The following is a 132,041-nucleotide window of genomic DNA, read 5'->3' as shown; positions in this document are numbered from 1 at the left end:
GAACGTCTCCCACCATTTCTCCTTCTTCGCTTCTCTCGCGCTGTACAGTTCGCCCATATGCGTATGCGTATATGCCTGTCATTGCTTTCAATTGTTTTACAGGCGTATACGACATCGCTGAGGAACACCATACCTGCTTCTAAGTGTACGTCTCGGAAATAATTCATGAATATGAAAATAATAGAAGAAAATTCATGAAAATTTGGAAATTTCCACGATTATTCGTGCCTTTTAGTCGCTATCTTGAATCCGCCATTTTGAAATTCTCTAATATGAATTAGTTGTTAGCAAATATCCTAAAATTAGTACCCTGGATACTAAATTGATTCTAAATACTAGGATTTTACGAAGTTATTCTAAAAATACATTATTTTTTAAGTTTTTCTCGCTCAAACCGTCATTTTGAGGCCTGCCATCTTGAATTCACATTTTCACCAATGCATACCTTGAAAGTCCAACATTTTTTAGATAAAATGTGACACTTGTATCTGTACCAAAGTAACGTTTTTGATACGAAATCAAGCTTATAAAAAATAAAATTGTCGATTTTTCACGACTTTTTTTAAAAAATTCAGCCATATTGAATTTTATTGTGAATCTAAACGAATTCTGATGCTGAAATCTTGTAGAACGACCCCGAAAACATAAGGAAATGCTATTTCAACCTTATATAATATGTTTCTCTATATAAAATACAATTGCAAAGTAAGGCTAATATTTTAGGACTTTTGGGCGTTAATCGGTTAATTTTCGTTAATATGATGTAATATATAAACACTGCGTAATAACAAGATTTATTTAAAATTAATTACCCAGTGAGCAATCTGTACGCAGGCTGACGTTAGGTTAGCGATGGATCGAGCAGAATCTGTCGACAGATCTATAGACATTTGCGTCCCTAATCTGTCGTTAGACTGCTGATAGAGCTTGCTAACAGACTCTGACAGCAAATTGAGCGGCAGTTTGCGCGCATTTTGCTGCCAATTTGCTGTCAACGCCGGTTTAACGTATTTTATGTACAACCTGTCGTTTTTCTATTAACAAACACTATTAACAGACTTTGTACAAAATCTACTTTAGCAGGTTTGGCTATTTGGGCACATGCATGCACACATAGGATATTTGATAATTCAGGCATAGAAACCAATGGAAGCATAGAACTGATTAACAAGGAAACCGTCGAAACTATTTCTCACCGATTTTGATGGGTTTTAGATAATTTGTAAAGCAACAAATAATATTAGATACGCATTTTTATATCGGCGTATCTCAAGGTTTAGAGGGTGAAACAACCCCGAAAAAAAACTAACATGTTCATTTTTTGCGAATATCTTCTAAAGTACAAGGTATGTGAAAAAACGAGGTATATGAAAAAATGTTTCCTACAAAAGTTTTACAGTATTTTATACTATTTGCAACGGTATATTCAGATTTTTTAAAAGTGTCAACATTGTCAACAACTTCCCACTATCCCTTTAATTTTGCAAAATTTAAAAATTTTATGCAGACAAAAATTAAAGAGCATTTGATGCCGAATCCATCCATACATAATAATAATACAATATGGTTATGATTAATTTTTAGAAAAACGTGATGATATCGTACTATAGGCGCCACGCTGTAGATAGATGTTGTGTTATTTCTTTTCAGTTGCACTGCATTCAATAATTGTCTTTTATGAATATTCTTTCATATAATATGCAAGAGAATTAATCTTAATGACACAATATGCAAATTATTACACGAAATAAAGATGTTAGATAGATAAACGTGCATATACAGGGTGAACTGTTTCAGTTGATAATGCGAAATATCTCAAAAACGAAGCTTTGGAGAAAGAAATGTTTGAAACAAAAGTTGTATAGTTTAAAGAGGGATGTAGTGCCCTTGGTTTGACCATGAAACGTAAATTTAAAGTCAGATGAAGGTCAATTTAATTTCTTAAAATAGAAAGCTCAACTTTTTTAAAATCTTCTTTTTCTACCAATTAATTTGAATAACTTTTATATGGAGAGTTTTTTTAATTGCCTAATATTTTTTGAGATATTTAAGGAAAACTTGGTAACTTTTCCAATATTTAGCTTATGATATCTCGCTATTTGTCGGAAGGAAAAGTGATACTAGACTTTTTTACTGCACTTGGTCTCGGGAATATGTTGTTACAATAGCGCCCTGACTTTTTTTAATTTGATAATTTTGAAATTTTCAAAAGTCAACAAGTTAATAAAAGTTAGGGCAATATTGTAACAATATATTCTTGAGACCAAATAGAACAAAAAAGTCTAATACTATTTTTTCTTCCGATAAATAGCGAGATATCATAAGCTAAATATTTAAAAAGTTACCAAAATTTCCTTAAATATTTTAAAAACATTGGGCAAATAAAAAAATGTTCCATATAGAAGTTATTAAAATTAATTGGTAGAAAGAAAAGATATAATAAAAAATTAAGCTCTCCATTTTTAAAAATTAGTTGACCCTTATCTGAGCTTAAATACACGTTTCAAAGTTAAATTAAAGGCACTATTGTACGTCCCTCTTTAAACCATACAACATTTATTTGAAACATTTCTTTCTCTAAAGCTTCGTTTTTTAGATATTTCGCATTATCAACTTAAATGATCCACCTTGTTATGCACGTTCTTCTATCTAATATCTTTATTTCGTATAATAAGTCATATATTGTATCATTAAGATTAATTCCTTTGCATATTGTGGTATAAGGAAATATGTGTAAGAGACAGTTATTGAGTACAGTACAACTGAAAAGAAATAGCACAACACCTTTTTTTGTTAACGGTCGGGAAATTTTCATGGATACCTCGCCCCCCTTAGAAGGGGGCAGGGTTATGCCGGACTCTTACCGGCTAAAACCTCCCCGGGATGCCTGCCAGGCGAGCCGGAGTGGGGAAGTCGGAGGAACTACGCTGGTATTCTCTCCCCGACACCCCGACCCTGAGGCTCTAATGGATCGCCCAAATGCCGCAATCTTTCTTCGGAGGGGCGCGCCCCGGTCGAATCAGCCATCCTGGTCCAATTCAGGAGAGAAAGGACATCCGCCCTCTCTCCTGACCCCCCTCGTTATCGAGGGTGACGGAGAGTGGGGCCCGTCCCAAAACGGAACACCCACTCCCCTTTCCGTCCCTTACCGTCGCGGGGGGGGGGGGGGCAGGCCAAGGCCTATCTTTCCCGCGCGATCCCCCCGTCGGCGGACGGTGGCAAGCTCGTGGTATAACACAACACCCATCTACAACACGGCTCCTATAGTGATAATATTATCTCGTTTTTCTAAAAATTAATCATGATCATATTATATTATTATACAGGGTGTCCCATTTTAATGTCCTACCCCAAATAACTCTTCCGTATGGAAGTTTCAAGGAAAATGATCTGAATAAAAGTTATAGGGATTTAAATGAGCTACCTTATGATGACCCAGACTTTGACCTTGACCTCTATTTTCAAGGTCATTTGAAGGTCAACTTGCGTTTTTTAAACGGGAACCCTTATTTTTTATTACACTGTTTTTTTTTACTAGTTAATTTGAAAAACTTTTGTCTAAAATATTTTTTTATTTGTCTAATATTTTTTGAGATATTTGAGGAAAACTTGATAACTTTTTCAATATTTAACTTACGATATCTCGCTAACTATTTGCCGAAAGAAAAAGTGGTACTAGACTTTCTTACTTTATTTAGTCTCAAGAATATATTGTTACAATAGCGCCTTAACTTTTGTTAACTTACTGATTTTTGGAAATTTAAAAATTATCAAATTAACAAAAATCATGGCGCTATTGTAACAATATATTCTTGAGACTAAGTAAAGCAAGAAAGTCTAGTACCACTTTTTCTTCCGACAAATAGTTAGCGAGATATCGTAAGTTAAATATGGAAAAATTATCAAGTTTTCCTCAAATATCTCAAGAAATATTAGACAAATAAAAAAATGTTTAGACAAAAGTTGTTCAAATTAACTAATAGAAAAAAACAGTGTAATAAAAAATAAGGGTTGTTGCTTAAAAAACGCAAGTTGACCTTCAAATGACCTTGGAAATAGAGATCAAGGTCAAAGTTAGGGTCATCATAAGGTAGCTCATTTAAATCCATACAACTTTTATTCAGATCGTTTTCCTTGAAACTTCAATACTGAAGAGTTATTTGGGGTGGGACATTAAAATGGGACACCCTGTTTATGGATGGAGTCGGCATCATATGCTCTTTAATTTTTTTTGTCCTCATGAAATTTTTAAATTTTGCGAAATTAAAGGAATAGGGGGAAGAAGGTTGAAAATTTTGACATTTTTGAAAAATTTGAATATGCTGTTGCAAACAGTATAAAATACTAAAAAACTTTTAGTAGGAAACATCTTTTCATATATCTCGTACTTTAGAAGATATTCGCAAAAAATGAAAATGTTAGGTTTTTTTAGGGATTGTTTCACCCTCTTTAGTTTGAGATACGCCAATAAAAAAATACGTATCTAATATTTTTTGTTGCTCTACAACATATCCAAAGCCCATTAAAATCGGTGAGAGACGGTTCCGACGATTTGCTTGTTACTACCGTTTATATTTCCATAAATTCCTCATACTGATTTATGAGAAATCCTGTATATATACAAAGCGTTCCCCTAGTACCAAAACTCGTGGGAATGTGAGCGGGTTAAGTTAAACAAAAAAGTCCCATACATTTTGAGGAATTTTTGCCAGGAAAGAATTGTTGCCGGCGCGCAGAGAAGACAAGGACAACGCATCCCTATTCGACTATGCATTAGTCTTATTTCGTTGTTCCTACATTTCGTTGCACGCCGATAATAGTTGTTAGATCAACTGGCTGCGTTCTTGCCGAGATGGCTGCAACATCTTTCCAATCATCCATTTCGATGCACCATTACTCATCAGATTTCTATAATTAAAAACTCGATAATTATTGCGAATATAGCAAAACAGTATGGAACTTTTTTATTCGTCTTAATCCATTCTACGTGCCTATGAGCTCTAGTACTATTGTTTTGAAACACCCTATATATACACGCATACATACAGGGTATTTCTGAATGGTCTGTACAAACTTTCAGGATATGTTCCAGGGATCAAAACAAGCAGAAAATGTCATATGAATATGGCGTTGTCATACTGCAAAATTACTTTGTCGTGTCTCTCCTCGTATTGCGGCCATTTTTCCTTCAATGCTCGGCTCAAACGCATCAATTGTAGTCGATACCGATCTCCCGTGATGGTTTCGTTGGGTTTGAGGAGCTCATAATATATTACACCCAGCTGATCTCACCAAATACAGAGCATAAGCTTGGAACCATGGATATTCGGCTTTGCCGTCGATGTTGATGCATGGCCGGGCTTACCCCACGATTTTCTACGTTTTGGGTTATCGTAGTGTATCCACTTTTCATCGCCAGTCACGATACGATGCAAAAAATCTTTCCTTTTCTGCCGTTGGAGCAGCTGTTCACACGTAAAAAAACGCCGTTCGACGTCTCACGGTTTCAATTCGTACGTCACTCAATTTCCTTGCTTTTGAATCATTCCTAATGCTTTTAAATGTTTGGTAACTGTTGTGTGATCAACTCCTAATAATTCTGCAAGTTCATTTTACGTTTGACATGAGTCTTCATCGAGTAATGCTTCCAATTCTTCGTCTTCGAACTTTTTCGGTGCGCCAGAGCATTCTTTATCTTCAACATCAAAATCATTATTTTTAAAGCGTCTAAACCAATCTCTGCATGTTGTTTCTGACAGAGAATGGTCGCCGTAAGTCTCCACAAGAATTCTATGTGCTTCAGCTGCAGATTTTTTTTTAGAAAAGTAATGCAGTAAAATTCCCCGCAAATACTCTTTTTTGGCACGAAATTCGACATGTTTAACACTATGAAAAAATATGTTGTTTACGCTTCGGCGGAATAACATATACTGTCACTTCGAGCCTAATGGTGGAGCTTCACGATGAAGTTGGCTGTAGTATTGCCCGATGCAAAAAGGCTAAAATAATACCATCTGTCGGAAAACAGCGAGAACTTATTCAAGTCCCCAATATATATATATATATATATACTTATTTATATTGAAGTTTTCCTGCAGTAGAAGAAATTATAACGTTAAATCGTATAGGAGTTGCAAACTGTATTTATTTATTTCTACAGATATAATAAGACAATACACTTGCTACAGCAAATGCTCAAAATGACCTCCGTTAGATTCCAAGGAAGCCTGTGCACGTCGCCGTATTGATTGGCGAACCCGTTGGAAAATACCAAGTATATTACGGATGATGTCGAAGCTATCCAGGATCTGCTGACGAAGAGAATCCATTTCCATCGGCACGGTCATACATCAGATAGATATCCGCCAATTCTTCAAATGAATATTCATTCATGCTTTTAAAATAGGCTTACAAACGAGCTTTGCAGAATACTTTCAACTGAAATGCTTGCTTTTGGAGTTACAATGTTTTGAAATTTTCTAATAACTAAAGAACTTATCACGTCAAATTACATAGTCTTACTTCAAAACAAAACAAAACAAAAAAGCAAATGAAAAGCTCGAATATAGCAAGAAACCCCATGCCGTCGAATTCCAAACCAAATGTTCAGCAGTTAATTGGCGATTATGAGAAATTGGGCAATTCAGGCCAGTAACAGCCAACAATGGTGCTTTAAGAACTGTTCAAGAACTGTTCGAATCTGATGTTGAAAAGAGTATATTTTTCTTAAGACGGTTCTTTGAATTGTCGTAATTCTTCTTCTACTGCAGGAAAATTTCGAATCGTCATAACTTTTTAAGCAAACGTTTTCGACCCCATGTTCATATAACATTTTCTGCTTGTTTTGATTCCTGGAATATACCTTGATAGTTTGTACAGACCATTCAGAAACACCCTGTATACATACATACACACATATAATTACACAATGTCTGAGAAATTTTGGACCAACCAGTTTGTACCAACCAGATAGAATAGGTGAAATTGAACAATAAGTCATAAAAAAATTTTCTAAGAATTGTAATAATTATTGAGTTATTAATTAAAATATCTGAGCGCACAGGAAACGGTAGACCTCGAAAGAAGTATACTAGGTGCGCAACTAAGTTTCCAGGTTTTTTTGATCAATGAAAAATGGAAAATTTCAAGAGAAATACAAAAAATGGTTTATTCAAAGTATCGTCCCTCGCTAGCTACATTTTTACCATCTCTTTGGCAATACATGAATACCGCGACGATGAAACGACGCGTCTTTGGACCGAAACCTTTCATCCAACCAATTTTGCACTTCTCCGAAATTGGCCAAATGTTGCCCAGCCAAGCCATGCGCCATCGACCGGAACAAGTGATAATCGGAAGGGACCAGATCTGCCGAATACGGCGGGTGCGATAGCAGATCCCATTTCAGCGTTTTCATGGTGTCCTGGACGATGAAAGTGCGATGGCAAGCGGAGCATTATCATGCTGCAATATCACTCGTTCATGTCTCGTGTCCTATTCTGGCCGTTTCTCGAGCAATGCATGGTTCAAATTGATCAGTTGTTGTCGGTAGCGATGCCCATTGATAGTTTCGCCCGGCTTCTTTTCAGTAGCTCATAGTACACGATTCCTTTCTGGTCCCACCAAACGCAGAGCATTATCTTCTTTCCGAAGTGATTTGGCCGTGCCGTCGATGTTGATGCTTCACCAGGTGAAAGCCACGATATTTTGCGTTTGGGATTCTCGAAATATATCCACTTCTCATCGCCAGTAACAATTCGATGCAGGAAACTCTTTCTTTCATGCCGCAAAAGCAAAATTTCGGAAGTGGCTCTTCGATTTTTCATCTGTCTCTCAGTCAACTCATGCGGTACCCATTTTCCTTCCTTTTGAATTTTTCCCATGGCATGTAAACGTTTGGAAATATCTTAGCGAGTCATGTTTAATGCCTCCACAAGTTGATCTTGTGTTTGCGTATCATCTTCATCCAATGACGCTTGCAAATCGGCGTCCTCAATTGTTTTTGGTCTTCCGGAGCGCTTCTTGTCTTCAGTGTCGAAATCGCCACTTCTGAAGCGTTTAAACCAATCTTCACAGGTAGTTTTCGATGGTGCATGGTTGCCGTAGGCCTCCTCAAGCAAATGATGTGCTTCAGCTGCACTTTTTTTCAAGTTAAAGCAGAAAAGTTAAGCTTCCCGCAAATGCTGTTTATTTGGCACAAAACTCGACATCTTCGTTATTCGAAAATATATTTTTGCGTTGCGATATATGTTGGTATTACGACTGGTTATTGTTAACAGTTGTCCAAGCTATAAAAAAACATAACTTTAGACATGTATGTCGACTACATGTGTCGTTAACGCCATCCATGTGTGAAACCCGGAAACTTAGTTGAGCACCTAGTAAAAGCAATGAACAAGATAAATGACTTATTTCTGAATACTCGCGGCAAAAACAATCAACTGATTGCATGAGATGAGTCAACACATAAGTTCCTTTCCTCATCTTCAACATGCACTAACTCATATCAGTGCACTAATCATATCAGTATACTCTTTTGGAGTAAATTTCATTTTTTGTTACAGAGGAACACGATATATCAAACAATTTCATATGACTGAAGATATATCAGATCAGTGTACATGAAGTTAGCTTCACCTTTTTTGAAAATTATATTTTTGAAAATTGTTTAGGTTGTTCTAATTCTGTATTATATTTTTCCAATGCGATATTATTTTATTTCAAACAGTTCTCCAATAAAACGAGAAAAACTTTTTTTAGCTGACCCCACCTTTTTCAAAAATCAAACATTTTTTATCGTTACAGATTGTTCTAGTTGTTCCAAACATTGTTTCAGAAATATTATTCCGTAAGTCGAACTGGTAGCCCAGCATACGAAAATATTTTCGACATATGAATACTCTCTGACCAAGGGTAAACATACCCTTCCTTTTATGTTCCAATCGGCAGCTGTTTGTTCTGGCTTGTTCTAGGCCTAGATAACATAATTCTATAGTATGAATCTTATATCATCTACGAATCTCACAAAATTTGAGAAAATCGGTTTTTTAACTATCACCGTCAAGAGTAAACGTACCTTTCCTTTCGTGTTCCAATCGACAGCTTTTTGTTCTGAGTTTTCCTAAGCCTAGGTAACATAGTTCTATGGTATGAATCTTGTATCATCTATGGTTCTCTTCAAATTGGAAGAACATCGAATTTTTAATGATCAACGTCGAGAATAAACATATTCTCCCTTTTATGTTTTAATCGATAGCTTTTTCTTCTAAGTCGTTCTAGGCATTGTGAAAGACAGGTTTTGTAAAAACATGTTCCGCTATAAGTGTTATAAAATGGCAATATTTTACCTGTTTTAAAAGTAGGATCTAATAACATAATTGTCAAAGATACATGTAGCTTTGATAACATTTTGCAAATTCTCGCTGCGGTATGCGTATACGATAAATTTAAAGAATCTATCTTTCATAACGCCCAGAACGACTCAGAAGAAAAAACTATTGAGTAGAACATGAAGGAGAGAATATGTTTATTCTCGACATTGATCATTAAAAATTCGATCGTTTTTCAATTTTGAGAGAACTATAAATGATGCGAGATTCATACCATAAAACTATGTTACCTAGGCTTAGAACAACTCAGAACAAAAAACTGTTGATTGGAACACAAAAGGAAAAGTATATTTACTCTCGACGGTGACCATTAAAAAATCGATTTTCTCAAATTTGGTGAGATGTGTAGGATGATTCGAGATTTATATCATAGAACTATGTTATCTAAGCCTAGAACAACCCAGAACAAAAAGCTGTCGATTAAGATATGAAGGGAAAGGTATGTTTACTCTTGGTCGAAGAATATTCGTATGTCAAAAATTTCTTTTATTTGCTGGGCTTCCGGTTCGACTTACGGAATTGTACTTCTGAAACAATGTTTGGGACAAATAGAACAATCTGTAACGATAAAGAAATGTTCGATTTTTTAGAAAGATGGGGCTAACTAAAGGATGGTTTTTCTCGTTTTATTGGAAAACTGTTTGAAATAATATAATATTCCTTTGGAATAATGTAGTACGAAGTTAGAATAAACTGGAACAACTTTCATGAATATAATTTTCAAAAAAGATGGGGCTAACTTCATGTAACGTCGAATGATTGTTGTAGACGACGATCATAAACAAAAGATGATCACCGTACCTTGCAATCTGCATGTATTTTTCTGTAGAGTCTGGCCTACTGTTTCTCGTATCCAGACGTTATAATTAATAATTTAATAACTATAGCGACTCTTATAAAATTTTATATAACTTTATTGTTCAATTTCATCTGCTCTACTTATACAGGGTGTTTCAATTTAAGATATGGTTGATTATCTCACGAATCGATGATTTTATTGAAAATTTTTTCGAACAAAAGTTGCATGGCTTGAAGGGAGACACATGATGGAAATATGGACTTGACCTTGAGTAATCTTGTCAAAATCATGTCGAGGTCATTAATGTTTTTTTTTATGGAAATCCCTATTTTTATTACATATTTTTGTAGCTTATCTCGAGAACTCTTCAAAACACTATAATAAACTTACGTTTTATTGAATATTTTCGGAGTTATGAGGCTTGAAAGTTAAGGCAAGAGCGATCACTGATTCGGCCAACTATGGTAAGACCAATCACTGATTCGGCCAACTAAGGCAAGACCGATCACTGATTCGACCAATTAAGGCAAGATCAATTCGAATATATCTTTAGCCGTTGATAAGTCTTGCCTTAATTGGCCGGATCAGTGATCGGTCTTGCCTTAACTTTCAAGCCTCATAACTCGGAAAATACTCAATGAAACAGAACTTTATTATAGTGTTTTGGAAAGAGATAAGCTACAATAATATGCAATAAAAAATAGAGGTTTCCATTTAAGAAAACATTAATGACCTTAACCTGATTTTGACGAGGTCACTCAAGGTCCACATTTCCATCATGTATCCCCCTTCAAGTCATACAACTTTCGTTCGAAAAATTTTTCAATAAAATCATCAATTTACGAGATAATCGACCATATCACATAAAATGAAACACCCTATATGGTTGATTCAAAATTTTTTAGACATCCTATGTAAGATTATGTACATAAGCGGATAAATTAATTGTATTAATTTTCTCTGTTCTCTAATTTTAAACTAATAACTTTGTTTGTTAGCATTTTCACGAGAAATGAAATTGAAGAAATTCGTCATACTACATTTTGGAACGTAATCACAAACGCAACTGATATATTACCCGATGCAATACAGAAGCAAGTATTTGTGTGGTATGAAGGTGACCCATGTCCACAACCTTTTCAATTAAATTCGACGGTGCTTGAGCCATGTGTTCCCTTACAACGTTACGATTATTTCGAGGTAATCATGTTTAAATTAAAAGATATATAAGTATTAAAAGATATACAGGGTGTTTCAAAATTGTAACACACCAACTCTATAGGGACATAGAGTTAAGCGAAAGGAACAAAAAAGTCCTATTTCATTTAGTGATATGTCATATAGTTTTTTAGTAATAACCGCGTAAAGTTTGGTGTTTGGCACGGCCTATAGACGCTCTGTGGCGAGCTGCGTGCGCCGAGGCTGAGCGTAATGGGTAACGCGATTTGCGCTGACCGTTGCGCGGTGTCAAAGCGCCAAGACGCCATCGCGACGGTCAGTGCGAGACGCGTTATCGCTCAGCTTTGACTCATACAGCTTGCGGAGCGCCTATAAGCCGTGATGACAAACGCCAAACTTTACGCGGTTATTACTAAAAAGCTATACAACATATCACTAAATGGAACAGCTTTTTCGTTTCTCTTGCTTATCTTTACGCCCCTTTTTTTTGTTAACGGGGGGAAATCCTCTTGGATACTCCGCTCCCCTTGGGGAAAGCGGCGGGGTTATGCCGGACTCTTACTGGTTAAAATCCCCCCGGGATGCTTACCAGGCGGGCCGGAATGAGGGAGTTGGGCAACTGCTCTAACATTCCCTCCCCGACACCCCGGCCCTGGGGCTCTGGTGGAGCCCCTCGCCCAAGTGCCGCGCCCTTCCACGTAGGGAGAGGCGCGACGCCCCGTCAGAGCAAGTTGCCCGGTCAGGTTAGCCAACCTAGTTTTCTAACAGGAGAGAGGGGACACCCGCCCTCTCTCCTAGTCCCCCTCGGTGTCGAAGACGGCGGGGAGCAGGGTCCCCCGGGGCACCCACTCCCCTTTCCTTCCCTTACCGTCCCGCGGGGCGGGGGACAGGCTTTATGCCTGTAGACCTCCCCCCCTCCGCGGACGGTGGCGAGCCCTAGGCGATCGGTGCGGTCCCCGAGGGATCGGGGGCGGCTCTTCGACCGGTGCCACCTCGCGGTTCGCGGTTAGGGGAGCGTCGCCCGTCCTGTCGCCACCTACGACGGATACCGAGGCGACGCTCCCATTCGGCAGTCTCCTTGCGGGCATTATCTCCGGCATGCGCGAAAGCGAGAGGTCTCCCTCGGCACATCCCACTGCTCGATCGAGGACACGGCGCTGCTAGTCCCATGCTTCGCACAAGACCGACGTGTGATGCACCGTGTCCTTCAGCGCTGGACAGTAGTGGCATTGGGCAGTGGGCTCCTTCAGGATCCGGTGCAGGAACCGGTCAAAACATCCGTGGCCGGTCAGTACGTGCACCAGACGGTACGTGAGCCCGCGTCCTCTCCTGCTCGCCATCTCGACAAGGCAGAGGCGGACGGCTTCGGCCGTTTGGAGCCCTGGTACACGGAGGTCGGCCAACATACCTTCCCACCGCTCCATCACCCGGGCTGTGGCCTGGGACTTCAGAGTCGCTAGGTCCTTGGCCGACATCACCTCCTCGGCCCCGTGGAGCTCCTTCACTCGCCAGTATACGAGGTGCCGCTCGTGAGCGATGAGCTCCACGGGGAGGGGCCAGCTAGGGACGAGCTTTACGCCCCTATAGAGTTGGCGTGTTACAATTTTCGGACACCCTATATAAGTATCGAGTTATTTGGCGATGAAGTATGTAGGATGGACCAAATAACTTTTTATAAGCTATTTTACCTGATATCATTAAAATTATGAACTTGAATTACTTTACATTAAGTAGAAGCTAACTGTTTAACATATAAAAAGATTTTTAATATATATACTGGGTGTCTAAAACCACTCGTACACTCCTTTTCTTTCAAAAACTAAATATTTTAGAAAGAAACACTTTAGACAAAAATTGTATGGTTTCAAGGTGGATAGGAAAAACTATATCGATTTATTTATAGATAGCGTCACTTTCACTGATATTTCACTGAGGTATTCACTGATCATTACTTTTCTTAAATTGAAACCCGAATCTTTTATTATATCATCTTTTTTTACCAATTAATTTTAACTACTTTTATCTGAAACATTCTTTTATTTGCTTAAATTTTTTTAAATATTTAAGGAAATCTTGATAACTTTTTAAATATTTAGTTTATGATATCTCGCTATTTATCGGAAGATAAGATAGTACTAGACTTTTTACTCTATTTGATCTCAAGAATATATTGTCACAGTAGTGTCCTAATTGTTGTTAATTTGATAACTTTGAAATTTCCAAAAGTCAGTAAGTTAACAAAAGTCAGGGCGCTATTGTCAAAATATATTCTTGAGAGTAAATAGAGTAAAAATGTATAGTACTATTTTTTCTTCCGACAAATAATTAATGAGATATCGTAAGTTAAGTATTGAAAAAGATACCAAGTTCTCTTTAAATATCGCAAATGTATTAGGTAAATAAAAAAATGTTTCAGACAATAGTTGTTAAAATTAATTGGTAGAAAAAGAAGATATAATAAAAAATTGGTGTTTCCATCTAAGAAAAGTAATAATCAGTGAATATCTAAAAAATAGTGCCATTTGACAAACTGATATAGTTGTTTTATGTCACCCTTGAAACCATACTATTTTTGTCTGATACATTTTTATCTAAAATCGTTCCGAGATATAAGTCTGTAACTCTTTAACTGACTCATCCGGTATATGTTTCGTCGAAAAAAAGATTAAAAATGAAGATGAATTGTCTTCATTGATACCATGAAGCTACAAAAAATAATTCGATTTTGAAAATCATTTCTAAGCAAATGAAAAAGACACATGTGATACGGATGATACTAATATGATAGTTCTAACTGAAATATAGCTTATTCCATTATCTGGTACTAATTTCCGGATATTAACTTGTGAATTTAAATTCATTGCTGCTAAAACTGCAATAGCATTATTTATTTATAACATTGTTTGGCTTGTAATGTATTTTGTTATAAAAAAATCAGTTTCTCTAGAAGACATTTCTCTAAACATAAAAATACACGATTTTCATATGTGAAAATTTTTAACGAATATTTCAGCAATATGTCGGTAGTTGCTTTAACATTCTAGCATTAATAATATATCAACATATTTCTGTTAAAATTTGCAATTTTAAATTTAATTTGCGCAGGAGACGATAATATTGAGAACTTATCTATTTCTTTAGTCTAATTAAGCATAAAATTGTTAATATCTTATAGAATGTTATCTTCTCTATCCCAAATATGTTTGTAAACATGGTAGCTTTGAAATAACTTAGAATATGTCTCTAAATGTATCCAGTAAGTAAAATTGAATTCCCTTTTATAATTTATTAACGATGTAAAATAAAAAGAAATATTACAAGTAAATGTACAAATACAAATAAATGTTATTAATTTTCATGAGGGCTATCCGAATAAGAAAAAATAAATTATGTATTCTATAAATTATGTAAAAAAAATGAAGACCATTTGTCTTCTTGAAAACCTCCTTCAAAAATCTTTTTATTTACTAAATAGTCAGTTTCCATGCTCTATTTGATGTCAAAATAAATTCAAGTCCATAACTCCAATGGTTTTGAAAAAAAATAGTTTGTAACCATAGGTGGCGCTAGAACATGCGGGTCACAGGTGGACTAGCGTTCATATGGGTGGGCCATATTTATTGTATGTACCAGGTCTGTAAATATGAAACCGGAGTTTGCTCATAGATGGCCCTAGCTGTCAATGTAGTTACCGTCAAACCGCGACATTGGCGCCATTTCCATTTGTTGACATCTGACAAAGATTTTCAACTCACAACAATACAAGTTTCATACAATAGCACAGTTTGTAATAGCGTTGAACATATCGAATTTTGTGCCTGGAAGCTACGATTTGCGGACAGCGTTGATTTTCTGTTACCATTTGAAGAAAACTACAGCTGCAGAATCGCATCAAATGCTTGTCAAAGCTTACGGTGCGTATGCTCTTGGTAAATCACAGTGTTTTAAGTGGTTTAAAAAATTCCAACGTGGCGATTTTTACGTGAGAAACGAAGAACGTGGAAGACCACCGAAAAAGTTTGAAGACAGCGAATTGCAAGCATTGTTGGATGAGGATGACGCTCAAACGCAACAACAATTCGCGGATCAATTAAATATGACACGTCTCCATACGTTTGAAAGCCATGGGAAAGATCCAGAAGATGGGAAAATGGGTTCTACATGAATTGAATGAAAGACAGCAGGAAAACCGAAAAATCACTTGCGAAATACTGCTCGCCAGGTACAAAAGAAAGTCATTTCTCCATCGAATTGTGACTGGCGATGAAAAGTGGATATATTTTGAGAATCCTAAGCGTAAAAGATCATGGGTAACTCCAGGCGAATCGACATCGACTGCAAGGCCAAATCGCTATGGACGGAAGACAATGCTCTGTGTTTGATGGGATCAGAAGGGTGTGATCTATTATGAGCTGCTAAAACCTTGCGAAATCGTTAATACTGAACACTACCGACAACAAATGATCGATTTGAATCAAGCTTTGCGTGAAAAACGACTAGAATATCAAAAAAGGCAACACAAAGTGATTTTGCTTCATGATAATGCATCATCACACACAGAAAAACTGGTCAAGGAAACGATTGAGGCGTTTAGTTGGGAAATACTTTCGCATGCAGCTTACTCACCAGACTTGGCTCCGTCCGATTACTACTTATTTGCATCGATGGGACACGCACTTGCTGAGCAGCGCTTCACTTCTTACGAAAATGTACGAAAATGGCACGATGACTGGTTTGCCTCAAAAGAGCAACAGCTTCTTGGCGTGGCATCCACAAATTGTCAGACAGGTGGAAAAAATGTATAGCTAGCGATGGGCAATACTTCGAATAAAATATTTCTTATCATTTTCATACAATAAACGTGTATTTTCTATACAAAAGTTCCGGTTTCATATTTACATACCTGGTATGTATAATTTATTGATTCCCCTTGCCGGGATTACAAACTCCAATACACTCTTCCTTAATTCCTACTTCGCTCGCACCTTCCCCCTCACACCCACACACACACAACCCCCAACCCCTCTCATGCCCCCTTATCCTAACTTATAACTAACTTACAACTACTTTAATTCTACTCGCTCCTTATATTCTAATTTTCTTAATTCTAGCGCCGACTCCCATTTTCTTTCACTCATTCCATTCCTTCATCCACTCCACTCTCCCTCACTCACTCACTCCCCCTCCCGCCCGTACCTTCCCCCTCCTCCTACACTGCTCCATTCCCTCATCCACCACTCCCCGTCCCCCTCCTCTCCCAGCAGCCTTTCCACTACGTCTCCCCAGCCCTCTCCCTCTCCCTCCCCCCATCTCGTGTATTCCTCCCATATTAGTTCCCATGTTTCCTCTCTCCTCCCACACATCCTACAACTCTTCCTCTCTTTCTCTTCGCAGTATCTCCCTTCCCTCATCTCATTGCCCATCCTAAACCTTATTACCCTTTTCCATCCTTTTTCTGTTCATCCTTTGTCTAGATATGCCGGTGCCCCCTCCCCCTTCACATACCTATACCACTTATTGTACTTTGAACCTCTTATCCTTTCCCATCTTTCTTCCTTTTGATTTTCCCTATCTCTCATTTCTATTTCTTCGTATTCTACTTTCTCTTCTACTTCTCTTTCTGTTCTGCTTCTCCTACTCCCCTTACTATCATGAATTCCTTTTTCTCCTGCTCCCATCCACCCACCACTCTCCTCCTCCTCCATCTTTCTCCCATCTCCTGCCAGCATCTTCTCACTACCTCCCCTTCCCTTCCCTCCTACATTCTCCTCTCTATGTTCCATGTCGCTTTTCTTGCTCTTCCTTTTCCTCATCTTCTCTCTCCCTGTTTCCTCCCTTATAATATATTCTGGTGTATTCCACTCCACCCCCATTGTCCACCTTCTATATCTTTCATGTAGCCCTTCCATTTCCTTCCTCTCTTTCCACCCCCATATTTCCGCTCCATACCCTGTTACTGCCTATACTAATTTGTCGAAAAGCCATAACCTTCTTCTCCAATCCTTGCCCCATACTCTCTTCTCTATAGCCCATATTTCCCTCATTACCACTGCTGCTTTCCTGTTCCTTTCTCTTATCTGTGCCTCCTGTCCTCCATTGCTCTGTAGCACATATCCTAAATATCTATATTCTTTTACTTCCTCTCCTTCTCTTTACTTCCTCTACTCTTTACTCCTTTACTTCCTCTCTTCTTTTTCTTGCCCTTTCACCTCCATTCCTTCTTCTCCTTTCTTCCTCCTCCACACCTAAATCTCATTACCTTTGTTTTCCCTTCCATGTTCCCTTCCATGTTCAGTTCCATCCCCTTTCTTTCTAAGTATCCCTCTAACCTACTTATCATGGCCCTCATCTCTTGTTCCTCTTCTGTCATCATTACAATGTCATCTGCATATGGCAGCGTATATTTTTTCCTCCTACCCTCACTCCTCCCCACCTCCCCTTCGCTATTTCTTCTTCTAAGTCAGCTAACAATATATTGAACAGAACTGGACTTAACGGGCACCCCTGCCTCACTCCTCTCGTTGTCCAGAATTCCTTCCCCATTGTCTTCCCTATCCTCACCCTACTCTTCATTTCCCTCATCATTTCCTCTACCCTTTCTATCAAACCCTCCCTCACTCCTCTTTCCCTTATTACCTTTACCAGCTTCCCTCTGTCTACCGAGTCGAATGCCGCCTTAAGGTAGCCACAAAGATAGTTGTCATCTTACCCCCTTTTCTTCCCAATTACCTGTTTATCAGGTAATTTAGCGCATACACCTGGTTCATTGCCTCCATCCCCTTTCTGAATCCCGTGTGACTTCCGGAAAGTATATTTTTCTCTTCTAACTCCTCCTTTAGCCTTTCTGCCACTATCGCTGCGTATATCTTGTAAAGCGACGGCATTATTGTCACCTCCCTGTAATCCGTCACCTTCTCACCTCTTCCTTTCTTCAATACCGGAACTATTACCCCCTCTTTCCAATCTTTCGGCCACCCCTGCCCCCTCCATACCCTCCTACATACTTCCCACGCCCAACTTTCCACCTCCTCTCCTCCATATCTCCATACCTCGTTTAGTATCCCATCCCTTCCCATCGCTGTTCCGTTTATCCATCCTCTTTATAATCCCTTTTACTTCCTCTCTTCTTATCTCCTGCTCTCCATCCTCCTTCCTTCTGCTATCCTCACCTTCTTCTCCCCCTCTCCTAGTATTCCCATGAAGTGCTCCTTCCACTCTTCCATCCCAATCTCCTCTTATATTCTCCTTCACCTCTTCTTTTCCCTCTTAACAATCTCCCATATATCTCTCCCTTCTGTCCTTAGTCCTTCTACTTCTCTTTCCATTCTTTCCATTCTTTCTCACCTTTCCCTTTTCTTCCTGTCACATAACTCCTTGTATTCTTTCTTCTTTTTTCTGTATCATTTCCTATTCCCCCCTCCTTTTCCTCCAACTTCTTAGCATTCCTCTCACTTCCTTCTTCTTTCCTCTACATTCTTCGTCCCATCATCCCCTTCCACCCACTTTCCTTTCTGCCCTCCCTTCCTCCCTGTTTCTCAGTGCCTTCTTTATCCTATCATTCACTACTTTAAATTTCTCTCCTCTACCCCCCTTCTCCCTGTATCCTTCCTAGCTCCATCCTGAATTCCTCTCTTCCTTCGTCATTCCATTTCCCCCTGCTCATTCTCTCTTCCTTCTCTCTCTCCTTCCTCCTCCATCTACTCTTTCCTTTTATCCATACCCTTAATGAGTGATGATCCTATTCTATCTCTTCTCCTACTTCTATCCTTTCCACTTCCTCTATGACCTCCCCATTTCCCAGTATATAATCTATCACCGTCTCTCCCCTCCCCCTGTGTATGTGAACGGGAGTTCACATACCCCTTCCTCATCTCCTTTCATTCCCCCATTCAAGATCGCCCATCCCCTTTCTTCTATTATCTGCATCAATCTTTTTCCTTCTTTGTTTATCCTTCTTTGTTTTCCTTCTTTGTTTATCCTTCTGTCCTTTGATTTTCTTTTTCCTCCTTCCTCTCTCTAGTCCTCGTTTTCCCTCCATCCTCCCTCCTCTCCCGTTCTCACATTGAAATCCCCTCCTATAATCGTTCTACTTTTTCTCTTCTTTCCATTTATTTCCTTATACCTTCCATCTTTCTTTCCAGGTTTCCGTTCACATATACCCCAATTATCCTCCATTTCTTCTTTCCTTTCCTTATGACACATTTTATTCTTCCTTCCTGCTCCTCCCCTCCTCCTCTTCCTCTTCTATCCCCTTCCTTATCCCCATTAGCATGCTCCCCCTAGCTTTTCCCTTTTTATTTTTTCTTGTGGCTAGCTGTACTTTCCATCTAAATTCCTTTAGCAATTTTCCCCTTATCCTTTCCCATTCCTTTCTCTCCACCCACGTTTCCATCAGTGTTACTACATCCCATTTTTTTATTCCTTCCCAAAACCTTTTATCCTTTTTTGCCACTCTTGCTACGTTCCAAAACATCATCTTCCATCCATTTTCCCTCTCTTCTCTCCCGTTCCCCTCTCTCCTCCTTATTCCCCCTCCTCCCTCCTTTCCCTTCCCCCGTCTCTCCCCATATTCTTCCCTCTTCGACCTTCAATTTTTCCTTCTAATTCCACCTCCACCATTTTCTATCTATCCTTATTTTCCCGTATTTCACCCACACGTTTTTCCCTCTTCCCCTTTCCTCCTTCGCTATCTCTTCTAATCACCATCTCATTTTCCTCTCTCTCCATGTCAAGTCATCATCAATCCTTATATCCTTCTCCCTTAATTCTCTTTTTCTTATCATTATCTCCTTTTTCCCTTCCACCCCAGATAGCCAAACTTGCGCGAGCAGATTTCGAACAAAGCCTGCTATTATAGTTTGATGGCAAATAGGCAACAAATTTAACGCAGAATCTGTTATATCAAATTATGCTGCCAATCTACGGTCAAATATGCGCCAGATCCTGCTGTCGGATATTTGACGACAGATTTGTAGCAAAAACCGCGCAAGACTTGCAGTAAATTGACGGCAGATTGGCAGCAGAAACCGAGCAAACTCTGCGCGCAGACTCTACGCGTAGTTTGGCAGCAGGACCTGCGCGGTTTCTGCCGACAATCTGCTCGCACGACCTGTCACATAGGTCCTGTCGATAAAACACGAGCCTAATGAGGACACAGATGGCTATGGTTTTGATATGGAGATCTGATCGAAATTGGCGTCAATCTGCACGCATTCTGCTAGCATTTTGCTTACTGGGACTTTGCTTATTTTCACAATCCTCTTCCCCTTTTATGTCTCTTTCTCCCTTCCTATCCTTCTCACTTCCTCGATTTCTGCTACTATTCCCATTTTCTTAAACATCTCTCTCATCTTCTCCCTTGCCTCAATCTCCCCTCCCCTCACTCCCCTACTATCAAATTCTTCTTTCCTCTCTTTCTCTCATTTCTAATTTTCTCTTAACTCCTCTCATTCTTTCCCTCATGTCTTCGTTATTTTTCTCCCCTATCTTCTTCCCCCTCATTCCCCTCATCTCTTCTTCCAATCTCTCTATTCTTCCCCTCATTCCCTCTCTCTCTCTCTCTCTCTCTCTCCTCCATTCCCTCTCCTTTCCTCCCATTTGTTTCCTAAGTTCCTCCAATTCCTTTTTCATTTCCTTTCCTTGCTTTCTTACCTACTCCTTCAGTGCTTCTTTCATTTCCTGCAATCCTTCTTTCATCTCCTTCTTTCACTCCTCCATCATCCTATATTCCCACTCTGTCCTTCCCCCCTCTGTGGTGATCCCTAGTCTTCTCCCCTTTTTAAATGCAAACTTTTCTCCTCCATCTTCCCTTTCTCCCCTTTCGTCCTCCTTTGTTGCTTCCATCCTATCCCCTTTCCTCTTTGCTGTTTGCTCCAACAAGTTTTCCTCACTTCCCCTCCTCTCCCTGTCTATCACTACTCCTATGCCTTCCTTCACTATCAATTTCTCATATCTTTCCGCCATATTCTGCCCTTTCCCTTGACCATCCTCCTCTCCTCACTTTCCTCCTTTCCCCCCTGCCTTCCTTCCACTATTGAAACGTCCCCCCTAGTTATTCCCTGCACTCTCCTATCCTGCTTACCACTCTCGTCTAGTTCTATCCTCTCTAGTTCTTTTCCTCTACTTTCTATTCTCCTTACAGTTTCCTCTCTTACGTTTTCCCACTCTCTGGTCTTACGCACGCCCCGTCTTTCTTTCCACCCTAGCCTCTCTCTCACCTCTCACTTCTTCCACTGCTCCCTCCTCTCCCGTCTTTCCCTCCGCCACACCTATACTCCTCCACCTGCTTCACCTCCCTCTCCCCCCTCTCCATCGTCCTTCTACCACTCTCCCTTTTCCCTTTTACAGTCACTCTTCTACACTCCTTCTTTCTCACACTCACTCTCACTCGCTCCGGAAACGGAAGTCAGGTGGGCCATATTTATTATATATTACATATTTAATTTTTGTTCGACTGTTTCGTCATATATATTAACCTATACTAAGATATCGCTATTATTATAAATGATTCCAAATCTGATTCCAAATGAGCTATTAAAAATTAATTCAATAACTTAGAAATTTCCAAAGGTCGATAAGTTAATAAAAGTTAGGACACTATTATAATAATATATTCTTGATAGTAAATAAAGTAAAAAGTCTAGTACTATTTTTTCTTTCGACGAATTAGTGTTTCGAATAGTTAGTGAGATATTGTAATGTAAATGTTGGAAAAGTTACTAAGTTTTCCTTAAATATCTCAAAATATATTAAGCAAATAAAAAAATGTTTCAGACAAAAGTTGTTTAAATTAATTGGTAGAAAAAGATGATATAATAAAAAACTCGGATTTCCATTTAAGAAAATTGATAATCCGTGAATATCTCGAAAATGGCCATTTATTGGCGAAAATGGCTATCTACAATATAAACAAAATGCTATCGCTGTTCTATGTCCCCCTTCAAGCTAAACAACTTTTGTCTCAAGCATTTTTCCATTTAACGTAGTGTTTCTGAGATATTTGAGTGGGTCCTTTAAAATGGGACACCCTGTATAACTCTTTAATATTTCAATTTTCTTTATATTGATAAAAAATAATTTGTTTTTCTTTCTTTCATCCTTTATTATAATTTTGATTCTAGAATTATTACTAAATAATTATAAGCTTTTTTTATTAAATTATTTTTATGCAGATATGATTAAAAAATATATTGGAAAACTTTTAAATTAAGAATAAACAAAAATTAACATATTTCTTTGTGAAAATATCGTAGGGTAGTGAATTCGTTTATATCTACGTTTGCATCTTCTTGGGATTCGTACCGATTCTATGCGCCGCCGCAGGATATGGGCTAGTAAAGTTGCAGAACAGAAGACGACGAAGATTGAAGATACTTCAAGAGGCTATACAAAAACGAAGTGATGGTCGTATTTGCGTTGATAAGATGATTGTACGTGAATGGCTGCACGCAAACCATCGTCGTCTCGTAAAAGTAAAATTCGGGCCAGAAGCAGCATTGCACATTGTCGATCGAAAAGGGGAAAAACTGCGTACATTCGATTTCAGCGACGTCAATACTATAACTATGGAGGAATCACAGGTATCTTTTATAATTATAAAAGTATAGGTTATTTTTATATAAAACGCCTATAAAAACTACTACTGAAAATATTGGATTCATTTCTAACTTTTAAATTTTTCTGCTTTAATTTTTTTACTCCAAATTTCTTTTATTTTTAATTCATTGATATCAATATGAAATCTCTCCTGAATATAAAACCGCCATTCTTTTTAATTTAACTTATAAATATTTAACGTTAAAAGAATTTTATTTTAAGTTTGACAAATAAAATATTTAATGCAGAATATAAAAGAGAGATAAAGAAAAGATATATTCGAATGAAGTTTGGGAAGTCTAAGGAAAAATTTATTTTAAGTTAATGAAAGAATATGCGAGTAGATAAAAATTGTATTTAAACATATATGCATTATATATGTATACGTAAATGTAGTAATTGCACTAGTAATTCGCAAAATTATTATAATGGAATCGATTAAAATAATGTAATTATTAAAAATTGTATTATGATAATTTTATTTTATTACGTACTATTTTTTAATCTTCGTAGTCTTTTACTTTTGCTTTATACTAAATTACGATTGATTCATAACATATCACGCCGTGTATTTAATGATAATACAGTCTTGCGTAATTTTAGATTTTATCAGTTACAGAAATTACATGTGGTGAATCTTAGACTTTTTGATGCTGAAAACGTATCTGATCACGGAAATTCTAGCACGTCAGGTTTCAGAGTAATTTTAAGTTAAATGGTCAAAAAATGGCCATTTTGGTCAATTTTATGAAGTTCTTGTAAGGAAACAAATACTTTTTTTTATTTCGGAGAACAGCATTGTATAGTTACTAGTTAGTTAGCTTTGAAATATATTTTTGATTATCACTGTATGATTTGTTTTGACTGAGATATGTAAAATTGAATTTATAATACTTCTTTTTGTTCACGGGGAGGAAATCTTCATGGATATCCCCGTCCCTCTGGAGAGGGGCAGGGGTTATGCTGGACTTTCACCGGCTAAAATCCCCCCGAGATGTCTTCCAAGCGGGTAGGAGTGGGGGAAGCTGGAGAAACTACGCCAACATTCCCTTCCCAAGTTGACTGCTGTCTCTCTAACTAATCGTGGCGCTCGAACGAACACCAGAGCAGAGCACAGAGCAGAACCTCCGAATCGTTAATAATAATTCCATAGATTCACCTATGGAAACCTTGTTACGACTTTTACTCCTTCTAAATTATCAAGTTTGGTCATCTTCCTAGCAACATCAGCCCCGAGGTACTACTGCGCACCAGTCCGAAGACCTCACTAAATCATTCAATCGGTAATAGCAACGGTCGGTGTGTATAAAGGGCAAAGACGTAATCAACACGAGCTTATGCCTCGCGTTCACTGGGAATTCTTCGTTCTTGGGGAACAATTGCAAGCCCCAATTCCTAGCATGAAGGAGGTTCAGCGGGTTACACTGGCCTTTCGGTCAGGGAAAACACGTTGATTCCATAAATGTACCGCGCGTGCGGTTCAAAATATCTAAGAGCGTCACAGACCTGTCATTGTTCAGTATTGTGCAGCTAGAAGCGGCTGTCGCTCTAAGAAGATTTATTTACGTATACATTGGTAGTAAAAACCCGTCGGCCGAAGCCGGGGGCCTTCGCGATACTATAAGGTACGCCTATTTAGTAGGCTAAAGTCTCGTTCTGTTCGGAATAAGACCGAACATACGATAGCTCCGGAGAGCTGGTTGATAAGAAGGGATCGCAGAGCGACGTCCGCCTGCGCCCAGGCTGCTCGAGTCCGCTCGACGACCGACCGGTCGTCCTGATTGAAGGCCGGGGCCCCATAAGGCCCCGGCCTTCAACCACAGACCCTGCTGAACACACAACACCGCGCGCCGACGCGCCGCGCTCAGGGACGGCGGCGAAGCGATAGAGAGAGAGGACACGCACGCAATGATGTAGAGACGCCGATGTAAAACGCAACGAACGTAGTAGACGCAATAGAGTGTCGCGGAAGTAACGCAGTAAAACGCAATTGGAAAACGCAGGAGAATGACGCAACTATGTACAAGCGAACAACGTTCGCTAACGCAAGGTCCCGTAGGACACATGTCCGTGACGTCAACGCGGCACCCGGAGCACGTCAAGGACGTGTAACGAAACAACCTCCGTCGTTTCGGATGGCCTGCCCTTCCGGACTTAACGGCCAATAGCCAGCCACGGTCCCGAGGACGCGTAGGAAATGAGCTCTGAGAGCTCTGGCTCGCAGGACGACCGAATCGCTCCTGCGAGAAAGCCAAGTTCTCAACGGACACTTGGAAGAAAGAGCGTGAAAGCTCTAGGACGGCGACCGAGTCGCTTCTAAATCGCCAAGGCCCCCTACGGACGCTTGGGAAACAAGGGAGCTTGAAGCTCCGAGGAGACGGTCGAGTCGCTCCTAAGATCACGGCAACGTCGTGAGTCCGAGATCACAAGATGAGATTCGAACCATTAGCCTCAACCCAGCAGGGTGTATTGGCGCCACCTTCAACTCAGAAGAGTGTCTAGAGCAGTGGTTCGAATCTGAGACGGAAGACCGATCGCCCTAGGAAGCCTAGAAAGCGCGTTGGTAATCACCAGTACAATGGTGCACGAATACGTAGCACAACTTGCTACCCAACTGACCAGGCAAAAGACAAGGCAAGGCAAAAGACAAGGCACGGCGCGCCCGGTTATATAGCCGGGCGGCCGAATCTTGCCTGCGGGCAGCGGAATCGCGAGCCGCGCCGTGTAGCGGTCGCGGTTGGACCTACCGGGAGTCCCGCGCACTCGCTCGCGAGAACCCGCGTCCCCCGCCGCTAGCGAGAACCCCCCGGGAACCAGACCGCCCGCCCTGCAGCGTCGATTCGCACCGACTTTCCGTACGGCATCACGTGCCGTACGGAACACGTTCGTTACCGGAATTAACCAGACAAATCGCTCCACCAACTAAGAACGGCCATGCATCACCACCCACCGAATCAAGAAAGTGCTATCAATCCTTCCAGTGTCTGGGCTTGGTTAAGTTCCCCTTGTTGAGTCAATTGAGCCGCAGGCTCAGAAGAGCTTCACTCCTGGTGGTTCTCTTTCGTCAATTTCTTTGGATTTCATCTCTGCTATACTTCCCCGGGACATAAAAGCTTTGGTTTCCTGGAAGCTGTCCGCCGAGTTATCGAAGGAACTTCGACATATCGCTAGTTGGCATCGTTTATGGATTAGAACTAGGGCAGTATCTAATCGCCTTCGAATCTCTAATTTTCGTTCTTGAAAAAGGTGTGTGGGCATCCCCGAGGGGACGCCCCCAACCCCCCAGCAGGGTTCCCCCTCGGTGAGGAACCGAGAAATCCGGTGGGAAATCCTGCTAGCAAGTCCTAGAAGGGGACCGGTCTTCCCTTCTCGGAGCTATCCCTGGGTACGGCTTCATATATGTCCGCACTCGGTTCTTACCTCGGGTCGGGGCTATCCCCATCCTAGTGCGGGTGAGAGGTGGTCCCCATTTCGGAGTTTCCTCTTCCAGAAAGACTCTCTTCTCAGGATCTCAACTCCCTTCCAAAGGTTCCCCTTCAGAGGGTCGGCCCACCCCTTTCCGCTTCCACTAGGGCCATTGGCCGTCCCAACTCGATGAGCCATCGGTGGTGAAGCCTATTCGGCTGCAACCTTATCGGCAGTCCCATCGAGTGTGGGGTGAGCGCATATTGGGGGAGCTTCCTTGGTCAACCCCGCCGCTCGTCCCACCCTTCCTCCGCCAGGAGGGAAGTAGCAACCTCCACTTCCATTACATGCAACGCCTCAAAAGCATCCATTGGACTCCGCCGGAGTTTCGGCACAGGGAAAGGGGTCGGCGCTGCCCCATCGTCCGCCACTGCCGGTATCGCGAGTGGTGGAGATGCGTTGTCCGCATCCCCCCTTCCCTTTCTATTCAATTGTTGCTACATTTCCTGCTACTTTAGCGACGACGTTGAGATTGTGACCGCACGGACTCCCCGTCCGCGGGCGCAACCTACCCCCCCCCCTACCTGCCGCTCTAGACCCCGGTGTGCGCTTTTTGCGCTGTCGTCGAGGTTTCCTACCCGGGGCAGCGGCAGACCGAGGAACTACTCTATACGCCTGTCCCTCTATCCTGTGGCCCGGATTTCTGCTTGCAACCTCGCACGGGAGGCACCGCGGCTTTGCAGTGCACTCCCATGCGACGTGACCCGCCTCACCGCATCTGAAACAGTGGCGTCCGAGCCTTTTCTCGGCTCGGTAGGTTACTGCCATATGGGCAAAGGCCAAACAGGTGTAACATTGGATAGGGCAGTCTCCTGAGGATCGGACCTGGGCTTTGGCCCAATCAATTTACAGTTCCTGAGCTGCCTTGTGAGCTGCTTCCAGTGGTCATTGGACTCACATTGCACCGAGCCCTCCGGAGGACCTCCGGATCTTACCGATCTGAAGATCCTCCGGTGAGTATCCCCCAATGGTTCGTATCGCGTCCGCGACTGCGGGTGTCGAATCATCCAGGCCGACAAATCGGAACTCGGTCCTCTTCGCCGGCCTGGCGACCACTGCCTCCCCGCAAAGTGCATCTTCGAGCTCCCTGGCAAAGTGGTCGGCCTTCTGCCGACCATTCTCGTCAGGGATCTTGAGGATCACCACCCGTTGCACGCGCGTTTAATGCGGAATCCTCCGGGAGCAAGCCCGATTTCCCGGAAATCTACCCTTTTCTGCTTCTTCTTCATCACTTCCTTTATGGACATCCCCAGCAACGCGGTCATGGTAACGACCGGATTGCGCCGGGGGGCCTAAGTGTGGATTGTTTGAGTGGGGGAGTCTTTTCTTCGAGGCCTTCCCCTCTCCAACTTTCCCTCCCTTGACTGGGGAGGCTGCCGCCTTCTTTGCAACACCTCTCTCTTTACTTGTTTGAAGTGGTAGAGGCGGAAGCCTCTCCTCCTTACCCTTCCTTTTTCGGGTGGACACGAGTGTCCACCCATCGCATTGTCCTTCCCGCAGTCGCCATGTGCTGCTGCGGCAGACGAGGGGGAGTCTTGCTGCCCGCAGTTGCGGCCACAGGAGAAAATAAAGTCTTCCCCAGCAGCCGCTCGATGCGGGCGTTTCCGCCTTGAGGCCACGAATCTAAAGTTCCATGACAGCAAGGCATCCATCGGGCCCACCTTCGCCCACCACGGCCTCGTAGTCCTCGAAGGCATGCCATATGTTCAAGATATTTTCACAACTATTCTGGTTAATTTCATGAATTATCTTCACGGCGTACTCCGCACCCACCCGTCTACTTGGCTGAACCTGGAAAGTTTCGATATACGCCAAGCCCTCAAATGCCTCCTTTGTAAAGGACTTGCTCTCCCAGTGGGGCTTCCGCACGGGCGGAATGCCCCACTGGTGGCACTTGTCTCCACCCCTTATGTTCGCTCCTCTCTCACGCATGCGAGAAGGAGCACTTCTCCCTGTTGTGGAGGCATCATCGCTCTCTAGCGGCAGGAAGCCCTCCCTCAGGCAATGCCTTTCCTATAGTTGAGAGGCGGGCTTCTCTTCCCCTGCGTTCGCCCCTCCCTCATGCTCACGAAGAGGGCCACTCTTCTCCGCCGGAGGGATATCGTTGTCTCCCAGCGCACAGTGGGCCAGAATTCCAGAAAATTGTCAAAAAATACATTTTTCGATTGTTTCTGGATTTAAACAAATACATATCATTAATATCATTTAATCATTGAATATCGTTAATTTTATTATGATTATAGAATTATAATTATAATAATAGTAATAATAATTATTATTATTATTATGCTTACAAGTTTGCTTTTGAATATAATGAGCGGTAGTAATCTTTTCAAAGAAATATAACACAGTTTAAGGATAAGTGTTTTACATGGTTTAAAGAGATTGTCATAATTCTTGTACTACCAGCCGTTAGTGTGAATCGTATTCGAAGTGTTTAAAAAATCTGTTGCTTTCATTATATATATATATATATATATATATTGGGTGAGTGCAAAAGTTCGTGCGGAGTTTGTGAGTAAAAGTCACACAGTGATTAAGCAAACAAAAATCTTTATTCAATCAATGATATATTCTCCATCGTTTTCTATAATCTTTTCCCAACGTTCTGGCAGCATACGGATGCCTCGATCATAAAAACTGCGCGGTTTAGATTCGAAGAACGAAGAGACGCCGTTTTTTAAGGCCTCCAAAGAGTCAAAGTTTTTTCCATTTAAATAATTTTGCAATGACCGGAACAAGTGATAGTCAGATGGTGCAATATCAGGAGAATACGGTGGATGCGTTAAGATATCCCATTTCAGGCTCTTCAGTTTGCGCAGCGTCTTTTTCGAAACGTGTGGTCTGGCGTTGTCGTGATGAAAGACGACTCCCTTGCGATTTGACAAAATCGGACATTTCTCTTTTATTTCTCGATTCAGATTGGTTAATTGGCGACAGTACTTGTCCGAATCAATCGTTTCGCCAGCGGGGAGAAGCTCGAAATAGATTATGCCCTTGCAATCCCACCAAACAGAAAGCATCACCTTCATCGGGTGCAAACTGGCCTTTGGCATTGCGTCACCATGCTCACCTGATTGTTTCCATGTCCGTTTGCGCTGAACATTGTTGTAGAGGACCCATTTCTCATCGCCCGTCACTAGTCGATCCAAAAACGACTCGTTATTGAGCCGCCCGAGTAAAGAAACGGCTGCAGAAATTCGCTTGATTTTGTTCTTCTCGGTCAGCAAATGGGGCACCCATATATCGAGCTTCAAATCGAATCCCATCTTTTTTAAACGCCGAAAAGCGGTTGATCGGTCAACGTTTAGTGCTGTAGCAACTTCTTCTGTTGAAATTCGCGGATTATTGAGCACTAAAGTACGCAAAACATCGTCATCAATGTCAGAAGGTCGACCAGAGCGTGGCTCGTCTTCAAGGTTAAATTCTCCGCGCCGAAATTTAGCAAACCATTTTTCTACAGTTCGTTTAGCTGGTGCTTCATCCTGATAAACATCTTGAATGTTTTTTACGGCTGCGGCAACGTTTATTCCCTTCCGAAACTCGTAAAGCATAACATGCCGTAAATGCACCTTATCGATACTCATTTTTAAAGTGATATTTCTCGAAGCAGTTTGTATGAAAACAAATGATTTTTTTTTTAATAACAGCTGAAGACGTCACCTTTCCAACGTTATATAATATGTAGATGGAAGTATTAATGACAACACTTTACGACGCTTATAACTCCATCTATTGAAACTCCGCACGAACTTTTGCACTCACCCAATATATATATATATGTATATGTATATATGTATCGATAATTTGCCTCACAAGGAGATGACGCAACCTGTTTCATCAATTTCAACACGAGTCATAGCACACTCGATAGCTATGATGCCGTGTATAAACGCCCTAACATAATATGCGTGAATGCGTCTTTGTTCACGAGTAATTTGCAGTTAAAGTTTGGCTCGCGGAGCCGTGCCGCACATAGGGCGCAAGTTACGATACTCTTTCACGAAGCCGGTGATTGAGCAGACAGAGACTCCCGCGCCGCGAACACTTTTGCGCCGACGACGGCGTTCGAGTCCCGCCGACGACTGGTTCGTTTTTTTTTCGTATGTAAAGACATGTAATAAATATTTTTATATTGTTCTTATGTATAATTCCTTTTTTTGTTTCTACGCTATTAATCAAGGCTAATTAGGAGAGTCAGATCTTTCAAATATGAACATAACTTTTTTATTAATTACAATAAAATGTTTTTTTCGTGTAAATCTATTTCGCATAAATATTTCGTATGGTATGGGAAAGAAATGACCAGACAGTGATTATTTTGTGTGAGAGAAACCCGAGAGCCGTTAGAACCGTTACAAGTGAAAAGGAACCCTCTTCCCTTTCCCCTTCTCTCAGAGGGATTCTCATGTTTTGTAACGTGTTCGCTTTATTCTCTGGACAGTCTCCGTAACGTGAACAGTGAAAAACTCGTGTTAAAAATGGAAACCACGTTTGTAGATGAAGCAACGATCAGCTATGTACAAAATCTAGCAAAATGTGATATTACGAAAGAAGAGTTGACTGACGCAATAGAATATCTTCGAGGTAAATATATTGAATGTGTGAGCAATGGAAAGATATATTTGTATGTATTGTTATTGGCCTTGTATACAATATCAATTATATTGAATTCATATTTGCAGATGTCCTGATACAATTTCCGTCCAGTCTTGTTGACAGGTATTTTACAACGTCAATCAATTATGTTTTCCACCAACTGTACATAGTCAAAAGTATATTTGTGCAAAAAATTATGCGTTCATTACGTGCAGTTGGTGCAAAAACTATTATGTTTTACATGCTTTTATACGACATTCCATCCGTAGAGTTGCAACAGCATGACCACATTTTATAATATGTAACTTTCATTTGTGTGCCTTATATTTGTCTTATGTGTGTGTGTGTGTATGTGTTTTGATACGGACAAAAATATTTTATTTTAATTAATAAAAAAGTTGTGTTCATATTTGAAAGACCTGACTCTCCTAATTAACCTTGATTAATAGCGTAGAAACAAAAAAAGGAATTATACATAAGAACAATATAAAAATATTTATTACATGTCTTTACATACGAAAAAAAAACGAACCTGTCGTCGGCGGGACTCGAACGCCGTCGTCGGCACAAAAGTGTTCGCGGTATGGGAACCTCTATCTGCTCAGCTACGCCGCACAGTGTGACGACTAGTGTAAATCACGGGACGTAGCGAATAAAAATGAAAGTTTGATTTTTAACACATTACCATTAAAGATATTTAGTAAAATACTTATAGTTTCTTTTCCTATGTCGCAATTTCCATAATAACTAATAGAATATATATATAACGCAAAATCAACAGTTCAAACTATTACATCTTAATATGATGCTAGCAAGATGCATCATCCGAGTTAATTTCAAGTTGCATATACAATCATGTTTAGTTTCAAAAATATATTATTTCATCAGCTTTGTGTTACTATATCAAATTATTTTCTTGTATGTTTCTCCAAAAAATATCTATTTTTCAACTTTATATATTATTAATTTTCAGTGGAAATTTAAAGTATATTGAAATATATTATAAATTGTTGATTATAACAAAACTCTTGTAACATCTCGTTTCATACTAAAAATTTTATGAAACAATATATTTAAGACTACATATATCTGTTTACATCAGGTGCGCCTAGGTGCGCCTTTACAAAATATTTATTGTTAAAGATGCACAAACGTATATCATGAAAGGGGAAATTTCAAGCATTCGACAAAACAAATATTATATAAAAATGAGAATCAAAAATAAAATATATCTATTAAAAAAAAACAAGTTTTTCTTGTTTTATTTTTGTAATTTCGTTTATAACTTATTGTGTTGATTTTTTTCTGACAAAATCAGAAAATTATTCATATCGTTAGGACTTTAGAACTACACTATATATAAAATAAGTCATAGATGAAAATTACTTATGGAGAAACTTTCTTATTCACTGTATAAAATATATAATATGTAATAACTATGGAGCCCGTGTTAAAGATCTAGGCACCCTATATATAAAATAAAAAGTTTTATGTTAACCTATTAGAGCCCATGGCTAACTCTGCTGGGATATCATATAAATAACATATGGTATCCTCTAGTATGATAAAAATAACAAATTCGGCCGAAAAAAGTTGCAAAAAGAATTTGTTTATAACAAAATTGTTTAAACAATTTATATAAAAAATGATTGTTTTGAAAATCTGATGCTGCTAAGCGATTTCGCTTTGAAAATTAAGTAAAAAACAATCTTTTTTTAAAAAGTTGTTTAAACAATTTTGTTATAAAAAAATTATTTTTGCAATTTTTTTCCGCCGAATTTATTATTTTTATTATACTAAAGGATTCCATATGTCATTTAAGTAATATTCCAGCTAAGTTAGCTGATATACTTTTTCAATCATCGGCCGCTTCTACGACGCGCATTAAGAAGCACGATTAGTCAATCGCACAATATATTACACATCTTCGCGCTCGGGCATTCACGTGATACACGAAAAGAGCACAGTCTTTTCATCGAAGCCTCGACAAAGCAAAAACAATATATATAAACAGAAAAACAATAATATAATAAAAAAAATATAAAAAAATATAAAATATATAAAAATAAATAAAAGTAAACTTAATAACATATAATTATAATAAATATATTATAAATATATAATAACAATATATTTTAACAGTATATATATTATATAAAGAAAAACGGCTCAATGTCCGAGAATCGTTATACTTCACCACACTGTGCGCCGGCTTCGTGAAAGAGTGTCGTAACTTGCGTCCTATGTGTGGCACGGCTCCGCGAGCCAAACTTTAACTGCAAATTACTCGTAAACAAAGACGCATTCACGCATATTATGTTAGGGCATTTATACATGGCATCATAGCTATTGAGTGTGCTATGACTCGTGTTGAAATCGATGAAACAGGTTGCGTCATTTCCTTGTCAGTATTCGTATTTAATATTATGACTTGTCGATAAATAGTCCTAGTTTTCAAATTTCAATATTTTGATCTTTCGGGACATTGCGTGTCTACCAACATTGCAATAATTATTTTGTTCTAGCTGTCGTAAAAACAGATAAAAGCAGACGATCTTTTCTGGACATTAAAGTACGAAGCATCAGTTACAAAACCGATTAAGTTCAATCGACGAGTCACGACGAGTCTGTTTTCAAAAATCGATATGCTCTGAAAGATAGCATTGATATTTTCATGCAAGCGAGCTAAGTTTTGATGCGTTATTATATGGTAATAAAATTATTTTTTTATAATTTATTATATACTATTAGAAAGAGGAAAAATCATATAATTTCTTTATATAATAACGATTAATATTCATATCTATTTTATAGCTTGTTTTATTCGATAAAAATATTTGTATCAGTTAAATATGGTAATAGATGGCATTTGTTAAAGACGTCAACTTTGTGAATATCTTGCGACCTTAATATATGTCTAAGAGGAAAATCATTTTCATTTCATCAGTTTGATATTAATATTATCAAATAGACATATTTGTTTAAATCCAGAAACTGTCGAAAAATGTATTTTTTGACACTTTTCTGGAATCTGGCCCACTGTGCAGCGAAGGGAAGTGCACTTCTTTGTCCTGCCACAGTTGTGTGGCGGACACTTCCTCCGTCCTCTTCCGTTTTTTGTGTGCTAGTGGGGGCGAGCTCAAACGATTCGGACCCGATCGCTCCTCCAGCACCTCCCTTCCTGCGGTCGTATAACTTTCCAAATTTAAATTAGACTCCACATAGATCTCACGAGAGTGATCGGTCGGTGTGTCCATCCCGGCAGAACCGCCTTACCAGGGTAAGGAGATTTCAGATACTTGGGGGTTGCCCCAGATACCCTCGAGGGGCCCGTTCTCCACCACGATTTTTGAATTACAAAATTGAATTTATGATCCAACCCCACTCCTTACGTCCTTACTGCGCTAAGCGGCGGGTGAACAGTCGCTGTGTTTGATGTATTGTCCGCCACATGGCGAGGCGACGAGTCGCCCTGTAAAAAAGGATAGGAGCCAGCACGCCCGCAATGAAAATCGATGCGCCTGGATTATAAGTAGAAGCGGTCGGGTCGAGCAAATCATACTTACCTGATCTCAGCGATTCTTTTTTATAATTTTGCAGAAAGTTCTTTTCAGCGCCTGCCTTTCTTGCTTTCATTGGTTGGATCATAAATTCAATTTTGCATCTCAGCCAAAAAAACCGTACAGCGGCAATCGAAAATGGATTTTAAAGCTAAGGACCAATACTATACGATACCGTTTTCTGAAGTAAAAAAAGAATATTTTGTTTCCCTACAAGAACTTCATAAAATTGACCACAATGGCCATTTTAGACCATTTTAGGCCATTAGACCATATAACCTAAAATTACTCAAAAACCTGACGTGCTAAAAAATTTCTGCGGTCAGATTTGTTTTCAGCGTCAAAAAACGTATAAGATACACCCCCTGTCATTTCTGTAACTGATCTTCGCAGGACTGTGTAATTAATTGCCATTTCAGGAGAGCGAAAGCGGACATCGTAAGGCTCTAGTGCTGTTACGCATACCGCGCGATTATGACCTCGTCCTTGAACTCGATTCGCTGGCTTCACGTAGAAAGTTTATTGCGAAATTGGAAACGTTCTTGGCGTCACAAAAAAAGTACTTCACACTTACTCAAATCGCACGGGACATTATGTTGGCAAAAGCGGAAACTAAAGAACGCCGACAAAAAAAACTGGAGCAGGTTTGTCCTTCAGTCTTCCTTTCGTATGCAGAATGTTTCGTAATTTTGGCACTCTGTTTACATAACGCTATTGTTCATGAGAACAATTGACATTTTTTTCTTAGCGAAAATGTCAAGAAAACGACATTAATTGTGGTGATTTTCAAAACTCTAACATAACACTTTTAAAGCTAAGCTTTAAATCAGAATTTTGTTAAAGTTAAGAATTATGTTTCTTTGCAATTGTCGATTGTTCGACATTTTTACTAAAACAAAAATTACATTTTCATAAAATAGTACTATATAAACAGTGGCTGCAAATAGGACATCCTCTTATATTTAATTTTTAAACAATTTCAGCATAATATTCCTTTGATGTATAGTTAAAAACATAGCTGATAGTTAAATGAAAAAACTTATTTATTAATTTCCATTTATTAATATCTTATATTAGATTATTAGTTGTATTTTAAATCGAGTAGAAAAGAACTTAAGTTATTGTAAAATTAACAAGAAAACACATAGAAGTGTCCCCCTCCGATTTTAATGAGCTTAAAGTATTTTCTTTCAGAGCATTATCAAAAATACATTATCAAAATGCATTATCAAAAATACAAGAAATGGGAAAGAACCTTCTGCATAAAAATTTAATGATTAAAAGAGTATTTCATAACGACGTATTCATTTTAAAAAATTGTTGAAATTTTAAACATCCACCACTAATCAATTTTTTTATAATCTAAATTTCGTTTATACTAAATGAAAGGATATTTTATATAGAATCTATCTATATGTAATAATACTATTTTCCGACATATGCATTTTTTGAAAAATAGGTGAGAACCTTTTCATGAACTCGTAATGTTATACGTGTAACCTATCACACCCGATATATATTTAACCTACCACACCCGATATATTGGGTTGGCAAATAAGTTCGTTCGGTTTTTGTTTCAGTATAAGTTTCATGCGGATTCGCTTTTCTTTTCTCGGTGCTATCGTGTAAATCGAATACACATGTGAAAGGTTATGTTTCACTGTTGTGCTGTGTTTGGTTTGGCTAACATCAGTATTGTGTGTGCTGCGTAGCTGTGAACATGGAAATAAATAACGTGCATTATCGTCACATTTTGATCTATTATTTTGAAAAAGGTCAACGAGCTGCGGATGCTCATAAAAATATATGCTGTATGTATGGAGATGATGCTTTAACAAAACGCGTATGCCAAAAGTGGTACGCCAATTTCCGTTCTGGAGATTTCGACGTCAACGATATGCCCCGTTCCGGTCGCCCGACCGAGATTAATTCAAATGACATTAGGGCTATAATCGAAGTAAATCCATCCCAATCGATACGAGAGATTGAATATACCCCACACAAGCGTAGAAAAGCAATTACGCCAGCTGGGATACGTTTCTCGGCTTAATGTTTGGGTGCAGCATCAATTAACCGAGGCTAACTTGACCACACGCATATCCATCTACAATTCGCTACGGAAACGACAAGAAAACGACCCATTTTTTAAACGAATGATGACGGGTGACGAAAAATAAGTCATCTACGATAATGTAACGTGTAAAAGATCAAGGGGGCACAGCGAGCCACCGCAAACAACCTCGAAAGAGGGGTTACATCCGAAAAAAATAATGCTCTCCGTATGGTGGGATTTCAAGGGTGTCATCTATTACGAACTGTTACCGTCAGGCAAAACGATTGATTCAATTATACAGGGTGTTTGATAGCTGATCATGCAGACGAAAGTTGGAGATAGATTGGGTGTAGCCGAGAAGAAAAGTCATGTACCATAATGTCAAATTGGGAATAGTTACCGAGTTATTAATTAAAACATGTGAGCCAATGAGCGCGTAGATAGCGGAGGGCGGCCGCAGTAAGCACGTAGACATTTGATACAGGCGGAGTCAGCGAGTGACGGTAGGCGAGCGCGCGCGGCGAGGGTCAACGTAAGCGACAAGAGGCGATCGCACGCGACGAGGAGCGAGCGAGCTTTTTCTTTATAGCTTTTTCCTTATAGCTCGCTCGCTCCTCGTCGTTCGCGCTCGCTCGCTCTTAGTCGCGCTCGCTCGCCTCTTGTCGTTTACGTTGCCCCTCGCCGCGCGCGCTCGCCTACTGTCACTCGTTGATTCCGCCTGTATCAAATGTCTACGTGCTTACTGCGGTCGCCCTCCGCTATCTACGCGCTCGTTGGCTCACATGTTTTAATTAATAACTCGGTAACTATTGCCAATTTGGCATTATGGTACATGACTTTTCTTCTCGGCTACACCCAATCTATCTCCAACTTTCGTCTGCATGATAAGCATTCAAACACCCTGTATACTGTTCGCAATTGACGAAATTGAACTAAGCAATCCGCACAAAACGTCCAGAATTGGCAAATCACAAGGGTATCATCTTCCACCATGACAACGCCAGACCTTATACATCATTGACCACTCGGAACAAATTGCTTCAGCTTGGCTGGGATGTTTTGCCTCATTCTCTGTATCACCGGATCTTGCTCCTTCCGATTATCATTTATTCCGGTCGTTGCAGAACTCTATGAACGGGAAAACCTTCAAGGATGAAGAGACCGTTAAAAATCACTTGGATTGGTTTTTCGCTGATAAGCCCAGACGTTTTACGAACGCGGCATAATGAAGTTGGTGGAAAGATGGCTAGAGGTCATCGATAAAAATGGTCAATATATAATTGATTAAAATTTATCTTGTGTGTCAAAAAATGGAGTTTTATTCTACTCTAAAAAACCGAACGAACTTATTTGCCAACCCAAAATTTGCAACATATCTTCTTCAAATTTTTTCATAATAAGAGACGATTATTAAATTGATATGTAGAATATGTAACCATAAGAATTTCATATGCAGGGTGTCTCATAACAATTATTACAGAGCTCGTGGAGACAGGGTTAAGACAAACATAAAAGTCCTATACCGTTTTGCGATATTTAAGATAATTATCAAGTTATTAATTATAGAGATCTAACGAGTGAGCGCGCGCCGAGATGGATGATTGGAAAAGCGTTGCAGCCGCTTGGACCACAGCGCGGTCCAATCGATTTAGTAACTGTTGCCCGTCTGCGGCGAAGAGAAAGATGACGCACCGCTATTGGTGTTTTATCTCGCCGCACCTATGTCTCGCCGTCAACCCTGTATATAAAATTCTTACGATTACATATTCTATATATCAATCTAATAATCGTCTCTTACCGTGAAAAAATTCGAAGAAAATATGTTACGAATATGTATCGGGTGTGGTAGGCGGTTATAGCGGTATAGTATTACCAGTTTATGAAAGGATTCTCACCTATTTTTCGAAAAATCCGTACGTCGGAAAATAGCATTATTACGTAGGCTGTTGAAAAAGTTTTTGCAATCTAATACTTGTAGTTGCGCCACCATTCTGCTACTATCATATCTGTAAAATTAAACGTTTCTAACCTATAATTCAGTTGACAGTTTGTATCTAGTCAACTAGTTTTGTTTGCACAGTATTTTAAAAGAAGTTATTTTGTGAGATAATGGAAATTTCGCGTGAAAATTTTCGGGCAATGATTTTTTACGATTACAAATGTAGTCTAACTCCGAAACAATGCATTAATCGACTTCATTTGGCTTTTGGGGATGAAGCACCATCCAATAGGACTGTTCATAATTGGTTTGCCGAATTCCAGCGTGAACGCATCTTTCTTAGTGACGAGTTTCGTGAAGGTCGTCCATCCGTCTATTGTTACCACTAATGTTGATGCTGTACGTGAAACGATTGAGCGAGATCAGCATGTGACATACCGCGAGATTCAGGCACCTTTGGGCATAGGCATGAAAGCAATATACACCATTTTACATGATCACTTGAACGTACGGAAACTTTGCAATCATTGGATCCCACACAATTTGACCGAAGCTCAAAACTAGGCTCATGTGAATGTAATGGTGCAATGAAATGCTCAAGAAGTTCAACCAAAGTCGGTCAAATTTGGACTACAACATCGTTACTGGAGACGAAACGTGGATCTATTCATATGAGCCCGAAAGTAAACAACAATCCATTGTTTGGATGTTTCAAAAGGAGTCGAAACCAACAAAAGTTGTTCGTTCACGCAGTGCTACCAAGCAAATGATTGCTTACTTCTTCGGTTATATCGGACATGTAGCAACCGTGGCTTTAGAGGATCGAAGAAATAAACTAGTAAATACTAATACAACAATTTGATTGCCAAAAGTCATCAATTGCGTAGAACAAACCAAAATCGTCACCTCATTCTTCATCATGACAACGCCAGCTGTCACTCAGCACGTCAAACCGTCGATTTTTTATCCAGTAAAAATGTCGAATTGATGACTCATTGTCTGTATTCACTTGATTTATCACCTAATGATTTTCTCTTTCCTAACATCAAACATAAGATGCGTGGTAAGCGATTTGTGTCGCCTGAAGCAGCTGTTGAAATATTCCGAACACTGGTTTCTGAGGTTACAACCTCAGAGTGGAAAAAATACTTCGAAAATTGGTTAGAGCGTATGCAGAAGTGCATCGATCTTAAAGGAGAATACTTGGAAAATAATAAAGCCATTTACCGTATTTTACATGTTTTTTTTTTCATATCGTTTACAGAAACTTTTCCAGCAGCTTACGTATAATATATATAGTTGGATATAAAATATTCTTTCATTTAGTAGAAATGAAATTTAGATTATAAAAAAATTGGTAAGTGGTGGAAGTATGTTTAAAATTTCAACAATTTTTTTGAAAAATTGAATACGCCGTTATGAAGTACTTTTCAGATTATTAAATTTTTATGCAGGAAGTTCTTTTCCGTCTTTTATACTTTTAATGATGCATGCTCTAAAAGAAAAATATCGAATTTTTTTAAAGAGATGTTTCATCTCTTTGAAGGCCGATTGGGCATGTACAAAAAATTCGTATCTCTTATTTTGCCTAAATTACTACATATTTCAAACTCATTAAAATCGGAGGGAAATACTTTCAAGTGTTTCTTAATTCATTTATGAATATATCTAAAAATTTATTTTACATCGAATATTTATTTTGGAAATATTAGGAGCGCAAAAAAGTTCTGAGTCCTTTTTTGCAAAATTCAAAATTTATTTAAAAACAAACAAAACTATATTAATCAACGAAATATTCCCCGTTTGCATCGATGACCTTTTGTCATCTTTCGGGCAGCTTGCGAATTCCCTGATGGTAGAAGCTCACCGGCTTCAAGGCGATAAAGTCATCAATGCATTTTTGTATCTCTTCAAGTATCACAAAATGTGTATCAGCCAAGAAATGCTGCAGAGACCGGAATAGGTAGTAATCGGAAGGCGCCATGTCTGGACTATACGCCGCGTGTGGGAGAAGTTCCCAGCTTAATGCAAAGATATGGTCCTGAGTCACTTTCGCAACATGTGGTCGGGCATTGTCATGAAGCAGTATCACTTTACGACGTCCTTTGCCAGTAAATGGTCTCTTTTCTTCAAACGCATCGCTCAAATTGCTCAATTGTTGCTGATAGCGATCTGCCGTTACTGTTTCACCCGGCTGTAACAACTCGTAATACAATACACCTTTCCAATCCCACCATATGCAAAGCAAAACCTTCTTGGCGTGGATATTGGTCTTTGGCGTCGATGTCGAAGGTTGACCAGGGTCAACCCATGATTTTTTACGCTTCGGATTATCATAAAGTATCCACTTTTCACCACCTGTAATGATTTGGTGCAGAAAATCCTTTTTCCGGAACCTTGAAAGCAAAGTGAGTGCCGTGTCACGCCGTCGATTTTTGTTGCCTTCGGACAGTGCATGCGGAACCCATCTGCCTTCCTTTTGAACTTTTCCCATTGCATGTAAACGTGTGGAAATGGCTTGTCGCGTAATGCCAAGTTGCTCTGCAAGCTCCTTTTCAGTTTGTGCAGAGTTTATATCCAACAATGCTTGCAGTTCGTCCGTTTCAATCTTTTGAGGGCGTCCAGCACGCGGTTCATCTTCAAGACTGAAATCTCCTTGGCGAAATTTTTGATACCATCTTTTACACGTAGCATAACTTACAGCGTTCTCTCCATATGCAACACAGATCATTTCAGTGGCTTCAGCAACATTTTTCTTCAGATGAAACGCGAAGTGGATGGAAAATCAAGTATGCTCTTTTGTTATTGCCATCGTGAACACTGCTGATTTTAAGATTATGTGCATCAAACGCCAAATCGCACGATGTTTTGAAAGACCAAATGTCACTGCTTTAAAACCGCAAGAGGGCGGGAAAATTAATGCAATTTAAATTGTGGTTTCAGTAGTATGAAATCTAGGGCTCAGAACTTTTTTGCGCTCCTAATAGTATTATATATAACAATATATTTGCTTAAAGTACAGTTTTGCAAGAATCGCAATAATTATCGAGTTATTAACGATAGAAATCTGAGGAGTAGAGGCGCGCCGAAATAGATGAATAGAGGAGCATCGCAGACACTCGAGCCATAGTGCGGTCCAGTCGATCCAGAAACTTGCCGATATGCGGCAAAAGGAAGGACGCGCCGCTATTAGTGTTTTATCGCGCTGCACTTACGTCTTGCCGCACGCTGCCAACAGTTACTGACGACTAGGCCACGCTATAACCCGAGAGGCTGCGACGCTTCTCCAATCATCCATCTCAGCGCGCACTCATTCGTCAGATTCTTATAATAATTAATAACTCTATAATTATGGCGAATCTCGCAAAACAGTATGGGACTTTTATGTTTGTCTTAATCCAATCTACCTTCACACTTCGGGTTGGCAGCTAATTACCGGACATCCTGTATATAAAACAACTAAAATTTTGATAGTATTACATGTGCAATAAATATTTAGTTTTTCAGAGAAGCGTACGCTTTGACTTTCGGCTTACGACCTGGTGAACGAAGACGGCGATCAGAAGATAATGATACTGGTGAGGTCGTTACAGTAATGCGTACGTCTCTTTCTAAGAGTGAATTCGCGAGTGCTCTCGGCATGAGGCCTGATGCAGTTTTTGTAAAGAAAATGTTTAACATTGTTGATAAAGATGGCGACGGCAGAATTTCTTTCCAGGTATAATCGTTTTACTAGTTTTACTAGTATTTATTACTATTACTTATATTAATACTAGTTTACTATAGGTAGTTTACTACTATTATTTTTATTGTTTTATCCAATTGTTATAATTCTCAGAATTGCGAATTTGATAAAAATTTATATCATTTATAATAATAATAATTATAATACGGAAATGAGAATTATATAAAACATTTAAAGAGCAAAAAGAAAAAATTTAATTTAAATAATAATGTGCGTGTGCGCAAGCGCATGTATGTGTGAATCCTACTTGATTTAAAGTAATATTAAACCTATTGATTTTCACACACATACACACATTATGCGTTTAATATAATAGGAAAAAAGAAAATGTATCGAAATTTCAATATAAAAGTTGTTTTTGAAAAATAATGCGCTATTTGTTACTTATTACTTATATCAAAATACTTATAACAAAAAAAGTGTTATTCAAGAAGTAACAGATATTATAATATCTACTTTAATATATATATAATATATAACTTTCATGTTAAATTTTGAAAATATTTTTACGAGTACCTTCTGTTCATGTTATATATGTGTGTTCTATTTGCAAAGGAATATTAAAATGATAAAATAACAATTATATTCGTTACCATTATTTAAAAATATAATTACTTTATTATTGTTACTAAAAATATCATTGTTACTAAAAAATTATAATTTTTACCGAATTGTTATTGAAAAAAAGTTACCATTACTGGTAAGAGTCTTACAAATAACGCGTTACTTATTAATCTCTGATTTCAAATTCAATATTCTGAAAATAATTGACGAAATAAAATTTAATATTTACGTCGACATTAAATATGTTCTTATGATAATATATGACTTTCAAATCTTATCAAATTAAATACAGTGATGGCAAAAGGTCGATTTTTTCGCCCATATATTGAACCACGAATTTCAAACTTTTTTTATGCCAAATAGTATTGTATGACGGGACATTAATCCTAGAGAAATTTTAAGATGAGCATAAGCACGGTTCTGGAGATATGGAGGGGTGAAAGTGATAGTCTCTCATAATCCATGAAAATACACGAAACTCTTCAAGTATACATACCAAGGAATAAAATATACCATATGTCCCAAAAGTAACGGATCACCCTAATAACTCTTCAGTATTGAAGTTTCAAGGAAAATGGTTTGAATAAAAGGTATAGGGATTTAAGTAAGCTACCGTATGACGACCTCTATTTTCAAGGTTATTTGAGGGTCAACTTGCGTTTTTTAAATGAGAACCTCTATTTTTTATTATATTATTTTTTTCTACCAATTAATTTAAACAACTTTTATTTGAAACATTTTTTTATTTGCCTAATATTTTTTGAGATATTTGAGGAAGACTTGATAACTTTTTCAATATTGAACTTATAATATCTCGCAAACTATTTGTTAGAAGAAAAAGTGGTACTAAACTTTCTTGCTTTATTTAGTTTCAAGAATATATTGTTACAATAGTACCTTAATTTTTGTTAATTTGATAACTTTGAAATTTCCAAAAATCAATAAGTTAACAAAAGTCAGGGCGCTATTGTCAAAATATATTCTTGAGAGTAAATAGAGTAAAAAAGTCTAGTACCACATTTTCTTCCTCAAATATCTCAAAAGATATTAGGCAAATAAAAAAATGTTTTAAACAAACGTTGTTCGAATTAATTGGTAGAAAAAAATAGTGTAATGAAAAATGGAGATTCTTATTTAAAAAACGCAAGTTGATCTTCAAATGACTTTGAAAATAGAAGTCAAGGTCAAAGTTAAGGTCATCGTAAGGTAGCTCATTTAAATTCTCACAACTTTTATTCAGATTATTTTCCTTGAAACTTCAATACTAAAGAGTTATTAGAGTGGTCCGTTATTTTTGAGACACATGATATATAACAAAATGAAACACAACAAAGTGAAACATCATTTCTTATGAATTTTTTTACGCCGTATTCAAATATCAGGTGTAGTAAAAAGAAATCCATTATTTTTGCATGAATTTGAAGGCTTTAATTACCATAGTTAGAATGATCCGATTTAGGTCAAATATGCGCCGTTTTGTTCGATTGTTGCCATTTTGAAGGTAATTTCATTATGCCTCTCTCATAGAAGCCCTCGTCCCTATTGTCAAAAAATTGAGACAGTCGATTTTCACAAGCCTCTCTTGAAGCGAATTTTTCACCAGAAAAATTGTTCGCCATGGACAGGAACAGATGGTAATCACTTGGTACCAGGTCCGGACTATAAGGTGGATGCATAAGAACCTCCCAACCAAGCTCCCGGAGCTTCTGGCGAGTCACTATCGATGTGTGTGGCCTGGCGTTGTCCTGATGGAACACAATTCCTCTCCTATTGGCCAAAGCTGGCCGCTTCTGGGCGATTGCTTCCTTCAGACGGTCCAATTGTTGACAGTACAGTTCCGAGTTAAGAGTTTTGCCGTAGGGGAGCAGCTCATAGTAGATAATTCCCTGCCAATCCCACTAAACACACAGCAAAACCTTCCTGGCCGTCAATCCTGGCTTGGCCACCGTTTCCGCCGGCTCACCGCGATTCGACCACGTTTTCGCTTGACGTTGTCGTAAGTGATCCACTTTTAATCACCAGTGACCAACTGCTTCAGAAATGGGTCGATTTTGTTGCGATTCAGCAGCGATTCGCAGATGGAAATTCGATCCATGAGGTTTTTTTTCGTTAACTCGTGTGGCACCTATACATCGAGCTTCTTTTTGTATCCAACCTTATTCAAATGGTTCCAAACGGTTTTTTGTGCAATCTTTAGCTCTTGGGCAATCGAAACAGTGCTTACATGACGGTCGGACTCGACAATGTCCATGATTTTATCGATATTTTCGACAATTGGCCTTCCAGTGAGTGGTGCATCTTTGACATCGAAATTACCGGAACGGAATCGACGAAACCAAAATTGTGCGTGATTGGCTGTTACAGTATCAGGACCATAAACACTGTTCACATTTTCAGCCGCCTGGCTTGCGTTTTCGCCTTTATCGAAGAAAAACTGTAATATATAGCGTATTTTCTCTTTGCTAGTACCCATCTTTGACGCGCGCTCAAACAAAACTGAGTCAACTAATCACAAAACTGTCAAAAAAGTTTTTTTAGTACGAAATCTCATCTTTCTAACGCCATCTAGTGGAACCCGATCGGACTTATACAACGCGAGATACAGATAACTAAAGCCATCTATTGGAAAAATAATGGATTTCTTTTTACTACACCTAATATGATATTAGTTTTCGTCTAGCATGAAAATTCCCCGAAACAGATGGAGTTGAAATGACACTTGACACCGCTTCTCACGGATCGGGAGGGTTTTTCTACTGTGAGTCGCTTTGTCTTTCACATATTGGGGTGCTTTTTAATGTGAATCCCCTTGCCTCTCACAGATTGGGATACTTTTTTAATGTAAGTCCCCTTGCCTTTCACAGATTGGCGTGCTTTTTCAATGTAAGTCCCCTTGCCTCTCATGCAGGATTGTTTTGTGAATCGTGATAGATATATTGCATATTTCAAGATTGGGTATTTGTATCCCATGGTACTGAACAAATCTAAGAAACCACACAATTGAATGACTGTAACAACCTACCGAGCACCACTTTAACAAGTATAATAGTACTCATGAATAGAATCCCGTCCAGTTTTTCCATTATCTATCAAAACAAAAATGTAATGATATTTACCACCACGGTAACGATATTTCATATGCGCCTTAATCAATGTAGGTTCTTCAACTGAGATGCCATACTTCTCATAGTTCAAAGCTGCTGACGGATGCTTCGGCCTTGGATTTAACTTATGCACCAAGAATATTCCTTCTTTCTGATGCTTTGCATAGTATGAAATCGCATTGCGTATTCGATAAGGTCCGAGACCCAAGTATTATAGTACAAATCATCTATCGAAAGTTCAGGAAATCCAATGAGTCAATTATTTTCTTCATTATTGAATGATGTATACTCGACTCCAAGGAATGGTGCTCTCAGTTGAGGAAAATTGAATTCTTGGACGATGATTTGCAAACGAGGGACGTTAAGTTGAGATATCAGAGTCTGTGCTATGCCCTCATGCGTGACATCACTCAGAATTGGTTTGTGGAATAAATTTATTAGGTGCGCAACTAAGTTCCCGCTGTTTTTCAAGAGATGGCTCCAGTAGTAAGTGCTGGTCGATTGTGACATAACCAAAACGTCATGAACCAAGTTTAGACATATGGTAAACAAACCGCTTTGACACATTAGTGATTTTGTTTTTGCGTCATATACTTTTGGTTGTGCGAAAATGTCTTATTTTGTGCCAAATAATCGTCATTTGCGGGAAGTGTTGCTTTTCTTCTTTCATTCGAAGAAAACGGCGGTTGAAGCGCATCGAGAACTCCAAAAAGTTTACGGAGATGCTGCTCTAAGTGAAACAACGTGCCGTGATTGGTTTCGTCGCTTCAAAGACGGTGATTTCGATGTTGAAGACCGTTCGCGTGAAGGAAGGCCAAAAACCTTCGAAGACGCTGAATTGGAGGCATTGCTCGATGAGGATCCGTGCCAAACGCAAAAAGAGCTTGCTTCAGCATTAGGAGTTACCCGCCAAGCCATTTCTAAGCGATTGCATGCGTTGGTAATGATTCAAAAACAAGGAACTTGGGTTCCTTATGATTTGAAGCCAAGAGACGTTGAGCGTCGTTTTTTCGCCTGTGAACAATTGCTCCAGCGGCAAAAAAGGAAGGGTTTTCTTCATCGCATCGTTACGGGTGATGAAAAATGGATTCATTACAGCAACCCAAAGAGAACAAAATCATGGGGACTGCCACGTCATGCTTCTACGTCGTCGGCTCGGCCGAATATTCACGCTGCGAAGGTTTTGCTGTGTATTTGGTGGGACCAGGGCAGTGTTATTTATTATGAGCTGTTGAAACCGAACGAAACCATCACTGAGGAACGGTATCGAACTCAATTGATGCGATTGAGCCGAGCACTGCGCGAAAAGCGGCCACAATACGAGCAGAAGCACGAAAAAGTGATTCTACAGCATGACAACGCTCGGCCTCACGTTGCCAAACCCGTTAAAACCTACTTAGAAACGCTCAAATGGGAAGTCCTACCCCACCCGCCATATTCCCCAGATATTGCGCCGTCCGATTATTACTTATTCCGTTCGATGGCACATGGTCTGGCTAATCAGCAGTTCCGCTCATATGAAGACATCTCAAAATGGCTTGATTCGTGGATAGCCTCAAAAGACGAACACTTCTACCGTGACGGTATTCGAGCTCTGCCAGAAAGATGGGAAAAAGTTGTCGCTAGCGATGGGCAATATTTTGAATGATTCATTTGTAACCATTTTTTCACAATAAAGTTGCATTTTCATCAAAAAAACAGCGAGAACTTAGTTGCGCACCTAATAAAAGAGCAAAAACGATATAGAAAGAATCGAGGTCGTGTTTGAAAGTTGTATTACGTACTGACAAAAAATAAATCTTGAATTTCTTCTTGAGGCGACCGAAGACTTGCTCTATCATCCAGCGACATTTGGTTATACATCTTGAAGCATTTGCTTCTGCGGTATTAAGTTGGACAAATTCTGGACAATAAGTTTTCAAATTCTTCTCTTTAGTTAGAAAATTTAGCACATCACGAAAACCTCTATCAACTAATCGTATCACCCTCATGAATAATACTCATGTCGTTCGCGTACAATCTCTCTGGAAACAATCCTGCAATATTATCGCATCATTATACATTACGTCAAATGGTCCAGAAACGTATAGAACGAAACCATTTGAGGAACAACCTACCATAAATTTGACCAGCGGCATTTTTTCTGCTTACTCCACAGTTGTTTTTGTCCTGCATAATTCGCAGATTTTTGGGCCAGATGATAGGTGGCATCGAATACTATGCAGGCTTTATCGTTAGGAATGTCAAATAGTACTTTTGACATTGGTGTCATATGAGCAAGGAATACTGAACGATCATTCCGATTGATGAATTGTGGAACGAGGTTTTTGTGCAAATTTTCTCTTGCTGAATTCATATGATTTTCAATAGTCTTGCGACAAACACCGAATAAGAATGAAAGTTGTTCATCAGAAAGAGAAATTCACATTTTACAAAGTAAAACAGCAACGTGCTTAAGCTGACATATTAAAAACTGCAGGAAAAACTGCATACAGTTTGAAATTGTTCTTTATCGTGAGTAAACCAATTTTTGAATATCGTGTCATTAATAGAATCGATATTATCCATATCGAATATCTTTTCATTTTTCTCTTTCAGTTCTTGATAGTAAATACCCTCACGAAAAAAACACCTAATATTGGATATAAAACTACTCTCAAACAAACCTTCAACAGATAGATGTAAATTCGAATCTTCATTGGTGGTCAACACGCAAATGAGGGTTAACTACAAAAAGAACCATCAAATGAGGATATCCTCAAATGAGTGTACTTCCAAATCTAAGTATCCTCAAATAGTGATATATCCTAAAATAGGGTCACTTCCAAATAAAGGAAATCCGTAAACAAGGATTGATTCTAAAATATTTCTATTAAATTAATAACCGTTTATAAAATCATTACCTTTGAATTCAGAAAATGTTACCACTGAGTTTGTAGTTCGATGGATTTAAAAAATAACAAAAAATGTGAAATAATGGTTCGCAGTCGAGTTTGAGTAAAAGAATTAACTGATATTTCTCAAAATAGAGTCGTTAGTAATTGTTTATAATGCTATCCGTTTCATTTACAATTTTCACTTACAGTCAAATCGCCGAGAAAGTTAAACAATTGAGAAAATGGTCACAAAGTTTGCTATTTATTGAGATATATGTTCATAAGTCTCAACATGTAACAAAATTAGCTTTTGGCTATTCTTTTTGAAATTGTAACTTTTGAACGGTTTGACTATAACCAAACAGAAAGCAGTACAAATTACGAACGATTATGCATAGAGATACATCAGTGAATTTTGGATGCAAATCATTAATTTTCTATATATAAATCGTCATCAATACATATGAATAATTGTTGACAACTTTTACATATATATTTTCCTATTTATGTGTGTGAGTAGAAAAGTATAGTAGAAAGTAAACACAGAGAGAACGATTTAATTGAATCTAACAAATGCTTATTTGGAATAGTCAAAATAAATTTTTTGATTGATCGAAAATTTTGTTTGATGCAACAAAAATATTTTGTTGCGACTTAGTTCCAACGAAACTGGTACATAAAGGCTGTCGAAAATTATTCGTATGTAATGACGATTATTATCCTTTTTTTATTTTTATCTTTTTTTTATAACACTAGGGAAATCCTCATGGATACCTGCCCCTTGGGGGGGGGGCGGGTTATGCCGGACTCTTACCGGCTAAAGCCCTACCGGGGTGTCTACCTTTCGGACCGGAATAGGGGGAGTCAGGGGAACTACTCCCGTATTCCTTCTCCAACACCCCGACCCCAGTGACGATTATTATCCTAAACCTTATTTATACAAAAATTACTATATAAAGTACATATTTATTTTATGAATAACACTTGGGTAAAAGCCGAAAATAACCCAGGTTACACGTTTACACTTTATTATTTGACAGCAACATCAAAAATAACACCCAAAATCAAAATCACAATTATTTGACAATAACACGAAAAAAATCATAAGTTGACAATCATACTCTATAGAGTCTGATACTGAATTATTTGACAATAACACCAAATATTACACTCAAAGTGAAGATCACATCCAGTTGTTTGAAAGTAATACCAAAAATTACACTCATCTTGAAAGTCATACTCAATCGACGCTTATGTACTTGATGGTATCACCGAAAATAACACCCTAAATGAAGGTAACATCCAGCTATTTTCAGGGTAACACTTAAATGACAACAAAATAACACCAATCTTGATGATAAACTTTCAGCTGACACTGAAGTTGACGGTAAACATCAAAATTTTCGATATTTTTTCCGTGAGGGTAAACATAAGGTTACTCACTGTTTTTTGTTCTTCAGCATTTACTTTTGTAATTTACTTTACAAGTGGCCAAAATGTAGAAAATATCGATATGATTGCTACACATACGAGCATCATTTTTGGTCAAGAATTTATAATCCATGAGCAGCTTATAACGGATAATTCGGAGAAATTGAGATCAACTTCGGGGGGTTTTCGCAGCCAAAAGTACATCGTGAGTGAGAATTAATACCTTGATGAGAAATCGAGAGATCAGGTGTATCTGGATTATTATCCGCCTAGGATCTTGAGATGATTTTTGATCGATTATTAAGTTGGTAACAATTTTTACATATTTTGCTCTGTGATGAAATATGGTTCAATTCTTCTAATTTCCGTTTCTTCGGATTATATTGGGTGAGTGCAAAAGTTCGTGCGGAGTTTCAATAGATGGAGTTATAAGCGTCGTAAAGTGTTGTCATTAATACTTCCATCTACATATTATATAACGTTGGAAAGGTGACGTCTTCAGCTGTTATCCGCAATTCAGCTGTTATCCGTTATTCAGCAATATATCCGCAAATTGTTAACCATCATCAACGAATTCAATATGTCTTCGATAGGAAAAAACTTATCATTTTTCGATCTTTTTTGATCATTATAGCCTAAACATTTAGTGAAAGGCATTGCTTTATTGAAAAATCAACGATCGTCAGGATATGAAAAAATATACCTGGAGAGACAAGAGAATGTAGAAAAAGTTGGGATGAAACAAAAGAAAAATAGAAACTCACTTCAGCAATCAACAAACAAGAAAATGGAGAACAAAGAAACAAGTAACATCAGAATAAACGAAAAATCAATTGAGAATATTATAGTCTTGAGCAAGACAAACTATAAAAAAGGACTCCAATCAGGCTTATCGAAAATATAATGATGATTTCCGACACCCAAATACATAAGATTGTTCACACAATCTGCGGAATATACTTCATATGATAGTAAAGTACTTCAACTGCGAGAGAACTTGTGAGTGCGTCATGCAGCGAGACTCTGTCTTTCAATTTGAGTATTTCCTCGGTAATTGCATTGCTTCAAAGACTTGGTCAGTGATTAATAGGGAACATATTTTCGGGGTGCTTTATAAAGCACCCCCCTCCCCTCCCTATAAATGAAATAGCGGTAAATATGACTTGATATTGATCGTTCATTCTCCGAACAATAAATCGTAGATGATCTATTCGACAAAAAATATCCTCAATATTACATGAACTTCAACCTTATTTCATTCTTCCTTATGCAATATACCCTGATTGGAAACTATCACTTTCACCCCCTTGTATCTCTGGAACCGTGTCTATGCTCATCTTGAAATTTTACTGGCATTAATATTTTATCTAATAGTACTATTTACCATAAAAAAATTTGAAATTCGAGGTCCAAAAAATGGGCGAAATTTGCCATTACTTTTTAACGGTAAATAATTTATAGAAAGCAACATTACTATCAAAAGCAACATATTGCAGGAATTCTTAGATACGGTCTTGTTATTTTCTCGTGGCAAAACCGAGGATAAATTGCGTATCATCTTTGATATGTGCGATAAAGATAGCAATGGTGTGATAGATAAGGAAGAATTGTCAGAAATGTTAAGGTCGCTAGTGGAAATAGCACGTACCACGAGTCTCTCAGATGATCATGTTACAGAACTGATTGATGGCATGTTCCAAGTATGTCTTTATTATTTGACACACACACGATATCTATTATTAATTCTACTTACACATATTAATTGAATTGATCGTGGTTTAGGATGCCGGACTCGAGAGGAAGGACTATTTGACGTACAGTGACTTCAAGTTGATGATGAAAGAGTACAAAGGAGATTTCGTCGCTATTGGTCTCGATTGTAAAGGTGCTAAACAAAATTTCCTCGACACATCAACAAATGTTGCGCGTATGACTAGTTTTCATATCGATCAACTTCCACCGGAAGATTCCAAAAGTTGGACGCGTAAACAATGGGACGCTATATCAACTTTTCTCGAAGAGAATAGGCAAAATATATTTTATCTCTTCATGTTCTATGTGGTTACCATAGGTCTTTTCATCGAAAGGTTTATTCGTAAGTATCCGATAAAACTCAAACGTTTTTAAACAGATATTTGAGTTTATGTAAAAAAAAAAGTCTTTTAGTTGTTTGATCGTATATTGTCAACTATGTTTTATTTATTTTTATTTATCTACAGACTTCAATCTTTTTTTTTAGATTACTCTTTCATGGCGGAACATACGGATCTGAGACACATAATGGGTGTAGGAATTGCTATCACCAGAGGATCTGCAGCTGCATTATCGTTTTGCTACAGTCTTTTATTGTTAACGATGTCGCGTAATTTGTTGACAAAACTCAAAGAATTTTCAATTCAGCAATACATCCCGCTAGATACGCACATACAATTTCACAAAATTGCAGCATGTACAGCACTTTTTTTCTCTGTGCTGCATACAGTTGGTCATATAGTCAATTTTTATCACGTTTCTACACAACCGATAGCACATCTTCGTTGCCTTACTAGTGAAATCAGCTTCCCTAGTGATGCACGACCCACTATTTCTTACTGGCTATTTAGAACAGTAACAGGTATGTATCGCTCGCGGATAAATCTCTGTTTATGAATTCCTACGAGTGAAATGTCTTAAAATTGCACTTGTTATTCCTAAATTATACGATTATCTTATTTCATTCTCAGTTTTGTTGCAGGTTTAACTGGTATACTTCTTTTCGTTGTCATGACGATTATTTTTGTCTTCGCGCATCCGACTATACGACAGAAAGCTTATAAATTCTTTTGGTCGACGCACAGTCTCTATATGCTTCTGTATACATTGTGCTTAATTCATGGTTTGGCACGTATAACAGGTTCCCCACGATTTTGGATATTTTTCACCGGCCCAGCAATTATTTACGCGCTAGATAAAGTAATTATTTACTTATATATATATTTCTTAAAAATATCATAGCATTGATAAACAGTATTTCCAACAATATTTCTTTCTACTTATATACGAAGCACACATTATGATATATAAAATTATAAATTGGTTATGCGTACAAACTGATATAACAATTCTATATATTATAGCTGAGTAATATTTATTAAGTTAATAAATCCTGTTCGATTGTTACTTAAGATTCAATACTTGTTATTATAAAATGATATATAAAAAATATAATAGTATACATGATATATCAACATTCACTCCTATTGTTGTTTACATTACAGGTCGTAAGTCTACGAACTAAATATATGGCTTTAGATATTATCGAAACCGAATTATTACCTTCGGACGTACTAAAAATCAAATTCTACAGACCTCCGAACTTAAAATATTTATCAGGTCAATGGGTACGTCTTGCCTGCACTGTCTTCAGATCGAACGAGTTTCATTCTTTTACATTAACTTCAGCACCGCATGAAAATTTCCTGTCGTGTCACATCAAAGCTCAGGGTCCGTGGACATGGAAACTGCGAAATTATTTCGATCCTTGCAATTATAGTCCAGAAGACCAACATCCGAAAATACGTATAGAGGGTCCATTTGGCGGAGGAAATCAAGATTGGTATAAATTTGAAGTTGCAGTAATGGTCGGTGGAGGTATTGGAGTTACTCCTTATGCTTCTATGCTCAATGACCTCGTGTTTGGAACATCTACCAACAGATATTCTGGAGTCGCTTGTAAAAAGGTGAGATGAGGTTAATATTACATTATTTGCTATTTTCCACTAACAGTATGATTCATGGATCATTTGTAGATAGTAATACTTCACTCTCTATGTACAAGTAAAGGAAATCGGGAATAAATTTTGTATCATTATTTAAGATCATTTTTGACCATTCGAAACAGTTTTAGTAAAGTTTCTAATTTTTTTAGCAAAACCTGAAGGAAAACAATATTTTCCTATTTCCAGAAAAAAATTCATATTTTAACGCAATGAAAGAAAAAAATTCTAGGACCACATTCTTGATGGATGACCCCTCACAAGAAAAACAGCAATGTTTATTGAAGAAAGATAAATATCTTAAAATTGTAATTTTTTGGACATTGCCGAAGCAAAGTGGTTTTCTTGAACTTTATGAATCTTAATGAAGGAAAAATGTTCTTTAGTTTATATGATTTTTGGCATTTTTTCGTATAATAATCGTTATTACGGTCTACGAGGGTGGTCCCAGAAGTACTTAACCTGACGTATAGATAGTGGTTGTTGTTTGAAAAGAATGACTATGGTAGAAAGTACCAACCTTAAAAAGCTTAAGTTTGAAGTTTGACGGCACTACGTTGTTTAGTATTTGTTTGGCAGCCATCAATAGTGGACGCTCTCAGTGAATTTGTAAACATGGAAAAGATTGGTCATCATTATGTGATACAATACTTTCATTTGAAAGGCCTCAGTCCAACCAATATCAAAGCGGAGTTAGATTCTATTCTGGGGGAGTCTGCTCCTTCGTTTACAACAGTAAAATATTGGATGGCAGAGTTTAAACGAGGCCGTACGAGCTGCCAAGACCAATATCGCAATGGTCGACCAAATGAGGTGACCACGCCAGAAATGGTGAAGAAAATCCACAAAATGGTATTAAATGACCGTCGACTGAAAGTGCGCGATTTAGCAGACATGGTAGGCAAACATGGTAGGTTAGCATGGTAGGTTAGCAGGCATGGTTTCAAAAAGTGCATCGCATATTGACTGAAAATTTGGACATGAGAAGCTGCGCGCAAGATGGGTGCCGCGATTGAAACAAAAACAGCGTCGTGAGGATGTTTCAATCAAGTATTTGGCGAAGTTTCGCAGCAATAAAGCCGAGTTTTTGCGTCGATTCATAACCATGGATGAGACATGGGTCCGTCACTTCACACTTGAGACGAAGGAATAGTCAAAACAATGGATCAAGGTGGTTTGATGGCTATTTTGAAGAGCTCAACGATTCCCACTATAAACAGGGTATCGAAGCTATTGAACATCGCTGGGAAAAGTGTATTGAGCTAAAAGGAGACTATGTAGAGAAATAAAAATATTTTTTCCCAAATTTTTTATGTTTCCTTTGTTAAGTCAGGTACTTCTGGAGGGACTACCCTCGTATAAGCAAAAATATTCATACTTATAAAAAAGAAAATGAACAATAAATATTAGTGTTTATTAACGTCGTGATTCATGGGTTATTTAGGGAATACTTGCAACTTTAGTTATTTTCAATCTTACAATAAACTGATGAAATCAATGCTCGCAATTTATTTTTTTATAAGGCGTCGTTCCTAACTTATTCAAATATAACAATTAATTTAAATTTTGACTGTTCTTTAAGAGAATGTTGGATACTGACACAATGCAACTTCTGTAACTTGTACTACTCTTCTATTTGATTGTATAAAAGTGTAAATACTTTTACAGTATGAAATGTCAATTAATTTAAGAATATTTCATGTTATATTACAAATAAAAAAAATCTGTGAGCAGAAAAAGAGAACATGACGGGAGGGAGATAAACACTTAAGAAGGGTGGAAGAGAGGGAGGAAGAAAGAAGAAAGAAAGAAAGAAAAATTATATATTTTAAAGATAATTATATTATATTATTATAAGATTTATAAATATTTATTTTAAAGTTACGGATTTCTAAATTTAATTATAAATTAAAAAATTGAGAGTTGAACATTTTCTAAAATGTAGTGTTAGTAAGAAAATTTAGTAAGAAAATTTTCTATTGAAAACAAACATGTGCAATAAGGTGTCGATAGTTTCAATATTTAAAAATTTGTTTTATTAGCTAAAAACTATTATTTGAAATATTTTAACAATAAATAAATGTATTTTAAATTTAATGATTCGTATAAAAGAGGCTTATTTTACAAAACAAATAATATTATTTGTTTTTCATTGACAGGTCTATTTTCTATGGATCTGTCCGTCGCACAAGCATTTCGAATGGTTTATTGATGTCCTCCGAGATGTTGAGAGAAAAGACGTTACAGATGTTCTTGAAATTCACATATTTATTACGCAATTCTTTCACAAATTTGATTTACGTACTACCATGTTGGTAAGTAAAATTATATTGACATTTTTATAGGATTAATGACATAGTAATATTACGTATAATTTCTCTATTAATTTTAATTAATTGTCTATGTTTAATTTCACATATGTAGTACATATGTGAAAATCACTTTCAGAGGCTATCGAAGAAAAGTATATTTACTGGACTCAAAGCTATTAATCATTTTGGTCGGCCAGATATGACATCGTTCCTGAAGTTTGTCCAAAAAAAACACAGCTATGTATGTCGATAATCAATTTTTAAGAATATAACGTACAATGCTTAAAGAATAAGTACAATTATTAAAGAACTAGGGCATATTTTATATTATATTATATTATATTATATTATATTATATTATATTATATTATATTTCTCTTTTATCTGTTGACGTAATCTCAAAGTTACATGTATTTATTTATTGAGTAATTATCATTGTTGCTTAGGTTAGCAAAATAGGAGTATTCAGCTGTGGGCCACGTCCTTTAACAAAGAGTGTTATGTCAGCTTGTGATGAAGTCAACAAGGGCAGGCGCTTACCGTATTTCATCCATCACTTTGAAAACTTTGGCTAATCGAACAAGCTGCTCTTTTTTATAAGAAATTGTGAAAGTGATCCATAATAATTTGTAGACAATTTCGATGATTTATTATAAAATGTACATATTTATATACTATATATATTATATATAGTATATAAATATATATATTATATAGTATATATATTATAGTATATATATATATATTATATATATATTTATATGTGCTATGGCACTATGTTTTATTATTTAATAATTGCAATAAGTATTATATTTCTTATTTATAAACAATATAAAAAATAATGTTTGTCCCATCTTTTCTCCTGTTTTAGTCCTTTTGAATTTGAACTGAATAGAAAAAAAAATTTAATCATATTTCTTGTGGTTCTTCCCTTTTTACTCTCCATAGATCATTACAATTTACAAATCTATATTTTCCTAATTGTAATGTAAAAATGTTGAAAATAACTTCTTATAAATAGCTTGAATCACAAGAGAATTGTTTAAAAAACGTACTCTAAATTTCCCTGTTTTATTAAATGATATTATTATATAACTACTATATTCATCACACACACACACACACACGCACGCACACGCGTATATACATATTGAAATATTTAATGACGTTGTAAAAATTCAATAAACATGGCTATCCATCATATTTAGCGATGGATTACCCATTAATAGTTCTACGTGCAACTGGTGGAAATGGATACGACCAGTTACTCTTGTTAACTCCATCACTAATTTCTTGAGGAAATTCGGATAATTCGTGCGACATATATCCTCGATTAACGACACCTTCGAAATCCTCTTTTGCAGAGCGTCTATTTTGAAATTTAGACGACAACTGGCTGAAATATTTTCAAAATGACATAGGATATAGTACAACATCGAAAAAATAAGTTACGAACTGACTTGTAAATTAGATCGTAATGCGAACCTCATTATTCGATCGCCAAACGAATCTTCGATGTTAGGAACTTTTCGTTTAATGTTGCGTGTATCAAAACTTTCCTCTATGATAACATGTCTGTCATACGGTGTATCGTAATCAACTTCGAGTATAGTCGAGAATTGATGGGGAAAAATTAAATCGATAGCTGTTATTATAAATCCTGCTAGAAGACACGCAGTACCTGCGAAAGTACCACAGTCGTTTATTCAATATACATGTATAGTATTATAATCAAACATTTAACGTAAAATACAAACCAGCTAATAGCACCAACCAATAATTCCAACCGAATTCGAAAGAGAGAATTGATCCTTCTACATGAGCTATCAAAGGCTCAGGTAGAAGTGTCGTGTAAATTAAATTTGTTAATAACATACACAGGCCCGTAAAAATCATACTATAAGCTCCATATCGTGGTACTACCATAAGTAACAAATTCATCATCATCCACGAAGCAAAGGAAGTCCTACGAGAGAAATAATTTATTAGTTTTAATTTACTTCCAATTTTATTTATCTCAATAACTTCCAGTTAATTCATAATCTAAATATACAAAAATATGTTAATGATCTTTTAAAATAACTAATAATTTTAAATAATTGAAGTATACCATAACATTATTGAAGCGTAATATCCTGCTGCACGATAACTACCGCCCCAAGAAAAACCTTCTTGATGAAGACTGAAATATTCCGCCAAAGACACGATAGGAAATGGTGCACCTTGATAAAGAGCCTGCTTGAAAGAACTAGTCATTTCATTGGAACTTCGCCACCAAAACCGTTCGTTATATTCAACATCGCCGGATTCTTTGTTTCCCGGCAATACTATGAACATAAATTCTAATTAACATAACAGACCGATTTACAAGAAAATAATATAAGAAAATATTAATATTTTTATGGTCTTTTCTCTCTTTTAATTCTACAATATATAAAATAAGTCAAACTATTCCTCAATTTTAATTTTCGATATTATCCATACAGCACAGAAATGTTGCAAGAAAACTGCATAAACATTACATTATAATATTGTAATAACATGGAAATTATAAAATATTTCTGCAATGTTCTGCAAGATTGTAATAATGCTAAAATATTCGTTTTTAGAAAAAAAAATATAATAGGACATTATAGCAATACTGAAATATGTGCACTCAAAAACATTGGAATAAAACATTACATCATCGTTATAGTAAAATGTAATAATTCCATATATATTATATCATATATATACCAAATGTTTCATATACATTTTTTTTCCAAAACAAATTCTTGCACAAAATAATTTTATTCTTTTGGGTTGGCTAATAAGTCCATGCGGTTTTTCTCGATAGATGGCTTCAAGGCGCTCTGCTAAGCTTTATCTTCAGTCGAAAGTCTTGAAAGCATACAGTCATTGACAGATGACATTTCAACGTGCATTTAAAAAATATACGTAAATATTGCTTGTGTATCTTGTGTGTGTGCGTCATCTGAAAATGGATGTCCAGAACAAGCATTTTCGGCATATTATGCTTTTTTATTTTAAAAAAGGTAAAAACGGGGCGAAAACCTGTAAAAAGATTTGAGCAATATATGGTGAGGATGTCGTAAAAGAACGCGTGTGCCAAAAGTGGTTTGCGAGATTTCGTTGCGGAGATTTTTCCGTCAAAGACAAACCACGCTTAGGCCGACCAAATGAGATCGACAGTGACAAATTGAAGGCGGTAATCGACACTAATCTACACTACACGACACGGGAGATTGCAGACGTTCTCCAAATATCGAAATCGAGCGTGGAAAATCATCTGCATGAACTTGATTACGTTAGCCGTCTCGATGTTTGGGTTCCGTACGAACTGAGCAAAGCTCATTTAATCCAACGCATTTCCATCAGCGATTCACTCTGAAAACATGAAAAAAGCGATCCATTTCTGAAATGTATAATAATTGGCGACGAAAAGTGGATCGTCTACAATAACATCAAGCGCAAAAGATCATGGGGACACGCAAAAGAGCACAGCGAACCACCACAAACTACTTCGAAGGCAGGGCTTTACCCAAGCAAGATCATGTTTTCAATTTGGTGGGATTGGAAGGGTGTTGTGTTCTACGAGCTACTTCTGAAGAACAGAACAATCAATTCAGATGTGTACTGGTAGTCAGCTGGATAAATTGGATGCAGCGATCCACGAGAAGCATCCAGAATTGGTGAGTCGTAGAAGCGTCGTCTTTCACCAACGCTAGGCTACACACATCTCTACAAACCCAACAAAAATTATTGGCGCTAAACTGGGATGTCTTATCACATCCTTCGTATTCTCCAGATATTGCACCTTCAGATTACCATCTGTTTTGCTCCCTTAAAAATTCTTTGAATAGAAAGCACTTCGTTTGTGAGGAAGCTGTTAAACGACACTTGGAACAGTTTTTTGCTCAGAAAGACAGGAAGTTCTTTGAACGAAGAATTATGAAGCTGCCCGAAAGATGGCAAAAGATAGTAGATAACAACGGGCAATACATAATTGATTAAAGTTATTACCTTCTTTAAAAATAATCATCGATCATTTGTAAGTAAAAAACCGCATGGACTTATTGGCCAACCCAATATCTTATTATTTTCTTATTTTTTAACATAGAAACGACGTCCTCTTTCTCTCTCTTCTTCTCTCTCTCTCTCTTCTCCTCCCCCTCTCTCTCTCTCTCTTTCCCTCTCTCTTTCTCTCTATTTCTTTCTCTTTCTCTCTTTTTCTTTCTCAATTATGAGACACCTAATATATATTTATTGACACTTACACTTGTACGTTATATTAATATGCATTAAACCGATGTAACCACCGATGTCGGCCATCGTCTTTTGCTTAGAGAAAGCGCTATAAGAACTGACAATGCTAGCGGAACTCGTATGCCAGGATGAACCATATTGCGCCACTGCATGAATGTAAAGTACGATAGTTATTTTTCTGCGCATTAGTATCATTATACGTGGTTATCTCAATCAACCGTTTTAGAAAGATCCTACTACTTTATAACACAACAACAACAAAAATTAGCTTTAAATATGCGATGAATAGTGAAAGTCAACAATAGCATAACTGATTTAAAAGTTTCTCTCTCTCTCTTATTTCACATCTCATGGATTTGAAATAAGTTTACTTTAGATTTTGATTATTCTTCACTCTTACGATCCTTTCAAACTCAATCGTAATTTTTATAAAAATATAAAGCAATATATGTACGCTAAATGAAGGACAGATGATATGACTTGACACCTCGGATGAATTAATATCCTTATTCTCTTTTTTTCCTTCTATTTTTCTGTTTCTTTTCATTTTTTTCCTTTTCCTTATCTTGATGAGATCTTTTCTTATCTGGAGATTCTCGTCAAATCTTAGCAAGATCAAACTTTTTCGGGCTGTTAGTTATACTATTAACTACAATCGAAATCTAATTTGAAAAGCAAACAAAATGCACAAACCTTGAATTGTCGCACCCACGAAAAGACTTAGGGTAACCGTGAGAAATGTAGTTAACCGCTACAGCAAAGAAATATTCGAGTAACACGATTAGAATTCGTAAAATAGTTTAAACAATTACAGTTCATATATATTATTAGTTAAAAAAAATGCTCACCTCTTTCCTGACACCCGGAAATATGACTAGAAATGCTGTGAATAGAGTGCCGAATATTACGAATATAATGAGAAGAGGAACGTCACCTGTGACGGGAGTTCGATTGCTGTAGCTATAAAGTGTCGGACCGCCATCATTGCGAAAAGCATCAAACCATCCCTTCATCTTCTCAGATCAGTTTTGAGTTTCTAAATTCTGAGATCCAGAGAGGATTCCAATGCAAAACTTTAATATGAATATTCAATTCTGGACAAAGAAATGCAAATTATAAATAAATTATAAATAAATGTTTCTTCACATGTTGTTCCGCGTATCATCTATTTTATCAAAACAACAAATAAATGTTTTTAATCAACAGAATAGAATAGAATACTGATAATATATGAAGATCTCACACAATGTAAAAATGTTTAAAAAATATTGTGAAATTGTTTAATTTTCATTGGAGAATTTCGATGTTTTTTTAAATATCTTTAGAATTTTCACATTATTTGGGTAATATCGTCTCGCTTTTCCAAGTGACATTATCAAAGTAAAACTTCGAAATGAAAATAATTATATCTCCGATATGTTATTACAAATCGTGATTTCGTGGCCGCAGCGAGTCGAAAGAGAATGTATCCAATTAACCTTTATATATATATAAAGATTTTGAGGAAGATTACCTACGACTATCAGATACGTTTATCGGTATTCAAGATCGAAGTTGCCCAAATTTTCGAATGCGACGTCTGTAAAGTCTTTGCATCAAAAGCACACTCGCGCACTGCACAACGTGAAGAATCGAATGCGGTGAATGTACTGGAATCCGAGTAGGTTAACAGGCTCTCTCTACTTGGAAAGCGGTTTCCACTAACTAGCAGAGACGACCTCGTACGTTACTTCGGAGAGAGGGTGATACCGCAGGTGGGGCTGTCATCGCGGTCAACGATGGAAAGAAAGAAGAGAGAAAGGAAAAAACGAAGAAGCAGCCGTGTGAAGCAGGTTTATTTATCAACTGATTCAGTTTTCCTATTCGCTCCAAACTCATTTCTGTTACTCATTTAAAGGATAAGCTTTAAATGATATGACTTTAAGAGTCATTCATTATAATAAATGAAAAGAATAAATGTCGAATAAACGAATTTTTTTGCTAGCTATCGTAATCATATGTTATATATGAACTGTTGTGTACCTATAAAAATGTTGAAAAATTGTAATGGTTTTAAATCTTATTAAAATAGCATATTTAAAATTAATGGAATGTACATCGATACTAATTAACATTAGATATTTATACATCTTGTTTTAACGACTAATCTTTTTTATTTTGATTGCTTAACAATTAAAAATTGATTGAGGATTATTATTTTCAAAGATTACTACTTTAAATATTTATCTTAATTACTATTTTCGTACAATATATTATTGTATGACTTTCTTTTTATATTTAGTGAATTGCTATCAATAATCTCGTTTGAAGTATGGTAATGATTTTAACACAATATTTCTAATCTTACCGGCAAGATGCTATCAAATCGGATAATTAAATTGAAATATAAACAAGACAAGGTGATTCTTTAATATGTGGACAGGATGCGAATATGTTCTACGTATTAATAAAAATATGATAGCAAATGTAAATATGTTGCAAATAATTGTGCAATTATTTATTTCCTTGATAACTTTTTGGAAATATTTGTTTACTAACTGTTAGTTTTCAATTATATGCAGGGTGTAAACGAGTAAGTGATCTAACTTTTTACCACACTATTTAACATTATCGATAGCACTGTAGTTAATCGAGTCGCGTACAGATGTTGCACGCATCATGTTATTATCGGCAAATTCAGATAGTTAACTTCTTGGCTGCTTAAAGGTCCATCTACAATGGCTGCAAGAATAAAGTTATAAGCATAAGCAGTAAGAAATGGACCAACCATAAAGGTCATTCTACAATACGCGTCGTAAGCCGTAAGAATTGGCGAATCACAGTCGATTATTACAAAAATAATCGGCTATAATTGGTCAGTTCTTACGGCTTACAACTTACGACACGTATTGTAGAATGACCTTAAAGCGTCGTCTACAATGGCAGTAAGCAGTAAGAAGAAAGAGTGAACAGTAAGAAATGGACCAACCACAGTTGATTATTTTTGTCATAATCGACTGTGATTAGTTTATTTCTTACCGCTTACGCTTACTTCTTACTGCTTACTGCCATTGTAGACCACGTTTAATCGATTATTCTTATAATAATCGATTGTGGTTGGTCTACTTCTTACTACTTACGCTTAGAATCTTATTCTTGCAGCCATTGTAGATGGGCCTTAAAGCGTCGTCTACAATGGCAGTAAGCAGTAAGAAGTAAGCATAAGCGGTAAGAAATAAACCAATCACAGTCGATTACGACAAAAATAATTAACTATAGTTGGTCCATTTTTTACTGTTCACGCTTACTTCTTACTGCTTACTGCCATTGTAGACGACGCTTAAAGCCATCCCACACAAACGAACTTAAGCAGTAAGACGTAAGCAGTAAGCAAATCGACCAATCACAATCGAAATGTAAGGACGCCATTTTAAAACTTACGAGAATAATTGATTGTGATTGGTCAGTTTCTTTACTACTTACGTCTTACTGCTTACTTTCATTTGTATGTGATGGCCTTTAAAGCGTGGTCTACAATGGCAGTAAGCAGTAAGAAGTAAGCGTAAGCGGTAAGAAATAAACAAACCAATCACAGTCGATTATGACAAAAATAATTAACTGTGGTTAGTCCATTTCTTACTGTTCACGCTTTCTTCTTACTGCTTACGGCCATTGTAGACCACGCTTTAGGCTCATCTACAATAGCTAATAATAGCTAGTAAAAATAAGGCTGTAACGTAAGCTGTCAGTGGATGAAAATATTTCATTTCGTGTCTTGCAACCTTACAGTCTTACTCTTACAGCTAATGTAGACGAGCCTTAAGGCTATCATACATAAAATTCCGTAAGAACGTAAGACGTAAACGTAAGGAAATCGACCAATCCCAATATAATATTCTCTCCATAACCCCTCCACTTTTGTCCGTAAAACGTAAAACGTAACGTCGAAAAATTCAGTAAGGATGAAATTTTTACGGCTACGTCTTGTGAACAACCAATCACAAATGATTACATATTATACGCTTTAGCTTGAAATTTGCGAAGCTAGTAAAGTTAGATGTATGATACGTAGCATTTGTCGCAGTGAGATAAGTGAGATGAAATGAGTGATCATAATCAATATTATAATATGTTTAATAACTCGGAAAATGATGAATTCCTTGAAAATGAGGATGGTAAAGAAAATGATGAACTGCTTATTGATGCGGTAAGAACATACTCACATTTTTATAACCATCAAAATCGTAATTTTAAAGACCATTTGATGAAAGAAAATTCGTGGAAAGAAATAGCCTTAGCAGTAAACAGTTCAGGTAAATGAATATATTATTAGAGTTTTTGCAATACCGTCTTCAGATACGATAACGCTAAAGTACGTTCCAATATTCACTGCCAATACTGCGAATATATAAATTATGTTACGCATCCTATAGATTTGAAGTACTGGCAGTGAATATCGGAACGTACTTTAGCATTACCGTATCTGGAAGACGGTATTGCAAAAACTCCTTACTATTAAATGATAATTATATAATATATACGATAATAGAGTATGCACTGGTAATTATTATAATATGCACTGAGGGGGGGGAGGGGACTTTATATTTCTACCTCTTCTATTTATTTATTTATTAATAAGAAAATCAATGTTTTTATAGTTTCGGATTGTCAAAACCATTGGATAAGACTCTGTGAAAGATTCGGTAAAGAAAAACAGCAAAGGGAGTTGGATTCAAAGAATGGCGGTTAATCAGCGGAGTTAATTAGCGAAGTGGTTTTACATATTATGAAAATATGTCATTTCTAAATGACCACATCAAAAAAAGGAAGTAAGTTTATGAGTCAAGAACATAAATAAATGTTGACGTATATAGCAGTATATATAGCAGTGTAATGTTGTATGACTTTCTCAGGTCTTATACGAATGTTTCAAGTGTGAAACGTATAAAGACAATGGATGGATGGAATAAGAGAGTCAACACCTTCTCTAACACTCAAAAGTTTGCAAGCTGCGCCAGTGTCGCGACAACCACCATATAAGAAAAAAGATAACTCGGGTGCATTGGAGAGTTCTCTAATTTTACTTTGCCAAACTACCCAGTCGATACAATTTGTTACTGCTATATAATTTGGAAATAACAAGTTATATAACGAATATATTATAATAATTATACAACATTTATGTAATTTCTCTGTCTTTTTGTATAATATATAACTACCACAGTCAACATATTTAGTTGCTGCTATATACCTTCAAAATAACAAGTTATATAACGAATATGTTATAACAGTTACATTACAATTATGTAATTTTGATGTCTTTCTCTACATAACTGCTCAGTCAACACATTCAGTTGTTGCTATATATATCTAGAAATAAAAAGTTAATGACCAGTTATAATAACGATAGAGTGGAAATTCTCAGCGGAACGGTACGCTCTGAGTCAGCGTGACTAATCATAGCCATTTCTCTTTTTTTTCGGCGCTAATTCTGTTTCCCTGAAGTTGGCGTCTCATAGCATGGAAATTCTCAGCGGAACAGAACGCGCGAAGCCAGCGCGACCAATCACAACTATTTCTTTCATTTCGCGCCATTCGCGGAATGGCTGTGATTGGTCACGCTGGCTTCCCGTATTGCGTCGTGAGTGACACGCGGCAAGAGTTTCCGTATCCTGTGTGTAACAGAAATCATAACGGACTATTGTCGTGTTCCGATATTCACTACGAGAAAGGAAGAAAGCACGTTATTGTTCTTACATCGCGTTCGCTAACACGTGTCCGGAATTTAGAGCGAAATTCGACATGACCTTTGTAAATTTGTCTTGTCAAGAGAGAGAAAGGATAACGAGCTCTAACCTCCGGAAAGAAAGGTGTAAATTCACACTTAACCTATATATATATACAATATATATTATTTTTTGCAATTCTATTTGCATTTTCTCCAAATGTAATATATTTGATTCACTATTATTTAACGTAGTAAATAGTGTTACGGAATTCTATCAGTCAGACCTTCCCGTCAGCATAAAACAAGGAAAGAGAAGAAGAAGAAGACGATAAGCTGTGAAGATACATTCTGTAGGACATACAGTTTCTTGTCGCTTCCTACAGTCCCATTTTTTTCACACAGAGGAGGGTGAAGGAGAGAGGATCTTGCGTAGTCACATTGGAACATTTACGACTGCATCAACAAGAGAGATAAAATAAAGTAATTATGTTAAAATTATTATTATTTTACTACAGCGCTATAAAATTACCTACTTGCACGACCATCGATTAAACCTTATTAATTTGAGCATGAACTAGTATTAATAGATATTTTACTTTATTTAGCGTATTAGAAAAAGTTAGCTCTTTCAGTATATATAAAAACCCAGATGGCACAGATAGTTGAAAAAGAATTCCAAAAGAATTCAGTCATTGTCAGTAATTATGAGTTCATTTTCAGATGCAAAAATAATTCTTTTCGGAGAATTGTACTGAAAAGAATTATTTTTTGATCTGAAAATTAACTTATAATTACTGACATACGACTGATTTCTTTTGGAATTCTCTGTGCTATCTGGGAATATAATATTAAGCAAATTCTGATAAAGTATGTGACATTTTTGTTATAGAAAAAAAGGATGCCAAAACAGCTACATTTATTGTCTAAAAGAAGAAGATTTCAATTAATTAACAATGAACTGGCACATCATAGTAGTTCCTTCCTGTCTAGAAAAGTAGAATCAGTAAAATGTACTAATCATAGCGAATTAATTGTACCTCATTCGAGCAATGTTGCGGAATTCTTGATCAATAAAATCAGAAGTAAGAAAACGCATTCCTAAAATTCTTGCGAAATGCATTGAAATAAAAAGATATTTACAAAGTGATACAATTGATCGAGAGAGTTTGTCAAATAGTTCAAACATTTTCAGTTTGCTGTAACAATCAATAATATACCGTAAAAACATAACAAAACTTTTATTTTTAATATTTTTTTCCCATGATTCAATATCACTTTAATTGTACATTCATTTATTAATTGTTAGCACAAAAGGAAAGTATTTCGATTACTTTACAAATATGCTCGATTACAAGTATCACTTTATGGATCACTTTATCTCTTGATTTCAAAGTATTTCGCAACAATTTCTAGCATGCTTTTTCTGTTAATGTCATAAATCATCGCGGCGAAGAAACAGGAGCCTTAAGACAATTTTTTAGTTAGCTACCGTAGCTATTGACATATATATATACATATATATATATATATGACTCTCAAGTTATGTTTTTCTGTTCAATTATTTATTGAAATGAGTCTCAAGCCATGTTTTTCTGTTCAATTATTTATTAAAATGTTATAATAAATAAAACCTTTTGAAACTGGAAGATGTTTGCATTAGTATTAATATATACATTCTCTTCAGTCCTGGTATCCAGTCGGCTGGGAATTTTTTTCAAGTTTATAGCCTGACTCTCCTTATACTTGAAGTGAGTAAAATCCTACGTCCAGCATGTTAGACACATGGTTTTATACACTTCAAGTGTAAGGCGAGTCAGGCTATAGACTTGAAAACAATTTCCAGCCAACTGGACACTAGGGCCCAGTTCCACAACGTGCTTTAAACTTGGTTAAAAGCAATAGTATATGCGCATATACTATTGCTTTTAACCATTGGTTTAGCTTTAAACTCCGTTTAAAGCAAGTTGTGGAACTGGGCCTAGGACTGAGGAGAATAAATAATATCTTTCCTACTTTTCTTTTAATATATATATACGATATAACATGATAGTAGCAGACACATCTTAATGTATGTGATATGTATGTTACGTTATTCAATTACCAACAAGCTAGGTTACATTTCCGTACATGTTACAAATGGAGTAATATTACATTTATGTAACATATATGTAACATCCATGAAATATAAACTCTGATATTTAACATGTATGTATCATTACTTGTACTATCGAAAAAGGGTGAAATTTTTATATAACAATAACGTAAAAATTACTTTCACGTTATATAAAACGTGATTTAGAAAAACATAGATGTTATATGTTGGCTATATTATTGTGTCGATTGGGTATGCACCAACGTCTCCAGCATAATCATAATTCCGAAATTATTGGTAGCTCGGAAGAAACTTTTGCAAGGTTAATCGCGAATCAATTAGAAAAATTACCATCGCATGAAAAATATAAACGCCAGCAAGCAATGATGCAAATTTTGCATGAACCTTATAATTCTTTAAGACGAAAATGACAGCAAAGTTACAAACCATTTTTATATTTTAAATTTTAGATAGCATATTATTAATTTCGTATTTGTGTTCCTAATATTCCTAATGTTTATTTTTAGATAGTAATTCACGCTTCTGTATCTTTCTTTATATAATATTATATAATCTTTCTTTATATAATATATAAAATATATAGATTATTGATATTGTATATTTCGCAATAAATAAAACATACAAACAATATTTTGTAATTATATGTACATTGGAAATTTATTACAAACATATATAATTACATGTCTGGAGTATCATCGCAATTGAAATCTCTGCGGACACATATACGAGGGCGGTCCGATAAGTACTTAGCCTCACCGCCCGATGGCGCCACTATCGCAAGAGAAATTTACTATCGTGTAGTACATTCTCGTAGACGGCTACTGTCGAAATTTCAGCCGAATCGGACTCGTAGTTTTGTTTTGACCGTGTGTGGAAGCGGGCGTGTCCGCGGATTTTAGAAAAATGGAAAAAGAGCAATATCGGTCGATGATTCGATTCTTGTTTTTGGAAGGGAAATCGCGCAGCGAAATCAAAGAGCGCTTGGATGCTGTGTACGGTGACTCTTCTCCTTCGATGGCGACCGTCAAAAATTGGTTTAACGAGTTTCAACGTGGTCGCACGTCGGTTTTTGATAAGCCACGTCCAGGTGCCCCGAAAACGGCTACCACGGAGGATAACATGACAAAAATCCACGATCTCGTATTGGCAGACCGCCGATTGAAGGTGCGCGAGATAGCTGAGACAGTAGGCATCTCAAAAGACCGCGTGGGTCATATCCTGCATGAAATTTTGGGCATGAGAAAGCTGTCGGCGCGATGGGTGCCGCGTTTGCTCACTCCGGACAACAAGCGCAAACGTGAGACCACTTCAGAGCAGTGTTTGACGCTGTTTAAGCGCAATCCGAAGGAGTTTCTGCGTCGTTTCGTGACCGTCGACGAAACATGGATCCACTGGTACACACCAGAGACCAAGGAACAGTCGAAACAGTGGACTTCACCCGGCGAACGTGCTCCGAAGAAGGCGAAGACTGTCTTATCGGCCGGAAAGGTGATGGCCACCGTTTTCTGGGATTCACAAGGTGTGATCTACATCGACTACCTGGAGAAGGGCAAAACGGTCACAGGGCTGTACTATGCCGAATTATTGGGCCGATTCGTCGTCGAATTGCAGAAAAAATGGCCCCATTTGGCGAAGAAAAAAGTGCTCTTCCACCATGACAACACACCGGCTCACACCCCCGCCCTCGCCACGGTCAAATTGGTCGAATTGGGCTACGAACTGCTGCCCCATCCACCGTATTCTCCAGATTTGGCCCCGTGCGACTTCTTTTTGTTTCCAAACTTGAAAAAGTCACTCGCCGGACAGAAATTTGAGTCAAATGAGGAGGTCATCGCCGCCACGGAGGCCTACTTTGCAGACCTCGAGAAAACGTATTTTCCAGACGGGTTAAAGAAGTTGGAGCATCGCTGGGTCAAGTGTATCGAGCTAAAAGGAGACTATGTTGAGAAATAAATCGCCACTTTTCCAAAATTTTCGTTTTTCTTTTGTAGGCTAAGTACTTATCGGACCACCCTCGTATACTGCCACGGAAGTTCACCTTCAGAAGTGACAAAGAAATTTGCTAATAAGTCTCTCTGATTATATGTTTCTCTTGTTGCGCAATGGGCATTTGGTGGTATAAGGCCTTGAAAGCCTTCAACATCTTCATTACGCCACTCTCCAGGAACAATATCGCTATTCTGTGATTCCGAGTCCACAAAATTGGGTGAACAATAAAAGCAATTTCATGTAGATAATGCATCGTTTTCCGTTTTTAAAAAGTTGTGAAGACAAACACATACCATGACAATCTTGTCGACAGTAACAGGGTTCATGCAAATGGGTTTCCTGAATACTCTCCATCGTGAAGCAAGGATGCCAAATGTACTTTCAATGGTTCCTCGGGCTCGAGATAGTCGATAATTAAAAACTTTCCAAATTTGACTTAAATTTCGACCAGCATAAGGTTTCATCATGTTGGTAGTTAACTGAAACGCGTCATCTGCAATGAAAAAGCAAGATGTTCTTATTTCACTTCCAGGTAATTTTGCAATTCCTTGTAGTAAGTCCAGCTCTTGATTTCGCAGAGCTTTGCAGAATTCTGATCGAGAGAATACTCCTGCATAATTATTGCTACCATAAGCATCGATGTCGACTAGAGTGAATTTATATTTGTGATCAGACTGCCATCAATACGACACTAAAAGTCCTTTTGTAATTATAGTATAAGCTGCCAGAGTTTGGCGGAGCTTGTATCTGAATATGCTTTCCATCTATGGCTCCTAAACAATGTGGGAAGTTCCAATCCTTCCAAAAACCATGAAAAATATTAACCTACTCTTCTTGTACTGGAAATCGAAGATAATCACGTGTTAAGATTTTTATTAAGACGTCACACGTTTCTTTTATGACTTTTTATGCTGTTGACTCCCCTATGCGGTAAGCAAAAGCGATTGATAATATCAGGTGTAGTAAAAAGAAATCCATTATTTTTCCAATAGATGGCTTTAGTTATCTATATCTCGCGTTGTATAAGTCCGATCGGGTTCCACTAGATGGCGTTAGAAAGATGAGATTTCGTACTAAAAAAACTTTTCTGACAGTTTTGTGATTAGTTGACTCAGTTTTGTTTGAGCGCGCGCCAAAGATGGACACTAGCAAAGAGAAAATACGCTATATTTTACAGTTTTTCTTCGATAAAGGCGAAAACGCAAGCCAGGCGGCTGAAAATGTAAATAGTGTTTATGGTCCTGATACTGTAACAGCCAATCACGCGCAATTTTGGTTTCGTCGATTCCGTTCCGGTAATTTCGATGTCAAAGATGCACCACGCACTGGAAGGCCAATTGTCGAAAATATCGATAAAATCATGGACATTGTCGAGTCCGACCGTCATGTAAGCACTGTTTCGATTGCCCAAGAGCTAAAGATTGCACAAAAAACCGTTTGAAACCATTTGAATAAGGCTGGATACGAAAAGAAGCTCGATGTATGGGTGCCACACGAGTTAACGAAAAAAAACCTCTTGGACCGAATTTCCATTTGCGAATCGCTGCTGAATCGCAACAAAATCGACCCATTTCTGAAACGGTTGGTCACTGGTGATGAAAAGTGGATCACTTACGACAACGTCACCGACGTCAACAAGCGAAAACGGTCGTGATCGAATCGGGGTGAGCCGGCGGAAACGGTGGCCAAGCCAGGATTGACGGCCAGGAAGGTTTTGCTGTGTGTTTAGTGGGATTGGCAGGGAATTATCTACTATGAGCTGCTCCCCTACGGCAGAACTCTTAACTCGGAACTGTACTGTCAACAATTGGACCGTCTGAAGGAAGCAATCGCCCGGAAGCGGCCAGCTTTGACCAATAGGAGAGGAATTGTGTTCCATCAGGACAACGCCAGGCCACACACATCGATAGTGACTCGCCAGAAGCTTCGGGAGCTTGGTTGGGAGGTTCTTATGCATCCACCTTATAGTCCGGACCTGGTACCAAGTGATTACCATCTGTTCCTGTCCATGGCGAACAATTTTGCTGGTGAAAAATTCGCTTCAAGAGAGGCTTGTGAAAATCGACTGTCTCAATTTTTTGCCAATAGGGACGAGGGCTTCTATGAGAGAGGCAATGAAATTACCTTCAAAATGGCAACAAATTATCGAACAAAACGGCGCATATGTGACCTAAATCGAATCATTCTAACTATGGTAATTAAAGCCTTCAATTTCATGCACAAATAATGGATTTCTTTTTACTACACCTGATATTAATACAACACCTTACTTAAACAAAATCTAAATGACGCATTTTTTTTTATAAAACACTCCTTGTTATCAAAGTATCAATAATTCTAATATTCATATATCTAAATACATTTTATATTATTGTAAAATTCGAAATTCAATAAAAAAGAAGCATACTTACTGTTTGGTGGAATGGTACTAACATTTTAGGTTAAACTTTGCGAAATGTAAAGGGATATTTCTGCATTTGCCATTGGCTGATTTTTATGTTTTATGCCAACTGTGTGTCACGGACTTTACGTTTTACATCTTAAGTTTACGTTTTACGTTCTTACGGAAATTTATGTGTGATGGTCTTTAAGGATCTACAGGTGCCATACTAGAGACCTCTCGCGGAGACCCGCGAACTAGGCAAAATTATATTACAAATTATGAACTAAATACGGAGAGAATCACCTTATATGTATGATATTTACAATCAGGAGAAACGTCCACAAGGCCGTACAGAGCGCTTATATTAATAAGGAAGATGCCTATTTAAGTCTGATAAGCGAATATGATGTCTGCGTGACAAAATATCGTTTGGTGCAGATAACACGGAAAGTATAGCCCAGATGCACTATGGTGCAGTCTACATGACCTAACCTTCCTGCTTTGCGTTCGTGCGAACAATGCATTAGTATTAGCGTATATATCGGGTTGGCAGTCTATAAAGTAAGAGCGTGTATGGCATAAATGGCAGTTGGCTTCAAATATCGTCCTGTTTTTTTTGTGAGCCGATAGATGAAATCTTTGTCGTGAATGCTTTGTCACAAAAGATTCAATTGGCGTCGAACTCTAACCTGAGAAACACGTTAACCGTCATGAGTGTCGCATACGCATCGCGCTACGAGACTGTGTTCCTTTGTTCCCAGCCCAAAGGACCAAAAATGTCATATGCAGTGGCTGCTAAATACATGGGAAAGTCAAAATCGTTCGTCGCTAAGTGGGTTCAGCAATATAAGAAAATCAAAAATGTCGATGACTTGCCAGAACGTGGCTCGATAGGCAAAGTGATGCCGAATATGGAAAAAAAAATTGTGAATCTGTTTAAGCGGAATCCGACCTTAACATTGCGACAAGGAGCAACAAAATTAAAACAGAAGGGTATAGAAGTATCACATACAATTATTCGAACCCATCTCCCTGCGCATAACCTCAAATATTGAAGCACAATGAAGAAACCACTGTTAGGCGAAAAATATGTGACGAAAAGACTCGCTTGGGCAAAGGAGAATTTGGACCGAGATTGGATCAACGTGATCTTTACGGACGAAGCTTCTGTTTGGGGATATACTGCCATCCGACGTTCCTGGTCAACCTTGACCAATAGATTAATACAACGTACTGTTACACACCCTGTAAAAGTTCATCTTTGGGGCTGCTTTTCGAAACAGGGTTTTGGAGCATTATATCTGTTTATATATAATTTAAATGCTCCGAAAATGCTTAAAATTTATGAGAAGTGTTTGTTGCCGACTGCTGAACGATGCTTCACAAAAAGAAACGAGGATTGGATCTTACAGGAAGACAACGACCCAAAACACCGGAGCAAGCTGTGCACCGAGTGGAAAGAGCAGTCTGGCATCGTCACACTTGATTGGCCATCGCAGTCGCCAGATGCAAATCCCATTGAAAATGTGTGGGCATATTTCAAACACAAGCTTCGAGGAAAAAGAGTGTGCACTTTGAAGCAGCCGACACGACAAATTCGTCTCATTTGGAGGTCTTTACCGAATGAAAACGCAGTCAACTTAGTGGAAAGTATGTCTTGGAGATGCCAGGCAATTATCAATGCCGGTGGTGACTGGACTCATTATTAATGGTATAGCATTTTTCTTCTCATGGAGTACAACAAATCCATGTACTTAAAATCATTAAAAATAAATTTTTCTACACATTAACCCGTACACGCTCTTACTTTACAGACTGTAAGTTCGTTCGGTTTTATGTTTCAGTGTAAGTTTCATGCGGATTCGCTTTTCTTTTCTCAGCGCTATCGTATAAATCGAATACACATGTGAAAGGTTATGTTTCACTGTTGTGCTGTGTTTGGTTTGGCTAACATCAGTATTGTGTGTGCTGCGTAGCTTTGAACATGGAAATAAATAACGTGCATTATCGTCACATTTTGCTCTATTATTTTAAAAAAGGCAAACGAGCTGCGGATGCTCACAAAATGATATGCCGTGTGTATAGAGATGATGCCTTAACAGAACGCGTATGCCAAAAGTGGTACGCCAATTTCCGTTCTAGAGATTTCGACGTCAATGATACGCCCCGCTCCTGTCGCCCGACCGAGATTAATTCAAGTGACATTAAGGCTATAATCGAAGTAAATCTATCCCAATCGGTACAACATTGAATATATCCCACACAAGCGTAGAAAAGCATTTGCGCCAGCTGGGATACGTCTCTCGGCTTAATGTTTGGGTGCGGCATCAATTAACCGAGGCTAACTTGACCACACGCATATCCATTTGCGATTCGCTACGAAAACGCCAAGAAAACGACCCATTCTTTAAACGAATGGTGACGGGTGACAAAAAATGGGTCATCTACGATAATGTAACGCGTAAAAGATCATGGGGGCACAGCAGCGAGCCACCGCAAACAACCTCGAAAGAGGGATTGCATCCGAAGAAAATAATGCTCTCCGTATGGTGGGATTTCAAGGGTGGCATCTACTACGAACTGTTACTGTCAGGCAAAACGATTAATTCAACTGTATGCTGTTCGCAATTGACGAAATTGAACCAAGCAATCCGCACAAAACATCCAGAATTGGCAAGTCGCAAGGGTGTAGTCTTCCACCACAACAACGCCAGATCTCATACGTCATTGACCACTCGGAACAAATTGCTTCAGCTTGGCTGGGATGTTTTGCCTCATCCTTTGTATTCACCGGATCTTGCCCTTCCCGATTATCATTTATTTCGGTCGCTACAGAATTCTATGAACGGGAAAATCTTCAAGGATGAAGAGGCTGTTAAAACCCACCTGGATTAGTTTTTCGCCGAAAAGCCCCAGACGTTTTACGAACGTGGCATAATGAAGTTGATGCAAAGATGGCTAGAGGTCATCGATAAAGATGGCTAATATATAATTGATTAAAATTTATCTTGTGTATTAAAAAATTGTTTTATTCTACTCTAAAAAACCGAACGAACTTATTTGCCAACTCAATATGAGTAATGCATAAGTGTATGTGTATGAATACCTTCCAGCCTCCACTATAAAACATAAGATATTTTGCCACGTTGACGTTATGTATCACCGCAATGTTATTATGATATATCCTTTGTATTATACCCGAGGCCCCTCCGAGGCCTACCGAGACAAAACCAGATTTTTTAATGAGGCCGTAAATAGTTTTTCATAAGCAAATGTCAGCAGTACCAAGCGTCGCGACAAGTCACGAGCAATACAATTTTACTAGAAAAGATATTCTACCTTGTTGATGATATATTGGATCTGGGAAAAAGTTCGTGGCGTTTTTTAGTAAAATTTAACTGGTTTTCTTATAGTGTGAAAATGAATTCATTTAAACTAAATATGCTCCAATATTATCGACAATGTTTCGCCATTTTTCGGGTAGAGCAATGATGTCATCGGTGAAGAACTTCTGTGGTTTCTGATTGAAAAACTGAATCCAGTGGTTTTCACAGGCTTCTTTTGAAACCAGCTTAATTCCATTGGGAGAATTCTGCAGAGATCGGAATAAGTGATAGTCAGAGGGTGCTATGTCTGGACTATACGGTGGATACATCAAAACTTCCCAACCAAGCTGTCGCAATTTTTGACGGGTCATAAAAACCACCTGAAATGAATCAATCAACGAAATTAAGACAAGCCAATAGGAGCCAACGCCTGGAAGTTAATCGCGCAATTATTTTTACGAGTTGGCTGGATCATCTTCCGATCTTGCGTTAGTTGGCTGGATAATCCTACGATCTTGCCTTAGTTGGCCGGATCATCCTCCGATCTTGCCTTAGTTGGCCGGATGATCCTCCGATCTTGTCTTAGTTGGCTGGATCATCCTCCGATCTTGCCTTAGTTTGCTAGATACCTTACTTTAAAAAGCTCGATAACTTCGGAACAGCTTATTCAAATTGTATAAAACCATAGTGCTTTGAAAAGGTCTAAAGAAGGGCTATAAGTGCAATAAAAAATTGGGGTTCCATTTAAAAAATCCGAGGTGACCTTGTCCTGACCTTGATGACGGCATCCAAGGTAAAATTGTTAAGATTGGTGAATAGATCTTTTTCAACGCCACAACTTTTGTCTGAAACATTTTTTTATAAAGTGTATATTTTTCGAAATTTTCAGGGGTCCTGTGGTTTTTTCTTCACCCTATATATACAGGGTGTCCCATTTTAAGTGTCCACTCCAAATATCTCTCTTATTTTTTATTTTAGAGAAAAATGGTTCAGACACGTTTTGTATGGTTTCGAGGGGGCCATAAGATGGTACCATTGATTTGACCTTGAAGAGTCATTTGAAGGTCACGTGAAGGTTACCTCAATGCTTTTAGATGGCACCCCCTATTTTTTATTACATATTCTTGCAGCTGACCTCGAAAGCTTCCCAAAACTATAATCAAATGTTTTTTGGTGAAGTACTTTTCAAGTTATAAAGCTCCAAATTCACAAAATTTTGGTAAAAATACAAAATATTTCGTAAAACATTCACCGTCCGATAGTCTTATCTTACATGATCCAACCAGTCAGGGCAAGATCCTAGCATGATCCAGCCAGTGAAGACGAGATCCTGTATTGCCTGATAATCAATGAACTGTAACAATTGTGAAAGTGCAATTGTCAATTCTTTTAATGAAATAAATATCAAGAGGCTTGTTTCAAATTTCTTACTTGGGCAACTGTCGATATTTTGGCGAAGTCTCAGACAGACGCATATTATTATCCATTGACTTTTTTTTGATAAGACAGGAATTTTTGGTTTTTTGGCGCTTTTTTTCTTTATAATTATGGCTGCTTATCCACCAAATGAAATTGTGGACATGATTCGCATTTTGGGTGAGGCCAGGAATAAATACTCAGCAGCAGAAAGGCTTTATGCTAAAAGATTTCCAGACAGACGCCATCTTGATAGGAAAGTAATAAAATAAAAAGACTGCGACAGAGCTGAATAGGGTTTTCTTAGAAGAAACCGGCGAAAATCGGGCCCTGATGAAGTCACATCATTAACTGTTATAAGTGTCGTTGCTTTGAATCCTCAAATCTCTACGAGACAAATTGAGAGGCAATACGGTATATCTAAATCAACAGCCAATCGTGTGCTCAAGCTCAACAAGTTTCACCCATATCACATTCATCTAACTCAGCTATTGGAAGAGAGGGACTACCAACGCCGTGTACGTTTTTGTAACTGGGCTCGAGATCAAATCCAACAAAATCCCCGGTTCATTTTGTTTCATTGCTGGTACGCTTTTTCCTGATGAAGCCACGTTTTGTAATAGAGGATGCGTTAATAGACATAACTGCCATTATTATTCAGATGCTAATCCACATTGGCAGAGAAGCCAAGAGTCTCAACGGCAGTGGTCCATTAACGTTTGGACAGGCATCCTGGGAGATGTTATTGTTGGTCCATATTTTTTTGAAGAAAATGTCAATGCGGCAATCTGTCTAAGATTTCTTCAAGATGACCTGCTCAACCTCTTGAGACATGTCGACAATGATTTACTCAGACGAATGTGGTTCCAACAAGATGGAGCACCGGCTCATAGATCTCGAGCTGTTACACAATATTTAAACAATAGATTCCCGAATAGGTGGATTGGTATGGGCAGCCGAGTTCAAGAATGGCTCCCAAGATCACCCGACTTGACACCCCTAGATTTTTATTTTTGGAGCTACATTAGAGATATAGTTTATTCGCAAAAGCCTACAACCGTTAAAAATATGAAAAACCGCATCAGACAGGATTGCAGAAATATTAATGTAGGTGTTCTTGAAAAAGTTAGGGACGACTTTCACCAAAGACTAGAGCTATGCATACAAGTAAATGGCCAAGTTTTTGAACACTTTAAGTAATTGTACACAAAAGAAGATCTTGCCTTGACTGGCTAGATCATGCTCGAATCTTTCCTTGACTAGCTGGATCATGCTCGGATCTTACCTTGACTGGCTGAATCATGCTCGGATCTTGCCTTGACTGGCTGGATTATGCTTGGATCTTGCCTTGACTGGTTGGATCATGTAAGATAAGACTATCGGAAAGTGAATGTTTTACGAAATATTTTGTATTTTTACCAAAATTTTGTAAATTTGGAGCTTCATAACTCGAAAAGTACTTCACCAAAAAAAATTTGATTATAGTGTTTTGGAAAACTCTCGAGGTCAGCTACAAGAATATGTAATAAAAAGTAGGGGTGCCGTCTAAAGAAATTGAGATAACCTTCATGTGACCCTCAAATGACTCTTCAAGGTCAAATCTATGGTACCATGTTATGGCCCCCTCGAAACCATACAAAACGTGCCTGAACCATTTTTTCTAAACTAAAAATAAGAGATATTTGGGGTGGACACTTAAAATGGGACACCCTGTATATATAACACATCGATCAATGAATCCCGGGACTAACCAACAAAGGGTGCCTCTAATATCAAATCCATACCATTCTCAGTTAGTACCAACCTTTAGAAGTTACGTGTCAAATTTTCATGACATTCCGACATTGTGTCATTGAGTTACAGTGGTTTTAGTGACGCTACACCATGTCACAAGTCGATAGTAACGATGGCCAAATTGCATGAGTTGAACTTCGAATTGCTTCCGCACCCACCGTATTCTCCAGATTTGGCCCCCAGCGATTATTGGCTGTTCGCAGACCTCAAAAAGATGCTCCAGGGAAAGAGATTTGGCTCCAATGAAGAAGTGATTGCCGAAACTAACACCTATTTTGAAATCAAAGATCGTTCTACATGGCTGGTATAGAAAAGTTAGGAAAGCGTTGGAATGAATGTATCGCTCTTGAAGGAGACTATGTTGATGAATAAAGAAGAATTTTGGCAAACAAATGTTTTAGTGGTTAGTCCCGGGACTTATTGATCGATGTGTTATATGTATATTACTACAATATACCATACACTATATTATATACTATAGTAGAATAGCTAGGCCGGTTCTAACTCAATTTCCATAATATTTTTGCAAAACCGCTATTTTTAATTAAATATTTTCGTTAATACCGCCTTTATTAATAACTCCTCCCTAGAATTTTTTTTTGCTTCTATGGACTAGATGGTGATCGTGACGTCACCAGAGAAAAACTGCCGGGATGTAGGCAGACTCGAACCTGGACCCTCGCGGTTACTATCCAATGCTCCATAAGCTCCTAGGCCACCGTCGCTTGCTGCTAATAGACGTCTTGTAACGGCCGAACTCCGCGGTTCGGTCGCTGCTACGTGTTTCGCGCGGATAAGGCTCGTCGGAGTCCGGATTCGAGGAGGAGTAAAGCAGCGAGACACTTGATAATGGCAATTGAAATAATTTAGTTTTATTGTATGCTTACTGGGATACAAGAGTTCGGCCCCGAAGGCGGTGTCGCGGGTTGCGTCTATAAGGCGCGTCGGTACGGTACGGTGCGGTGCGGTGAGCGGTACAAGCGCTCGTACGAACGGATAGGCCGTGCGGAAGGCGGAGCCTATTGCGCGACGTGTGTAGACGGTAACGACGGTAACGATGCGGTGACGCTTCGCGACGCTGGGCGTCTCGAACAATTATCGCCCAATACTCGCTTCGAAATCGCTCGCGTATAAATGGTCGCCGGACCGGAGATTGCGATTCCAGGTCGAACGCACGCACGCAAGTCGCGGGGTACGCGAAATGATTTCGTCCGTCGGGGCCGAGGACTCTCGACAGAGAAAGCGTACGCACCTTCCCTTTTCCCTACGTTCGCGGAGGAAAGCGACCAAATGCTACGGACACTCAGCGGAGACGGCGGACGCACAGTCCCGGGTTCTTGGTCGCTAGACGGATCGCCTAAAGGCTGAGTACGCTCAGCGGAGTTCGCCGACGGACGAACCCTTGACTCAAGGCGGCGGGTAAAGGCGAGAGACTGTCGAGTACGCTCGACTGAGCACGCGCATGCACGAGCCCAGGAAGACGGGAGACGGCCAAGTATCGAGAATGCTCGATCGAGACTGCGGACGCACAATCCCGTTTGCTTAGTCGCCGGTCGGGTAGTCGGAATACGGAAAGCAGAGCGAAACGGTCCGGATATTCTCTCTTTCGGCATACAAGCGTCTAGATCGAATCGGCGGTACGGATCGGTCTGGTGTCTAGAAGCTCGATCGCCGCCGTTTTATAGTTGATCGCGCTACGATTGATACGGCGGCGATCGAGTGGCGCGCCTATCGGCGCGAGGCACGGTGACGGCGCGTGATCGCGGCCGCGCGCGCTAGCGGCAGCGCGTGATCGCTGCGGCGCGCGATAGCGGCGGCGCCTGATAGCGGCGGCGCGATCGTTTCTGTGCTTTAGGGTGGCGCAAAGCGCCGTTCTTCGGCCCGATAGGTGGTCGGTCGGGCCGGTAGTAACGAGGTGCATCTGCGCCTCGTTACAGTCTATTGAAGGTTCTTACAGTGTGTGTATGATGACGTCACGAGAGAAAAAAATCTACTGGGACGTTGCTAGACTCGAACCTGGGCCCTTGCGGTTGCTATCCAATGCTCCAACCTCCTAGACCACCGTCGCTTATTGCTGCTAGTAAACGTCTAATGAAGGTTATTACAATGTGCATGATGACGTCACACGCACGCATGCACGCACGCACGCACGCACGCGCGCACGCACACGCACACACGCACACGCACGCACGCACACACGCACACACACACACACGCGTGAAAATAAGTCGAAATTAGACCAGACTTGAAATAAGCCATCATACCGCAAATAAAGAAGTTTTTTATCAAACACAATTACCATATAAAATCCTAAGAAAGGGGATAAGCGTATTGGAATAAACATTTGTACATTTGAAATAATGTTTATTATATAGCGTCATACAATTTTCTTCGAGACCACCAATTGAAAATATTTAGTACATTCTGTAATGCACAAATTTTCATATGATTATTATATCGAAAAGTATTATTCAATTTTTGCAGGGAAGGAACATCATCGTAATCGGTGTCCATGGTCTTAATGATCACGCTGCTTCTCACATTGTCATCCAGAAGGTGTAACAATTCCCGCTTCTCATGTTCCTTCACGTACACAAATTGAGATGCATTGTCTTCAAGCTCGTCATACATATCACCCGCCACAGCTGCAGTAACCAGATGTTCAGCTCTGCATGATGGTTTCATTTATTCGGTTTATTTGACGGTTCCATCTTCCCTTCGTAATCCATGATGATTAACCGTTAACCAGTAGGCCCTCGATTTATCTGATCTTGTGAGCAGATGCCATGGCATTGGACTCGTAAAGACGCAGTGCGAAAGAATAGTTCCGTTCTTCAGTATCGCTGCTTCTTTTACAATAAATCTCTTTCCATGAATCCTTGCAAGTCGACAAACATCGACACAACCATGGTGAAACATTCTTCGACACACCCGGGAGAGAAATGCCGTTTATAGCACTTTGTTTCGTGTATTATTCTTTTCTCGTAAATACTTTCTGATGTTAATTGAGTTTGCGAACTATGTTGGTTAGCGGGCAGTATTCAACTACACGATCATACAGGATGAGACAATTCGGCGGTATATTCTCCTTACACTCAAATTCTATCCGCACGTCCACTATGGCACTCTTGACGGACTCATTTTGACGCGAACAATCGATAACCACGAAAGGACCTAGCCGCCGGAAGTCGGTAGCTGTTAACCATACCTCAGCACTGTCGCATCCATAATACGATTTACGAAAACGCCTATACATATCGTAAAGTATGGCGTATTTATTTTTTGCAAAGTCCAAATTCATGTCATCATACGGATAACGCTCTGAATTTAAATAGAGCTTTGCATTTATCAATTTGCAATAATCGAATCGAGATATATTTTCCGACATGACATTCTTCCGACCAGTCTGCAGCGCAAAAATAACGTATCGTGGTTTTTCCATATTAGTAGCAGTTTTGACGGTCCACAGGTGTTTGGTCGCAGGGCTTTGCAACAGAGGAAATTCATACAAATCCCACGAGCGGAAACTCATACTCAAGTATCGTCCATTCTCCAAAGTTTTCAGCATGGAAAGTTCATTGATATCGTTCAAGATTACGTGAGGCATTCGCCATTGTATCTTAAATAGCTCGATCTTAAGATCCAGCGCTGAAGATCCTAGTGGACAGTTGTTGTCGCTGCGCGATCGTAATAAAATCAATTCGTGACGCGCATTAATCACTATACGCTTGTAGTCCTCACAAAATCCTAGCAACACGCTGAGTGGTACGCAAAAGTTGAAATACCCGTCCGGTGAAATAGTGCCAGTCGTCTCCCACGCGCATTTTTCATGATAATATTTTTGTCTGAAGATATCGATACATAGTTTTTGAGCGTTGAAGTTATTTCCACGTTTCTGTTACGATCAATCTCCACACCATCCAGTTCATAACGGATCTCATCAAACATGAATGCAACGCAATTATATCCCAACGTTACAGTCGCACCATCGACCGCAACTTATTTCGTCACCTTCCCCTCGACATAGAGATAACTCTCGCATGGCAATATGTATAAATTCTGCTGCTGTATGGGTATTCGTATCTTGTCGCTATATCCAAACGTTGTATTAGCGTATGGATTGTACGTATGTGTCTCAATTTTGACGATGCACTCGTCAAAGACCGGTTCACTTCCAATGTTCAAAATGTCAATCATCTTTCTCAATCGTTTCGTACGATGAATCCCAGAGATTTCAAAAATTCAACGTTGAACGCGCTGAGTTTCTTTCGAACGAGGAATTTTGTACTACTAATCGCGCGTCTCGTAAAAAATATATTTCCTACTTGTTTCTCCTGTTCCACTTGATTCACCACAAGCATTTCATAGATTACATTTATTATCGTCGCTGTCGTACATGCAATCTAATAGTAATCTCTTCTCCACGAAAATCGAGCGATTGTCCTTCTTGATCGACGACACGCACCGTTAAATCTGTAATGCTCTGTGCGATTATTGGAAGGTAAATTACATGCGCCGGCGTTTCCGATATCTTATATCCTGGTGGCACCTTAAGCGAGAATTCATGTATCGTATGTACACGTATATTGTTGCTGTACGCAACACTGACAACGCTGCATTCTATACGAATAATATTAACGTTGATAATCTTAATCCGTGCTTCCGATTCATGCCATTGTCGCGGCTTTAATATACAACTCGATGTGAATCCTAAAAACGAGCCAATGTTGTTTGGTTTGCTAAAATTTATTCTATAAGCACATTTTATTTCGTTCTTGATTGTATTGTTATTGGCACGAATTATTATAGGATATTCATTCTCGTCATCTCTATATAGGTTATTTTTAGAACATACTGTTTTTTGAGAATGCGAAATTGCACGTTTTAAATATTCGTATATGGTACGCAATTCGTATGATCCTTCAGGAATCGTAATTTCTTCATCATTAGTACCGTAATAAAATTTATTATTCGACGAATTTACATTTGGTATCGTATTGTATGCTTCGAAATCCGTTAATCCGAGCTCATAATCACCGTCACTTAAATCTATAGCGGGAAAGTAGCTCGCCGTAAGGATGCTACTGATGCCAGTCAACGTAAGCGTTAGCGACATGTTCGCAAACTGCCAAGCGAATACTGACTGCTGTTAGTGGAATGTCATCATTTAAATCCATATCAATCCTCTACCGTTTGGAGAAACTGTAAGCACAATTGTCCGCAAATGCTCTGACTGTAATGTTGATAAAACGCACGATTGTACACAATTTTCACTACATCCCTCTCAAGGTATCGAATCAATTCCATGGGTGGTCGAAGATTACCAAAACTACCAAAATATACTGCGCGAATTCTCCTTTCCGCATACGCCACCCAGTGAGTACCTGGTCCCTCTGTGTTGTCTAAATTTACAATACCACTTTCGTTTTGACGTACTCCATCTATCGGTACGGCGTCACGCATGAAAACACCTCGAAAAAAAAATATACGCATACGCCTCGCTAGTTTTTCCAACTGTATGTTAGTCATTGCACCCATAGGTAATTTTAGCTTCTCTTTGACGTTTTTTTTTCCTGCTGCGCCTCGCCCACGTTTGTACGGAGCAAGATATATTCCGCGACCTTTCATAGCGCGACCTTCCATAGCGCGATGATGACGTTTTAATTCTTCCAGTTGGCGTTGCGCGACTTTGCTATCATTCACCGCTTTTGCAACACCCGTCGCTCCACCGACTAGTGAACCGAGAACTCCCAGTAATGGTAGAATTGGTAAAATACCACCCTGTTTTGCTATTGGAAATGCAGTTTTCGGATTGCTTTCTTGGGACTTCTTTTTCTTCATGCCCATGCCGATTTTCGTTTTGACTTTCATGGCAGTCCAAACGACTGCAGTAGCAGCTCTCTCGCCTAGAGTTGAATCTTTCGAAGTTATGCATTTCCACGCTTTTACAGCGAGAATCTTATCCACCGCGTGTCGACCAGCGAGATTGTTGCTACGCGAATAGGCTATATCGTGCTCGCGACACGCAGCATCCAATGAATTAATGCATTGATCGCCTCTGGCCAATCGTTTTATCAAGCGAGTTCCAGGGCCACAAAATTGATATACAGGATTGTGCAGTTCGATAGGAAGCACCTTTATCGCGCAATTTAACAGACCGCTGACGACTTTGACTTTTGTCGATGACATTCACTACAGTCCCTGATCAGCGGTGCCGGACTGTCGATATGCGTTCGCTGCCACGGATGATTGTAATGTGCCAAACACCGACGATACTGCTGAACCTCTGGATCGACTCTTATATGTTCAGGGAGTCTGTCCCACAAATTGTCAATATACTTTGCAAATTCGCGTAATAAAACAATCTTCGGTATATATTTCAGTTGTTCGGAGGTTAGCTCTCGAATATCACGAGTATCTGTCAGAAGGAGCAACATTTTCTAAAGTGAGCGTTTCCAAGATCTACGCGTCTATATATAGTTCAATCGCAACGATCCGTTAACACAAAATGAATTTTGTGACTCGCGGGGGGAAACATGCGGTTCGTGAAGCAACCGACGTCGATACGTGTGACAAATTTCAATAATAGAACGCAATCAATGCTCGAGCAAGAGACGCGCAGGCATGGAAACATGCTTCCGAGCACCATACGCGGCATCATATGCGGTCCCTCGAATTGCGGCAAGACGAACGTTCTCATCAGCTTGTTGGAAAGTCCGTACGGTCTACGTTTCGAGAATTTGTGCGTATACTCGAAATCGTTGCAACAACCTAAATATCGATACTTGGAAAATTTACTGACACCGATAGATGAAATTGGATACTTTACATTCTTCAATAACAGCGACGTGATTCCAACGACTGAAGCGCTTAAAAATTCCATTTTTATCTTTGATGACGTAGTATGTGACAAGCAAGATACGATAAGAGAACTTTGCCATGGGTCGTCATTCGAACGTTGACTGTCTTCATCTCTGTTAGACGTACGCAAAAATACCCACACATCTTATATGGAACAATGCAAATCTTCTGATTCTCTTTAAACAAGATGGTACCAACATAAAACATGTGTATAACGATCATGTGTACACCGACATGTCATACAAGGATTTCAGTGCATTGTGCCGCAAATGTTGGCAGCATAAATATGGTTTCGCAGTGATTGATAAGGACAGCTCAATGACCAACAGACGATACAGAAAAGGACTTAATGACTTTGCAATGCTGTGAGATGTTCAATCGTCGTTGCAATTTCAATGTGGTAACATCTTCAATGTCCACGAGACAACCATATCATTGATGAATAGTAACGTGAAGATCGAGGATTGTGAAAAGGTTGCGAAAGAGATTGCGAAAACGAGCGAATCGATCCGCAAGAAGTATCGCGCTTTGAAAACTGGTAGAATGGTGGAAAATGCCGCATTGGAGAGACATTTTAAACCTATTACTGAGCCTCTCAAGCAAATCGCGGGAAGCAGCGCTAATGTGGAAAGTAACTTTGATGTTAAAACTGAGACACCATTGCTGAGTACAAGCGTCGAAACAAAGAGTGTAATATTAAAACCCGAAAAAAAGATAAAGCGTAAGGTAAAACTTTCACCAGTCGCATTGACTCCGCCGAAACGGAAACTATTAAAAAATCTTCCGATAGTTTCTACATCGACGGGAGCTCTACAATATGAGCAACTACATGAAATATCACATGAACCTTCACCGATCGACAATCTATCCATTGATGATAATGATGAGAATGTTTCCGAAACCCCCGATGAACCGGTAGTATCATCCGTTAAACGTCAGTTGCGAACGTACAAATTACAACAAATTTTACATGATCATTTTGGTCCGTTGGGTCAAAAATATATGGAAGCTGTGCTAAGTAGTGGAAAGAATAACACCATAGATTATGTTTACGGCGTACGTCTTAGTAACGATGGAGCGATGCTCGGTGATAAACGTATCGATGTGGACGATAATATAATCATAGACGAAACAGAATACATTGGAACACCCAGGGTTTATGAGCTAATATTTAAAAGAATCCCCGACGATTCTGTGTACACCGAAGCTGATATGCAAAAATACAAAAGTATACTATTGGCGACGAATACTCACAGACGCGGGTACCTCCCGCAAAATTCTATACTCGGTAACAAGGGACATAAATATAAACATATAATCGCGCTCCTAGTATCACATGCGTCGAGCGATAAAGTGGCAGGAAAAGGTTTATACGCATCGCAAACTATGATGACCTTAAATGACAGCAATATCGATTACGTGCATTGGTTGGATCCCAACGAGCTAGTGGATCGTTTGTGATTGCTTGAAGCTTCGCGCCAAGCTGGCAACAATGCTCATGACAACGAAATTTTATCGATTATCGAAGAACTCCGCGAAGCTGGTTTTATTATAAGACCGTGGCATTGACATGAGTCAGTCAGTCGATACAGCTTGCTCCGAAATGCCGATGCATAAGTTTGGAGTGCTATCAGAGAGCAATGGTTCTCCGATCGAAGCGCATCAATGGAATGAACACGTTAAAAATTACGTACATGAAAAAGCCCTTTGTTTAAACGATGCCAAAGTTTTTAATGCAAAATCGCACAAGATAAACCATGTAGCGCAACCTGAAGCCGACAGCGACGTTGCAACCAAACGACACGTGGAAGAATGTGTTGCAGATATGAGAAGTCATTTCAACAACGTTGCGACCAAACGATACGTACATGAAAATGCCCTTTGTCTCCGCCAATAGTAAAGGTTTCGATGGCAAATATTTTGATGCAAAACTGCACGCGGTACATAATGTACCGCGGCCGGGAGCCTTCAATGAAGCTGCACACAAAAATTATGTGGATGAGAGTATAAAGTCTGTAAAACTTCTGCTGCATGAACGTAACGTTGAGAAGAAGCGGTATATCGATGAGAATATAAATGCTGTAAAGCTTCTACTGCATGAGAGTAACATTGAGAAAAAGCAGTATGTAGATGAGAATGTTAAAAAATTAACGGATTGGCTGGAAGACTATCAGAAGAAAAACATACAGAACATAAATAGCATTCATGAGAACATAGAACGAATTTTAGACTGAACATGTTCAGAGATAAAGCAATCAAGGAAAATATAAAAGTAGAATATTACAGTTAAATTGACATATAATATTGACATATGCATGAGAAGAATCATCACAAGTTGCAACGGCGAAGCAATCATCAAAATTTAACAGAAAGAAGAAAAGTTTACAGAAGCAGCTCATCGGTAACGAAAAGCAGCGGTTGGTGGAGGAGTTGCACGCTCCAGCGAGAAAACATCTTCCTCGTAGACGCGTAGTGCGTGGATACGATGATCTTTGGCAGGCTGACCTGGTAGAGATGCGTCCTTACTCGCGATTCAATGGAGGCTACCACTATATACTCACTGTTATCGATGTGCTGAGCAAATATGCGTGAGCTGTACCGATGAAGAGCAAGAACGGTAAAGAAGTAGTCGAGGTATTCACCAGGATATTTCAAGACTCCGGAAGATGTCTGAAAAATTTGCAAACGAATCAGGGAAAAGAATTTTATAATGCAGATCTGCAGAAACTCCTTAAAAAACACGGTATCAATCATTATTCTACGTACTCAGTAATGAAGGCGTCTGTTGTGGAACGATTCAATCGTACGTTAAAGAACGATATGTGGAAACTATTTACGTTGAATGGAACATACAAATGGATCAACTCGCTACCATGTCTTGTTACCAAGTACAACACGCGAAATCATCGAACTATCGGTATGTGTCCTGCCGATGTTACACCTAAGGTCGCCGATGAGCTCCTACACACAGTATATAACAACGTAAAAATCGCAGCGCCTGCGAGATTTAAAGTGGGTGACTCGATACGTGTGAACAAATTCAAAACTATCTTCGAGAAAGGTTACACTCCGAACTGGACCACCGAAGTGTTTAAGATCATCAAAGTACAGACGACCAATCCAGCGACCTATCTGCTTGAGGATTCTCGCGCAAAGTCTATTGCTGGAGGATTTTACAAATACGAACTGCATCGCACTGCTAATCCTGACGTTTATCTCGTGGAAAAGGTGTTGCGAAAAAGCGGCGACAAGGTTTTAGTGAAATGGTTGGGATTTGACGACTCGCACAATTCTTGGATACACAAAGAAAATGTATTGTAACCAATTCTTTATTATAAACATTTTTTTATTACAATATCCTATTATAAACAGCTTGTAATAACCCATCTTTTTATTATAGTTAACAATATTTCTTACAAACAAACAAATATATATGTACAATGATCGCTTTTCATTTACAATATACATATATGTACAATGATCGCTTTTTTATTTTACAACGTTATCCTGTAATATCCCCATGTAAAGTGTCTGTTGAGTCTGGTACGATATACCGCTTGTCATTATACGAACTCAAAGCAGTTTTCAGTTCGAACACGGTGTAGACTTTATGCATTTTGGATCGTATGCATGACTGACGACGTCGCTTTCGACCTCGTCTCTCAGACACTGCATATAATCATCAAACGTTATAGTTCGCGCTACAACGTTGGTCTTGACACCTTTCGCCTTCTTCATGTCCTTTTGCTGTCTACCTTTAGCGCGTACATCTTTGCTCTGAGTCCGACGAATTCCGTCATAATCACTCCGTTATTTTCATCTTTCATCAGACCCGGTACCTTCTTGTTGGCAAGCGGTATACCGTACATGTTATCAGCGGGATAATCACTCGTATCAAATTTAGAAATAATCGCGTTTCATGTGCTCGAAAATATCATCGTATTGGATATGGTAGATTAAACTGTCAGTATCGGTGTACATTACTTTACATCTGTTCTGATACAGGGGAGACATCTACTCGTGATGAAATTCGCACAAGTAAGTCTTAGATATGTCAAGGATACACATACCCACATAGATCGGCTTGTTGAACTTCACCTCGAGTTTACGCAGCTCAACGGCGATTAAATTTTCCGAAAAGACATTTCGGCTATGAAAATTTGGTCTCGCGATCGTTGCCTCAGCACCGTATCGTCCATCCCATTTTGTCAACAATTTTACGTCTACGTGATTGCGAACGTTTTCCATGGTTTTGCCGAATACAGCGTTGTTCATCAATTTGTACAAATTTTTTTCGAAATCATTTGTCGCGTGTGTTCTAAACTGCGTGTTAAGTTCGATATAATCGCGGAGCCATGGGGATTGCGCAAATTTGAGTATGCGGTGTATCTTTCCAATACGAAGACCGTGGAGCATGCACTACTGCAGGTTGCGATAATGAACATAACGCTGCTTATTGCATAAGGTTGCGAGAAGCTTATCCTGCCTTTCGTTCGGCGGTTTGTCCCGCGTCGGACAGAACGGTAGGTCAGTGTGCGTGTCGTACAGACGTTGCGGATACTCCAAGTCGACCTCCAGAATGGGTGAATCTAGCGCGATTGATGATACGTCGAAATTCGATACATCATCAACCCATCGAAATTCGGGATATGGTAGCTGTTGACACATTGCCCAACCGTACAAGTTATTTACATCGAAGTATTGGGTGTACAAATTAGTTCGGTCCATTTTCAAAGGATGGTTTCGCTGTTATGAATGGTTCATAGTGACTGCCGATTTTGGCGGTTTCAGAGAAGTTAGACATCTGCCAATAATACTCAGTTTATATTGCTTTGAGTTTCATACAAAAACCTTGCTTTTTACAGTGTTGAAAATGTCGAATTTTGTGTTAACCAAGCAGCATTTGCGGGAGGTTTTAATTTTCTGCTTTAATTGGAAGGAAAGTGCAGCTGAAGCCCATCGAATGCTTGTTGAAGTTTATGGTGACGCTGCTCCAACTGATAAATCATGTAGGGAATGGTTTCGACGTTTCAAGCATGGAGATTTCAACATCGAAGACAAGCCTCGCTCTGGACAGCCAAAAAATTCGAGGACAAAGAATTAGAGGCATTACTCGAAGAAGATCAGAGTCAAACGCAAGAGGAACTTGCAGAATCATTGGGAGTGACTCAACAAGCCGTTTCTGTACGATTGAGAGATATGGGAATTATTCAAAAACAAGGAAATTGGGTGCCTTATGAACTGAAACCGAGAGACGTTGAAAGACGTTCTTCATGACAACGCTCGGCCTCATGTCGCAAAAGTCGTAAAAAAATATTTGGGAACGCTCAAATGGGATGTTTTACCGCACCCGCCGTATTCTCCGGACATTGCTCCTTCTGATTATTGGTTGTTCCGAAGGATGCAGCACGGTTTGGCAGGTCACCGGTTCACTTCTTTCGCAGATATCGAAAATTGGCTCCAAACTTGGATCGCCTCAAAAGACGAGTCATTTTTTCGAATTGGAATTCGAAAATTGCCTGAGAAATGGGAGAAAGTAGTAGCCAGCGATGGAAAATACTTTAATTGATCTGTTTATTCATTTTGTTTTGAAATAAATACATCTTTTAACACAAAATAATGGACTGATCTGATTTGTACTCCCAATATATCAAGTATGATGATGGCTGCAATGGATCGTAGGACTGCATGTACTAGGTGCGCAACTAAGTTTCCGGGTTTCACACATGGATGGCATTAACGACACATGTAGTCGACATATATGTCTGAAGTTGGGGTTTTTTTATAGCTTGGACATCTGTTAACAATAACCATTCGTAATAGCAACACATATCGCAACGCAAAAATATTTTTTCTAACAACGAAGATGTCGAGTTTTGTGCCAAATAAACAGTATTTGCGGGAAGCTTTGCTTTTCTGCTTTAACTTGAAAAAAAGTGCAGCTGAAGCACGACGTTTGCTTGAGGAGGCCTACGACGAACATGCACCATTGAAAACTACCTGTGAAGATTGGTTTAAACGCTTCAGAAGTGGCGATTTCGACACTGAGGACAAGGAGCGCTCCGGAAAATCAAAAACAATTGAGGACGCCGATCTGCAAGCGTTATTGGATGAAGATGGTACGCAAACACAAGATCAACTTGCGGAGGCATTAAACATGACTCGCCAAAGTATTTCCAAACGTTTACATGCCATGGAAAAAATTCAAAAGGAAGGAAAATGGGTGCCGCATGAGTTGACTGACAGATGGAAAATCGAAGAGCCACTTCCGAAATTTTGCTTTTGCGGCATGAAAGAAAGAGTTTCCTGCATCGAATTGTTACTGGCGATGAGAAGTGGATATATTTCGAGAATCCCAAACGCAAAAAATCCTGGCTTTCACCTGGCGAAGCATCAACATCGACGGCACGGCCAAATCGCTTCGGAAAGAAGAGAATGCTCTGCGTTTGGTGGGACCAGAAAGGAATCGTATACTATGAGTTGCTGAAACCGGGCGAAACTGTCAATGAGCATCGCTACCGACAACAACTGATCAATTTGAACCATGCATTGTTCGAAATACGGCAAGAATGGGACACAAGACACGAACGAGTGATATTGCAGTACGACAACGCTCTGTGCCATCGCACTTACATCGTCCAGGACACCATCCAAACGCTGAAATGGGATCTGCTACCGCACCCGCCGTATTCGCCAGACCTAGTCCTTTCCGATTATCACTTGTTTCGGTCGATGGCGCATGGCTTGGCTGGGCAGCACTTGGCTAATTTCGAAGAAGTGCAAAACTGGTTGGATGAATGGTTTCGGTCCAAAGACGCATCGTTTTATTATCGCGGTATTCATGTATTGCCAGAGAGATGGCAAAAATGTATAGCTAGCGAAGGACGATACTTTGAATAAACCATTTTTTGTATTTCTCTTGAAATTTTCCATTTTTCATTGATCAAAAAAACCCGGAAACTTAGTTGCGCACCTAGTATTTGTTATTGGCCTTTACGTATCTACTGGAACATTGACTAAAACCGCCGCGAATACCGCGCTCGATGAACATGACCATGTCGTTATCAGTGAGCAATTCGAAATTAATGCCTATATGCTTCAACATAGCATCATACGTAAAACCAGGCAAAGTGTAATAATACGCGGGATCTAACCCGTAACTTTTGATACTAACTATTGCAGAAATTTTCAAAAATATCGGCCAGTAACAAGACATCAGTCTTCAGAAACAAGTCATTATATTCGCCCAAGGTTTGAATGGAGAACCGCTGCTAGATGTTCGCGGCGTACGCGTAGTCGCTCTCGGATAGTGTCACCCGTGAACGAACTATAAAATGACTCGCGCGGCGGTAAACACCGATCCTGCAGCTTGTCCGCATAAAGGTATTCGTACGGAAAGACGCCCTTTCGCGTCAATAAATCAAAATCCTTGTATGACAAATTTGAAAATTCGGACTGAACAATTTTTAATTTGTCGTTGTTGAGAAAAGACGCCAATTTATCGAGACTAGTACTGAGAAATTTGTACGAATCGATGAACCGCAATTGTATACAATTTTTCCATATATTCTTACTATCCATCATGTTTCCTACAGTCTTTGTAAACGAAATATATTTCTCGTTGGTTACCGGTAGTACAGTGATTGAACCTTCGATCGCGGTTGCTATATCTTTGATGATGAAGTGCTAATCATAACCGGATAAGTTGTGAAAGACCACAGGAATGCAATAACTGTCTCGGTAATTTAGATTGCAATTGGAATACGCGGGACCTCTGTACCGTCCAGTCAGGTGGCAATGATCGCACACGCGTGTATCATCCTTTGCGAATGATTTTTCGCACACATGACACAGCGTAGCGTTCCGAAATGTCTCGCAGTGTTCTTTCGACAAAGTTTCTATGAAGACATTTGCAGACAAAATATCCTTTACACGGTGTGCCAGTTATTCAAGTTCTTTGACAAACTACGAGATGCAATCCGGATCGCGACGACATCGATACGCGAATAACGACTCGTCGTAAGAACATCGCACGTAATACGCTGTACTAAATATGCTATGATGTTGATATGCCAACTCGTTTGTTCTTCCCTCGGTGTCTTCTCCAGGATGCATTCCAAGTCGGCGTAAACTACAAACGGGACCCGTTCCTTCCTGCAGTAGTTGGTGAAGCTGAGCCATTTGTTATCATCGTTTGGCAAGATGATAGCGCAGTTATTCATTTTTTAACAATCGACTGTGGCTCTGAAGCTTCTCGCTCGAACTGAAGTAATGTAGACATCTGGGAAAAACATTATTTGTTATTGATATATGTCACATTATTTGTTATTGGTATATGCCATATTATTCATTATACATTGCGTTCTTAGTGTATAATTACCGGTCGTAAATATGTTTTTTGTGTTCCTCTTTGCTCAGTTGTGAGCTGACGAGTCGGGACAAATTCTTGATCCACGCAAAGTGTCCAGCGTTGCCATCATCTCGCGGATCTAGGATATGCAGCAGGCTTGACATGCTTCTCCATTTGCTGTTCCGTGAGACATATGGGCACGATCACGTTTCCTTCTCTCTTTGTCGCGTTGTCATATCTCTTTTCCACACTATGAATATTAACCGAGATATCGTTCAACCCTTCAAACTTTTTAATTTGGTTTATGCGCATTGGAAATTCAATGTCGTGCATATGCAACACCAATGTATAGTGCGGGTACGAAGACTGACGATCTGCGTGTTTGTCGTTGCACGTTGATTACAGCTCACTTCATTTTTATTTCGCACAGTAATTCGATGCAACATTTCGTACACATCGATTTGTACTTGTTAACGTTAACGGTCAAATCGAGTATGCGTGAGAGTGCCCACCCGCTATCTCGTTCCTGGAATTCCTCCAAGGACGCTAAGTTAGGTTCGATAACACATGTCACGAACCAATTGTTCAGATCGGATGTGGGAAGAAGTCCAACGTTCCTCGTATTGATGCTCTTGTTCGCGCGTTTATCACCCACCATAAATTCACCGTTGAACACAGTATTCACTTTTACGTTACCTTGTCTCTTCATAACGCATCGCATATGCTCGAGCACGATATTCTTCACATCTTCGAGAAATCGAAGAGGGTCGATATAGTCTGTATTTACAATCGCCCCAGTTGACTCGACTATTGAACGCTGTATCGATTTCTCGCCAGAAAAGTTCCGAATGTCCGGCTCCTGCGTATACGAAACGTCTGCGCAAAGTATTCTTTACAACCTCGAGTTGCGTTATACGAGCAACCATCGGGTGCGCTGAACCAACCGATAGTCGCGGCTGTTTGGCTCGGCTATGTTGTTCCAACGATTCAAGACACTCGTCGCACTTTTGTTCTCATGCGAGCTATTCGTCTCGCGAACCTAATCGAGCGAACTGATCCCACAGTTCGCGTTCTACGGATGATTCGGCCATTTCTTCCAGCGAACGTTGTCAACACACACTATAACCGTGCATTCTGTTCGTCTTCGACTAAACTATAGAATATTCTGCTTTGAACTTTGTATAGCCCTTTCTTCTTCCAAAAATACATGCCGTTATCAAAATTCGGGAAACTTCCTCGACGAACTTTTAAACACATTTCTGGGTCTTAAACTCATATCGACTCGTTGTGGACTTTGTATGCCTAAGTGCATGCCTTTCTTTATCTGATACAATAATAGGCTTGTAGACGTACGATTTGGTATCAGCAGTCTGGCGCCAACGACTGATAAAGACGTTTTTCGTCAAAAATGTGATATTGTAATACGCAGTGCGTTCTGTTCGTCTTCGACTAAACTTACAACATTGGTGGGGAAAACTTACCTGTGTTAAAAGGAGTTCCTGCATATTGTTTCGTCAGTCGCTCTGTAAAGATAAGGTTCGACAGTAGCTTCCACATATAATAAATCAAAATGTCCGATGTCGAAGTGGGCGCTACACAAACAAATTATTACATGCCTGTTCAACATGTGGATGAGGATGAGGATGAGGATCACCTCAGGTGGAAACAAAAGTACGATGAGTGTTTCGAGGAGCCACCATACAAAATGGGACGTAAGAAGTGAGTATCAATGTGAATTTGGTTGGTACTGTGTGTGCACTTTCCCGGTCGAATTTTTAAATGTATATAACATTTATTGTATTTTTATAGCATTTCTGAGTTACGTCATGCTACTCGCATCTTGGGGCGCAGATACGCTTTGACTACAACGTCTTATAAATATTTGGACATTGGACTCAATGTACAATCTCGTGTACCCGTCGTGGAAATAGTCCTCGGTGACAATCGCGGTAATCAACTAATATTACATGCAGATACTTGGGGAAAACTGATGGAAAATTGTGGTGCTATGCAACGACTTCTGGAAGCAGGCAAACCATCGTACTCTCCGCTAGGGATTCGAGATTTATGAGTGGAATTGTGCGAACTAAATGATTCAAAAATTGTAACATTAACGCTATCTTCTAAGTGTTTGTATTTGAGTCCTGCTACCATGAACATGTTATTTACTTATGAATATTACATTGATCACATATATACGCAGTTGTCTGAACAGTCGTATCTCGTTAGATCAAAATTTCAAACTTTTGTAAAAGTTCTTCGAGAAAAAAAATTACCGAAATGTGTTATGCGATAAAAGCGATACGTGAAAGCACCGGCTTTGACGGTGAGTCACTTATTGATTGCAAGCTGCTGGCATATGCTTTGAAAAATATCATGTGCGAATCTGTGAGATGTTTATTCTAAGAAATAAATTATTTTGTTATATGATACATCTTTTTTTACTTTAGACCACATCCTTTCTTCGAAAAATATACCAACTACTGCATAGTTCAAACCTTAGATTGTGTAGGCCTTTTTGACTCGAACTATGCGTGATAGATATTTTCTCTCGTGACGTCATCATACACACTATAAGAACCTTCACTAGACGTCTAATAGCAACGGGCGATGGTGGTCTAGGAGCTTTGGAGCATTGGATAGTAACCGCGAAAGCCCAAGTTCGAGTCTAGCAGCAGCTCGACAGTTTTTTTTCTCGTGACGTTATCATACACACTGTAAAAACCTTCACTAGACGTCTACTAGCAGCAACAGGCGACGATGGTCTTAGGAGGTTGGAGCATTGGATAGTAACCGCGAGGGCCCAGGTTCGAGTCTAGCAACATCCCAGTAGATCTAGCAGCAGCAGCCCGACAGTTTTTCTCTCGTGACGTCACGGCACCATCTAGTCCATGGAAGCAAAAAAATTTTAGGGAGGGGTTATTAATAAAGGGGGTATTAACAAAAATATCTAATTAAAAAAAGCGGGTTTGCAAAAATATTTTGGAAATTGGGTTAGAACCGGCCTAGCTATTCTACTTACTATAATACTACATTTCAAAAAGTATATGTACATTTTATAATAATCACTATAATGTGTGCGGCATGGTCAGGCATGGTCAGCGACGTCCTCCTTCTGTAAGGACGTGATGTCCAAGAAGGAGGCCGCCGAGTGGGAGCGTCGACCCGGGAGGCGCCGCGGTAGGCGGCGCGGGGGCGGCGCTCCCCGGGGAGGGAATCGGCAGTGGGCCCAAGGTAGAGTCGGCCGAGGAGGAGCGGCCACCAGTCAACTGGAGGCCACCCCCTCGGCCGCCTCGGGCCCGACTCCGGACACGCTGAGGAGAGGGTGGTGGTGGGTGAGTGAGCCTGCCCGCCCTCCTCATGCGTCGGTAGGATCAGGGAAAAAGGGGAGTGGATGTCCAGTTGGGAATGGCTCCACTCCCCTATACCGCCCTCCTAGAGGGGGAGTAATGGGGGCTGCGGGGGGAGGGTGGATGTCCCTCCCCCTAAGATAAAACCAGAAGGCCAACCCGACCGGGGTTTCAGTCGGGGGACCGCACCCCGGACTCCCTTGGTGGGACGGGGTGCAGTACTCGAGGCGAAGGGCTCCCGGAGAGCCCTGGGGCCGGGGTGTTGGGGAGGGAATGCGGGAGCAGTTCCTCTGACTCCCCTCACAACGGTCCGAATGGTAGACATCCCGCAATGGTTTTAGTCAGTAAGAGTCCGACATAACCCCCGGCTCCTTCAAGGGTCGGCAGTACCCATGAAGGATTTTCCCTGCGTTACCAAAAAAAAAAAATGAAAAAAAAACATGTGCGTGTACGTGTGCGCATGCGCGCGCATACACCAATCTCTGCAAGTTGTTTTAGATACAGCATGCTCCCCATCAGCGATGACAAGTCGTGGGAATAGTCGCGCACGTGTATTGAGCAAACGCTGTGATAGCTTCACGGACGTATATATTTGAAGGTATTGTTAAGTCCCCACTATGAAGGAAATGTGAAGGAAATCATAGGGAAGGACAAAAGTTTCTGTTCTGAAATATAATATAGTTTATATAATGTAGTTTATATATGAATAATAAAAGATAATAATAAAATATATTAATTTTTTATATCTGCAATATATTATGTCAATATATTATATTTATTATTCCTATTGCGTTTATTATCACAGCTTTTTCTTAACTTATCACTACACTTATCGCTTCTCCAATTTATTATAATACTTTACATTATGAATATATAACGTACCAGATCTGTAAATATGAAATCGGAATTTGTCCATAGATGGCCCTAGCTGTCAATGTAGTTACCGTCAAACTGCGTCATTGGAGCCATTTCCATTTGTTGACATCCGATAAAGATTTTCAACTCACAACAATACAAGTTTCATTCAACAGCATAGTTTGTAATAGCGTTTGTAGTAGCGAACATGTCGAATTTTGTGCCTGGAAGCTACGATTTGCGGACAGCGTTGATTTTCTGTTACCATTTGAAGAAAACTACAGCTGCAGAATCGCATCAAATGCTTGTCGAAGCTTACGGTGAGTATGCTCTTGGTAAATCACAGTGTTTTGAGTGGTTTAAAAAATTCCAACGTGGCGATTTTTACGTGAGAAACGAAGAACGTGGAAGACCACCGAAAAAGTTTGAAGACAGCGAATTGCAAGCATTGTTGGATGAGGATGACGCTCAAACGCAACAACAATTCGCGGATCAATTAAATATGACACGAGAAGCCGTCTCCATACGTTTGAAAGCCATGGGAAAGATCCAGAAGATGGGAAAATGGGTTCTACATGAATTGAATGAAAGACAGCAGGAAAACCGAAAAACCACTTGCGAAATGCTGCTCGCCAGGTACAAAAGAAAGTCATTTCTCCATCGAATTGTGACTGGCGATGAAAAGTGGATATATTTTGAGAATCCTAAGCGTAAAAGATCATGGATAACTCCAGGCGAATCGACATCGACTGCAAGGCCAAATCGCTATGGACGGAAGACAATGCTCTGTGTTTGATGGGATCAGAAGGGTGTGATCTATTACGAGCTGCTAAAACCTTGCGAAATCGTTAATACTGAACACTACCGACAACAAATGATCGATTTGAATCAAGCTTTGCGTGAAAAACGACCAGAATATGAAAAAAGGCAACGCAAAGTGATTTTGCTTCATGATAATGCACCATCACACACAGTAAAACTGGTCAAGGAAACGATTGAGGCGTTTAGTTGGGGAATATTAGGTGTGCAAATGAATAATCCAAATTATTTTAAGCAGTTATGAAATCAATTTTAAATTGAATAGATTTTCCCGTTATTTTGTGATTATGCAATGTTGACATATAGCTATTAAAAAGAACATATAGTTTGGCGAAAGGCCCAACATAACCTTCAAAAGTATTCAGTTCAGTACAGTCGAAAATGGCAACAGATAAGGTATATATCCGACACTGCATTCTTTACGGATTTCAACAAGGAAAAAATGCTGCAAGAGCGTGCGAATCGATTTGTTCCTTTCTCGGCGAAGTATTGTATGATGTGTGCGCATTTTGGTTTAAGTGGATTAAAAGCGGTAATTTCAGTCTAATCGACAAACAACGCACTGGAGGCCCTCCGAAGTGCGATAATAATGATTTGGAACAACTGCTCGCTGAGAATTCGACACAAACACAAAAAGAGCTTGCAGAGCAGTTGGGAGTAACGCAGCAAACGATTTCCAAACGCCTACATGAGATGGGGAAGATCCAGAAAGAAGGAAAATGGGTTCCGTATGAACTCACTGAAACCAACAAAAATCAACGAGTGGCAACGTGTCTTTCTCTTCTCAATAAGCAGCGTCGAAAGCAGCTTTCTTGTGGAAAATCGCTACGGGCGATGAGAAATGGATACTCTATGACAATCCGAAACGCAGAAAGTAAATGAGTAAATTCCGGCGAATCATCAAAATCGGTCGCAAAACCCAATCGCTTCGGAAAGAAGGTTCTGTTTTGCATTTGGTGGGATATCACCAAGGGCGTGCTTTATTATGAGTTGTTGGAACCGGATGAAACAGTTACTGCGGACTGCTACCAACGTCAATTAATCTGCTTGAGTCAAGAATTGGAACGAAAACGCCCGTATACTGGCAAAGGAGAACGTCCAGTGAAATTGTTGCATGACAACATTACCAGGCTATACATTGCTTCCAATACAAAAGACACCATAATGAGTCTTGGCTGGGACGTCTTGCAGCACCCGGCGTATTCACTAGACATTGCTCCATCCGATTATCACTTATTCCGGTCAATGCAACACGCCTTGTTCGATATGCACTTCCAATCAGTGGATGAGATCCGAAAATAACTTGACGACTTTATCGTGTCCAAAGATGTAACATTTTTCCGAGATGGAATTCATCAGCTGCCTGAAAGATGGCTTAAAGTTATAGAAAGCAACGGCGAATACTTTGATTGAACAATTTAATTTACTTTGTTTTAAAATAAACCTTGAATGTAGCTGAAAAAGTTGGATTATTCATTTGTACACCTAATACCTTCGCATGCAGCTTACTCACCAGACTTGGCTCCGTCCGATTACTACTTATTTGCATCGATGGGACACGCACTTGCTGAGCAGTGCTTCACTTCTTACGAAAATGTACGAAAATGGCTCGATGACTGGTTTGCCTCAAAAGAGCAACAGTTTTTTTGGCGTGGCATCCACAAATTGTCAGACAGGTGGGAAAAATGTATAGCTAGCGATGGGCAATACTTCGAATAAAATATTTTTATCATTTTCATACAATAAACGTGTATTTTCTATAAAAAAATTCCGGTTTCATATTTACATACCTGGTAAGTACTCACGGAGAAAACGCGGGGCAACTTTAACGGACAGACGTGCGGGACTTTTCGTGCACACTATTTGCGCCTACTGTCTGCGTTTACATCCACCACTGGAAATGCTTGCATCGAGCTCTGACGTCATGTTCACGCATGCGCACAACGATTCCCATATGGGAAAAATTCCCCATGGGCAAATACTCCCCATAAGCCTTCACTAGCAAACGATGACTTTCAGCAGCAGATTTCTTGAAATGAAAGTAGAAAAGTAATGCTTCCCACAAATGCTCTTTTTTTAGTAAGAAACCCGATATCTTCACTGCAATAAGAAATTGTATTCTTTGCACTCCGATCTAATGTCACACACTGATAATTAAAATCTATTAACAGTATTTTCATATATACCGATGCTCATTTCTGGCCATGTTGCAATAGAACAACTACTAAACTATATTAGTCAACAGCGAGAATTAATTCAAGCACCTAATATAAAATGTGTATAGGATGTTCTAAAAAAATATGTCAAAAATTTAAGATATTCCTTACACCTGAAGGATGAAAAAATGTTATATGGACATGGAGGCGCGAAAATGCTTATTTCAGGAGTTATGTTGAAAATACTGTTAGTTGTATTACTTACACAAGGAGAAATTTAGGATTAATTATTGTAGACGACAATCATTTAATTAGGCTTATTTATATTTGGTTTTAATGTCACTTTGAATTAGTTACAATAAATGTTGAAAATGTTCGCCATTCACTTGAATACAAGCAGTGACACGTCGACGCATTGATTCACGGACACGTTCAAAAATGCCTGGCGTACAGCGAATTGTCTAGCAACCTGCAATGATACGGTCACGAAGATTTTGAATATCATGCACTGTTGTAGCATGTACGATTGCCTTTAAATGTCCCCACAAATAAAAGTCTATCGGATTGAGATCCGGGGAACGTGGAGGCCACAAAGTAGGTCCACTTATTCCTATCCATCGATCACCGTAAGTTTGATTGAGAAAACGACTAATATCACGACTAATATCAGGTTGTCTAAAAAGTATTGAGCCTTTTGCGCACGAGATAGCGTTAGTGTCCCAAATCTCAGGGTATATGAGTCGCAGCGGGTCAGGCCTAACGTCATTTGACAGCTGATAGTTGAAGCTAACAGATGTACAAAAAATGTTGGAATTCTTATAATCAGACGTAAGGTATTGCGTCGTGAAGATGAATGAACTTTCCGTAAAACTGCGCTATATTTTACAATTTTATTTCGATAAAGGCGCAAATGCTGCGTAGGCCCGTGAAGAAATATGTGCTGTTTATGGGCAAGATACGTTATCAAAAGCAACAGCCAAAAGATGGTTCAGTCGCTTTCCTTCTGGAAATTTCGATGTCCAAGATGCTCCTCGCAATGGGCGACCAATCACAGAAAAAGTGGATGATATTCTGGCAAAAGTCGAGCAAAACCGGCAAATAAGCAATCATGACATCGCCAATGACCTAAACATCTATTCCCAAACATGTTAAACCATTCGGAGAAAGCTGGCTACAAAAAGAAGTTCGATGTTTGGATGCCACATGATTTGACTCAAAAAAATTTACTCGATCGAATTTATCTATTTGCGAATCTACTGAAACGTAACGAAATCGAGCCATTTCTAAAGCGGATGATCACGAGTGATGAAAAGTGGATAACCTACAACAACAATGTGTGAAAAAGACAGTGGTCGAAGCGAGGAGAAGCTCCACAGTCTGTGGCAAAGCCCACACTGACGCCCAGGAAAGTTATGCTGTGTGTTTGGTGGGATTGGAAAGGTATCGTGCATCACGAGCTGCTGCCGCCAGGCAGAACGATAGACTCGGATTTGTACTGTCGACAATTAGCGCGATTATACCTAGCAATTCAAAAGAAACGGCCGGAACTGGTCAACAGAAAGGGTATCGTATACCACGCTGACAACGCCAGACCGCATACATCTTTAACGACCCGTCAGAAATTGAGAGAATTTGGCTGGGAGGTTTTAATGCATCCACCGTATAGCCCGAACCTGGCACCGTCAGACTATCATTTGTTTCGGTCTCTGCAGAACTCCTTGAATGGTGTTAAGTTAGTTTCAAGAGAGGCCTGTGAAAACTACGTGTCACAATTTTTTGACCAGAAACCACAGAAGTTCTATAGCGACGGGATTATAGTGTTATCGGAAAAATGGCAGAAGGTCACCGAACAAAATTGTGCATATGTGATTGCATAATGTTATTTACAAATAACAATAAATGTATTCTTAATTTTGAATTCCAAAAGCTCAATACTTTTTAGACAACCTAATACGGCTGAAATGAGGAGGAGCTCCATCATGCATAAAGTACATGTTTTGTCTAATCATCAATGGAACATTTTCTTACAAAATATGAAGATGGTTTTCTAAGAAATCTATGTACACAAGCGCTGTAAGATTTGGTGGAAGAAAATAGGGTTCAGTTAAATAATCACCGATGATGCCGACCCATACATTAACAGAAAACTTTTGCTGATGACGAGATGGAACGATTTTGTATGGATTATTACCTGCCCAGATGTGTTCATTGTGAAAATTAACAATCTCTGGTAAACTGTGCCTCACCCGTAAACAGCACTGTAGGAATAAAGTTAGGATTGGCATCCTTACGTATGAACCATTGGCAGAACGTGTATCATTGAGGGAAATCCCTTGGTAATAAGGCTTGAACACACTATACATGGTATGGATATAAAAGTTGCTCATGCAATATCTAGACCATGGAATGAGTAACATTATGCCCGATATTAGCATATCTTTTTAGAACCCTATATATAATCAGAATAGTGTAAAGCCAGCGGCACACAGTGCTTGTTTTCGTGCTGGATTGCTTGCTGGATGAAAATACTACGTTCTGATTGGTGCATTTCCATCTTCGGAAATATTTTCGCAGCAATTTTCATCCAGCAAGTAATCCAGCACGAAAACAAGCACCGTGTGCCGCTGGCTTAAGTGCAGTAAGTAAAAGGTGATTTCGAGTTTGATCCCATTTGTGGCTGCCACATTTTCCAAATATATTAATTGAATTAATTAAGTGGCATATAATTAAAAGTATTTCAGTTGAAATGGCGACAGCTGAAATAAATAATAAAGATGTGATGAAAATATAATATATTTCCTTATAAAGATAACATTCTTCTTAAATAAATACATGTATATATTATAAAATTAAAAATATTATTTTTATAATATATTTAATATTTATAAATATTTTACAATTTTCATCAATTTTACATAAAATTTTCTTTGAAATAGTGTCATTATTACTTTTTCACATAATGTTAAATTATTCAATATAATATGTTAGGTTTTTACAAATAATATTTGTTATTTTTTAATAAACCCGTCTTGTTAACACAGAAGTTTAAGTAGACCCATTGGAACATATAAAATGTATTAACCCATTAATGCCCAAGCGGACGTAAACGGACATCCCACATAGCACTGCAATATTGCAGCAATATTGAAGCAATATTATAATATTGTAGCAATATTACAAAATCACAAGATTATTATATAATATTCCAGCAATATTATCACATTATTATAGAGTGATATATCAGATTACAATATCACTGGAATATTACTGCAATGTTACAATGTGACTATCGTATAGCAACATAGTGACAATATTACAACAATATTGCGAGATGATAAATTTCATTGCAATATCACAGGAATATTGCCGCTATATTCCAGCATGATAGACCGCTACGTAATATTTTTGAATATCGCAGTAATACTTCAATGTGATATATCAATCTACAATAATGCAGGAATATTATAACAATGTTGCGGAGTGATATGTCAGATTACAGTATCACTGGAATATTACTGCAATGTTACAATGTGACTATTATATGGCAATATAGTGACAATATTACAACAATATTGCGCGATGATAAATCTCATTGCAATATCATAAGAATATTGCTGCTATATTCCAACATGATAGAGCACTACGTAATATTTCTGAGTATCGCAGTAATACTTCAATGTGATATATCAATCTACAATAATGCAGAAATATTATAACAATGTTGCGGAGTGATATATCAGACAGATTGAATAAATCAGCATTATAAAGTGAAAAAACGTTAGAAAAATCGATATAAGATGAAATTCGTGATTTCGGCTGCAATGTTAAGTCCACCATATTGAAAAAAAATTTAGAAAAAAACTACCCACATATTTTTAAGGTACAAATGTTAATAACGCGATCTTTGTAGTTTCCGGTATAAAATAACAATTTTTTTTAAGAAATCAATGATTTTCATAAAAGACAGACTGAAGAAAATACGCCGTTTTGTTTAGATCTAAATGGTCAAATTGTAAAAAGCTTACCCGAAAACTCTTAAGAAAATTATTCCCGAAAAGAATTATTAGCGATTTCTTTAATATCTGTTAGCTCAAAGTTTATAGTTATAGTCACGCTATTGACGGTTGCTGTACTCAGTTTCAGAATCCTTTACTGAATAAGACATAAAATTTTTTCGATTTGCAAAAAGTTCTTATTGAGAACTTCTATAAACATTATTCTTTATGCTATCATTATATTTATATTTCTATTATTGAAAATTGTCTTATATATATATATATATATATATATATATATAAGACAATTTTCAATAATAGAAATATATATATATATACGTTAATATTACATCTGTATTTTTATTATAAAAATGATAATGATAAGATACTGATTTTAATAAAAACTGTTTAGCAATTATGGTTTATAGCATCTTACAAATCTTATAAAATTTATGATTCTGAAGCTATGATTACCGAAAATATTTGCGTTTTGACTTAACACATGAGCGATATATCAGACAATATCACTGGAATATTACAATATCACTGGAATATTACTGCAATGTTACAATGTGACTATCGTATGGCAACATAATGGCAATATTACAACATTATTGCGCGATGATAAATCTCACTGCAATATCACAGGAATATTGCCGCTGTATTCCAGCATGACAGACCGCCACGTAATATTTCTGATTATCGCCGCAATATTGCAGTGTGAAACAATTTATATACAGGGTGTCCCATTTTAATGTCACATCACAAATATCTCAGAAATACTGCGTTAAATCAAAAAATGTTTCAGACAAAAGTTGTTTGGCTTGAAGGAGGACAAGAAAGCGATAGCATTTTGTTTATAAATGGCGCCACTTTTGAGATATTCACTGACAATCAATTTTCATAAATTGAAATCCGAATTTTTTGTTATATTTTCTTTTTCTATCAATTAATTTGAATAATTTTTGTCTGAAACATTTTTTTATTTGGTTAATATTTTTTGAGATATTTAAGGAAAACTTGGTAACTTTTTTAACATTTAACTTACGATATCTCGCTAACTATTCGTCGAAAGAAAAAATAGTATTAGACTTTTTTACTTTACTTACTATCAAGAATATATTATTATAATAGTGCTCTAACTTTTGTTAACTTATCGACCTTTGGAAATTTCAAAATTATTAAATTAACAAAAGTTAGGGTACTATTAATATATTCTTGATATTAAATAAAGTAAAAAAGTCTAATACTATTTTTCTTGTCGACGAATAGTTAGCGAGATATCGTAAGATAAATGTTGGAAAAGTTACTAAGTTTTCCTTAAATATCTCAAAAAATATTAAGCAAATAAAAAATGTTTCAGACAAAAGTTGTTCAAATTAATTGGTAGAAAAAGAAGATATAATAAGAAGTTGGGATTTTCATTTATAAAAATTGATGGTCAGTGAATATCTTGAAAGTTGCACCATCTATTAACAAAATGCTATCGCTGTCTTATGTCCCCCTTCAAGTCAAACAACTTTTGTCTGAAACATTTTTTTATTTAACGCAGTGTTTCTAAAGCGTGGTCTACAATGGCCGTAAGTAATAAGAAGAAAGCGTGAACAGTAAGAAATGGACCAACCACAGTTGATTATTTTTGTCATAATCGACTGTGATTGGTTTATTTCTTACCGCTTACGCTTACTTCTTACTGCTTACTGCCATTGTAGACCACGCTTGAGATATTTTTGCGAGATTTATGCCTAGGACATTAAGTATTTTTGCAATATTGCTGTGATATTTATGCAATATTTCAGTAATATTCCTGCAATATTGCAGCAACATTTAAGAAATATTGTAGCAACATTCCTGCACGATTGCAATAATATTTCGGCAATATTTTGCAATTTTTCTGCAGTATTGTGGCTATATTTCATAGGTATTCCTGCAAGATTGTGGCGATATTTCAACAACATTGTGGCAATAGTCCTGTAATATTGTGACAATATTTCTATAACATCATAACAATATTCCCGCAATATTTCTGCGAGACTTATGCCTAGGACATTAAATGTTTCTGCAATATTGTTGTCATATTCCTGCAACATTTCTGTAATATTCCTGCAATATTGCGGTGCTATGTGGGATTTGAGTACCCTGCCTAGTCAAAACTAAATTTTGCCAGGAAACTTGCTTCCTAGGGATAAAAATGTCCGCTCTTTCGATTCCTGCTGTTATTTTTCATCCACAACCCCCGGAAACCCCCTTAAAAAGGGTGTAAAGAGGGTAAATTTAGGAAAAAGTGTCCGTGGCACTTTAATAAATGAATAAACGACGAGAAAAAAATGTTTCAAGATTAAACGTAAATTTCCTTGGTATTTTCTTAGGACACTAGTGTGTGTTACGTCCTGTAGATTTAATTAGTAAAAATTCTTTCCTCTCGCGGATTTATATTCTCCTAATATAACTATAATAGGAATATAGGGTAACTAGGAATAGAATATAGGAATATTTATATAAATATAAATTAGGAAACAGACCCATCTGGCGAACAGCCGTCGCGCCAAATGAAAGGCGATTCGGGAAAATTCCATAACAGGAAACAGTGCCCTGTTGTAAAAATCTATACCTGGGTAGTGTTCGCCAAGTGTGTCCGTCGTCCCAGCTATAAAAATTTGAAACTCCGCGCTAACAAACCTTCAGTGAAACAAAGCAACTCAGAGCATTCCTGCTCTAAAACTTGAAACTTACATCTTCCCAATCCAAAACCATATGCACCCAATCAGTCAACCAACAAAGCCTACTTCACTGATAGTCGTAAAATCTGATCCCAGCCTTTGATTTACGGCATTTTGATTTTTCCAGCCGGCCACTTGTATACATTTCTCTATCTCAAGAACCCACCACCTCCACGCTTGTCGCGCCTAACTCATTCAGTCAATCATATATCCACCTAAAACTATGAGACACTCACGCTCCACCCTTTAGCCCTTCCATATTCATATCTCCAAAAACTAACTGTCTCCTCCCACGATGTCTTTTAACTTTGCTAATGGCTGAGACTTTTTCCCACTAAGACCAATCCACCCCTTCCTCAAAAGCCATCTCTCTACCCACCCTGATAGCTTCTGCCTCCGATTATCACTATAAAAACCACGGTAATCCGCCTCCGCGACTACTTTTACTTCTACCATTACTTCTATTCTGAGAGACAGGAAAAAGAGCAGATTCACATTCACTTAGATTCTAGATTCAAAAGTCAGACCTGTAAAAACGCGTCCTTAGACTCAAATTCGTCTTCGGTTTTGTTTCGGCACTACACATACTCTTACGTCCTCTGTCTTATTTTTTTTTGGGGACAAAAATAAAAATTTAGAATCAGTGCTATTGTGCCATAATTGGACAATTAGGAGGAAGTCGCACAACCCATCCCAACCTACAGAGCAGGAGCCGCCTATCAACCGTTATATCTTGTTCATTTCTCGCATCCCAGGAATCACCAGTAAGTTACATTTTCTTTGCTTACTAACTCTTTACTCATATTCCTTCCTTTTTTTTTTATTTATTATTTCCTCCTTCTTTCACTTCTCATACACACACACATACACATACAGTCATTCAACAATTATATTAAACCGCGCCGTAATTCATTTTGTTATTATACTCATTTTTAATAAATCTGTTTATATTTCATTTTTTTTCCAATTGATTTCAAAATCACATATATTGGAAGGGATTTCAAAATCCCTTCCAATAGTCAACTCATGGTCCTATCCCCGGTAAAGGGATTCGCGTCCCTGACCGAAAAACGGACCGCTCGTCGTACGTCGATGCCCGAGTAAAGGGACCCGTCGGGTCCCTGACCCGTTCACTGACACGCGTGTACGAACGAGGTTCGCCTTACTCGCGAACGAAAGGGTTGCGTTCCTCCTCTAGGACGTAACATGTATATTTGATATTTTTAAATTGCAACCCCTTGTAGGGGTAGTAGATAGAGAAATGGGATTAAACTGCTCAAATTTCTGAAAATGGGTTTTGAAACATCAAAATTTTTTCTTGAGCATTCTTCACAATGTCTTCCATGTGCAATTCCTAAAATCTTTTTCACAAGACATAAATAATAATGATCAAAGATTATCAATCAACGAGTAAAGTCCTGTTTATGTACGTCCCTTTACGTGACACAGAATGATTGAATATTGCTCAGATATTGAAAATTGCTCAGGAATAAGTGTACCATCAAGTCCGCACTCACGTAAGAGAATATGTAGATATACGAATTGAAATGATCATTTCAAAACATTTATCAATTTGGAAAAATTAACAAAAAATTTTCAACTTTCCACCCCTAATAATATAATTGCACCCCTATAAAGAAGCAAAATGTGTATGGGATTAGAAAAAAATATTCCTCAAATTTCCAAAGAAAAATAATGTACGAAAAATACATATTTGACGGGAATATCAGTATTTTACCCTCTCTAATGATATTATTGCAACTTTCTGCAGCCTTTGCTGAGGGTTGTATGTGATGAATTATTATAAAACGCATGGTCGAAAGACTATAAATGCTGATTCATATACAACAATTTGTTTGCCAGAAGTCATTAATGAATTGCGTAGAACAAATCGAAATTATATCGCATCATTCTTCACCATGACAATGCCAGCTATCACTCAGCAAGTCAAATCGTTGATTTTTTACCCAGTAAAAATGTCGAATTGATGACTCATTGACCATATTCACCTGATTTATCATTTAACAACTTCTTTTTGTTTCCAAACATCAAACATAAGATGGTGAGTGATTTGTATCGCCTGAAGCAGCTGTTGAAGCATTCTGAACACTGATTTCTGATGTTACAGCCTCAGAGTGGAAAAATGCTTCGAAAATTGGTTCGAGTGTATACAAAAGTATATCGATCTTAACCCCTTCCGTGACAGAGCAAAATTCAGTAAAATGCACTGAAACTGCCCCAAAAAAATGACGGAGCGGATTTTTTCAATAATTTCTATACTTCAGTTTTTTTGGTCGCTGAAGCCGAATTTGAGGTCAAAATATAGAAATTCAAAATGGCGGATCGAATATGGCAACTAAAATGTTTAGAAATACTTAATATTATAAATAAAAGTAATTGGTCATTTCTCAAGTCACTAAATTAATGATTTTTACATAAAATCGTTCTTAACGCTCTTGCTGCTCGCTGCGAACTGACTCGCTCGCTGCTCGCTCTTCGTCGTACATTCTTTGTTTTTTGGTACCACCAAACACTCGGATTCTTTTAGGCGCTGCGGTCAAACAACGCTGAACGTCGCGCGAAATCCATTAATGACGCCGCTGCCCTGTTTTAACGACGCCGATTCCTCCATCGGACGCCGCGGTCTCTCCTCAGTTTCTTCCTCTCACCCTTTCTCACTCTCACACATCCCATGTGTGAAAAAAAAATTTATAATTTTCCAACATTTTAATTTGATTATAGCTTTTTATTAACAAATTATAAAAACCTAAGTTGAAATTCGTAATCAACAACCCAAAAAATACTTGATAAAAATCCTACAACAATAGTTATTACACTTAAAATTCAATACAACACGAAAATGATCTGGACGCACCGGTGCGTCCGTGCCACTTATGGCACGGTTTTGATTGGACGTACCGGTGCGTCCGTGCCACGGAAGGGGTTAAAGGCGAATACTTTGAAAAACAATAAAGCCATTTACCGAATTTTACATGTTTTTTCATATCGTTTGCAGAAACTTTTCCAGCAACCTACGTATATGAGATTAATTGTTACAAATGCTGTCGCTTTATATTTTTCATTGATGCAACAAAGTTAATAAAAATATTCAATCGAAAAAATAATTTTTGTGTTGTATAAGCATGTACCTATTAAAAAATTCTCATGTCGCTTATATTCCATTTGTTACTTACGCTTAAAAAATTCATTAAAAAAACTATAAACTAGGCCCGGTCTCACCTACGAGGGTGGTCCGATAAGTACTTAGCCTACAAAAGAAAAACGAAAATTTTGGAAAAATGGCGATTTATTTCTCAACATAGTCTCCTTTTAGCTCGATACACTTGACCCAGCGATGCTCCAACTTCTTTAACCCGTCTGAAAAATATGTTTTCTCGAGGTCTGCAAAGTAGGCCTCCGTGGCGGCGATGACCTCCTCATTCGACTCAAATTTCTGCCCGGCGAGTGACTTTTTCAAGTTTGGAAACAAAAAGAAGTCGTACGGGGCCAAATCTGGAGAATACGGTGGATGGGGCAGCAATTCGTAGCCCAATTCGACCAATTTGACCGTGGCGAGGGCGGAGGTGTGAGCCAGTGCGTTGTCATGGTGGAAGAGCACTTTTTTCTTCGCCAAATGGGGCCGTTTTTTCTGCAATTCGGCGTCGAATCGGCCCAATAATTCGGCATAGTACAGCCCTGTGACCGTTTTGCCCTTCTCCAGGTAATCGATCACACCTTGTGAATCCCAGAAAACGCTGACCAACACCTTTCCGGCCGATAGGACAGTCTTCGCCTTCTTCGAAGCACGTTCGCCGGGTGAAGTCCACTGTTTCGACTGTTCCTTGGTCTCTGGTGTGTACCAGTGGATCCATGTTTCGTCGACGGTCACGAAACGACGCAGAAACTCCTTCGGATTGCGCTTAAACAGCGTCAAACACTGCTCTGAAGTGGTCTCACGGTTGCGCTTGTTGTCCGGAATGAGCAAACGCGGCACCCATCGCGCCGACAGCTTTCTCATGCCCAAAATTTCATGCAGGATATGACCCACGCGGTCTTTTGAGATGCCTACTGTCTCAGCTATCTCGCGCATCTTCAATCGGCGGTCTGCCAATACGAGATCGTGGATTTTTGTCATGTTATCCTCCGTGGTAGCCGTTTTCGGGGCACCTGGGCGTGGCTCATCAAAAACCGACGTGCGACCACGTTGAAACTCGTTAAACCAATTTTTGACGGTCGCCATCGAAGGAGAAGAGTCACCGTACACAGCATCCAAGCGCTCTTTGATTTCGCTGCGCGATTTCCCTTCCAAAAACAAGAATCGAATCACCGACCGATATTGCTCTTTTTCCATTTTTCTAAAATCCGCGGACAAGTCCGCTTCCACACGCGGTCAAAACAAAACTACGAGTCCGATTCGGCTGAAATTTCGACAGTAGCCGTCTACGATAATGTACTACACGATAGTAAATTTCTCTTGCGATAGTGGCGCCATCGGGCGGTGAGGCTAAGTATTTATCGGACCGCCCTCGTACTTCAACTGCGAGAAAACTTGTGAGTGCGTCATGTAGCGAGACTCTATCTTTCAATTTGAGTAATTTCCTCGGTAATTGAATTGCTTCGAAGACTTGGTCAGTGATTAATAGGGAACGTATTTTCGGGGTGTTTTATAAAGGATCCCTCCCTCTCCCCATAAATGAAATAGATGAATAGTTGATTGTTCATTCTCTGAACAATGAATCGTAAATTATCCATTCGACAGAAAATATCTTCAATATTGGTGTGAACGTGAACTTCAGCCACGCATTCTTCCTTATGCAATATACCCTGACTATAAATCATCACTTTCACCCCTTTATATCTCCGGAACCGTGCCTATGCTCATTTTGAAATTTTACTAGGATTAATATTTCATCTAATAAAACTATTTGCCATGAAAAAGTTTGAAATTCTAAGTCCAAAAATTGAACGAAATTTGCTATTACTCTTTGATACAAAATTTTATATTGTGTATTTATAGTGTTAGACATTTTTATTACCTAGAATTTTTATTACCTGGATAAAAGTATCTTGCTTCATAATATTAACTCAAAATATATTGTAATTGTTTCTTCATTTATCCATTCATTATATATTTATCATTATATCTATACAAAGATTGAACGATTGATGCTAAAATCATTGCTGCGTTATTCAAGTTATCACCGTTATTACAAATGCCAATATATTCTCAACGTCCATTTATTACTTCCGCAAAATCCCTCCTTTTTTATCCGGCGATATGTCATGATAACATTTTATATTTCACTCCTATTTTTTTTGGAACCTTCTTGCGGAGAAAAACATTTTATACGTCGTAACGTCCTCCGTGTCGATGCGGGGTAAATATATACTATATCAAGTCCGCGCATACCGATAATGGAAACATACCAAACCGTATTCCATTTATTCTAGATACCAGCGGCTAGATACCAGATATGTTGCGTATAGACTGGTTATACTATAGCGCTGCTTCCGTCGCCAATAACTTTGCTATTTCGGGCCGTCTAATTTGGGTCTGGTGACGCTGTGCTTTTAACGGCAACGTTGATAGCAGAGAATCATCCAGCGCAGCACACTGCTACCATCGTCGCCATTGCCGCCACCGCCACCTCCACCATCCGTAATAATCACTAAAACGGTGAGTTCAGTGGTGACGAGACTGGCATTCAAGCAGTCTCCCGAAGGCACAAGTATTATTGCCGTACTACTGTCGCAAACGTTGGTTTTACAATTCTTAAAGGTAAACAGCCCTATGTGTCTATTCTTTAGTTCGTATCGCCGCTAGCAAGTTCTGCGTAATCCTTCTGTGAAAACTAGTGCGTTTTAAATATAATAGGCAACTAATCATGTTGCAATGTGTCGTTCGTCATATGATTTAACACAATTATTATTTACACAATTATTATTAACACTATTATTTATTATATTTTACCAATATTTATTCCTCAGTGTGTGTAAATAATTCGTTGCTTACAAATATTATTTTCATCTTATATATATATATATGTGTGTATGCGTGTCAGTGTCATGCAATTGCTAGATAAACACTTCTAACAATTTATTCTTTTAATGACAGAAAAGCAAATTGTATATATATTTCCAATTATATATTTTTGCTTGTATATTTTCGTTATGATTGCAATGTTTCCTGATTTATTACACACGTTTTATTTGTCTACTTTCGATATAAGAAGTAGAGGAGATTGAAAATTAACTCTTTAATTACGTATGTTCTAACAAAAATTCGCTATGGGTATGGAAAAATATTTGTATATTAATTGTTGAAACGTCGTTAAATAATTAAAATATAAAATGCGCATATAATTTACGCATGAAAACTGCAAATGAATTAAAAGGTAATGAAATTCGATATTGGTCACAAAATGCACATGACATAATAATAAAAGCAATATCTCATTTTATGTTAAAAATGTTAAAAATGAGCGAAATTTACTTAACGTATATATGTATATATATATACAGGGTGTCCCATTAAAAAAAACACATCTCGATAATTCTTCAACAAAGTATTTTCAGCAAAAATGTTTTGGAAATTTCAGAAGAATCAAATTAACAAAAGTCAGGGCGCTATTATAGCAATATATTCTTGAGACCAAATAGAGCAAAAAATTCTAGTATGACTTTTCCTTCCGACAAATAGTTAGCGAGATATCATGAATTAAATATTGAAACAGTTACGGAATGGCTAATTATTTCAAAACATAATGATTGTATAAAACAATGTTTGAAACAAAAGTTGTAGGGCTTAAAAAAAGCTGTCAGATATTGATAATTGTTTGACCTTGGAATGACCTTGAAAAACGTTATCAAGGTCATCATAAAAATCTTAAATGGGAACTTAAATTTTTTATTACACCCTCTTTTTCCACTAATTAATTTGAACAACTTTTGTCTGAAACATTTTTTTATTTGCCTAATATTTCTTGAGATATTTAAGGATAACTTGGTAACTTTTTCAATATTTAACTTACCATATTTCGCTAATTGTTTGTCGGGATAAAAAAAGGGTACTAGATTTTTTATTCTATTTAGTCTCAAGAATATATTGTTACAATAGCGCCCTAACTTTTGTTAATTTGATGATTTTGAAATTTCGAAAGATTGATAAATTAACAAAAAATAGAGCATTTTTTTATCTCGACAAACAGTTAGCGAAATATGGTAAGTTAAATATTGAAAAAGTTACCAAGTTATCCTTAAATATCTCAAAAAATATTAGGCAAATAAAAAAATGTTTCAGATAAAAGTTGTTCAAATTAATTGGTGGAAAAAGACAGTGTAATAAAAGATTGGAGTTTCTATTTAAAATTTTTATGTCGACCTTCATAACATTTCTCAAGATCATTCTAAGGTCAAACAATTATCAATATCTGATACCTTTTTTAAGCCCTATAACTTTTGTTTTAAACATTATTTTAAACAATTATTTTTTTAAACAATTAGCCGTTCCGGAACTTTTGGCAGACCCTGTATATATATATATATATATGTGTGTGTGTGTGTCTTTGATAAATAAGCAGCTAGTCTTGAAGCTATGCATGCATGTACACGTGTGTCCTTTCTGCAGCCTTTTGGTTAAATCTCTCAACTATTAAAGTTAAAAGTTTTTCCCCTAAATATTTTTAGATATTATGTCAAAAATTGTTCTAATCACATAATTAACAGTAACAATATGAGTATAATTCTATATAGCTTGTATGAAACATCAGCTCCGAATCAAGACCATTTGCACATGAGAACGCGATCTATGGGAACCGCATTTTTATATCCGAAAATACGTGACCGTCGGGATGAGATGAGAATTCGACGGCGAAATCGTCAGCATGAGTTCATTAAAATATGTTTATAGTAATAAGAAGGTAAAGTGATAGTTGGCTGGTTGTCATATGGAGTAATTTACCAAAAGTAATGATACGATCGAAACATATAAGGACATCGAATGAATAGAAACAGGTCCTGAATACTCATGGTCCAAAGTATACAATGATCAAGTATACGTACATGAATATATGAAGCTAGTCAAAGTCAATTAAATTAATAAGATCGACTTTTCAATAAAAATCATTCTTTAGGCAAAAATAAATGTTAAATTCCTAAAATATCGATAATGTGGAAATAATTTTCTAAATGTTCCGTATCGATAAAGTATTTTAACACGATCATACTATTCTTTTCATATTTCTTGTTTATATAGTTCTTGTATAAATATGTATTACTCTGTTTTACTCTGTATTACTCTGTTTTATCATATTTACATTTAGGATGAAACCTAACCATGTAATAAAAATTTTTTACAGTTTTCTTATTCTAAGACCAGTGTTCATAACCGGATTTTATATTTTAGGCTGTTTTAAGTTCATCTTGAGATGCTGTACATATTATTTCATTGGGTACGGAGTATCTAAAGGTGAACTTAAGACGGTTTTAAATATAAGCCTCTTATGAATGCCAGTTTAAATATTCATAATTCTAGGTTTCTAAATTTAGTTATAAAGATATAAAAATATTTTGGAATGGGACTTTTTTTAAGCAAAATAAATACGTTTTTGATACATTTAAGCTATAAAACTTCTGTATAAAAAAATATCTTTACATTAAATGGCAGCTCAAGATGTTAATTTTGAAATTTTTAATCGTTTTCGTTACATATTAAACCATGCTTGATTTTTATTCATGCTTTTATGTTATGATTTTATATTAACAATTCTATTTAACTAAATAAAAATTATACAATCTATGAAAGCTGCATTCTATCGATATCTAGTATCTATCTTTAAGCTGAGATATCTATCGATATCTCAGCTTAAAGGGATGTCATATTTAAAAACTTTATCGAGTAGACATTTTCTACAATTTTATGTTGTAGAAAATTTATTGGTTGTATAAAATTATAAATATTTCTACATAACAAAAGTACATGCAAAAATGAATTAGAATATTAAAAAATATTAGTTGAGTGAGGGAGAGATATCTCAATAAAAAATATAACTTGACATCTCGGATTGTTAATTAATATACGACTTGCCTAATATAATTGTTCCACATATTATATAAACCAAATGTATATTTGTCCAGATTAGGTTAAACTGATTTTAAATGATGTCAAATCAATGATTAATCTTTAGCTTCATATCCTGATCTTGAAACAAAAGAGGTTCTGTGAATCTTTTCTTTTTCTTTCTTACTAAAAAAAGTTTGAATAACGATTGAAATAGTTAAAAGAACAAGTGGATAATATTATTTTTAAATAATTTTTATTTGTAGTAAAAAATTTTCGCTGTTGGCATCTAGCACGTACTCTAATCCTTTTTTTATACTATTGATTGCGAATCTAGAGCCTTGGTAGTTTTAAAAATTTCTATATATCAGTGATTAGTTCTTCACTCAAATAATGTAAAACACAACACAGCAACACAACAGATATTTATATGAAATCTCTATAAACAAGAAGTATGGAAAGAGTAACGAAAGAGTACGAACATGAAGAGAGAAAAATTGAAGAGAGAAAAAGAGACGCAAGAAGGAAAGAAATCAAGTAAATAGGAAGCAGAGAGAGAGATAGGGAAGGTTGGAAAGTATGAAAAGCAACAGAGAGGGGAAGTAGAATACAATATGGGAAGAGGTAGAAAGAAAGAAGAGATGTGAGAAGGGGCTGAGAGAGAAGAAGAAAAGATTAAAGAGAGGATGGAGTATCAAAAGGGGAAGAGGAAGTGGATAATAGAGAAAAGAAAAAGAGGAAGAATGAAGATGAGAGAAGGAGAGATATGGAAAGAGGGCGCTTATTTAATTTAATGTTATAGTGATTGTCTCTATGTTGTATATTGGATAAATGCAAAAGTTCATATCCACTTTTTCAATAAAAATCATCTGGTGATTTATTGGGGACTTGAATAAGTTCTCGCTGTTTCTCGACAGATGATGTTATCTTAGCCTTTTTGCATCGGGCAATACAACAGCCAACTTCATCGTGAAGCTCCACCATTAGGCTTGAAGTATATGTTATTCCGCCGAAAAGTAAGCAACATATTTTTTCATAGCGTTAAACATGTCGAATTTCGTGCCAAAAAAAAAAGTATTTGCGGGGAATTTGACTGCATTACTTTTTTCAAAAAAAATCTGCAGCTGAAGCACATAGAATTCTTGTGGAGACTTACAGCGACCATGCTCTGTTGAAAACATGCAGAGATTGGTTTAGACGCTTTAAAAATAATGATTTTGATGTTGAAGATAAAGAATGCTCTGGCGCACCGAAAAAGTTTGAAGACGAAGAATTGGAAGCATTACTCGATGAAGACCCATGTTAGACGCAAAATGAACTTGCAGAATCATTAGGAGTTGATCACACAATAGTTGCCAAACGTTTAAAAGCATTAGGAATGATTCAAAAGCAAGGAAATTTGGTGCTGTACGAATTGAAGCCGAGAGACGTCGAACGGCGTTTTTTCACGTGTGAACAGCTGCTCCAACGGCAGAAAAGGAAAGGTTTTTTGCATCGTATCGTGACTGGCGATGAAAAGTGGATACACTACGATAACCCGAAGCGTAGAAAATCGTGGAGTAAGCCCGGCCATGCATCAACATCGACGGCAAAGCCGAATATCCATGGTTCCAAGCTCATGCTCTGTATTTAGCGGATCAGCTGGGTGTAATATATTATGAGCTCCTCAAACTCAACGAAACCATCACGGGAGATCGCTATCGACTACAATTGATGCGTTTGAGCCGAGCATTGAAGAAAAAATGGCTGCAATACGAGGAGAGACACGACAAAGTAATTTTGCAGCATGACAACGCTCAGCCACATGTTGCAAAACCGGTCAAAACCTACTTGGAAACGCTCAAATGGGAAGTCCTATCCCACCCGCCGTATTCACCGGACATTGTTCCTTCCGATTACCATTTGTTCCGATCGATAACTCATGGCCTGGCTGAGCAGCACTTCCATTCTTATGAAGATGCCAAAAAATGGGTCGATTCGTGGATAACCTCAAAAGATGAATCGTTCTTTCGACATGGTATTCGTATGCTGCCAGAAAGATGGGAGAAAGTAGTGGCTAGCGATGGACAATACTTTCAATGACATGTTCTTTACTAATTTTTTTAAACAAACCATTTATTTTCACGAAAAAACAACGAGAACTTATTCAAGTCTCCAACAGCATACAAAATATCTTTACCTAATTTACTAAGTATTTTCCATTGTTCTCTATATTCGTTTTCCAATGTTCTGACAACATATGGATGCTATGGTCGTAAAATATAAAGAGTTAAAGAGCATGTTAAAGAACTCCAAAACGTTATTTTCAAGGCTTTGAAAAATAAAAATTATTTTCATTTAAACTGTTCTGTAATAACCAGAACAGTAATAGTCTAACAATGCGATGTATCAGAAAAATAATAAAAAAATGATAAAGGAAAATGCAATAAAATGTCCCAATTTAGTTTTCTCAATTTGTGTTTGCATTGAAACGTGAAGTTTCGTAATGTTGGACGTTGTAATGAAAGACCTTTCCATTGGCCAAAGTCGGACGTTTTTCTTAGATTGCTGTCTTCAAATTAACTAGTTATTAATAATATTTGTTGAAATTAATCGTTTCACCAATAGGGAGTAATTTAAAAAAGGATTATGTCTTTGCAATTCTACCAAACAGATAACACTTTTTAACGGTGCAAGTCAAGTTTCAGAATTGTATGTATGTGTGCATGCGTGGGTACGTGCGCGCGCGCACGCGTGTGTGTGGCTGACTGAGTTTATTTCTTTTTAGTCGAGATCGTTTGCATCGAACATCATCATATAAGATCTATTTTTCATCGACGGACACTAATTAATTCAGAAATAAATTCTTTTTTAGTCGACCAAGTAATAAAACTGTTACGAAAATTCGGTCAATTTTGTTATTTTCAATGAAAACATATAATATTTAAACATCAAGTTTTACGTTAAGATTTAATTCTTTTCAATTATCGAAATATTGTTAATGTTCTCTGCACCTTCTTCTGTTGAAATTTGTGGATTGCTATTTACTAAATTACTCACAATATCGTTATCAGTAGTTGGAGGTCATTCAAATCGTATTTCATTTTCCAGATTAAAATCATCATATCTAAATTTTAAAACTATTTCTTTACAGTTCTTGTACAAATGACATGTAATCCTAATAAACTTCCGGAATGTTTTTTACTGCATTTCTACTTTCTATTTTTTCAAATTCATAAAGCATAATATATTAATAAGCATAATATAATAGCATAATATATCTAAACTGAACCTTTCCTTCCCTTATATTCAATAATCTTCCTCAAAAATTAAAAGCAATAAAAACCAGCTAGTTACATATTTGTATGATTGCTGGAAACTCTCTTTTCAGAAATATACACTGCTCAAAAGAATTATGGCATAGATAATTTATTGCCGAAAATTGGCAAACGTTGATTGGCTATTACTTCGCAAAAATTATTGTAGACTAACGATTTTTTTTTCAAAATAAAGCTTGAAGTCTCTATTCTAAGAATGTATCTCCATTTTTTGCATACGATGCACCCTTACCCCTGTAATCCCTGACATCTGAGGGCATGTTTGGTATACTGAAAATTGCAAAGTTTGACGAAATACACGAACATGGACAATTTTTTTTCAGGCACGCCGTTTGCATCGTCATAAAGTTCAAATCTTCCCCTTTAATTTGAAAAAAAATGGAGTCGCTAAAATTTTTTTTCGCAAAGTTACAGCCCTCCAAAAATATAGGTTAAGAAATTTGGCAAGACAACCTGTCAATTTGAATGACCTATCGCAGATCCTAGTTCAAATCTGGAATGACATTTCGCAGGAAGAAATTAGTGCCTGCATTAACATGAGGGACCAGCTACAAGAAGTGATCCGGCAGCGTGGAGGAAACACGAAATATTGAAGACGCACCTATATGCACACACACACACACATACGCGCGCGCGCCCACGTGCATAGAAGGGAGGATTTGGAGTAAATAATTACTGTGGAAGTGACGAACCACGGAGTCCTTATCTCTTTTGTCACGGACACACACACACATGCGTGCACACTTGGCTCGAAGGCCAAAAACAACGATATTTTAGAAGGGCTGTAACTTTGCGAAAAAAATTGTAGCAACTCAATTTTTTTCAAACTGAAGGGGAAGATTTGGACTTCATGACGATATGAACGGTGTCTCCGAAAAAATATTGTCCACGTCCGTGCATTCCGTCAAACTTTGCAATTTTCAATATATCAAACATGCCCTCAGGTGTCAGGGGTTACACGGGTAGAGGTGCATCATATGTAAAAAATGGAGATACCAGGTATGTAAATATGAAACCAGAATTTTTGTATAGAAAATACACGTTTATTGTATGAAAATAATAAAATATATTTTATTCGAAGTATTGCCCATCGCTAGCTATACATTTTTCCCACCTGTCTGACAATTTGTGGATGCCATGCCAAAAAACTGTTGCTCTTTTGAGGCAAACCAGTCATCGAGCCATTTTCGTACATTTTCGTAAGAAATGAAGTGCTGCTCAGCAAGTGCGTGTCCCATCGATGCAAATAAGTAGTAATCCGACGGAGCCAAGTCTAGTGAGTAAGCCGCATGCGAAAGTATTTCTCAACTAAACGCCTCAATCGTTTCCTTGACCAGTTTTGTTGTGTGTGATGGTGCATTATCATGAAGCAACATCACTTTGTGTTGCCTTTTTTCATATTCTGGTCGTTTTTCACGCAAAGCTTGATTCAAATCGATCATTTGTTGTCGGTAGTGTTCAGTATTAACGATTTCGCAAGGTTTTAGCAGCTCATAATAGATCATCTTTCTGATCCCACCAAACATAGAGCATTGTCTTAGCATTGTCCATAGCGATTTGGCCTTGCAGTCGATATCGATGGTTCGCCTGGAGTTACCCATGATCTTTTACGCTTAGGATTCTCAAAATATATCCAATTTTCATCGCCAGTCACAATTCGATGGAGAAATGACTTTCTTTTGTACCTGGCGAGCAGCATTTCGCAAATGGTTTTTCGGTTTTCCAACAGTCTTTTATTCAGTTCATGTGGAACCCATTTTCCCATCTTCTGGATCTTTCCCATGGCTTTCAAACGTATGGAGACGGCTTCTCGTGTCATATTTAATTGATCCGCGAATTGTTGTTGCGTTTGAGCGTCATCCTCACCCAACAATGCTTGCAATTCGCTGTCTTCAAACTTTTTCGGTGGTCTTCCACGTTCTTCGTTTCTCACGTAAAAATCGCCACGTTGGAATTTTTTAAACCACTCAAAACACTGTGATTTACCAAGAGCGTGCTCACCATAAGCTTCGACAAGCATTTGATGCGATTCTGCAGCTGCAGTTTTCTTCAAATGGTAACAGAAAATCAATGCTGTTCGCAAATCGTAGCTTCCAGGCACAAAATTCGATATGTTCGCTACTACAAACGCTATTATTATATATACTATGCTGTTGTATAAAACTTGTATTGTTGTGAGTTGAAAATCTTTATCGGATGTCAACAAATGGAAATGGCGCCAGTGACGCGGTTTGACGGTAACTACATTGACAGCTAGGGCCATCTATGAGCAAATTCCGGTTTCATATTTACAGGCCTAGTACATTCTTAAAGGAGAGACTTCAAGCTTCATTTTGAATAAATAATTATTAGTCTACAATAATTTTTCGCGAAGTAATCGCCAGTCAAATTTGGCCAATTTTCGGCAATAAATTATCTATGCCATAATTCTTTTGAACAGTGTGTATTATATAAATTTTATTGAACAATATGACTATTATGAAACTTCAATAATGATATCTATTAAAATTGGGTATGAATATTTGCACTTACACAATATTATTGGTACTTTTAGAGTTCGTTATTAACATGGCGTCTGCTTAACCCTTATGTCAATATCCAAAATGTACAAAGTTGTTCTATACCAAGGGTACTCAGGTGCCCACCTACCTAATTCCTTAAATAAATGCTCGGTATGGTGAGAGCATTTTTCCTTAGCATTATATTCGACAGTTACAAGTCAAAAATAAGAGGAACTTTTATAATGTTGTTTATAGCCTTTACAATAGTGTTTGGAGTAGATTTAGCCAAGGTTGGGAAAGTTACTTTGTAAAAGTAACTAATTGCAGTTTTCTTCACTAAAAAAGTAACTTGTTACAATTACAAGGTACTGACTTTCAAAAGTAACATGTTACAGTTACAGTTACTTATAAAGTAACGAGTCGTTACTTTTCAGTTATATTTCTATAATAAATATGCTATTATTTTAAATTTCGTAATTGTGTAAATTTGAAATTAATTTAAATTATACCTTAGTTAATTATACTTTATTATGAATATAAAATGTTATACATTACAATGTTACTTTATTATAAATATATTGAATAATGAATAATACCTCGAGTACTTCCGCACATGCTGGCCATGGCATTTTAAAATCTTTTTCTATTGATTGCGATGTCTTATCCATTGTTTAAATTTTTAAGTAACTGGAACAACGCAATGTACTTCATGCTAAACGCTGGTTATGTTAACGACTTAGGACTGGCGACGCGCGACGTAATGTCCAATAGGAATATAATTTTTTGCAAGGAACACAGATTGCGTTCAAAGAGGAGACTATCAGCGCTATTGCGTCATTTTACCCTTGTTTTACATTTAATGAATAATAAAGATGGCGCAATAGCACACTTCCGAACGCAGCTAGAATAACTATTGCTTATTGGATGTCGAGCATCACACGTAGCATTATCATGCTATCCACAGATGTCTATATTATAAACATCTGTGGTACTACCAGAAACTTAGGTTTGAAATATATAAAGTAACTATTAAAGTAACTATTAAATTATGTCCGGTGCCAGACAGCACCGGACATCCAATGGATGTACGTTTCACGTCCAATTTATGTCCGTATGTCTGATTTACGTCTGTAGACATAAATTGGACGTAACAAGGATGTTCTTATTGGACATCGGACCTGTAGAACGTCCATCGTCCTATAGGTCCGATGTCCGTCCATCGGACGTCCATGTCTGAAGTTGTGACAAACATACCTCCTATGGACGTCTTTTGTAAAAAAATGGACATATAACGGACGTCCAGTAGACGTCCGTGTGCTATCTGGGTAGCTACTAGTTACCAAATAAATGTAACTAAGTTAAGTTACAATTACAGATGGAAAAATGGAACGAATTTAAGTTATAGTTACCAAAAAATTAACTGTAACTGTAACTTCGTTACAAGGAACGAATTACTTCCCAACCCTGGATTTAGCCATATAGCCGCATAGCTTATTTCAGATTCCAACGAGCTGCATTGATCAATTTATTCAGTAATTGCAGATAAAACTCATATTCTAACAAGTAAGCATTCGGGTACCCCGAGTATTGAAATTAAGTAAATGAACTTAAAGATGATAATTTTTCCACTTCCAGGCCTTAAAAAAAAGGTTAATGCATATTTTGATAATGAAGAGGTCAAATCACGACGATCCGGACGATCATAGAGAAATTTTCAAAGTAACATTACAAATTTTTCCAATATGTGCTTAGATAGGCACCTGGAACCCAGGTATTGACATAAGGGTTAAAGTTGCGGATATCTTACCTACATTTAGATACTATTTCCTAGTGTCTTTCTCGAGCATTTCTTCAAGTAAACGTCGCCCATTTTGTAATCAAACTCTCGATTATTCTTGTGATCAAATGAAATATGATCAAATGAAAAAAATATATAAAAGAGGTTTGAAGCATTAAACGAACAAACATGTAATAAAGTTTGAAGCATTAGACAAGTGATCTTTTCTCGTTATGTATTATCAGATTTGACGAACAAATCCATTTATGCACTATTAATCGGGTTCGACGGTTTACATAAAACATTACATTTCAACAAAAAGTTTATAAAAGAAACGTGAATATTTTCATAAAACAGTATTTGAATATGTCTATCTATTAATTCTGTGTAATCAGTCCAGTTTATTTTAAGCGCAACTTCATAGCATCGTATTCATCACTACCACCTATTTATTCATAGCTGCTTCGCGTGCAAATCAGTGCGTTGCCTTGTCTTCTTCTTCCTAGTCTTTAGTCGTGTGAAAACAAGTCAGCTATTTTCACGGGAAAGAACTTTCAAAGGTCAAAAAATGCTTTTAATGATATCTTAGTAAGGTTAATCTTCATATTTTACTTCATACTTTAAATAATTAAAATAAATTCCATCAAATTATATACAAGGTCCGTGATTTTTTGGAAATGAAAAACTGCAAAGATTAATCAGATCAAGAGACATGGTAGCGTCTCGGGCCAAGTGCACACGAAGCGAGCAAATAAGCGCAAACTTTACGCGACAGCTCGAGATAGGAAATAACCAAATAGCTGTATCTTCGTAACAGTTGGTCAAATCAAGTTCTAAGTAGGCGCAATCGATTTAACAGGAGCTTATTACATAATGTATATGAAACTAAATTTTATTTTTGCCCTAAATGCTCTCGTTACTGAGTTATTTCAAGCCAAAGTTGAAAAGTGTAAATTTCACATTAAGAAAAACCGTCGTCGAATATTCTTCATATACCATGGTATATGTAGGATTTTAGTCTACGAATAATTGTTTATTATAAGCAATATGATTACACGAGTAGTTTACTTCAGGTTAGTCTTTCTCTCACACGTCTTCTTGCTATCGTCTCTCTGGGCCTACTCCTCCATGTTATTCTCCCTCTTCTACGTCTCGCCCTCAGGGGCGATACTTGAGATTTTCGTACCTGCTCCCGCACCCGGCCATTCCTGCTAATCTTCAGTTTCCGAAGTACTACATGGGCTGAAAAGTCTTTGGCTTAACAATGAAAAAACGATTTTTTTAATGAAAAAAGTGTTTTATTCCTCGACATAATCTCCATTTAGAGTAATGCACTTAGTGTAACGATCCGCTAACATTTCGATGCCGGTCTTATAGTGCTCGGTGTCAAGTCCCTCAAAATAGGCATTTGTTTCCAACTTGACCTCCTCATTCGAGTAAAATCTTTTATCAGTGAGCCACTGCTTCAGTCGGGGAAAAAGGAAATAGTCGCTGGGGGCCAGGTCTGGAGAATACGGGGGATGCGGGACCAATTCATAGCGCAATTTCTTTAATTTATCGGTCGTATCGCGAGCCGAGTGAGTTGGAGCATTGTCTTGGTGAAACAAAATTTTTTTCTTTGCCAAATGTGGCCGTTTGATCTTGACCTCGTCGTCCAATCGATCCAGTAATGTACAGTAATATTCTTCATTGATAGTTTTACCATGTTCAAGATAATCAATGAATATTATGTTATGCGCATCCCAAAAAATACTGGCCAAAACCTTGCCGGCTGATTGTTGTGTCTTCGGGCGCTTCGGACGGCTTTCACCAGGCAATAACCACTCCGCTGACTGCCGATTGGACTCCGGTGTGTAGTGATGGATCCATGTTTCATCCATTGTGACAAATCGACGCAAAAACTCCTTCTTATTGCGGTTAAACAGGGCCAGATTTTGCTTTGAAAGTCGAACACGTTCCGCTTTTTGCTCAATTGTCAAAAACGCGGCACCCAACGCGCGCAAAGCTTTTTCATGTGTAAATATTCATGAATGATATGACCAACGCGTTCTTTTGAGACGCCTATGATGTTAGCTAGCTCACTCAATTTCATTTTGCGGTCATTCAACACGATTTCACTAATTTTCTGGATATTTTCTGGAGTAACTGCCTCATTTGGCCTTCCTGAACGTGGTGCATCATTTGTGCTCGTACGGTTACGACGAAACTCAGCAAACCAATATTTGATGGTTGAATTCGGTGGGGCAGATGTGCCGTAACATTTATCAAGCCATGCCTTTGCTTCAACAGTGTTTTTCCCATCAGGAAGCAATGTTTAATCAAAACACGAAATTCACTTTTTTCCATAGTAAAGATAAATTCAAAGGTAACGTCACTTGGAAAGCTATAACTTGTACACGAGTCAACGAAATATCATGAAATTTTTACAGCATCTAAGTTAAGGTTGGTACTCTATAGGAAATATAAGGATTTTTAGTTTGTGGCGTCATTTATATGTCAGGCCAAAGACTTTTCAGCCCATGTAGTATAGTCCAGATAAGGCTTCATCTGATCAGCTGATGATGACGTGATCCAGGACCCTTCTACGTCGACTTCTTTAATTACTTCGTAACGATCGTTTCCCTTTCGTTTGGAAACTTTGTAAGGACCAAGATATTTGTCTTTGATCTTCTGACCTGGTCCAAACTGCGTGCGCTTGCTGATTGCAACGAAATTGCCTACGTTATATTGAGTCGCTGGCTTGCATCCGCGATTATATGCTCGCCTGTTTTAGCGTTGTACTTGGGCGATGTTCCTCCTGAGCCAGCTTCCTTAGTTCCCGGCGTCCCTCGTTGAAAGCTGCAACTGACTTTAACTCGATGAGCGATAATAAATCTGGATCTTCTTTGTGTCGCATCTTAGTTCCGAAAAGAACCTCGAACGGACTAGTCCCCACGCTCATTTGGTAAGTGCTGTTGATGGCTGTCTGCACCCAGTCTACGTACCTGAACCACTTATCAGGACAATCGTGAGACAATTTAGTGAGAATGAGTATGATTATATGGTTCACCCTCTTAATTTGACCATTACCTCGAGGAACACTAGTAGTTATCATAACATATTCTATATCCTCCTTGGTGCAATAACTCCGGAAGTCAGCCGAAGTGAACGCCGAACCCCGGTCACTGATGATATGACTAGGATTTCCAAATATCCTCTGTTGATTCCGCAATTTCTCTAATACCTCCTTGGAATTCGTGGTCTTTGTCGGGTATATCCAGACAAACTTGGAGAAGCCGTCGACGACAACGAATAGATAATTGTAAAGCTTCGATGTCATTGTTATAGGCCCAACGTGGTCAATATGGTAGGTTGATAAAGGGATATCTTCTTTCGCTACTGGCCTTAACTCGCCTTCCGTTTTGCCTCGTTTCGCCTCTGCCAGGATGCAGGGTACACAACAACTTATAAACTTTTCGAGCTTCTCCTTTAACTTGGGAATATAATAATCATTCTGGATGCTATCCATCATCTTCCTGACGCCGAAATGACCATTATCGTGTGTTCGGTATAATGTCGTGATGCATGTTAGTGGGCAGTACGATAACGTTTTTACCGCCGATCATCTTCATTAGGATATTATTTTCGCAACTGTAGTCTTCGTATGGCTCTTTTTCAATGATCTTCTTGATGGCTCTGAGTCATTCCTCTTCGTCCTGCTGCTTCCGAATCATCGGTGTAAGCCGGTCTCTTATGGTCATTACTGGATAACGACTAAGTGCGTCGTATCGGAGACGAATACCAGATCGATGTTCGATCTCGTAGTCGAACTCTTCTAGCATCAACGCCCATCTTGCAATCTGGGTGTGATGTCTGCTTTATTCAACGTCTTCTGGAATGCGGCACAATCGGTTATAATCTTAAATTTAATATCCAGCAGGTAAATCCGGAACTTTTTCACCGCCGCTATGATAGCTAGGGCCTGCAGTTCGTACGAATGATATTTCTTTTTGGCGTCTGTTGTCTTTCGACTCATATAATACACTGGCTTGAATGAGTTTTTATCATCTCGTTTCTGTAGAAGATCGGCTCCATACCCTTCCTTACTGGCGTCAGTATGTAGCTCTGTTATCGCATCGAGTCTATAAATCTGAAGTATCGGCTCTGTCGTCAGTATCGCCTTTAATCGTTTGAATGCTTGTCGCTGCTCTTCCCCGAATCGGAACTTTTGTTCTTCTTTCAGGATGTTTGACAATGGTTTTGCAATCCTGGCATAGTCTCGTATAAACTTCCTAAAGTATCCGGTGAGACCTAAAAAACTGTGTAAGGCCTTTTTCGTCATAGATATTGGAAACCTCCTTACCGCTTTCACTTTTGTTGGTGAAGGATTAACGTAACCATTCTCCACTACGTGGCCCAGATATTCCACTCGTCGCTGTAGGAATTCGCACTTCTTCCAGTTGATGATGAGTCCTGTTTCCGCCGCAACGGCAAAGGTCTTCGTTAAATTAGTCAGAGCCTCGGATTCGTCTCTTCCAGGTACGATCAAGTCGTCCATGTATGTAAATGCTACGTTCTTCCTACCGAGGTCGCTGAAAATCTCGTCGATGAACCGCAAAAACGACGAGGATTGTTGCATAGTCCGAACGGAGTCTTCATAAATTCGTATTAACCTTCGAGTATAACGAATGAAGTGTATTGACGACTCTCAGCTGCAACTGGCACATGAAAAAATCCGTCCTTCAGGTCGAGCACCGAGAAAACTCGGGCGCCTGCCAATGCGTCACTACGATCGTCAACTAAAGGCATAGGAAACCTATGCCGGAGTATCTTCCGATTCAGCTGCCTGTAATCTACGCAGACCCAATATGTTCCATTCTTCTTCGGCATTATCACGACTGGGCTCGAGTATCTGCTGCTACTTGGTTGGATGATTCCTTCGCGTAGCCATTCTTTAATTTATATGTTCAGGATGACTTTCTCCTTTATAGACAGCCGCCGGGGTTTCAGAAAAATTGGTGTTTCGTCTGTTAATGTAATTCGAGTCTCTACCTTAGTTCGGTTGTTCTTCTCCGGTCGATAGCTGTCAATTAGTTGCTTGATTTCATAACGATAGAGCTCGTTAATGTCTGCAAGCTCCGTCTGCGTGTAGTTCACTTAACTCACGTACTGTTTTTTCATACCATATTCGGTCACCTTTCGCGCTTGTCCCATCGTTATGATCGTCGTTTTCCGTTTTTATTCTGCTTTCTTGCTCTTCCATTCTTCTCTCTTCTCCTGCCGCTTTGCTTTCTTCTTCTTCTTGATTTTCTCTTTTATTACTCTCCTAGTAGTCGTTTCTCTTCTCTTCAGCATCATTCTCTAATTTCTTTATGAAAAGCCTTCCTCCTTTCATTCTGATGTCCATTTGTCTCGTTAATCCTTTTCCCAATAACATCTTCTCGTCCATCGCGTCATTAGGTATTACGTATACCTCGACCTTGTATTGATCTTCCTAAATCGTTAGATCCGCTCAAAACACACCAACAGGTGAGACTTGGGATCTTCCTAATTCATAAAGAGAATGACATACCGTATGAAGGTGGGCTACCAATTCGACGATATTCGCTGAGTCTCAACAGCGTGCAATAGGTTCCCGTATCCATCATCGATATCACTGATGTGCCATTTACAGTTACTACTATTTCGTCATCCGTCAGTGTGTTGCTATTTGTGTTTATGATGTTCACCTTTCGACCCTTTTTAAGCGACTCATTCGGTTCATTGCACTTCATTGCAATATGTCCGAATCAGTTGCAAAAAAAATTTCGGATCTTCATCCTGGTGTGGGCAATCTCGTGCGACATGCTCAACCGATCCGCATATAAAACATCTAGCTTCCTTACGTTCCTTCGCATCAGTCTTCCTATTGCTCTTATCCGATGCTTTTCTCTTACTACCTTTTGTCTGCTCCTTTCGTAGTTTCTTGTCTGACCTTTTCTTCATGCGGTCGTAGTGCTCCAAATTCCTTCTTAGTTGTGTCGTGGAATCAGATCCATAGAGGATACTCTTGTTGCTTTCTTCGTCAGGTATTCCATCGATGACATACTGGATGAGTGCCTCGTCTTCTACTGCACCTTGACTTGCGATCGTTTGCATCGCATACACGTACTGTCGTGGTGTTTCGTTCGACTGCCTCTTTCGTTTGGCTAATTGTGCATGTACTGTAGCATTGTTATATTTCGCCTGGAACTCGTTCAATATGCGCTTTTTCATTATCTTCCACGTAGTTATCCCTTTCTGCAACGATATAAACTGCTTGGCTGATCCGCGCAGTAGTTTCTTAGCGTAGATGACTCTCTGCAGATCATTCCACTGTAACAGTTCGCTTGTGTCCTCAAATTCGTCTAGCCACCGTTCCACTTTTGTATGATCATCTCCTGAGAAATAGCTAATATTCCCTTCAATATCCTTTATTGTGATCATACTTGCAGAGTTTTGGAATAGCATCTGATCGTCCTGTTCTGGTCGTCTCCGTGCATTACCCGTTCTTCGTTCCTCGTATCTTCTCCGCGCTCTTCTGCGATCTTCATTATTGTTGTCACTTGACTCTTCTTGATTATCCTTGCTTTCTGTCTCGTCGTCCTGTTGTGCGACATTTGGAATGACAGTGTTGTTCTGGATGTCATGTGGTCTGTTCTTTTCAGCTGCACTACTGAACTGGTGCAATAAGTTAAAGTGAGAAAAAATATAGTTGTCTCATTCTAACTTATTGTACTAGTTCCGCAGTGCAGCTGAAAAGAACAGACCAACTATCGGCATCGTCTTCTCTTTTTTGCTCGTATTCTGCTAATCGTTGTAATTCTATCTTATTCCCTGTGGTCGGTAACTGCAACCTGCGTAGCTCCTTTTTGAGATCTACTATAGTTACCTTCTTTACCGGCGTTGAGGTGATGCACCTCATG

The 132,041-nt window shown here is 38.3% G+C and overlaps 2 protein-coding genes and 3 long non-coding RNA genes across 9 annotated transcripts; 4 read left to right on the top strand and 1 right to left on the bottom strand.

The window, feature by feature from the left end:
- Positions 1–11,145: 11,145 nt before the first annotated feature.
- On the top strand, positions 11,146–57,031 carry LOC105191215 (dual oxidase; the record flags this gene model as incomplete). Its single annotated transcript, XM_011154452.2, has 12 exons — positions 11,146–11,388; positions 22,620–22,946; positions 35,006–35,230; positions 42,078–42,296; positions 51,795–51,998; positions 52,081–52,393; positions 52,538–52,912; positions 53,033–53,250; positions 53,556–54,017; positions 56,213–56,368; positions 56,478–56,606; positions 56,812–57,031. Coding segments are annotated over 12 exons (3,000 nt in total), but the record flags the coding sequence as incomplete, so codon positions are not given.
- A 478-nt stretch (positions 57,032–57,509) lies between these two features.
- On the bottom strand, positions 57,510–62,466 carry mol (dual oxidase maturation factor 1 mol). Of its 5 annotated transcripts, none has more exons than XM_011154450.3 (8): positions 62,145–62,466; positions 61,480–61,674; positions 61,325–61,382; positions 60,643–60,777; positions 58,476–58,692; positions 58,123–58,331; positions 57,851–58,046; positions 57,510–57,761 (listed from the first exon to the last, which is right to left on the bottom strand). In XM_011154450.3, the coding sequence occupies exons 2-8, from the start codon at positions 61,642–61,644 to the stop codon at positions 57,581–57,583; spliced, it is 1,161 nt and encodes a 386-aa protein (XP_011152752.1). In that variant the 5' UTR covers positions 61,645–61,674; positions 62,145–62,466; the 3' UTR covers positions 57,510–57,580. The 5 variants fall into 5 exon arrangements, with proteins under 5 accessions (XP_011152752.1, XP_011152751.1, XP_011152753.1 ...); XM_011154449.3 differs by having other exon boundaries at positions 61,480–61,725; positions 62,149–62,466; XM_011154451.3 differs by having other exon boundaries at positions 62,149–62,466.
- A 1,830-nt stretch (positions 62,467–64,296) lies between these two features.
- On the top strand, positions 64,297–65,832 carry LOC105191213 (uncharacterized). Its single transcript, XR_003113108.1, has 3 exons — positions 64,297–64,923; positions 65,269–65,439; positions 65,524–65,832. It is a non-coding gene; the product is annotated as an uncharacterized LOC105191213 (long non-coding RNA).
- A 380-nt stretch (positions 65,833–66,212) lies between these two features.
- Positions 66,213–67,347, top strand: LOC105191214 (uncharacterized). Its single transcript, XR_002163117.2, has 3 exons — positions 66,213–66,480; positions 66,591–66,818; positions 67,228–67,347. It is a non-coding gene; the product is annotated as an uncharacterized LOC105191214 (long non-coding RNA).
- Positions 67,348–113,922: 46,575 nt separating this feature from the next.
- Positions 113,923–118,503, top strand: LOC105182341 (uncharacterized). Its single transcript, XR_849688.2, has 3 exons — positions 113,923–114,244; positions 116,218–116,384; positions 118,441–118,503. It is a non-coding gene; the product is annotated as an uncharacterized LOC105182341 (long non-coding RNA).
- The last annotated feature ends 13,538 nt before the right edge of the window (positions 118,504–132,041 follow it).

This window comes from Harpegnathos saltator, unplaced genomic scaffold (genome assembly GCF_003227715.2).
Source record: "Harpegnathos saltator strain DR-91 unplaced genomic scaffold, Hsal_v8.6 scaffold331, whole genome shotgun sequence".
Taxonomy (NCBI): Eukaryota; Metazoa; Arthropoda; class Insecta; order Hymenoptera; family Formicidae; genus Harpegnathos; species Harpegnathos saltator.
The sequence above is the reverse complement of the archived record's forward strand: the minus strand, read 5'-3'. Positions and strand labels throughout refer to the sequence as shown.

Bases quoted from the DNA above. Each gene is read 5' to 3' on its own strand.
- mol (XM_011154450.3), bottom strand. From the start codon at position 61,644: ATGAAGGGATGGTTTGATGCTTTTCGCAATGATGGCGGTCCGACACTT. The intron at 58,332-58,475 runs GTATACTTCAAT...TTTCTCTCGTAG, and splicing joins TACGCTTCAATAATGTTATG to GACTTCCTTTGCTTCGTGGA. The intron at 58,047-58,122 runs GTTTGTATTTTA...GTACTTTCGCAG, and splicing joins TTGGTTGGTGCTATTAGCTG to GTACTGCGTGTCTTCTAGCA.